Source organism: Pagrus major, chromosome 12 (assembly GCF_040436345.1).
Source record: "Pagrus major chromosome 12, Pma_NU_1.0".
Classification (NCBI taxonomy): domain Eukaryota; kingdom Metazoa; phylum Chordata; class Actinopteri; order Spariformes; family Sparidae; genus Pagrus; species Pagrus major.
The window spans coordinates 25624423-25766316 of record NC_133226.1 but is presented as its reverse complement, the minus strand read 5'-3'; the positions used below and the strand labels follow the sequence as shown (position 1 = coordinate 25766316).

Sequence of the window (141894 nt, the reverse complement as noted above, 5' to 3'; positions counted from 1 at the left end):
TTCCTCTTAGCTGAAAATCTGACATTACTCCTTTTTGACAACCTCATGTTGTTGTCACTCGCTGTCGAAATCTGGCAATCTGCACACGTCAATCAGTGACAGGGATGTATTAATTATGTTTTGACAGACAGACTAGATGCACAATTGTGGGGAAAAAATTATTTATTTTTTGAATATCTGACAGTCCTCCAGTAACATTTAAGTCAACATACTGTTTTTGGCTCGTCACCGTCTCGTCTTCTTGAAAAAAATGAATTTAACAGTGGTACGAAGCCATTTTGTTTTATTTTAGTTTTGCGGTCAAGCTCGTGCATCCACTTCAGACGGGGTGCATGCTAACGCTTTTAGCTTAGCAGCTTCAGTGAAAATTTCTGATTAGAAAGGGTGTTAATAGCGTCTTCTCAAATCAATTTCGGGGCAACTGGCGACTTGGATTACGCCGGATGAGCTGTATGTGGTTTTTTTTTGTGGTTTTTCATGGAGGCGAGGTGATGATGACTGAATTTTCATATTTAGGTGAACTGTTCCTTTAAGTCTGAACTTACCCGAACACTTCTTCCAGTGTTGGTTCATCGTAATCTTGTTATATTTTTTGGCACTTATCCGATAAGCTCACCAAATAAAGGTGATGATATGTCAATGTCATGTTAACAGCTTGTTTCTGCTGCCCCCAAGTGGCCAAAAAGATCAATTTCAGTTTAGCTTTAGTTCACTAATAACATGAAAACATCACTAATAATAATCCAGTATATATAATCTATATGGAAGCGGGTCATTTTACAGTACTTTTACCTTTAATACGTTTCGTAAATTTTGCTGGAAATACTTTTTACTTAGTGGGACCTTTACTTGAAACAGAGTATTTTTCTTACATTGTTCACTTTTACTACTAAATGATCTGCATACTTCACACACACACACACACACACACACACACACACACACACACACACACACACACACACACACACACACACACACACTCATATTTATAGAAGTCAGTGGGGTTGGCCCGCCTGATCCTAGCAGGATAGTAATGGACTGCTGTGAGCATGTGGTATAATCCTGGCTTGATTTGGCACACTGCCTACTGAGGTATTACATTGCTCACAGGCTGCATTAGTCCCACTGTTCACATGTGCATGCTTGCACACATTACTGCTGCGCTGCCCGGGAGGTGAGAGTACGATGAAAGTGGTGATGGGGGGGGGGATCATCGGGGACGGGGAGCTCTCCAGCGTGGAGACGAACACATTTACAGTGTAAAGTGATAAAGGATCTGTGGAGGATCTCTGCTGGCTTCAATAGAGAACATTTAAACGCTAATTATCAGGATATTATATGTTTGGAGCTGCTGTTAAAGCCTCCATCAGTGGACAGAGACTCTCTTTATTGACGGACTCATTATGAGAGTACCTCAAACAACTTGAGTACTAACCCTAACCCCTCAAGGTAACGGTGCGTTAGGTTGCCGTTGGGTTTAGAAAAACGTATATTACTACGTTACTTATGCAACTTTATTAATGTACGTGACGAAATTCCACTATGTTAGTAATTTAAAATAACTCACCACTGACTTTCACCTTCACACTGGACACGGACAGCTGTCTTCTGGGTGAAACACGTGTCCTTCACCTGACCTCCTCCTTTGCTGCTGTAATAATAACTATGACCACTAGAGGCCACCGCCTTCCAAGAAGCTCTTGCATAATTTGAGTCAGGAAGACGACTCTTTTGCACGCTTTAGTTTATTTCTCACACCGTCCTGTCATAAACTCCTCCTCCCTCATACTTCCTGTCATTATCCGGGGCTGTCCACTTATTTCAAAGTCTCCCTGCAGACTCAAAGCGCTCAAAGACTTTCTGACGTGTCTCATTATCCAATATCTCCTGCAGTCAAACACACGGTCTTCACTTCACACTACTCTCTCCTGATTGAAGTAGCTTCTGCTAACCAAACTGGATTTCTCCTGAGGGTAGCCTTGTTGTAGTTCTCCCAGTAAGAAGCAATTAGAAGCTTGAAAAGCTGGTTTCAACTAAGCTTCATCAGGAGTGCCTGAACTTGACCTGTTTCCTTTTTGTGCTTCTTCATACTTCTAGTACATAATGATTGAGAGGGAATTATCGTGCTGTAGCCTACATTGTATTGTGTTATTACCGTGCGAGTAACTTTTCTATACAGCTAAATAAACACCTCTCTGATAGTGTCAATAGAAACTGAGCTGCTGTATTGGATTGGATTACATGTGCACCTCACAGTGGCCACTGAATGATAACAGCTATATTTTATGGCTCTTATGGAACAATATAATCATTAACTGCATCATTTTTGCATTCACCCAGAGTGAATCTGCACAGTGTATCCCAGTACTGACAGACACACACAAGTGAATGCTAATGTGTGAATGTGCAAAAATAGATTTGAATAATTTAAATTGGGCTGTGTACACAAACTCTGGTTGCATAACACATTTTGCAAATGAGAAAAGAAGAATACCAACAGTACAACCCACCAACTGCACTGTTCTGCACGTGACAGATGCAACACTTGGATGCTGTAAACAAAACCTTATAAAGTTGATATGACACACAGTTATCTGGCAGACACAATACTCCTGTTTCCCCTCAAACATGTGTGATACCTCACCGCAAAATAATTCCTGTTCTGTCAACTGTTCTTTGATATATTTTAATTTAACTTTCTGTGTTTTCTATATATTTGCATCAGAAATACTTTTTTAAAATCGTTATACTATCTTCAGCTGTATGTTTAATAGTAGTTTGTCTGAAATCTGCCGCATCATTCTCGATACATAATCCAGACCAATAAAAAACAGTCTGTACGTAGGCACAGCTGTGCTTTGAGCTAAATGCTAACGTCAGTATGCTAACATGACTCTTGGTGCGTCTCATTTCATTTTGTCTCCTCGGTGGGAAGGACTAAGACGGAGAAAAGACGCAAGTGAGGGAGACGTGGATGCAATTGAGGTGAAATTGAATGTACCCAATGTTAAGCAGGTTAAATGTTTGCAATGTTCCCAAGACTAGTTTAACAAGTTTGCATGCTAACATTTGCTTATAACACTGAACACAAAGTACAGCTGAGGCTGATGGGAATGAGAATTTGTTTTGGAGAAAATTGGCCATTAGACACATTTGAATTTGGACCTGAAGACTGCCAGAGGATCACCGAGGATGCTACGGTTCATCCTGAGGAGAACATGCATGTCTGAACCAAATTTCATGTCAATCCATCCGATAGTTGTTGAGATATTTCTGGACCGAATTATATTTTAGGCAAAAAATAGAAATTTCTTGAGCATCAATAAGACGTTTGTGCCGTGAAGCCTACTGAACACTGGTTTCAATTCCTCGTTGCAAACCACAGGAACACCATAATAAAAGACCTTTAAACAGGATATATATTTATAAGTTTTTAGACGTGCTGTGCAAATATTTTGGACGTCTAACAAAAGACTGAAACAACTCTGTTGTCCGTCCAAACGCTTTTGGAATCCACTGTGAGTCACTGCACTGGTACATACTTCACCTCATACTCACAGAGACCACATCCGTCAATACTGAGCTGCAAAGTCTTTTTATATTTAGGATCTGTTTTCATGCTGTTTCGGTTCTCGCAGCAGTCGGTGGATGGAGGATTTGTTCTGTTCAGCTGCAGCAGTGTGCCGTCAGCTCTCATTAGGAACCAGCGAGGAGCCGGCCTCTCACCTCCGAGCCGGGGGAATGAAGTTGTCTTGTAACACGCGACTTTACAGGCAGTGCATCTGCTTAGATATGCACAGAGGGCCTCATTAATGGAAGTGCTAGTTGAGTGCCTCTTAGAGCACACTCAGCAGAGCTATAATTTCCAGGAACATGACATGATTGTTCTTTTAAAACCTGCTCTCATCTCTTTTATTTTCTCCTTTTGTCTTGTCTCGGTCAAACAAACAGGACATGATTTGTTTTTTTTTCCCCAAACACTTTCATTAATAAGATACATGATTATTCTTTCAGAGTCTGTCTGTCAGACGGAGGCTGTTGAATCCAGTTGTCTGTCAGCGGAGGAAAAAACATCAGGTTGCCAACTTTCCATGGCACCTCAACAACGAAGCTGTCAGATTCAGACAGCCACCAAAACTGACTGCAGATAAACAACTGCTCATGGTTGCGACATTTCAGAAGGGAAATCATCTATGTCGAGGAACGATGGATTAAATGTGTGCCCTGATTAATGGAGTTTTGTTTCATACTATAATAAAGAGGTTTTCAAACTGTGAGGTAGAGTTGAAGCGTGAATCGTGAGTCATGACTCCGGACACGCTGACATGATACACATATTTTTAGATTCATACTTACACTGCCTGAGGATATCATCTCTGGTGTCTTTCACAAGTAACATCCACTCCTTATAACTGCAGAACTTGCCTGAGAATAATCAGGTTTTTAGGTTTTCTTCAGTATCAAAGTAATTCAGTGATAGTTGTCAGTACAACAGGAGCTGATAATAGCGATGTCAGCGCACTTATAATGGTGCCAAATTGGCGAACATCTTTCTGCAGAGCATTAGAGCCTCTATCGCCACCCTTGATTATCTTATACAATACACGGCCTGTGTGACTAATTAATGAGTCTAATAAGAATAATACAGAGGGAAGATCTTTGCTCCCAACCAGCCCTCATAAAGATTTCATTAAAATGTACTTTCGGTCGGTCGACCGATGTGAAAATTGGTGGCTATGTAGTTCAAAGACGGCTTATTACTAGGTGCTATTTCTAACTTATCATGTGAACGGAGATGTTGGTCCAGACTGAAATATCTTATTTCAGGCGTCAACAGTACTGCAGGTGCTGCTTTGTGCTGTCGAGGTGAGGAGGGAGCTGAGTCAGAAGGCAAAGCTCTCAGTTTATCAGTCCATCTACGTTCCAACCCTCATCGGCGGTCATGAGCTGTGGGTAGTCACCGAAATAACGAGATCTCAGCCTTACAGATGAGGAGCTCAGACATCAGGGAGCTCGGAGTAAAGCCGCTGCTCCTTGTCGTAGAAAATGAGCCAGCAGCTGGTTCGGGCATCTGATTATGATGGCCCCTGGGCAGCCTCCCTTTCGAGGCTTCTGAACTCATCCAACCGGGAGATGACCCCGGGGCAGACCCAGAATTCGCTGGAGAGATAACATATCTCATCTGGCATGGGAACACCTCGGGATCTCCCAGGAGGAGCTGGGAGAAGGATGTCTGGAATAACCTGCTGTCACCGCGACTCGACCCCGGATAAGATGAAGATGATGGGTGGGTTGATAGTGTATTGGTTGCGTGATCAGCTGTTGCAGCCCACTATACAACAGTGTTTACCAACACTGATGAAACTGAAGTGTAACTGAGTTGAACCGGTTGAGATTACCGAGCTAGATGGGCGGTGACGGTGTACAGGTGACAACTAGTAACGTCCAAAAATGGCTGATTTGCTGTTGATGACGTCAGATTCCCATTTCCCATCAGCCTCAGCTGCTCTTTGCATTTAGTTTTAATAAACATTATCATGCTAACACGCTAAACTAAGATGGTGAACATGTTAAACATTACTGAGCAAAATGTTAGCTTTGTTGACGTTAGCATTAAAGTACCACTGTGCAGCCTCACAGAGCTGTTAGCCTTTCAACAACTATCAGTTAACTTACTTTCACAACAGCTCGATAAAACTGTCTGCAGGTTATATTTCACATTGGTTATCGATGGAGCAGTGAAGAAACAGTCCAGAAGGCAGAATGTGAACATCTAATGGTGACAGAAAACTAAAGAAAAAAAGAGAAAACTGGCAAACGCACCATTATTAGAGCCAACACACTGTGAGAGCCAGAGCAGTTTTTCTCTGCTTGAAAAGATCAGACAGGAAGATGCTTGGCTGTGGTGAAGTATGAGGTGTGAACATCACCACAGCACCTCTGCCAGGAGTGGAGTGATGACTTCCTCCGCGTTTTGAAAGGTAAACTTCCCTGATTAGATTATTTTCTTACATTTTCTTCGGCTATTAAGAAACATAACCTAATTCATCACGACATGAAAGAGAAGAAGTCAGGACAAAAATCACTAATGAGGAGCCGACGGGAGGCTCGGATAAACGTATGCAGATAAATGTAGGTCAAAAACCGAAACAGAGATAGTCAGCGGCAGACAACAAGCCGACCTATTATTGACAATACTCTGTATTGGATTGTATGCTTCATGGGAGATGTGTTTGTTGAGACATGATCTGTGGATTAATGGCCTCCATTACTACGAGAGGACGACATGAACAAATGAACCAATCACTTAGTTTTCTTGAAATGTATTTGATTATCTGCAGAAATCGCACACTGAAGCGAAAACTGTTTCTTCTGCCTGCAAAAAGTAATCAATCTGAAAAAATAACAAAAAATACATGTACTTAAAGGAACAGTTCACCCAAGAAAGAAAATTCAGTCTTTACCTCCTCAACCACATGCTGATGGAAAGTCAGGTGAAGTCTCGTCGAACACAAAACATTTCTGGAGCTTCACAGCAAAACAGCGTCGCAGCATTCTCCTAAACAACTGAAGTAGATGGGGACTTCGTAAAAAACACAAAAGAAAACATAAAATGGCTCCATACGGCTCATCCAGCATGATCCAAGTCTCTGTAAGCCCAGAGTCCTAAATTGATTTTAAAAGACGTTATTAACACACTTTTTAAGGTGAAATCTTCACTCTAGCTGCTCATGGTGGTGCTGTATGAGCTCGACCACGCCTCAAGGTGTAAATAACGTCTTTTCAAATCGGTCTGGGATCTCGTCGCTTCAGGAAGCTTGGATGACGGCAGACGAGCTGCACGGAGCAGTGTTAACTTTGGCAGCCATTTTAATATTTTGTATGGAAAATGTGCATCTGCACAGTAATGAGTAATCAGATGTGATCTCTCTTTGAATTGTGGTGGAGTTAAGTGTCATAAAACGGAAATACTTGAGTAAAAGTAAGTAAAGTAGGTAAATCTAAGGACTAACGAGCCACTTTGACCAACTGACCTCTCCCCGCTGACGACACAATGAACAGACATGAGGACCACGAACAAAACGTCTCTGTAGTACCTGCCTCGTGTGGGCCGCATGTGAGCCGATCTCAGCACAATCGCACTGTTGTACGAGAGTGTCCCCCGGCAATCAGGTCCTAATGGCACAGCTGACTCCTTGACCAGGAATGTCAAGTCTGTGGAGGCCTCGCACATTAAAATAGCCAGCGTGCCCTGTCAGCACACCCTCACAAGCGTACACAGGGAGGCCTAACAGCTGCCAGATTCACACAACTACTGAGTGCCGAGGAGGAGAAGAAGAAGCAACAACAGGAGAAGAGATCAGCACGAGGGGAGGAGATCAGATTACCCTGAAGTCTCTTCTTCTTCTTCTTCCTCTTCCTCCCCCCCTCTCTGCTCCTCACACCACAGTCAGGAAACACGCTCAGCTTTGCACAAAATACACTCGTGTCATTCTGTAAGCGCGCCGAGGGACGTGGCGGTTAGAGACACCAGAGCGACCTCGACTAAACGGCACATCGTCTTGATTTGTTTTGGATTAATGAACAAGCTCTTGTTGTGTGGAGCTGCTTCCTGTCGACGGTCTTTATTAACCTCAGAGACAGCTGCTGCGTGTGTGTGTGGAGACAGCAACTGTAAAGCATATGCTCCTCGTACCCTGCTAGAAACGACTATTGGATGTTGAATTATTAAAGGAACAGTTCACCCAAAAACTAAAATTCAGCCATCATCTGCTCACCTTTCATGCTGATGAAAAGTCAGGTGGAGTTTCGTCATCCACAAAACATTTTTGGAGCGTCACAGCAAAACGGCGTCGCAGCATTCTCCTAAACAACTGAAGCAGATCAGATGGAGACCAAAAACACATAAAATGGCTGAGGTGGTGGTGTATGAGCCCGACCACATGTCAAAGTGTAAAATCAGTCAATTTCAAATCAGGAAATCATAGGAAATCGGGCTTCAGGAAACTTGGAACGTTTTGTGGCATGACGATGAGGAGATAATGACTGAATGTTCACTTTTGGGTGATCTGTTCCTTTAATGTGTTGATTATTTTCTGGATTTATGGGTCATAACTCTTGAAAAACAGTAAAAATGCCTGTTATAGTTTCCCAGAGCCAAAAACAGATTGATGAATCCCTTTTAAACAATCAGTAGACATGTTCTGATTCCACTTATTCCTTCCTGATACCAACACCACGACCTTAACTTTGCGTATCAACCAATATCGAGTACCAATCCAATGCTGAATACTGCCATCACTGTATGGATGTTACGTTATGGATGTGCTTGAAGTCGCACAATTGGCTTGTGGCTCATGAACATTAGCTACTATCTGTTAGGTTGCGTACAGGTGTAGACTAGGGGATGCTGCCTGACTGGAGCACGATGAGCACTTTTACTTCATCATGTTGGAGGTAGTAAACTAAAGTTACAGATTCATTCTGCATCGATTCAACTTTGTTTGAGCCTTTTTTGCTTTTAGTATTTTTCCTTTGTTTCCTTCAAGCACAACAGTCCTCTGTTAGCTGACAGTAAACTGGTTAAACAAGATTACAAAACAGTTTAAGGAGCAAATAGAAACGTGTGCACATCCAGGCAGCTCAAGCTGAAGCTACAACACACAGCTCAACCAACAAGAAACTAAATTAGCAACAATTCTGAGGTTTGATTTATAGTTTGAGTCGTTTGGTACCAGAGAATGAGAAAAAAGTTCTAGTTCGATCTTCTCAATGCGAGTATTTCTGCTTTTATGACTGCAAACTGATCATCTTTTGGGTTTTGAACTGTTGGTTGCACAAAACGAGACATTTGAAGACGTCCAGTGGACCTTTTCGCTGCTTTCTGGCATTTTTTAAAAAACCAAACGATTCATCAATGAGAGCTGCAACGAGAAGTCGATTCATTGAAAGAAAATGAATCACCGACACCATTTCCGCTGCTTTTCTGTGAACGGGTCTTTGGGTTTTGGACAGCTGGTTGGACAAAAGAAGCAATTTGAAGATGTTACACCGGCTCCTGAGCTTTTATAGATTTAACGATTGATTCATTGTGAAAATACTCTGCAGATTTATCAATAATGAAAACAAAAGGTTAGGTTCAGCCTTGGTTATGTGGTCAAAGCTTCGTGTGACATCTTCTTAAATCCTCACACTGACCTCTTCAGCGAAAGCACAATAATCCTGGTCTGGATTTGATATTACTGGATTTCCCAGGAAGGATTTCTCTGCTGATCACGCAACTTCAGGCAAAAAAAAAAATGCTGAGAGAGAGAGAGAGAGGCAAAATCATGACATCAGAAACATTATAAAAGTGGCCGTCACATGCTGATCAGAAGGAAACTTCTGTTAATCGATTAATAATTTAATTTTATTAAGTAAAAATGTAAAAAACTCTTGTTTCAAGCTTCACAAAAAAAAAAAGTGCTTCTTTTCTCTGGTTTATCTTCCTGTAAACTGATTTTCTTTGGGTTTTGGACTCCTTGAGGAAAAGAAAACAAGCAATTTCCATATTTTCAAACATTTTAAAAGGATTAATGAATCGAATAATAATGAAAATAATCATAATTCAGAGTGAATAGATTATCTTTATGAAAACAGGGAGTTAAAAATATACAGTCACAACATGGTTATTGCATTTAAAGCTGTTTTAATTAAGGAAGTGTTATACTTTCACTCAAAATGAAAAATAATCTGGAGGTTTGAGTCACAACTTTGTTTTAAGAAATTAACCTTTTTTTTGTTTTTAAGTCTTGAAATTCTTTTACATTATACATTTTTTTTTTTCCATTATAAGTATTTCAAAATATCATTTGCTGGTTTGTTCAGTAATATTTTTCCTATAAGTAGAATCTCATGTCAATATAGTTCTCTTTTTGAAAACAAAACAAAAGAAAACAGAAGAAACATCCATCAGTGTGTTTCTGTCCAGGGTCTTCACGTGTTGGACGATGTTGGGTCAGAAAAGAGGCCCGTGGTTCTGGACCACGACAGAGAGGCTGATGGTTGAAAACTCATCGCTGACGCCGCTCTGCAGTCCTGCAGAAGAAGCTCTGCTGCATCTGATGCTGCGCTCCCGGATATTTGGACCCTTGTAGCGGCACGTGGGAGCGAATGAGCATCGATTAAAAAAAGTCCTGTTTATGTCTGTGTGTTGTCCCTGGTGTCTTCTCAAAGCCGTTGATCTCAAACACCAGGGATGCTCTGGTGCGAGGAGACACGCTGCTCTTCCTCTTTTCCTGAATCTGACTGAAAAACTATGAATTTTTGCCAAGATCGTATGTATAACATAAAACCCAGCTGATCCTCACTGTAAAATGACTACTGGAGTCAAAAGCTTTAGTTTAGGCCCTTGTTGTCTGGGCTTAAAAATAATCCCCTCAGTAACTTCCCCTAACATTTTGGGTAATCTTATAGATTAACTGCCAGCTGCTGCTGCTGCCGTCGCTGCTGCTGTTTGTTTGACAGCTCTCCACCTGCTCACATACATCTAATGCAAAAAAAACATCCAGCGGCTTTCTATACATTCCTCTCAGGGTTCATCTGACCGACTTGCAAAAACAAAAAACTGCCCTCTGGAGGAGAGACCTGGACTGGAACAGGAATACAATGGATGCGATAAAAACTCTCTCCTTAAACCGAGTAAGGAAAACATCTTAAACAGGTTGACTCCTCACTCTTTTTTTTAAATATAAACTATGTTGCAGATAGGAAAGCATTCATTGGCTTCATAAAAACCAATCTGCTGGTTTTAGTATTCTTTCTCTCTCCTCTTTTTTCCTCCTTTTTTTTTTTTTTTACAATAAAGCATAACTCTTTTTTTTTCTTCTTCTTCTTCAGCCAATGAGATTCATCTCATTTACACATTTAGTCCACTTTCAGAGGTTCACACAAACCACTCCAACCCTCAACCCTACAAACTTTTTTTTTTAGGATAATACACCAATAAATCCCTGCACATGTATTTTTTTTTTTTAATTTTTTTAACGCCACGATACTTTAGTAGGCTATTACAGCACGATTTGTCATGCACTTTATCTTGTCTTTTTTTTTTCTCACAATACCCCTACACTGCAGATCTGTCACGTAGCTGGACTAAACAACTTTGTTTTCGTGTCGTTTGTTTCCTCCTCAGTCGTCCTCCGCTTCATCTCCCTCGGACTCGTCTCTCCTCTCGTACATTTTATCCCTCTGCCTCTCCTGGATCTCCTTCATCTCCTCGGCGTAGCGGCTGAACGCTCCCCCGAACTTGCCCCAGGCTTTGAACGGGATGGTGATAGAGTTCCTGTAGCTGGGCTTCACCTCGCTCACCCGCAGGAACACTCCGTATTTGTTGGACCCGACGTCGAAGAAGAACCGCTTGGAGTCCACCATGATGGAGGTGCCCTCGGGGAGCTCGCTGTACCCCCCGGCGGCCGTGCCCCCGGCCAGCTCCTCGTCGTCTCCCCCGTAATCATCTATGAGCTTAGCGAGGGCGTCTCTGAACTCTATCAGCCCCTGCGCCGGAAGGGCTATGGTCTGGCCGGCCAGCATGCCGCCCACAGGGCCCCCGACCCCGAAGCCAGGTCCGCGGTTAACGGTCTGCCGGATCCGGAGGAACCTCCCCCGCTGGTTCTCCTTCAAGTCCAGGTAGTACTTGCGGTTCTCCCGGACGAGAAACTCGCTCTTGAGCGCTCGCCTGGGCCCGCCGTCCTCACCCACGCTGGCCTGGGCTATCTGCTCCGGGCTGCTAGGCCCCAGCTGGGCGTAGTGCTCGATGAAATCCCCGAGGTAGTCGCGGAACTCCGCCGCCACCGACAGCGAGAGGGTCAAGCGACTCTTGGAGCCGCCGGCCCCGACCTCGGCGATTTTGATGAACCTGCCCTTGCTGTTCTGCTTGACGTCCAGGTAGAAGCGCTTGTTCTGGATGTCGAGCCTCTTGGACGCCAGCTCCTGGGTCTCCTGGTCCCGCTGGAAGTGCTGGAAGCCGCCTCCACCTCCTCCTCCTCCCCCGCTGCTGCCGCCGCGCTCACTCCCGCTGTCTCCATCCGCCATCTTCAGCTCCACCATTCGGCTTCTGCCCCTCTCTCCTGCGTAGCTGCTTTCTGCGCGCGCCCGACAAACGCGCGCACCCTTCACGGTTGCCACTTTAAGGGGAAGGGTTCCGATTGGCCCGCGCGTCTGCCACTCCTGCGAGTTCACACGGTTACGGCTTTCCCATTGGTCGGTTGATTTTGTCCGTCACGCCCACACGTAAAATCTCTCGTTAGCCATTGGTTGAGAGCGGAGTTCCGCTTGCGTACTTCTTGTTCGTCCCCCTCCGCCGCCGGTTGTGAAATCTCCTGTTTTTATGACATAATATGTTGGAAAGTTATGTTTTTAAATTGTTTTGGCTTCGGCTCGTAAAAGTGTGTCGACATACTTTGTTTTCCTGCTTACAATTATAGTGGAGAGGAATCTGGGAGGATTTCAGGGTTGTGTTTTTATATGAGCAAAATTACTTCAGTGACTTCTTCTAGATTAATTTACACTGACGACATTTTAAATATCTTTCTGTTATTACCAGTGGTGGAAAAACCTCTTTTACCTAAGCTCATGTAGCGTCAATCATCAAGATATGGTGTTAAAATGTTACTATGATAAAAGTGAAAGTCGCTTACACAAGCAGTACTTGAGTAAAAGTCTTACAATATCTGATAATAAATGTATTTAAGTATGAAAAGTACAAGTAAAAGTAATTTAAAAATATATTTACATGTATATAAATACTGTATACTATGGGTCGAGCAGTTATATTCAACATTTTTCTGATGATTGGAATCAGTTTTTTGTTATGAGATTGCCAAATAATAAATAAATGCAGTAATCTGCAAAGTAGCTAGTAACTTTAGTTATCAAATAAATGTAGTTGAGTAAAAAGTACAATATTTGCCTCCAAAATGTGAGTGGACTCATAGTAGCAGTAAAATGCTAGTAAAGTAAAATGGAATTACTCAAGTAAATAACAAGTACCTCAAAGTAACTAGTTACTTTAGTTATCAAATAAATGTAGTGGAGTAAAAAAAAAGTACAATATTTGCCTCCAAAATGTAGTAGAGTGGAAGTATAAAGTATCAGAAAATGGAAATACTCGAGTAATGTACCTCAAAAGTGTGCTTAAGTACAGTACTCGAGATAAATGTACATACATCACTACATGCATTAATGTGTTAGTACACCTCACTGGTGGAGATTGTCAAGATGGAGCTGATTTTATCTACTTAATATGCAGCTGTGTAGTTTAAATCTGTAACATTGCATCATATTTTAAAAGCTAATTACATGTTTTGTCTTATTTTGAAAAGCTTTCAAGTAAATGTAGTGGAGTAGCAGTATAAAGTAGCATAAAGGGGAAATACTCAAGTAAAGTACCTGGAAATCGTATTAAAGTCCAGTAACTGAGTAAATATATTTAGTTAATTAACACAATAAGCTACTGGTTGATCCAGAACCAAATCAGGATCAGTCTACTGAACTTCACTGCTAATTAATTAATTAAAGAAGAAGAAGAATGTTTTGTTTCTTCTTTCAAATGTTACATATTCTCATTTTATGTTATATGAACAGTCAGACCTGTCATTTTGAAATACTAGTTTGCAGTCCTGCATTTGTTTTGGAAATTTAGTATTAAACGCACTTTAGTTTCAGAGTAGGGCATCAAAATGTTTGACCTCAAATCTACTGTTCTCCGTGATGTCACAGCTGTCACAAAACACACATGTTGCTGTGATAAGATGCCAACTATCAACAGGAAACCAAACAGGAAACCTTCTCAAGTTTCACTTTCTCTATACGTACCATTTTTAGGTACTTGTGCTGGTTGTTTTAATTTCCTCCTTCTTTATAATCACAACATTTCACAGGGGAATATTGTACTTTTACTCCACTACATTAACAGCTTAAGTTACTTTTTAGATGAAAGTTTTACATACAGAACATCAGTGTTGAGGGGGTTACGTTAAAAATGTAATGCGATACAGTTACTAATGAACTGTTAAAAAAAATTAGTCAGCAACGTAATCCAAGTATCACAGTATTAAAGTATTGTAACTTGATTACTCACTGTTACTTTCTGAGAAAACACATTTTAACAAGTGTATTTGTTTCATGTGGGACCAGAGTTTACGTTAGTAATCTCCTTTTTTTACTGAATGTACCTTTAATCTAATTACATCTTTGTTTTTGTAACTTTACCTGAATTTAGTTACTTTTTTTGTATCCTGTTACATGTATTCTGTTACTCTCCAAGCCTGAAAAACATACAGTATATAAAATATGCTGCATTATTATATGTAAGGTAATTACAGCTTTCATACTATTTTATTAAACAATCCAACATTGAAAAACATATAGTAGTTATGATACAAGTCTCTACATAAAGACAACTTTAAGTACATTCTGGTGCCAATACTTGTGTACTTTTACTTATAATGAATGCATGATATTATCTTGTAACAGAATACTTTCACACCTGAGTACTTCCATGTGTAAGCAGTAGCAGCAGTAGGTGCTGGCTACATGTAAACAGTAGTTACATTATTATTGCAGTACCTTTCTGTGTCCACAGGTGGCAGCAGAGCTTCATTTTCTCTCAGGTGATGTGTGTTCACAGGTTTCCTCTCACTTCCTTCCTCCCAGCTGGACGTGTCAGCGGCACCTGTGAGCTCAGAGCTTAAACCACAGCAGAAATAAACCCCACTGACACTGTGGAGGGTTTCTGCAGCTGTTTGTTTCACTCTATCTGCCCTGCGTTGTGTTTATGCAGCGAGACAGTTGAAAATGACATTTCTGTCGGGTGTAAAGGTGTCAGCTCACCTGAGAGCTGGATAACTTGGTGATGAAAAGCTGGATTCTCTCCTGAAGGACGTGTGATGGTTTGGAAAATTATATTAAGTATTTGTACACAAGGAAGTACAATTTTACAGTAGAAATACTGAAGTCATGAGTCCAGATTCACCCAGAATAAAAAGTATGCACTGCGGCCAGCAACCAGACTCTGTACACATTTCTGAGCATTTAAGAAAAAAAAATCACACATTTCATTCTTGATTTTGAGGTATTTGTACTTTACTTGAGTATTTCCATCGTCTGCTATTTTATACTCCTTCTCCACTTCATTTTGGAGGGAATATTGTACTTTTTACTCTACTACATTTATTTGATAACTTTAGTTACTAGTTGGATTACAGATTACATGCTATCATGATGATATACGAGCTAAAGTAGTGGATTTTTAATGTATTTGTTTTATTGACATTCAGATGAAGAAAACACTGAATATCATGTACTCAAGTAATATCTGAGATGCTTGTACATTACTTATGTATTATTATTTCCACTGTAACTGAGTACATTCAATCGAGTAGTATATCGTACTAAAGAACAGTTTTGAGGTATTTTATTTGAGTATTTGCATTATCTGCTATTTTATACTTCCTCTCCACTACATTTATTTGATTTATTTGATGATGACAACATATTTAGTCTGAAGAATATCAGGATCAGTCATGTAAACACCTCTTCATGTCATTAAACTCACTGAATTCCCAGAAATATAACCAAGAACATGATGTCAGTTTTCTCATTGGCAGCTCAGGAAAAACAAACTGTTCTTCTGAATATGATTTCTCAATAATTGTGCAACATTAAAAACCCAAAAGCTGAAATCTGACTCCATCGTGGTGCCAGAAAAACAGCCTGTGTTCAGCTTTGTGACGATACATTTCCAGCTAATCCAAAAAGGGGTTTTTAAAGAGTTATTTATCTTACGAAGGAGGAGACTTTCCTTTTGAAAAGTAACTAAAGCTAGTAAAAGGTGCAATATTTGCCTCTGAGATTTAGAGGAGGAGTGTTGCATAAAATGGAAATACTCAAGTAAAGTACAAGCACCTTGCATGTACTAAGTTACACTGGAAATAATCTCAGATATATAGATGTTGCATGTAATCTGAAAAGTAACTATTAACTAAAGTTATTAAATTAATGCAGTGGAGGAAAAGTACAAGAAGTATAAAGGAGCAGAAAATACTCAAATAAAGTACCTCAAAACTGTACGATATACAGTACTTGATTGAATGTACTTAGTTACACTGGAAATAATAAAACTTAAGTAATGTACAAGCATCTCAGATATGTACTTAAGTACATGAGAATCTGTGTTTTCTTCATCTGAATATCAATAAAACAAATACATTAAAAACTCACTACTCTTATATCATCATGATGGCATGTAATCTGTCATTTATCTAGTAACTCAAGTAAAAAGGTACAATATTTGCCTCCAAACTGTAGAGGAGTGGAAGTATAAAGTAGCAGAAAATGGAAATACTCAAGTAAAGTACAAGTACCTTGAATTTGTACTTGAGTAAATACACTTAGTTACATTCCACCACTGGAGAAACCATTCAGTAAAAGAAAGCACAGAAACATGAGGAGATTTTTTGTCATCATTAAAGAAAATAATGTTGTGTGCTAATCATTCATTCCCTTTTCTTTACTGTCTCACAGGCTGCACAGTAATCTATTACTTTGAGAAGTATTCAGATTCTAATGTACATAAAAGTACATACGAAGGGAAAAAGAAGCCCATCATCACAACGTAATGGAGCCTGTGTGAGTGTTAACATGTATCACTGAATAATTAATGCAGTAATGAGCGGTGAGCACTATTGATGAGTGACTTCCTCGGTATCTGTGTCTATAACCGTTCTCAGAATAGGTGAGAGTGGGTGTGGCTTCTACTGGAAATGGGCGTGGCCACAAGAGAGTTATATGTTATGAATCATTAAGCGGCGCTGGGTGCGATTAACCAGAAGTGCTGATATTGATCAGAAGTCGCACAGCCTCAGAACTGAGCTTCAGATCAAGGTTTATCACAAGAGTAAGAGAAGACACAACTATCTGTGATTAAACTTTAAACAGCCAGCAACCCGACACAGGAATCAACCCTGGTGAGCACGATTTTATCAACGCATCCTCATATTTAAACCACTGATTAATGGATTGATTGTCGGTGATTCCCAAAACGACACACGACTGTTGCAGCGTACCAGTGAGAGGCATACTGGACCTTCGTCACAGGTCGGTGAGTCAAACACGACTTGGTCGTACAGGATGCAAACAGCAGTCTACTGGGTGAGAGTCCATCCCGACCCGACCATCCATCTCCTGATTTCCATCACCTGACTTCCTCCTTTGCTGCTGTAATTACTACCACAGCCATCAGAGGTCGCCGCCGAACAAGAAACTTAAATACGGGATGAATTTGCTGCTTTCAATGTCAAGAGTCAAAGCATCTTATCTCATAAACGGATCATGTGATTTGTATGTTAAAGCTTGATTTGGTTTTCACCTTCAGAATATATGGATTAAAACACATCAGAGAACTTGTTAAGTTTTAAAAATGATTTTATTTTAACAATCTGATTTACAGCAACATAACAACAATCTATTAAAATCAAATTTAAATAAATCCAAACTTTACATCAGATACACACACAGATCACATCGATATTGCACACCACCCTGTTTGTTCACGAGTCGAGATTCACAGCAGTAACTCTGCCCACATCTGTCTCTATCAGCATCGATCCTATTAGGATAAGATGAGGTGATCGATAATCAATCGATTCAGTCTCATTTTGTCTCACAGTGAAGATGAAAGTAGCAGCACAGGCTCATCGGGCCGGACAGTATCAGTAGTACTGAGGGTAACCCGGGTACGAGCCCATGAGTTGAGGTGTGGTGGAGGGCAGCATGACTCCTGGGAGGCTGTTGTACTGGTAGAAGGAGTCCAGAGGCAGAGATGAGACGCTGGACAGAGGGGAGCTGTACTGCAGGCTGTGTGGATGGACGTAGGAGGCAGCAGACGGGCCTTCTGCCGCTGCTACCGCTGCTGCTGCGTGGTACCTCGGGTACGGACCGGGCCTGTACGCCTGCAGCTCCGGGTAATGCATCAACTGAGAGGCGACGTTTGCCTGACAGGCGTGAGCCAGGGCGTCCTGCACCGTCCGCTTCAGCTTCATCCGCCGGTTCTGGAACCAGTTTCTGATCTGAGGAGGAGAAAAAAAAAGTCTCATGAGGAAAAGTTCTGTCAAATATTAACATTTAAATTAGCCTCTGTTAGTGAGCATCAGGGGCACGAGTCAGGATTTATTAAAAGATACTGCGGTCATCATCACTGATACGTACTACATTACATACTGAACACAGACGTCTCTCACTGAGCGATTATCGATAACAGATCGAGGATCGTTACCTGTTTGTCGGACAGGTTGAGCTTCTTGCACAGCTCGGCCTTGTCTTGTGTTCCCAGGTAAGCGTTCCTCTTGAACGCCCTCTCCATGCTGCTGATCTGCTCTGCTGTGAAGGCCGTACGAGGCCTCCTCCCTGACGGAGGCGACGCCGGCGAGGAGGTGGAGGTGCAGTCTGTGGAGAGGGAGTGACCTCCTTCACTCTCGTAGCCGGAGGTCTCCTCCTCTGTGCCGCTGCTGAATCCTGCCTCGGACACTGCAGGAGGAGAAACCAGCGTTAGAGACGTTCGACTCTTCAGAGTTAGGATGTCACATTAAAACACTGATGGAAGATTCAGAGCCTTTAGTGAAGTAAAAATACTGATACCACTCTGTAAAAATACTAATAAATCGACTAATTGATTAATCGACCAGGCATCTTAGTTTAACTTTAACTTCACATCTGACAAAAGATCATATTTTATAAACTCTTCATGTGTTTTGAGTTCAAGAATCTTAATTAAAGAAATAATAGTAACTCAATTTATCAGATTAATATAGTCAAGTAAAAATATACAATGTTTCCCTCTGAGGTGTGGTGGGAGTAGAAAATACTCAAATTATTCAAATACTCAGAATATATTTTAGATTATTTTATTAATTTCTTTCTTTTTATTCTGACCAGTGGTGGATTTGAGCAAAAAGTTAAAGTATCTGATATTAAATGTACGTAAGTATCACAAGTACAAGTAAAAGTAAAATACTGAATTAATTGAATCTGTTTTTTTTTTATCTGATTGCCAATAAAAATGATTTTAAAATGTTCTGCTTTCACTCTGATGCAGCATGTAATCTGCAAAGTAACGAGTAACTAAAGGTATCAAATAAAAAGTACAATATTTGCCTTCAAAATGTAGTGAGGTGGAAGAATAAAGTAGCAGAAAATTGAAATACTCATGTTAAGTACCACATAATTGTATAGTATAAATACTTAGTTACATTGTATCACTGCCAATTTCTTATCAATAGTACAGATAGTTCTATTTCTTTAATGCACATTTTTACATTTATATCACGTTATTCTTCATTATCTACTCTATAATCTATATTTTCTGGGACGTTTCTCTTCTAGGAGCAGCAGAAACGGATCAGTACAGATGTTCTGATTGTTCTGAAAGTACCTTGGTTGTTGTTGTGTGAAGTTTGGTGCTGCAGACTGACTCCATCCAGGTTCTGGCTCCTGTTTTCTTCCTGCTCTGTTAAACTCTCAGACTTTGCTTTACAGTAAAAACCCGGCAGACTCTCTGCATGAGTCCCACAGGTGGTGGGTCCAGAGGCAGAGACGGCGTCCGTCCCTGCTGGCTGGCTGCTCTGGGCCATCCACTCGATAGAAAAGTGTCCTCTCATGGCTGCAGAGTGCTGAAGTTTGGTCCTGTAGAGTAAATCCAGAGTGGAGGTAAAGGTCTGCCGGTGATGTCCTGGTCCTGGAGGAGTCTTGACTGCCTCCCATCACAGCTCGTCTGTATTTATAGGAGGCGTCCCTCCTCGGGTCAGACTCCCTGAGCCTGGAGATCAAAGCACACATCCTCCCTGCCTCCACCCTCCTCCTTCAGTTTTCACAACTGGAGTAATTAAGACGTCTCATTCAGTCTCAATGAGGCTGTTACAACAAGGCTCCAGTGAGTCTGGAGGAACCCCCCTCCACCTCCTCCACCTCTCCTCCTTCCTGCCTCCAAAAACAGATAATAGACACACCTCACCTCAAAGTGTCTGCATCTCCTCTGCAGTCACATCCATACTGTAAATACAGATGATGGGAGCAGTTTCAGGCAATAAAAGATCAGATCAGAGTCCCTGTCTGAGCTGAGCTCCACAAACTCGTCTGCTCATTTAGCTGTTTTAATTTACAGATAATTCTCCTGTAGGACGACAAACTGACCGGAGAGTGAAGACGCTGCGGTCAAGAGAAATAAAACATCATTAACTGAGTTTATATGACTTGATAACGGTGTTTATCATGACTTGTTAACAGTCTCTCTGAAGGGAAGCAGTGATGTAACTAAATACATTGACTTGAGTACTTTTTCTGCTACTTTATACCTCCACCACATTTATCTGATAACTTTAGTTAGAAAAATGTAGAATATTAGATTCAATAATCAGTCGATCCATCGTGTAATATGTACTTTACACAACACTGGTTCATATGTTGAACGTATTTCTATTTTTATTCTGAAGATGTTTGGTTTTAAGACTTCAGTACTTGTACTTTACATGAGTATTTTCATTTTCGGCTACTTTATACTCCACTACATTTCATGATAACTTTAGTTTTTCTAGTCTAGAGCCCGACTGATACATCAGTTAACCAGTTTTATCAGCTGATATCCAAAATATATCAGTATCGGCTTATATATGTTGCCCGAAACGCACTGATGTTTATTTTTTATAGAGGTCATAACGCTTGTGGTGATTTAAAATGATTAAATCCTCTGTGAAGTTTCCTGTTTTGGTGCTGTGATGTCATTTAGACAATAAAGTTTGCAAAATCAGGCCCCAAAATCCAGTATCGGCCTCTACTCCAGCTCTACTTACTTTGCAGATAGCACTTTTTACAACACTGTTAAAGGGTGAAGAAGTGATTCAAATGGCGTTTTTTGTCCTACAATAACCACTTTAATCAGAATTTATTATCTGCTTCATGAGATTAATTCATATAAAAGAAGAAAAAACATTTACATAACTTGTATAAACTTGTTTTTGTTGACACCAAACGTCAAGACTCAAAACTACAAATATTCTGTTTAACTCTTGTTTTATATCTATTAACATAACTTTATTTATTTGTGTTTATTGTATTATTCTGGGGACACAAAAGATGTAGATGTGGAGCGTTCAGTATCTCATTTCTGATTTTTAAAAATGTTAATTATTCACATTCAAAGACATAAAACACAAATTGTAATAACATCACCGCTGGCTTCTGGAAATCAGGATGAGAAATCATGAGATTTTTCTGCAGATGAGAAAAAAAAGTCATTAATCAGACTGCGATCATCATGTTCAGTCACTCACAGGCTAAAAGTCACATTAAAATCTTGGGTGAGCTTCACTTGAAGAGGAGCCTTCAGGTTAATTAGCAACACAATCAGCTGTGAGTGGTTTAAAACGACGGCAACAGATAATCCCGAGATGATCCCAGATTAAAGGCAAACTGTCTGAAAGTAACCTGATATTTAACATGATGGGCTTTCAGCTCGTGTTATCTGTCTTTTAATTGATCAGGATTTAGGTAAAAATGATCCAACAATCATGTCAGATCAATAAATACATCATGTTCTAGTGTCGTATTAACAAGAAACAGACATTTGTTGAGAAATATAAAGTAATTAAGACACTACGGACACAAAACTGAGCCATATTTTCCTCTGAAATTTAGTGGAGAAGACGTAAAATTTGTTTAAATTTATTATACAATTATTATTATTTATTATATTTATTTTTCTTCATCTTTCCACAATTGTATTTACTTAAACGTGGATTTATTTGTCTGTAGATTTCCACATTTTCATTTTCTTATTTATTATTATATTTGTTTTTCTTTATATTTTTACCCATTTCTTCTTTTAATTTATCCTCTTTTTATATCCACAGTGATTTCATTATTGTTTTACAGATTTATTCGTTATTTTATGACTCCATATTTTTAAAGCAGACGTGTGAGGATTTGCTGCTTTTATAAACTAATCCCAGATGATCCCAGATTAAAGACAAACTGTCTGAAAGTAACCTGAGATGTAACCTGATATTTAACATGATGGGCTTTCAGCTCGTGTTATCTGTCTTTTAATTGATCAGGATTTAAGTAAAAATGATCCAACAATCATGTCAGATCAATAAGTACATCATCTTCCAGTGTCGTATTAACAAGAAACAGACCTTAATGGCATTTAAATGTTTTTGTTTGTTTGTATTCAAAAGTACAAATTCACTCTGCAGTTCCTCCAGTTATCTGTGAATACATCCTGAACATGGAGCTGAGATTTGTCTCTTTATATTTTTAATCACCTGACATTTTTATATAAAGTCACAGGCGTGCCATGAGAATTAAAACATCAGTAAAAAAAATAATAAAAGAATGAATAAGTAAATAAATACGATGTACGAAAAAATAAAGGCAAAGGGGAAAAAATAAGAAACAAATAAAATCAGAGACAAGAAACAAAGCAACCGGCATAAAGTAACCAACATGAACCTGATACCAGCCGGACTAAAGGACTTAAAAGTGTACTTAAGTGCGGGCCTTGAGTAGATGTACTTAGTTACATTCATGTGGAATACTCTCATTACATATGATGGAAACTGATCGTTGTGTTGCGCCTGAAATCATCCAGAACTGTTGAGTCTCTTTCTGCGACAACGAGGATTTAGGGATCAAGTTAAAGAGGCTGATAACGACCCGGAGAGGATGATCCCACCTCCTCCTCCTCCTCCTCCTCCTCCTCCTCCACCTCCACCTCCTCCTCCTTTTCTATTTCTTCTTTAGTTATTCCTCTTTCTATTCCTACAGTTGTTTTCTTCTTCTTCTTTCTTCTTCACTCCTATGACTCCACATGTTTAGAGCAGAAATGTGAGGATTTGCTGATTTTCTCTGTTTTATATTTAACATTTTACGATACTTTAATTTCTGGCACAATAATTTCCTGATAAACTTCTTTTGCTGTTGGATTACTGTTCACAATAAAAGACACGTGTGACAGTAGATAACCTTGGATTAAACCAGACGAGCTGTGTGAAGCCATTTTATGTTTTCTTCAGTGTTTTTTTAAACATTTTAAAACAAGTCTCCAGCCACTTCAGCTGTTTGAAGCTCCAGAAATGTTTTGTGGACGACGACACTTCACCTGACTTTCCATCAACATGAGGATGAGGAGATGATGACTGAATTTAATTTAATCTTTTTTGGGGTGAACTGTTCCTTTCACGACAAACTGTTCATTCTTTATATTAATTCTTGCTATTTTTTTTTTATCCAAGCAGAGGATATACATTGACATTGACTCTCTACATTTCAGGCAGATGTTTGATTCATTCACCAGATGTGCTTGATAAACAAACATGATGATGAGCTGCAGACAGGTTGTTGACGTGTCTTGTTGTCTGGATGCTGCAGCCTCTCGTCTGTCTGTCTGTCTGTCTGTCTGCCTGCCACATCAAAGAGCCGGAGTCCTGCTCGTCACAGACCGGGACGGGACGGGACGAGGTGGAGCAGGCCGCCGCTGATACTCATCCACCCCGTTAACCAGCACACAGAGGCACAGACGGCAGCGACGGAGGTGACGGAGAGACAACAGATGATCAGGAGCCCTTTGAACTTCTAACTGGACCAATCAGCAGCCTGTTGTTTCTCTGTTTGTCTGCTTCTACCTAAACCGTTTGAAGAGCGTGTACTTCATCTTCTGACTGACAGAGTTTTTATTTACCTTTCAGGTTATGATTTTATAATAAATTAGAGATCGATCTTGTCGCTCTCGACCTTTTTCAACTTTTAGTTACTTTACAAAATGAAGGTTTTTGCTGCAAAACTTACAAAGAGTTCATAAAGTTGATTTTTTTTTAATATATTTGATATATATTTAATGTATTTTTGATCATGTTGAAGTTTGGAAGAAACAAACACTGTGAGGTGTCACTTTGTGGCACTTTTACTCTTAAATATTTGTATAATTTACTTTCTAGCACACTTTCTAACAAAATATCGAGGAAATCAGGGAAAGAAAACGCTTTGTAATGCACCTTTACATCCATACTTGTTCATAGAGATTGGTGGATCTTCTTCTCTGTTAGTGTCCAAACCACTGCAGCAGAAAAGAAGACAACAAGATGCTGAGCGTTAGTAAAAAGGTCAAACGATGGAAAACACTTCATCGATCCTCCGTTACAGGAGCCACTTCTAGAACAGAAATATCAGAATATGGAGAGATTTTAATAAGATATAAACAGAGAAGACAATAAGACATAAGAGGAAGTAAAAATTAAATTGTATGCATGAAGACTTATGACATTTCTATGAGTCTCATATGAGGAAGGTTACAGTCTCCTCATCGCTCCACACAGTCGCATAAACATCACCGTTATTTAATCACTGAGAATGAAACACAACCAGGAACGAGGACGATAAAAGCTGAACAAATAGCATAAATAATGATGAATGTCCAGGTATTTCCTCTCTAACTTCTCACATGGCTTCATGTAAATAACTGTCCGAGGCTACGAGAGTTACAACGATCCAATATTTAACAGAAAAAAAGCATGAAATTCAAAGAAGAAGACAGATTTGTGTATCAGAGCTTTGTTTTCTTTCCTTTCCCCTCATCATCTGACGAGCCCTCACATTTATCTGGTGATCAGGGCCGGGAGTGAGGGAAGTTTTTATCTTCGTTACGCACTTCAAGAAAAGAGTGAAGAAACAAAGTCGACTCTTCTGGTTCATCAAATCCAGCTGGGGGAGCGACTGACAGCTAAGCGAGCTGCCCGAGCCTCCGGCCTCAAACTGACAACTACACTGTGTTCATGAGCTAAAAGACAAATAATGTCTTTGTTACTGAAGCACAGTTTCAGCAGTTCATCTACACAAGGCATTATGTTGAGGCGGTCATACGAGCTGCTCCAAATGTCGACTTTAATCTCCACATTTTGACTTTTTCCTCTTCCTCCTCTTTAATACTCATCCGTACGTGACCCCCCGTGTTGTGAACCACTGGACTAAACTAGCTAACTGTATATAAAGTAGTTCAGACTGTCTCAGGAGACATTTTACTGCAGAGTGAGTACTTTTACTGCTGATACTTTGAGTACATGTAGCTGATAATACTTCAGTGCAGGACTTCACAGTTCCTCACAGATCTCCATGAAATCCTGACTAATAATCTAAATAATCATCCAGTTACAGTCACGTTCTTCAGGTTTTCAGAGATCCCTGCAGATACATTTCTTGTGTGTGTGTGTGTGTGTGTGTGTGTGTGTGTGTGTGTGTGTGTGTGTGTGTGTGTGTGTGTGTGTGTGAACTCACAGGCGTTTCCTTCACCTCTTCCTAACAGCCTCATTAACCTCTAAATACCAGTTTAACATCAAAGGCCGTGTCAGAGCTCACACCTCCGTCTCCTCTCACATCCACTCTGCTGCGACACGAGCACACACTTCTTCATCTACGGACGTTTTCTGCAGAAATAGGACTTATTCTTATTTATTTTAAGACACGTGAGCTGTGTGAAATAAGTACATAAAACTGAACGCGGCGTGGGGAATAAAACGAGGCAGGAATGGGAGTTTTGTTTTCATGTTTCTACATCACCATCGACACGTGAATGTTTTTGACACCGTATGTGTGAACCAAAAGTCTCTTTGGGAGAAGGAGACATGAGAGAGACTTCGTCCTCCGCCGAGGAGACTGTGAGTCTGGACTGCTGTGAGAACAGAGAGGACACAGAGGATGTAGTTTGTATAGATGTAAATTTATTTAACTGAGGGCGAAGGACGTGTAGTTTCCCCGTCGAGCTCGACCGCATGTCAATAACATCCTTTAAAATTAATTTGGATTCGCAGGGCTGCCAGAGACTTTTACATTTTAACACAAGTCCCCATTTGCTTCAGTTGTTTAGGAGTTAAAATGTTAAAAAACAACTGGAAACAAACATTTAATGGCTTCATAAAGCCGGTCCGGTCTAATCCAAGTCTTCAGAAGATCTCAAATTGATTTTAAAGGATGTCATTTATGCCCACACTTTTTACGTTTTAAAACAAGTCTCCATCTTCTTCAGTTGTTTAGGAGAATGCTGCAACTATTTCTTTTGCTGTGAAGCTCCAGAAATGTTTTGTGGACGACGAAACTTCACCTGACTTTACATCAGCATGAAGGTGACTCTGTTTTTCACTTTTCAGTGAACTGTTCCTTTAAAGTATGCTCAATATTTGTTTTGTTTTGTTTAGTATTTGAGTGAGCTGTCCCTTTAAACTGCAGGCTTGTGTTTACTTTACTTTTGCTCGGAGGGTTTCTGCAGAGTCTCTTTGTTTGCGTCTGTTGTTGTGCTCACACACCAGACTCCATGTGAAAATGAGCCACTTTAATCTCAGAGCAACATTCATGTGAACACAGAAGAGCAATAAAACAGACAGTAATCCTGACTGTGTGTGTGTCTGTGTGTGTGTGTGTGTGTGTTTGAGTGTGTAAATGCTCCTTATCCATGACGAGGGCTCGTTCCTCCTCCTCGGCCCCAGCAGGCTGCTGCTGTCTGTGGGGTAACGGTGTCCTGCTGGGCCCGTCTTTGATTGGCTCCATTCAGACTCTTTCATCTCTAATGGGCCTGTTTGCTGCTCTGTTATGGACACAAACACACCTCGACCCCCCCCCCCCCCCCCCCCCCCCCCCCCCGGGGCGCTGACAGCAGACCGGAGGAGACACATGTCCCGACCTGGTGCTGCTTTGGTCTCACTGTCTGTCTCCATTATCAGCTCCTGTAGATAAAACACAACACTTGAAAACAAATTAAACTCTTTCTGCAAACAAAAGCCTTAAAGGAGATCAGCGTGTTCGTCCACAGAGCGTCTGTGGCTCTCAGCTCAGAGACCAAATGTAAAAATATGTAGTTTTATTTTGAAGGAAAGACTCATTCCTGAAACCAGCTGCACACTTTTAGTTTTTATTTAGCAAAAAGGAGGAAATGGTGCTTTTATTTGGGACTATTTTCAGCAGCGGATTAATCAAGCGACGATTGTCTTTTGCTTTATTCACATTTACAGATCAAACGGCTGCACGATTCAACATAAATCCTCATATTCCAGTCATTTTGGTCCAATTACAGTTAATTAAACTTTAGTTGATAGTTATTTCACTGTTAACAAACAATGAAATGATTTTATAAACCATTTTATTAAAGAGTAGTAAAAGTTTATAATAATCAGCTGCAATTTTACAAACAACTGCTTAATAAATGTTTACTAAAGCATTTCATAGTTTATTAACAGTGAAACAACTGTTAACCAAAGCTTAATTAACTATTTATTTAAATAACACTTTGTTTCTGTATGTCTACACATCAACAGGCTTCACAAATCCTCATAATTTAATCATTTTTAAGAGATTTTCTTTACTTTTTCATTTGTGATTATAAAAAACTATTCTTGACAACAAAACTGACAATTTATCACAACAAATTGTAAAATCTCCAGAGGAAAAGCAAGAAAAGTACAAGTAAAAAAGGCTTTAAAATAATATTGTGATATTTTTATGCTATATGATGATACACAATATATATCTCAGTGTTTTTAAAGTCCTCACATGCACTTCATAAATGCAAACACTGTGACAAATATCACTTAAAATACCTCGATATCAATACTGCAAAAATATTGTCGGGGTGACTATTTATTGGCATTTTGACTAAATACTAACACAATGAGATTTCAGATCAATAATCATCAGTAAAGTGGATAAATAAGTATTAAAAAAAGTAGAACATTTTACTGTAATGAGCCTTTAAAACAAGGAAAAGACGACACATGTCAGATCAGGATTTAACGATATAAGACTGGAGGAGAAAATACGCATTTAAACTCCTTAAAAAACACGTGTCCGCCTATTTAATTCTTCCCCTTTATTAATTTTACCTACAAACAGAAACAGAAACAATGGCGCAGACTTGCATCAGCCTCCTGAACGTGTTAACAACAGACAATAATAAAGCACTTTTCTCCTGTAACAGAGGTCCAGTTTGGCACTTTGGATCTAAAATCAGCCTGAACTGAGTGAGTCTCCGCTGCTGAATGGATTCCTCTTCATGCAGATGAAGGTGCTGATGACGCCCAATAATCATTGATCTCCATTGCCGGCAGTCTGCAGCAGTTGCCCGCCCCGTCTGTAACACAGTCAGTTAAGGCCTCTTCCCCTGTCCCATTGATCCCTATCAGCCTCATCAAAGGCTCCCGGGGCTTTGATGGGGGCCGGCGGGACGGGTCCTGGTGGACGAGCAGGCGCTGCGACTCCCCTCGTCAAACGGTGGACAGAAGGACGGAGGGGAGGGAGGGAGGCAGGGAGGGAGGGAGGCGTGTCTTTAGATCGTGAAATTTAAATTTCTCCCTGAATCTGAGAGCTGCAGGCTGTGACGCAGCACACCTGAGGGTTCACAGGCTTTTATGGCAGGTAACAGTGAATCTCCCGGGACTTTAAAATGTAAAGTAACGTCTCGCCATTTCAAACTGTTTTAAATGTTGAATTAAAAGTACATTTTACATATATTTAAATGCACGGACACGCTGTTTAATACCAGTCGACCGATTATCTGCTCTTATATTCAGCATTTTTCTGATATAATAAACAAAATGTCACCGTAAAAATAAAGATACTGTCTTAAAATACTAGTTTGGTAAAAGTAAAAGTCACACTAGTTCTTGAGTAAAGATCTGAAAGTATCTGATTAAATATGCAAAAGTATCAAAAGTCCAAGTAAAAGTAAATCACACATATATTTACATGTTTGTATTTACTGTGTATCAGATCCCATATTCAGCTTTTGTAAATAAGTTAATTTAAACGCACTCATTTGGCTCTGATCCAGCGTGTAATCTGCAAAGTAACAAGTAACTAAAGTTATTAAAATAAAGTTAAAAAATGTAGCGGAGTGCAAGTACAGAGTAGCATAAAAAAGTATCTGAAACTTGTACTTGAGTTGAGTACTTGAGTAAATGTACTCTGTTAGTTTGACTGTGTGGTTTCTCTGCTGTTGGTTTTTCTTCTGAACGTTCAGATAAGAAACGATGAAGACGTTACAGAAAACAGGTCACAGCTCCACAGGTGTGTCTGAGGGAGGCGACGCACAGTCAAACATCCTCGAGCTCCACAAACATGAAGTGGAGACATGTTTAAAAACCATCTGACTGAATGTTCACGTGTGATTAGATCAAACTGTTCTTATCTCGTCTGCTTTCTAACACGATCTCCTCCAGGACAGCAGGTTTAATCCCATCACACAGGAACCGTCTGTTTGAAACAGGAGCTCATATCTCTTCAGGATGGAAGTTATACAAGAACATCTTCCCGTGTCGTTGTACCCAGATCCTAAATTAAAGGGCAACTCTGCCTGTTTTCCACATTACAGTGTGTTTACAGGTCTTGTGTAGCTCTACTGCATATGATAAAAAATAAGTAGTATCAAGTCTTTTGTGGCTCCAGAGGAAGCTGCATGTAATCTGATAAACTGCCTCCAGTGGACTTACTCAGTGGCTAAGATGCATTGTAGGTAATGTGGTCACCTTTTTTATTCCACATATTCATCTTTCTTTTCAAAACCTGGGACTATCGTGAGGTAACATCTCTATTTTATTTATTTTCTGGATCGCCATGAAACGTATTCATGAATCCTCTGACCGTTCCTCTAGCGCCACCATGAGGTTCACATGTGAAGTGTTTTTATTAGATGTGTTGACAGTAAGAAAAATATAGAATATAACCAGACGTTATCCGTTTAAGATTTAAGATTTTATCTTTGAACACATCTTTTATTGTAAAGACCAGATCAGCAGGTAAGACAAACATCCTGTAACAGGCAGTCGAGTTGTAGCAGCAGTGATTATCTGTTTTTATTTTTAATTGAGGACTCCAACACTCTAATTAATGACCATTTCTTTAAATTAAACTGTTTAGAAAAAGTCAAAGAATCATAAAATAGAATAAAATACAATTTACAATTAAAAATATGTAAAAGCTGCAGCTGCACAGTGTTTAAACGAAGACAAAGGAATGTGCAAAATATTGACTTATGGACTCAAATACAAGTTGTGGTGCATTGAACTGGACTTAGTTGTGTTTCTTTTAATTTTCCGAACCACTTTGGTGTAAGTGGGTGGATAAAATAATAGAAACACCTTCCAGTGTGATGCAACACAAACTGCGTCCTCCAACAATGATCCTTCAGTTGAATCAACTTCTTTCATAAACGGCTTCATGATGGAGGATTTATCACAGTTTAGTATCAGACTTTTCCAGCTCACACATGCACGAGCACATTCCTGGTAGATTACTTTGTCACATTTTACTGTTTACGTCACGATTGTGGCGGCAAAATGTAAAATCATCTCTGATGAGATTTTGTAAAGTTGTAAAATCTTGTCTCATAGTGATATAAACCTTCAAACTAATGGCTCCTCAGTTTTCTTGGGTCTTATTTCATTGGCTACATCTCGTTGATGCTCCTGTCTCTGGGTTATTATCCTCAGATACCTGCTTCACCCTCCTGTCGGAGCTCGTCACGTCCTCTCAGGCGTTTCTCTCTGACGGAGGAATGAACTCCAGACCGAGATGAGCAAATATCTCCTCCTCTGACGTCGCTCGCAGATAACTTCTCTGAAAGAATACAGAAAAAACAAAATGACATCCGGCTGATTTTAAGAAGACAGATAAAAGTCACGGGTTTTGTTTATGACGACAGTGTGTGCACCTGTTTGTTATCATACAGAGCGTGGCTGCTCAGAGACATGTTCTTCTCGTGTCCCGCCCAGCGACGCAGCTCTCTCTCAAACAGCTGTGGACAAAATGGAGTCGGAGGAAATATTATTCAACATTTGTCAATTTTCTTTATCTTTTCTTTACATTTTTCTTCTTACTATGTTTATTATTATGCACCAAAACACCAAATTAAATTCTGATTCTTATATTTTAGTTCATTTCTGAAGGGTCACCTTGGATCCGGTCCAGCCCAGCAGAGCAAAAGCAAACTGGCTGATGGGAGACACGACCAGGTCGACTCTCACAGCTCTCCACAGTTTGTGTCCGGCTTGTTTCGTCTGATCCGCCTCCAGCCCTTCATCCTCACAGCAGCCGTGTTCACTAATCTGGATGTGACCATGTGGATGTGACTGTGGATTTGGATCAGGTGTGTTGAGAGTTTGCAGGCCGTTTTCTGTCGCTGTCTCTGGCTGTTTCGCTCCTCGTTTCTCCTCCTCGGTCAGTTTGAAGATGGAGAAACACCTCTCGAAGCGGTCCATGTTGGAGGCGGGTCGACCAGGACCGTCCTTAGACTCCAGGTACGAGTTTCTGGTGGTTTTCTGGTACAACAGGAAACCCTGGAGAGAGAATGTGGATGGCATGAATCCAGGCTTTTAGACATTCCCTCCAGGGACAGTATGCGACTGAATAGCTCAGAGTTTACCTGCGATTCCAACCAGGAAACCACTTTCGGCATCAGTCCCACCTCTCTGCCCTCCTCTGGGTGTGTTATCAGGAAGTCAACATCGTGGCCCGACAGCTTTCCCCTGGAGACACAAAAGGTGATGAAGATAAATCGAAGAAGCTGCTGGTTCCAAATAATATCCTCACTGTTAGAAACACTTTACTGGATGAATCAGCAATGCTACAGTTTTTTGTTGTGACCCTCAGCTCTAAACACTACAGTACCCATGTCTCCAGTCGAAGAAGCCGAGGCAGGGTCGGCAACATCGAGGTGTATTTTACAAGCTGAAATGTCTTTTTGACCTTTAATTCATGGTCACGATGTGTCAGAGGTTCTGGTTGTTTTGCTCTTTTACCTCCTGAATCCTCCAATCAGAGTCATGTGTGCGCCCGGTAACACAGAGACAACAGCTCGCTGCACAATCTCACTGATGACATCAGCTTCTGCCTTGGTGACCGGCTGGTTGAGGTCATCGTAATGCTCGAGGCCTGAGAGACGACAAACTGTTCACTCAGACAGAAACAAGATGAAACAGAGTCTGAACACAGACGAGCAGAGACACAAACCTGCCTGCTGCGCTCGGTTGAGTGTTTGTCCTGAATCCTGCAGCTGCTGAAGGCCGAGGATCCCGTCTCTGATCCAACGATCGGCTGTTTTTGCTCCGACTCCAAAAATACCTGTTAAAACCTGAAATACACATAGGGTTAGGGTCAGGGACTATTTTTAGCAGTGTATTAATCCATGCTTGGTGCTGTAGTGAGTATTTGTGGCAGCAGGACAGTGTGTGTGTGTGTGTGTGTGTGTGTGGACAAAACATCTGACTGACCTTCAGAGCTTTATATCTCTCAGACTGCTTCATGGACTCAGCTTCACTTGATGCTCCGGTCTCCAAAATATCCTACAAGAAGAAATAATAAAAATATTTTATTAGATCTTCTCTGAGTGTGATTAAGTAGCTAAACGTGAAATCACACTTTTCTACTGACCTTGATGACTCTGAGTGAATGATCTCCGAGACAGGGAAGCCCTCTGAGCTCCGTCATGCTCGTCACCGGTCTGGGCAGAGCCTTCAACACGGCGGCGGCCCGGCGAAAAGCGACACCTCGTCCTTCCTCCTCACTCAGCTCAGCGTTTTCAGCCAGGAGCGACAGAGCATCCTGAGACAGGAAATACATCACACGGAGCGTCAGAACACACAGATGTTGTTTTATTTAACATCAGCGCTGTAGGTGATACTGGAGATCTGTGTTAGCTGGAGGACGTACAGTGAGGACGGCGTTATGGTTTTCCAGGGTGGTTCTTCTCTGACAGGCGTAGCTGGGGACAGAGAACGCCACCACCTCGGCTTCACTCGTCTGCTGCTCCTGAAAGACACAGAGTCATTCACAACGATTATTTCATTGTCTATTTATCAGTTGATTATTTCTCGATTAATCAATTCGTTGTTTGATCTATAAAATGTCAGAAAACGGTAAAAAATGTCGGTCAGATTTTCGTACATACGGATATATCAGGAGAAGTGAGTCTTCACACTCAGAACATACTGTTTTTACTCTTTCCGGGGATTCCTGAGTTTTACTTTCACTCTGAAACGTTTAATTACTGTGTCTGAGGCTGAGCAGAGCAGCAGTGATGATTCCTGTAAAATAAACGTACCTGCAGTTTATGTCTGTCCAGTATCTCAACAGGATGTCCTGCCTTCATGCTCTCCGTGTACCAGCTGATGTCCAGGAGGTGAGCGGGCGTTTGACCTCTGACCTGCGAGTCGAGCCACGTCCTGACCTCGTCACCGCAGTTGTTCTCACAGATGACGTGTGTGACACTTTCACTGTGAAGAAGAAGAAGAATATTGACTGCCAACGATCTTGATTTAATGTCTTAAGAGAGAAATATCAAACATTTGCTGAATCCAGCTTCTCTATTGTGAGGATTTGCTGATTTTATATCATTGTTACTTGAATATCTTTGTGTTTTAGATGTTGATCTGCAGAAATCTTTATTTAAAAACTTTTAAAAAGTACAACATTTCCCTCAGAAGTGGAGCAGAGGTAGAAAATGGCAAGAAAAGACTCAAACTTGGATTCGAGTAAAAGTACTTAGTTACATCCCACCACTTGTTTTCTCTCTTTAAAGTAACTTATTTCTACTTTAAGTTACATTTCCTGAACTGGATCATTACAGTTGATTTTACCTGAGCAGCTCGTCCACCTGAAATCCCTTCTTTCGGCCGAGCTGAGAGAGGAAAGCTCTCCGACTGGCTCCCATTTTTCTCTCCAGCAGGAACAAAACAACCTGAGGGAACTTGCTCGGTCCAGTCCCAGTGTTCCCAGTATGAGACGAGACCACTTTCCTTCTCTTTAATGGCACCATGGTTCGGCTCTGTGGCTCAGTGAGGTGTTAAAACACACCTGTGTCGAGGTATATGAACTTTTTTTTAAGCTAATGTTGACATTAGCTCTGCTCACTGCTGTCATACATCCATCACTTCTCTGCTGCTAGCTTACTTTAATATCGCTATTTGTCACAACATGGCGATGACTGCTCATAAAACACCGCGACGGAGTTGAGTTAAGACGTCCAACGTAACTGAATCCGCTTTCTGAGGCAGGTTAGTGGGAAATAAAACCACTTTCACCACAAAAACTTCTCTTAAACAGACTGCCGCCGGATGCAGCTGCGTAGCTGCGCCGGCTCCGCGTGTGCGTCACCAAAATACTTCCGACTGGAAACAGAGCACGATACGCTCTGCTGCTGCATTCACGTGCTCCTCGGATAGTTGGGAAGAGGGTCTTCCGACTTCGGTGTGTTCATGTGCGTCATGTCGGAATGTGGGAGCAACGTGGACACCGAAAATAATTTGTTCTGCATTTTATTGAGTGTTTAAAGAAGTGAGTGACACGAAGAGTAAAGGGAAAGACACAACGACTGACAATGCAGGACTGTGGTAAAAGTTTCTTATCGTCAACCCAGTGTCAAGATTACGTTTTTCCGCTAATTCCGACAGCACGTGAACGCACAGTGCCTTCTCGGTATGGAAGACCATTTCTGCCATTATGAAAAAACAAACTGTTACTTAAGATAATAAATAAATAAATAAATAAATAAATAGTCATGGTTAGTCAAACTTACCAGATAGTAAGTCCTGATCGTTTTAACTTATTATCTCATATTTTCAATTTAGTATATCATAATTTTGATGAAGTATCAGCATCTCCTCTACTTTGGTTTTGCTTTTTCTAGATTTTGTCTTATTTAAAAAAAAAAGTATTTACTGTCTCATAATTTTGATATAGTACATCATAATGTTGATTAACCATTTGATAATATTGACTTTTAATCTCATAGTTTCTAATTAATATCCCATAATTCTGATTTAACATCACATAACTTGAACTAAGTATCAGTATTTCACCAATTTTGGTTCGGCTTTTCTACATTTTGACTTAATATATGATATATTTTACTAACTAACTTACTTAATACTTTTGATTTACTCCCTCGTAATTTTATTTTGTCTTTAATTTAATATTTCAAATGTATGACACAATAACTTATTATCTATTTCTTTTTTAGCAAATCAAAATTTTCACTCACTGTCTCCTAATATTGCTCTTTTGACTTACCATCAGCACCTTTATTAGATTTTTTTAATCATGCATACCTCTTCATATGTTGTTTTCTGAATATATATATTATGTTATTATTTTTATATACTGTATTATATAGATTTATATATTTTAAAGGGTTAATCAGATACAGCTTGGGGCTTACAGGCTGATTAATGGGAGAGGAAAGAAGAGAAAAGTTGTAATACACAAATGTGTATTAATTGTTTTAACTTTTCTCAATTTTTTTAAAGATAAAATGTTGAAGAGTTTTACCTTTTGGGCCTCAAGCAATTTCTTAAATGACATGATCGGAGAGGTTTAGATATTAGGTTTCAAAAAAGTTGGGAACCACAAGCTTTTGTTGTGTTTTTGATGTAAAATGAAAGTATCTACAGTCATGGAAAAAATTATTAGACCACCCTTGTTTTCTTCAATTTCTTGTTCATTTTAATGCCTGGTTCAACTAAAGGTACATTTGTTTGGACAAATATAATGATAACAACAAAAATAGCTCGTAAGAGTTTAATTTAAGAGCTGATATCTAGCCATTTTCCATGGTTTTCTTGATAGTAACCAAAATCACTTAAGTTCTTACATCAATAGCTATGGCACTGTACTGCCAAAAACACTGCTTTTAAGCATTCCATGTTTTCTTTTCTGTTTGCTTTAAACACATGATACACACAGGAGTTAGTACTTGATTGCGTAACCATTGTTTTTGATGACTGAAGCCATGCGTCTTGGCATGCTCTCCACCAGCTTCTGACATTGTTCTGCTGTCACAGCAGCCCATTCCTGTTGCACAAATTCAAACAAATTTGCTTTGTTTTTGGGCTTGTGGTTCTCCATTTTGAGTTTGATGATTTTCCATAGGTTTTCAACTGGATTCAGATCTGGTGATTGAGCAGGCCAAGGCATGGTGCGAATGTTGTGGTTCTCCATCCAGGCTTTAACTGACCTTGCTGTGTGGCAAGGGGCATTGTCTTGTTGGAAAATCCAGTCATTCGAGGCAGGAAAGAGTTTTCCAGCTGATGGAAGAAGACTGTTTTCAAGAGTAGCCCCGTACATGACCTGGTTCATTCGCCCTTCACACAATTGCATTTGCCCTGTTCCACTCATACTGAAACAACCCCAGATCATCACTGATCCACCCCCATGTTTTACTGTAGGGGCAAGACAGTCTGGTTTGTAGGCTTCTCCAGGCCTCCTCCTAACCAGTAAGTTAGCTGGAGTGGGCATCAACTCAAAATTGGATTCATCACTGAAGAGAACCTTAGCCCAATCATCAACAGTCCAATCCTTGTGATCCCTAGCAAAGAGTAACCGGGCCTTCCTGTGCCTTTCGTTGATGAAGGGCTTCTTCCGTGCTCTGTGTGACTTCAGACCAGCTTCAACAAGTCGGTTTCGAACTGTCCTTGCCGAACAAGTCACATTTCTCGACAGTGCCCACTCATTTTTAAGGTCCCTGGAGGTCTGACGACGATTCCTGACACAGGAACGGACGAGTGCACGGTCATCTCGTGGGGTAGAGAGACGTTTCCTGCCGCGGCCAGGTAGCAATTTGGTAGTGCCGTGTTCGGCTTGTTTTTTCTTGTTGTAATGAACAGCTGTCTTGGAGATCTTTAGTTTTTTTGCTACCTGTCTCTCACTCATGCCAATTTCCAGCAGTGCCAAGATGGCTGCCTTTGTGGCTTCACATAATTCTTTTGTTTTAGGCATTATGTGAGAGCTGACAACTTCTGAGTTGTGCTATGGCTTGAATGTAAGCAGGAAACCACTCTAAGCCTTTGCATGTGCAGTGCTGCTTGTGACATGAAATGGCCTCTTATATACCCTGGGAATACAATTAAGCTTAAGAATGTCAAATAGGACATAAAGTATTATGTGATCAGCTGCATTTTTTGTCGTGTTCATTGTATTATACCTTTAGTGGTACCAGGTATTAAAATGAACAAGAAATTGAAGAAAACAAGGGTGGTCTAATAATTTTTTCCATGACTGTATAGTTGTAAGATAGTGAGGTCAAAAGTACAATACGAAATATAAAGTAGCATAAAATGGAAATACTCAGGCACAAGTACTCGTACCTCAGAATTGCATTTAAGTACAGTAACTGAGTAAATGTACGTTCCACCTCTCACTGTGGCTGAACACGTTGGTCACAGAGCTGTTTCTTCCACTATAATCCCCTCACAGCACAGATGATGAGGATGATAAGCTGTCTGTGGTTATAACCTCCTCCACCTCTCTCTGGAGCTACTATCAGCTCAGTCGAGCACCTTCAGCTGTTGGCTCATTTCATGGTCTGACAAGCAGCAGATCAGGTGTGACTGTGCTGACTGATTGCTACCTGCCTGTTCATCACCTCACCGCCAACAGCTGCGGAAAAAATAAACCCGAACTGCAGCTAAATGTGGAGATTGTTAAGACATGATGCACGGATCATTTAATTCTCACTTCTTCCTGCTATAGTGGCAGTCAGTGCAGAGTGTCTAAAACTCTCATTATAAATGAATCCAATTTATTTTCACTGCACAATATGTCAGAGTGGGACGATTCCAGATGCAGATATCATATTCATTTCTTGCTTCTTAATGTTTTTGTAGCTGTGTATTCAGCTGTGAGGAGGTGAAACTCTTGAATGTGATGATGTCAAACACTGAAATAAACTCTGAAGCTGTTTAAAGGGAAATTTAGGGGGAATTACACTGAAGTGATCGTGTTGAACTGGTTTCAGATCCTCAGGTGTACATTCAAGTTTTATTTTTCCTGAAAAGAAAATGAAACCTTTAGACTGTAAATCGATTAGAGTCAGGTGAATAAACTGGCCGAGAAGTAACAAGAAAATGTAAAGAAACGCCAAAATATATGTGTATATACTGTCAAATCCAGTACATGTTTACATCTGACGACTTGATTAAATGTTAACTAGTAAAAACTGTTACAATAAAGTAAAATAAAGTTAATGAGAGGATGTCTAAATTGAATTAAATATATATTACAAATAAAGGAATTTAGTACACCATAACATTATGTAAGGCTAACTATAACAAGTCTCATAAAAGATATTATGTAATAGAACTGAATATAATGTATGAAAATATAATATAGAATAGAAATGGTTTTGTAATATAAAGGGCTCTGCATATTGAATTGGATATTAAATAAAAAATAAAATGTTATAAAATGAATGAATGGCTTTCTATATAACATAAGATAACATAACAACATAACATAACATACGTAACAATGTGACGTAACATGCACAGCATAACATAACATAACACAATATAACATAACACAACATAACATAACATAACACAGCATAACACAACATAACATAACACAGCATAACATAACATAACACAATATAACATAACACAACATAACATAACACAGCATAACACAACATAACATAACACAGCATAACATAACATAACACAACATAACATAACATAACATAACATAACATAACACAACATAACATAACACAGCATAACACAACATAACACAACATAACATAACACAGCATAACATAACATAACATAACACAACATAACATAACATAACACATCATAACACAACATAACACAACATAACATAACACAACATAACATAACATAACATAACATAACACAGCATAACACAACATAACACAACATAACATAACACAACATAACATAACATAACATAACACAGCATAACACAACATAACATAACATAACACAACATAACATAACACAGCATAACACAACATAACACAACATAACATAACACAGCATAACATAACATAAAATAACACAGCATAACACAACATAACATAACACAACATAACATAACACAGCATAACATAACATAACATAACATAACACAACCTAACATAACATAACACAACCTAACATAATGTTTACTATAATAAATTCTAATTAAAGATGATGTAATAGAATATTATATAGTTGAATTCAATGAATTAGCAAAATCTCCATTTTGGACTAAATATAATATAATATAATATAATATAATATAATATAATATAATATAATATAATATAATATAATTAACATGGTAAGTTATTAAATGTGAGTATTGTCTCCATGGTGACTCAGTATCCCTCCTGTAGGACACAACCTGTTGAGTTGTGTGAAGTTGTGTAAAGTTGTGTGAGGTTGTGTGCAGTTGTGTGCAGTTGTGTTAAGTTGTGTGCAGTTGTGTGCAGTTGTGTAAAGTTGTGTTAAGTTGTGTTAAGTTGTGTGCAGTTGTTTTAAGTTGTGTGCAGTTGTGTAAAGTTGTGTGAGGTTGTGTGCAGTTGTGTAAAGTTGTGTTAAGTTGTGTGCAGTTGTGTGCAGTCCGTGTGGTACAGTTTGTTCTCAGCCTTCACTCCTCCCCCTCTGCTCGGCTCAGTCTGATCATATGACCACCAGCACCTAGACTCCACTTCCTCAAACTGCAGCTCACCGTGTGTGTCCAGGCTGCACACACTCACCCACACACACACACTCTCCCACACACACTCTCCCCTCAGAGCAGGAAACGAAACCGAGCCTCAGCTGAGCAGCACCGTGTGTGTGTGAGTGTGAGTGTGTGTTACAGGAGGCTCCGGTGCTGTGGAGGCCTGACATGGCAGGTCTGAGGAGCGGATCCGGAGCGACAGTCACCCCGCAGAGAGGACACGCTGCGGCCGCCACGCTCGTCACGCTGCTGCTCACCTGCTGCGTCAGGTGTGCGGCGGAACCGAGCGGCGGCAAACCGAGCAACATCCTCCTGATCGTGGCCGACGACCAGGATGTCCAGCTGGGCGGGATGGTGAGTGGACCCACCTGAACAAACACCTTTTTAATAATCACCTGTATCGATCCTGAAGAATCTGTGATGACTTCAAACAGACTTGTAACGCGCCTGTCTTCAGGTATTTACCTGTAGGAGTGTTTATAATCACCTGGATGAAGTTCAAAGTCACTTTATCAAACTTTATAGTGTTTCTATCAGCTGATTATCGATTATATATCAGTACGGAAGGGAGGTGTGACAGTCTACTGGCCTCTCATGTGGAAAGTCGATCGATCAATTGAGTTGATCGACAGGAAATTCATCTGCAGGGAGGCCTGTTTCAGGACAGCGTCACACTTTATTGATCAGAGCCAGTGTTGCCAGGTTGGGTCGATGTTTTCCAGCCAAATAACGGCTTAAAATCTGCCTAAATTGATGAAAAGGACGTCCAAAAGTTATCTGTAATGGAAAATATAAGTACATTGATAGATAGTATCAGTTTAGTGGTTAAAACAGTATAAATTAATAATAAAACAATATTTAGATGGATCATATAGGAGGCTATTTTCCATTTCTCGCCCTCGCCCTTTAAAAATAAACACAAATAAAAGGTTTTATAACACTGAGCCGTCACAGTCTTTCACAATATGCCCACCTAACGTGCAGACTGCTCCACCACACACCAGAGACAACATGAAGATGTCGCAACGCTGCCAGCGAACATGTTTCTGTTACAAGGAAAGTGTGAGTGTTTTTACAGGGTAAGCCGCAGATGGTTGGTAATGATGGTAACATTAATGATGTCATGTCAAAGTTGTTATTAATGAGTCTAATTTTATTTTTAATTTACTTAGAAACTCGAACAATGCAACCCAAAACCACCCGGAAAAAAACCTCCCAGTCTGGCAACGCTGGAGCAACTGATAAATTATTGTCATTAGAGATCAATCTGCTGCTTGTTTTCTTGATTAATCAGTAATAAGCGTGGAGAAATTCAACCACAATTCCCCTAACGTCAAGCGGAGGTCTTCAAGTTGCTTGTTTTCTCCAACAAACAGTCAAAAACTTAAAAAATGTGTGTTTTGTTTGTTCTCTCTGGACTCACTCTGCATGTTTCATGTTTTCAGACCCCGATGAAGAAAACTAAAACCTTAATAGGAGACGCAGGAGCAACATTTGTGAATGCTGTGAGTACATTTACACAACGGTTTAAAGTAGATACATGATAATATCAGATGTATACTGATAATACTGATTCAGCTTCTTTACTCCTGTAAAAGTAATAGAGTACAGGCTCTGAAATGTACTCAGAGTATCACAGTAAAAAGTCTCCCTCTGAAGGACGTTTGTGGTCAAAGCTAACTGAAGCTCACGTCATATTAATATAATTCAAAGACTATTAAAGTTAAAGGTAGAATCAGTAGGATTTGTCCCAGCTGTTCCTGAACGCACCACAAAGATAGTTGATGGTTGAGTCTCATTCCCAGGACGTCAAATAGCCACATGTTGGGTTGGTAAAGCGTCCCGAGCAGCAACAAAGTGAGAAAATAAGAAGATCTCTGCAGATACGAGACACTAACACGCCTTTTCTCCCCATTCCAGCCTCCCTCTCTGTCCGTTTACGTCTTGTGATGTTGGGAAGGCGGCGTGCGATGACGCCAAATAAAAATAATCAGTAAATCCCCTCAAATGCATCAAACTAAAGTAACGAGCCTGTTTTGAAAATGTGAGGAGGAGAAAGTTCAGATATTTGTGGTCAGACGTAGAGAGGAGAAGTCAAATAAATACTCAAGTAAAGTGCAGAAACCTGAAACATGTACTGAAGTACAGTAACAAGTGTTGCTTCCCAACTCTGTTTATTTGACAGCTGTAGTAACTTTTCAGATTTAAGATTCTGACATTAAAGATAATTTTATGAACACATTGTTAAAGATTAATACGGCCTTTTCCGTCTCGTCAGGCTCCTTGTGATGTGTCAGATGTCTTATGAGTCGTCAGCACAGTCATTTCCCCTGTAAACCTCTCACATGGTTTCATTTACCATGTGAGGCCTAAAGAGCTCAGGCGATCTGATATTCCTCCCCAAAAAGCAAAGATTAGGGAAGTTTAGTCTTCTTTTTTCTCTCGTCAATCATCTGACGACCCTTTGGAGGATGAAACTGGACTTAACTGGGAAACTAAAGCAGCTCCAACAGTAACAGCTGCTCTAACATTGATGCTTCAGTATTAATAATCTAATAACGTCACATAGAGTCAGATATCAGTCACATGAGACACTTTACTGCACAACCAGTACTTTTACCTTTTAATATTGTTGGTACATGTTGTTCCTAACACTGCTCAGCGCTGCCTTCACCTCTGGTTACACATGTTGAAACTGAAAGAGTTACACATCCTCCTCTCGGCTGTCGTGCATCTCTTTCATCATCTTCTTTCCCCTTCTGCTTTCGCTTCCTTCTCCTGTGCAGTTCACAGTCACGCCGCTCTGCTGCCCCAGCAGGAGCAGCATACTGACGGGTCAGTACCCCCACAACCACGGGGTGAGGAACAACTCCGTGTCCGGGAACTGCTCCAGCCTTCAGTGGCAGAAAGGCCCCGAGGCCGACATCTTCCCCATCTACCTCAGCAAACTGAAGTACCAGACGTTCTTCGCTGGGAAATATCTCAACCAGGTTTGAATGCATTCGACTTCATACGCAGAGTTTCAATCAAATGTGCTGCAGCTTTGTACTTAATCACATTTTCATCAGTTTGTGGCACTTCCCGACAAACTTCCCTCCCTCGCTCGGGCAGCGCTGAAGATTTTTAATATACACCCAGTCAGTACACGGCTTCACCTCGGTCTCACCTTGTTAGGGTTGGCTGATGTCTACCGAACTGGCAAATGCAGCGAGAGCCCGTCATACATCCCCATCTCCGTCTCCACACCGCATGTCCAAAACCTCGCTGCGTTCAGGCTCAGAAGCCTGAAACAAAGTTAGCCAGCTAGCTAAGCTAAGAGACCTGTAGCGCTAAAAAACGAAGGCACAATTTTAGGAGCTTTTAAAGCCCTGATGTTAGCAGGGTAGAAAGCTAAGTGGTTAGCGATTGACTACTTATATCTTGTGTATAAGTTTAGCAATAATCAGTGAGGCTCACAGCTTAGAGTGCTGCTCCTATACTCATTGAACCTCGAGTTACAGTGTGTAACTAATGTTGTGTTTCGCCTCAAGAAGTTCAGAAGCACTGCTGTGCCTTATGCCCCTTTTCCACTGGTCAAAAATCCCACTTAAACCCGCTAACATCAGGCTTTTTTGTGCAATGTGGATGTGTAAACTCTGCATTTACACCCGGGTCAGCTGACTCTGCAGTAGACCCAAGTAGACTTTAATCTAAACGTGAGACCCGGCTGAACACGCTGACTTTTTACCCGACTCAAAGTTGTGACTTCTATAACCGTTTTGTTTTTTCTTCCATCAGTATGGAAAGAAAGATGGAGGAGACGTTTCACATGTTCCAGCTGGCTGGGACCAGTGGCACGCACTGGTGAGCCTCACACACACACACACACACACACGTAAACACACACAAGAAAATTATTACAACAAGCCTTTGTTTTATGGTTACAGGTGGGAAACTCGCAGTACTACAACTACACACTCTCAGTCAACGGCAAAGAAGAAAAGCACGGAGACAGTTATGAGAAGGACTACCTCACAGACCTCATCGTGAGTATGAATCACACGCTCAGCTCCTACTTGTACCGATCCTGTAATCAGCAGTATTTCATCTGTGAGGACACCTGTAACAGGATTTATGAGAAGACGTGCGACTGTTCACCTCCCAAACTGGCTGAATCAGCCGCTGTCGTAGAAAGTCTTCTTTGTCAGACAGTCAGCAGTGTGGACGGTTAATCATCCACTAGATCGTATATCAGAGGACAGCAGGCGGATACTGTGCAGGTCTTTACTTCCTGTTTTGAGTGTTTACATTGAAGATCGACATTTTTATTTAAATGTGTGAGAGTCTCCTGTTTCATGGTTTCATGTTGCTGCTGCTGCAGGTGATCCTCTCCAGCTGACAGACGAGTCTTTCTGCTTTAAATATAGTTCACGAGAGCTGAACTTTCTCTTGTCACCTGCGCTGCCGGCTGCTAGTGAGCTGCAGGTGTGTCTGTACTTTTATCAGCAGCGGACTGTAATGAAATACACTTCTTTAAGGGCTCCTCCTGCACACATGATGTTTAAAAGATAAGTTACCAAGTCAATAAAGTGGCAGTTTGTGATAAAACTGAGACTACACAGCAAGCAGTCTCGTTAGTGACGTCATCTCGATTCATTGTTAGAAGGAAGTTCAGCTCAATTTATGTGAATTATTAACATTTAAACAGCCTCTGCTCCTGGCTGTCTGTCAAGTGGACAGACCGGTAAACCAAACTCCATTCTAAAAACAGGTGTTTTATGGTCGGGACTTATTTTTTCAAAGTTAAAACTGTAGTTACAACTTTACAAAGGCTCTTTTTTCATTCGCTTCGATCTACAGACACAATCGGCACACGTGTGATTTACTCAGTAACATCATTAACTAGCCTGTGACGAGGTGTTTGACACAGACGGACACGTATTAACTGGCCGGGTCGCTTCTTTTACTGTCTTCACTCTTTGAGGAAGTAAATAAAATTATAACCTTTGTGAAAAATGCAACACAACTGCTTTCAGGTATGTCGCTACTAGCTGTCTTCAATCTGGTGAAGGGAGCTGTGGTCGTTCTGGTGGCAGGAAAGTGACATGAGGCTTCTCTCATCTATGATATATAGATATATTTATGAAAACAGTGTATTATATGATCATTTGAAAGGCGTCTCTTGTAGCGATGGACCTCTCACTGCTCTCTTAGTGTCAATTTCAGGGGAAAAAGCTGTAGAAAGCCAGTGTACTCAGCACCAAACAGCAGACAGACACAGTTGGAGACCAGCTGGTGAACAAAAAGATCAACTTCAAAATCAAAATGAAACCAACCAGCTAGTTTATCAGACTCGGCGGCGAAGGTTTCATAATTTCACAAGGCCGTTGAGATCGTTAGCAGCCAAAGTAAAGCGAGCACTGAAAAGACAGATTTAACACAGTGTGAGATCTGGAACATTGGTCTCATCTAATAACATGCATTCAGCAGTGTGTGACCAGTTTTTGTTACATAACCTGGTGTGATAATGACTCACAGATGCACCAAACACACAACCCTCCCTGTTCCTGCAGCTCAGTTAGTTTATTTACATGCAGTTTGTTTCCTGATATCTGATCCTGGTACTACCAAGGAAACATATTGTTGTTTCTCTCTCTTCGCTTCCCCGTCTTGTGGTTTTAATCAAATGTAAAAAAATTACATTGTATTCAGTGTTTGTTTATTCTTCGATCCAGACGAACCGGTCTCTTAACTTCCTGGACAACCGGAGTCCTCAGCATCCGTTCCTCCTGATGCTGTCTCCTCCGGCTCCTCACTCCCCGTGGACGGCAGCTCCGCAGTACCAGAAAGAGTTCGGAGACGTTAAAGCTCCTCGAGACGGGAGCTTCGACAAACCGGGGAAGGTTTGTCCAAGTCAACTTCAAACATTATCACATTTGATAACGTTTTCTTTCATAGTCTTTTCCTAGTGAATCTTTATTTATCTGTGTGTTTTCAGGACAAACACTGGCTGCTGCGTCAGCCTGTCAACCCCATGCCCAGCAGCTCCCTCGACTTCCTGGATAACGCGTACAGGAAGAGGTACGACCGCTAAACTCTTGTCTTTTTATTCTCAAGGGATGGCAGTGAATGAACTTTGGAGGGATGTTCGCTTGCTGAAAAGCCTCGAGATTGTTTTTGCATTGATTACATTTGAAATCAGTGAGAATCTTCTGTTTTGTCAAAACAAAAAGGAGCAAAAAGTGTCACGATTTTACAGTATTACACAATTATAATGATAAATATCAGTTACGATGACGCTTAACGGAGTGAAAACAGGTTTTTGATTGAATAAAAGCAAAATCTGTCCTGACAGACGGACTTGGGATAAACCTGAAATATATGTTTTTTTTGATAACACGCCATAGATTAGCAAATGTACACGGTATGATAATCAGCAGTTTTCATATCACGGTATATCTCGAAAATGATATGATACAACTGAAAACACGAGTATGTGCTTCAGAAACAGGAAGAGATGTTAAGATTAGAGCTCGACTGATATTATTGGCCAATCAGAGATAAATCGTTATCTGTGTTTATGTTTTTCTGACATGAAAATGTGTTTTTTGTGGATTATAATGCAGTTAAAAAGATGCTTGTGGTGATTTATGATCCTTAAATTCACAGTGAAGTTTTACTGTTTTAGTGCTCTGATGTCATTTTAGACAACAAAGTTATTGTTAAACTTTTAAATATCCTGTCACATTCAGAAGATCATTGCAAATATGTGTGTTTATCTGCTGATAGATCAATATCGGTCCCAAATATTAAGTATTAGATATTCAAATTTTAATTTAAGTAGATAATATTTGCCAGCAGAATCAAATTATTTACAAGATATTTAATCTTTGTTTCATTAGAAGACATTTGTTGTTCCAGATCATTTCTCCTTTACAGGAATCGTACGACAGCGATAAAGTTACAATTATTTAAAATTCGTTGAGGACTTCATAATTTTTAAACCAAAGATTAAAGAGACGTTAGTGAGAACTTAAAAAAAAAAAATTCGATGTAGTTACGTAATTTGATACTTTATGTTACTTTTTTACTTGAAATTGCAAACTGTCATGCTTATATTATTATCTTACATATATTTGTAGTTTTGGATATTTTGAAATGTTTCTATTTCTCTTTCTAATTATTATATTTACACTTCTTTTGAATTATTTTTTGCACACTAGCCTCAGGACTATCCCACCCTGCACATTGTTTTTGAGCAGGTGACCAAAAGAAAAATAATAATCTTTAAAACATGTAGATATTGATTGATCTGTGTGGTGCAGGTGGCAGACGCTGTTGTCTGTGGACGACATGGTGGAGAAGCTGGTGAAGAAGCTTGAGAGTATAAAGGAGCTGGACAACACCTACATCTTCTACACCTCGGACAACGGCTACCACACAGGTGTGAAGTCCTTCCTTCTGGTCCTCAGCTGATTTACCTCTGTGTACTTCCTGTCTGTAACCGCCTGTCTTCACTGCTCCAGGTCAGTTCTCGCTGCCCATTGATAAGAGGCAGCTGTATGAGTTTGACATCAGAGTGCCGCTCATGGTCCGCGGTCCCGGGATCAAACCGAACCAGATGCTGCAGGTCGCTGAAGCAGAAACGCATGATTTTGCTTGCATATGTTATAAAATGCAGAAAGAAATTGACCTGAATTTTTGTTTTTTTTTGCTCGACTCGTTCAGGCTCCGGTGTTGAACATCGACCTGGCTCCCACCATAATGGACATATCTGGTGTCAACCTGTCCACCGTGAACGTGGATGGACAGTCTTTCCTCTCTCAGATGGCTCCTTCTCTGCGTAACGGCACTGCACGTCCATTTTTCCTCGTCGAGTACACCGGAGAGGGACATCCAACAACAGATCCCGCCTGTCCCAAACTCGGCCCGGGACTGTCTGTGAGTATCTGCTACAAGAAAAGACTGATTTAAAAAACAAGTCGGCAACAATCATTTTGATACTTTTTCATTTCATTTATCAGCAAAAATACCAAAATAATCTCACCACAAGGTATGTTCAGCAGCTGTTCTGCAGCTTTTGAACATATCAGGTGATCTTAAAGTGCTCGGAGTAATGGACATTTGAATATCTACAGTTACTATCATCAGAATATACTTTAACTAATGACCTATTTCAAAATAGGCTACAACACATGAAGGACAATCTAACAGTTGTAACAGAAATACACAAACTAACACACAGTCCAGCTCGACTGCGATCTCTCTGACTCAACGCTTTATGAACTTATTAAACAGGGTGGGGCCTCTTGTTGATCTGGTTTCTGTCTTCGGGAGCGATGACGTCATCCAGATTAACAACATCGTGAAGCAATGCACCGTCAAGTCGAGTCGAGGCAACGAGATTAATATGAAGTTTTCTCACGACACTCTTCAGTTACAGCAGCTGTAGACCATCATCTTTGATTTAATGCAATGTGTGTGGTGTCTCTTGAATCCTTGTGCACAACAAGGCACAAATGTGGTGTAACTGTTGGTCCAAAACTCCAAACGGTGGCTTTAATCCTTAAAATAATGATAATAACTCTTTTTTTTTTTCCTTCTCAGCAATGTTTCCCAGACTGCGTGTGTGAAGACGCCTACAACAACACCTACGCCTGCGTCAGGACCCTCGACAGCAAAAACAACCTGCAGTACTGCGAGTTTGCAGACACAGAGGTACTTTGCATGACTGTGGTTAACACGCTGGTGACGGACTTTTGTGTGAGAGCAGATGTGAAACTCGAACTCTGTTCTTCTTTGTGTCCTCAGTCATTTGTAGAAGTGTACAACCTGACGTCGGACCCCCACCAGCTGGAGAACATCGTGAAGAAGGTGGACCCGACCATCCTGCAGGCGATGAACCAGCGGCTCATCAAGCTCCAGTCCTGCGAGGGCGACAGCTGCCGCGACGTCAAGTGAAGACGAAGCCGCCGAAACAGCCCCCTTAACCCTCACAGTGGAGGTCGGGGCTGGTTTAATCTGACTGTTTATTTTACCACAAGTATAGTTGGAGAGGCCTTTTTCATACCGATGTTTCCTACTGTGAAATTTTGACACGTCTCGGCAGGAAAAGTACAGGTGTCAATAATGAAATGAACGAAGGCCACGAGTCTGTTGAGCTGCTCCAGTTTCAGGGTCCTGGTATTGTGCATGCTGGCTCACTGTCACTCTGTCACGGTTTACTGGGGCGCTTCAACAGAACTGAGCCATTGATAAAGGAGGAGCTGATACCGCCCTCGTATCTGTCTGTTAAATATGTAGCTGGAGACGGTTAGCTTAGATTAGCATAACAACGGTCTCTGGTATTAATTCTATGCAACAATTCCCCCAAAAAGGACTTTTTTAGGCTTAAAGGAACAGTTTAACATTTTTTGGAAATGCAAGTTTCAATGTCAGGAGTCTATTTTAGAAGCATAAAGACTGTTTGTGTAATTTACGACTAGAATAACATCATCATGGTTGTTTGCCTCCGCGCACCAGGCAAGCTGCTGTTTTTTAGCGCTGTGGCGTTGAGTCATGACCAGAATATTTTGACGTCACGGTGCATTTAAGCTCTGACCTTTTTGGATATAAAATATCACAACTTTTCTTTTTATCCTGTTAGATTTGTGTACAATCTTACTGAACTTATTGTATGAAATCTTGAGCTGTAGCCAAAAATGTGTTTTTGTGAGGTCACAGTGACCTTCACCTCCAACACCACCAGTTCATCCTTGAGTCCAAGTGGGCATCGTTTTTCAAAAACTGATGTGTAAAATCACCGTTGGAACCAGTAACTCCCTGAAGTCTCGGCTGGTTGCCGACCAAGAAATACTCTGGTGTCACCAGCCGATCTGAGTAGAGCATGCACCAGCACTTTGGCAGTCTCGGGCAGCTAGGTACGGTAACACCACTTGGACAAACCAAACAAAGAACTGCAGTTAAATAGGCAATTTGTTAAGTTAGTTTATGATTCTGATTATTACATTTGCTAATGATCACTTGTAGTTTCTACACTTTTGTACTTTTACACGTCTTTCCACCAGAAAGACAATAAGAATATTTTCCAGAATGACAAACTTTTCCTTTAATGTTATTAACAGCTGTGCTTTTCCTACGACAAGTCAAAAATGTCGCAAATGTGAAAAAGATCTATTATTTTCTGAGCTGTGCTCATTTATCTCACACTTTTAGTTTATTATATATTTTCTTTTAACATAAACTCCTTTTCCCGGTTCATGTTTTGCAGATTGGACTCGTTTCTGCATATAAACTGCACTATTAACTTACTGTTGTTCTTTACATGTTCAGGATTTGAAGTGCCATCGAAGATCAGTCAGACGTGGAGATTAATCGTTTTGTTCTGAAAAGATTCACAGCCAAAGGTTTTCTGATACACTGTAGCTCATTAACCCGATCATCTCTAAAGGAATAGTTCCACATTTTAGAAACTACCCTTCTTTGGAAGTAGGTCAGAACATTGATTAAGACAAAAGTAAAGAGACATAATTTGATGTGTCCCATTTTGTGCCTCAGATTTTTAAAAAACAGCTTTTAAAATGTTTAATTCCTATGTTTATTACAATCCTTTACAGAGTATTAATAATATTTTAGAGCCTTTTTAAAGCAGAAGATGACAAAAGTGATGCGATAGTTTTGAGATGTGACGTTTTCTTTGTAATTGTGAGTCATAAAGGGAAATTTCACGTGGAAATATTAAAAATGAACGCTTTAATCCTGTGCGCCTTGTATTTGCACTGACGAGCCTCGTGCCTTTTTTAAATGTGAATCTATTTGCACTGTGATGAAATTGACTCAAAATAAATCAAAGCATTTAAAAAGTGCTCGTCATGTCGGATCTTTCTCAGAGGCTCCTATGAAGACGTTTCATATATTACATCTGTTTTTTATTGTTATTCATTTTCTGTTTATACAACCGCCTCCATTGATGGCTGCCCAGAGGAAGAGTTATAGTCGTTGCCAAATGCATCAATAAACCCTTAAATCTATTTACAACTACATTGTGTTATTAACATTTATTAAATGTTTATATGCTGTTTATAAATGCTAAACAGGGACTTCTTGATTTAAACTATAGTAATGAGTGAAGCGCATGTCAAAACATTCAGAGTATAATACGTATACAAGTTTATTTATAAATGGAGTTGACCAAAGTGCTGCACACAAACATACTGCAGACTGAGTCATGTTCACAGGTCTGCATAAAGAGGAACCATCAGGGAGAAAACACCGTTTCACTCTCGTAGATTTGTTGCAACACGGGTCAAGCCTCAGTCGAAGAAGCCTGAACAGTTTTGTGCTGTGTCCTGAGTGTTGTCTCGTTAAGTTTGGTGTATTTTAAGAGCCTGTTAAACTAGCTTAGACTATAAATGCTGTTATGTGACATTGGCTCATGCTACATACAGTATATACTATATATAGACACTGTATGCTGTGGGTCAGACCTATTTAAATCACATTAAGCAGAAGAAGAATGCACTAAGCAGAATTTCCTGATTTAACTCATGACACATCCCTCTGATCATTCTTAAGTTTGTTCCCCCTGACGACAAAAAGATCTGGACATCTTGAAATGTAAATAACAGGTGAACTAAACTGTGATATATCAACACACACAGTATATAAACCTTGTGTTTGCTATATTTATTTAACAATTCCAGGCATAATGTTTTAGTTACACCCACGATTGCATTTCCTTTTAAATCTGAAAGTTCGTTTCACAAAATCAAAGAGGCTGAAAACCTTTGAAAGTTGATAATGTCCATTTTGTGGTTATTGAAAACAGAAGATGGCGTCACTGTGAGCAGGAATGGAGACGAGAACAAAGTCACCAACAAAAACACAAATCCAGCTGGTGTTATACTGCAGGAGACATGTAGTGTTACAGTTCCATCAGAGGTACTTGTACACAACTTTATCCGGCATGGTCTGAATTTCTAACTTGACGGGACATTTGTATAAGTGCGACAGCAGTGACTCTGAATAGCCTATCAAGAAGTAAAACTTCATTGGGGGTAATTTCTGTAACATTAAAGCGCACACGAGGAGCAGATTGCCCCGCCGTTTGATCACGATCTCATTGGCCAGGCAGTTGTGGAAGGTCCCGAACATGAAGCGCCTGATGAACACGTCCTCTATGGTTCGTTCAGCTGCTCCCTCTTCTCCTTTCAGGTTACCTGACAGAAACAGGAGGGAGATCTTTACTGAGACATACAGTGCTAAATCCACGTTTATGAGTTAGTGAGTTGGATGTTTAGAAAGTTTACAGTTTCATCAGGGGTGAGAAGATTAATACAGTGTAACTAAACTGTAGAAGTATCCTTGAGTGCTTGTACACACAAATCTTAGAGCGTATTTGAGCTGTTGAGTTGCTTTCTAACGAGCAGGTTTCTACTCACTGGTGTGCTGTGCCAGCCACCCTTTGCGGTGGCCGATGTGATGAGGTGCATGTGCGTGCTCGTAGGTCACAGGTTGGTCTCCTTTCCCCACTCGGACACGAGCTGCTCGACTCTGGAAAACAAGGGAAAAACAAAGAGATCCAAATGTCAATTAAAGACAGTCTTTGCTTCGGAGCAAACTGATAAGTAGGCCAGAGAATCCGGATATGTCGGGAATTTTGTACTAAAACGACTGAAACTACCTAACTCAGTCTGATAAAGCTTCATCTATTAGCTTCAGCTGGACAGGAGGAATAATTACAGCTGGCTAAACTTGTTCCAATGTGAGTGTTGTTCTAAGACAACTGAAACAATGGCTCAGGTTCATTTACCTATAAAATAAGAATAAATGAGGTAATATTCTTGGGGTTTCCATATTCTTTAAGTGCCTTCGTTACAGCAGTCTTCAGAGGATGAAGACACATGTAACAACAGAGCGATGGGTAACTATGATGATGTCTGGAGTACAGTGTTTACCTTGCAGCACACTGCAGTGACGTGGAGAGATCTGCTTCCAGAGGAGCTGCACAGCGAGCCGGACCTGGCCAAGGCGCTCTGCAGAGGAAACACCATGAGAACACAAAACCATCAGATGACCGTAGTAGTACTGAGAACAGGAGGGTTTTACAGGCTCAAATAAAGCTCAGTAAGAGTTGAACTTCTGACAGAAATCATTTAAAATGTGTGGTTGTAAACCTCTTAAGAAAGAAATCCCAAATTATACTGCTGTCGACAAAAACTTGGATTATTGGATACTTTTCTGACAGTGACACTAACCCATTTTAATCTTAATTTAACTTGTCTTGTAATTTAACTTAATTTCTATGGCAGTAAACTGAGGATGTGTGTGTTGACGATTAATCGACAATGAAGCCCCAGTGAACACAATATGTACTAAAAAACTATATTTTAACTTGGGATCCCTCTAAAAAAAAAGAGTATTGTAGTATTAATAACAAATGTTCTATATATTAACAAACTAATGACCACACACTGAACCTGTAGCCCTCTGGCTCCATGAGAGTCTGGGACTCTGGGGCAGTTGTCAGTTTAACCCAACATGTAAAGCACCCTTGGTTGTATCAATGTCAATTACTTGTAAGCACCATTTGTGTCGTTGTTGTCCAAAACATGACACACAGCGAGGTGCTACAGTATTTTCTCTTAAAGGAGCAGCTAACTAGATATATCTAATCAAACTGGGTATGTTTGATGCAGTAAACAAGAGATGTTGATCTGTTGGTGGGTGTTTAAAAACAAGCGACTCAGGCAGGACACTGAAGCTATGCTAGCTAGCTTACAAGCAGGTTTAAACCGTTAGCTTCTTAATAAACACGCTCTCAGACTGTACAGCTGAATTAGCCAGAGCATACCAATATATTCAATGTCAACACGAGTTCATAGAAATGTATTAAGCGTTTAAATATTGTTTTTCTTACCAGGAGCCTCACGCTCCCTGCGCTGCTCAAGGACGCCGCCATGTTTTTTCTAAGTATTAAACCGATTGGCGCGCACAAAGCTAACAGAGCTCACACTTTGTTCTCTAATTTGTTTTTATCTCACTGACGTTATATTTCTTAACATTAATTACAACTGTAACCATGCATTGATTATATAACTCGTGTCAAAACGTTAAAAAAATGTTATTTCTCAAGGAAACTGCGCTTTTACACTGGAACTGTTTATCGGACAGTCAGGCATCTGTTTCCGCCGGGCGACTGTTGGCGTGTACCAACCGGATACAGAAAAATTAAGTAGTTTAGAAAAAAGCGAGCTCCAAATTACTCTATTATAATGATTATTAGCGATGTAAATATCCACAATACGATATTAGAAACATATTGTTACGTTTTTATTATTTAAATTTCAATTAATTCTGTCAAAAGTTACGTGTTTACTGCGATTGTGCACTTATTTTGAAAAACACGTGACCGGAAGTGTTATTAATAGGGACACGGGCGTTCAGAAACGCAACCCAGCGAGTCCGACTCACGTTTAAACTTATATTTCTTGACAGCGGCTGTTGAATTTGGTTCGTAAATCGCCGGTCGGGATAGTTTAAAGCTTACTGAACACGGAGAAGCGTTAAAAGCCGCCATGGCGTCGCCGCTGGAGATGACGGAGATGTACGACAACGCTCTGCTGGGGATCCTGCAGCACGTTGGAAACATCCAGGACTTTCTGCAGGTCTATTTCGGGTTTTTGTACCGCAAGACGGACTTTTATCGCCTGCTGTCGGGTCCCAACGAGAAGATGGGCTTCCCTCCGGGCGTGGCGGAGAAGATGGTGTTCAAGGTGAAGTTTGACAACACGTTCAGAGCCATGTCAACATGCTGAATATACAGTCTTTATTTATTTAAGATTTCTGGGCCATTTCTGGCCAATTACACCTTTTAGTTGCAGCCTGACGAGCAGAGTTTTACTGCCTCCTCTGACTGAACATGTCCCAGTGTCCTGAAGTACAGATGTGATGTGAAAAACATGATTTTAAAGGGGTGTTAAAGGAGCAGTCTGTAGTTTTGGGGGAATGGGTGACTGTATAAACTGAGTGAAAGTGCTTCACATGTCCTTCATCCTCACGATATATGGAATTAATTGATCTAGTGTGACTTAAAAAAAGTATTTGAAGGCATTAAAGCTCATCTTTCTTATTTAAAATGAGAATCTCTTGCCTGACGCCACTTAAAACAAAGCCTTTTAAAATCAGTTTTAAAGGAGCACTGTGAAGTTTTGTGGAAAAGATTTTAATCAGAAGAGAAAGATCTTCGTTGACTGATTTTTTTTCATGACTGAATAAACAAACTGGCCTTAAAGAACAACACAATTTATACTGTTTTACTTTGTGTATATGTGGCGGACCCTGCCACCTTTCTAGCTTCAAACAGTGTTCTGGGGACCTCATTTTCCTCTGAGAACAGCTTGTTTATTCACTGATGGAATAGATAGATATTTGTGAGTTTGAATTTCACACAATGCCCCTTTCAGTACTCTTTGAGTGCTTCAGGTGTCCGTACTATCCAGGTGGCGTCAGATCCTGATGAGCCAAGAGTCCACAAATCGACACTACCGCATCCAAATGTCTGGCAGGTGTATAGCAAAAGGTCTGCAAGTCTTGAGGGCAGTCCAAACTCACATTTCATCCGGTCCAGAAGCACCGTCAAGCCGACTTTTTGCAGACATCCAGGGAGTCGGACGGACGTGTTGTTGTAGAACTTTATATGAATGTGTAAAACGCTTCCTTTATTATAATCTTACCTGAATCGTGCAGGCGAGAATTTATATTCAACCACATCATAATACAGAAACATGACATTGACATAATGACCATGAACACGTGGTTCAGGATTCAGTCCGCAAGTCCAGAAGGTGGAAATTTGTATTAAGCCAGCAAGTCAGCAAAACACCTAATTCCCTCCTCTCTGGTAAAATAAATAATAATATATGATATAATGTCTCATTCTCTCTTCAGACATATAAACTGTTTGAGAAGCTGGCAGATCACGACAGAGAGAGGCAGCAGAGCGAGCTGCAGAAGAGAGAGGAGAGTCGAAGTGTTCCTCCGGCAGTTCAAGAGCTGGAGATCAACGCCGAGCCTCCAGAGGGGACAGAGGAGCAGAGCACAGAGGCAGCACAGACGGAGAGCTGCTCGCTGGAGGCTGGAGATGTTTCCACCGAGGCGACCGTCAGCTCTCAGCCCAGCAGCAGCAGCAGCAGCAGCAGCAGCGGTCCAGGACAGTTACCTCAGGGAGACCAGGCAGCTGCAGCCAGCACGAACGCAGCAGAAGGGTGAGTGAAGCCCGGCGTCTTTATCCAACGAAGCTTCTTGTTTGTTTTGGTGAATCAAATCTAGTAGTTGTGTTGTTGTGTTCTTCTTGTAAAAAACGTTCACGCCAGTGACGACATGTTTTGTTCTTGTATTGGCATCAAGGATATGGTGAAGTGTGATGTTGGGCAATATCTCCTGAAATCAATATCAAGATTAATAGTAAGAGTCATGATTCTCTCAGCTTTCTGAATAATTGTAGCCAGTTTGTTTTAAAAAAAAAAAAAAAAGTTTTTTGTTACCTCTGTGTTTTTCGCCTGTGGCTGTTTGTTGGTTTGTCAGCAGGATTACACAAAAACTACTTTATGGATTTCCACTAAATGTGGATGGAGGACTGGCTTCAGCCCAGAAAAGACCCCATTAACTTCTGGTGCAGAGCCAGGAGTTGTTTCACTGTCTTTAACATTGTGAGACGGGGTGTTTTTAGACCATTTCATTAATTTCTCAGGGAATAATGAATAAATCTTGATGAAAAAAAGTATTTAGATGGCAGGAATCTATGGAAGTAAAGGGGACTGTTGGGCCTCGGCGGAGGTATGCACTCTCCTGGATGTCATTCAAGTTTGATTATTATTTACAATCCGTAACTTAAAAGGAGTCAAGTGTTTCTGAGAGTCCACAGACGTTCGTCCAGTCACCTGCCCATCTCCAAACAATTTCTAGCGGCGCCTTTTCCAGATGCAACAAACCATCTGGAGTGTCGGGCTGCAGAAGTATGAATGTGTAATACGTGACGGGGCCTAATGATTTGACATTTCGTTGCTTATTCAATGATTTCGTGTGCGCGTGTTGTGTTTCAGAGCTCAGCAGAACTTTCAGGCCGAGCCCGACAGCTACAACGGAGCAGTGAGAGAAAACTACAGCTGGTCTCAGGACTACACCGACGTGGAGATCAAAGTGTTCGTGCCCAAGACGGTTGTTAAAGGCCGACAGGTAAACGCAGTCCGTCCCACCTCCTCGCATACCAGGAATGTACCGTTCTCCTTCCAGTGACTGCAGCCGTGTCTCGTACATCATTCTGTCCTCAGGTCAGCGTCAGTCTGCAGACCAGCAGCATTAAAGTGTGTGTGAGGGAGGGAGCCGAGGAGAAAACACTGATGGAGGGAGAATTCACTCACAAGATCAACACTGAGAACTCTCTGTGGAGTCTGGAGCCTGGAAGCTGCGTGGTTGTGAGTGCCCACACACTTTAATTCTGTCTGTGTGAAGAACTTTTGAAATCAATAACTTTTTAATTCATCTCGCCGTGTTTGACTTCCAGCTGTCGCTCAGTAAGACCTCGGAGGTTTGGTGGAACGCGGTGCTGAAAGGAGAACAGGAGATTGATATCAACAAAATTAACCGCGAGCGCTCCATGGCAACGGTGGACGACGAGGAGCACGCCGTCCTCGACAGACTCACCTTCGACTACCACCAGAAGCTGCAGGGCAAACCGCAGAGTCATGAAATGGTGAGGACACGACTTTCACACGTGGAGCACATAAGATAAGATTGCTGTAAATCCATGTATGTATGCAGCAGGTCACTAATCAGATTTATCTTCTACCCTCGACAGTTACAGCGGGGGTAGAGGATAAATCCAACCTTATTTTTGGAAGCATGACTCACTGATTTTTAACTGCAGACAGGCAGTTCCCTCATGGGGCGAAAGCGTGTTAATATAACAAAAGATCACGTGTTAGGCTGTGAAAACAGACTCATTTATATTCCTTGTGTTTTTCTTAGAGTTTCAGTTCGAGGACATATTTGTTATGCGGCTACGTCTGTGTGGAAAAAGTGATTAGAAACCAGGTGACACAAATACACGGCTGATAAACTGACTTTCTTCAGGACTAATCTACCTGAGGGGATTCAAGTTTCTCTAATCCTCCACCTCGTTTAGGGAGAGCAGGTTCACACTTAGGAAGTCAGCTCACTGGGGAAAAAGCCGACTGTGACCTGCTTCTTCCTTTTTTACTTTGAAACTCCTTTCTTCAATCTGTGTGACCCACCTCAGCACATCCGTCTGCAGTCCATCACACGTGTGTTGTAAATAACAAAATAATTATTTTCCACATAGCGGCTCTGAGAGACGGCACTTCAAACATGACTCTGCTGCACACACCTCTCTCAGAGTTGGACGACAATGTCTAAATCAGCCCCAGATTGTTTGTTTTATTTGCTCTGGTGGTCTTTAACAGCAGGTTGTCTCGCCCCTAGATGGCACTGTGGTCTTTATTAGCCTGAGTGAAAGATATTTAACACGTCTCTCTCTCTCTGCGTCTCCACAGAAGGTGCACGAGATGCTGAAGAAGGGCTGGGACGCTGAAGGCTCTCCGTTCAGAGGGCAGCAGTTCGACCCCACCATGTTCGACATCCCACCCAGCGCCGTGCAGTTCTGAGGCCCAGCCCGACGACACTCAGCCAAATATGAACTGAATCCCAGTTTATTTACAGAACTGGACACGGACAAAAAGTCAACATTTACCTGCTGCTCTGTTGTGTCGAGAGGTTCGACATTAACTCAAAGAGCAGAACTGAAGCAGCAGATTTAGTGTGTTGGAGATTGTGACGAGGACGTGTCATTATATCAAACATTTATTTGATGTTTTGGCAGCGTGACATCTGATAAATACGTGTACTTTGTTAACTGTTTTGCTCTTTATTTAATAACTATAGTGCCTATAAGTTTGTCAGCCCTACTGAGTGATTCTTTTTGTTTTGTTTTTCATTTTTATTCTCCAAACTGTTGAGCATTGAGTTGTCTCTCGGTGGTCAAGTTTCCATCCAAATGTAGCTCAAATTTTTACACAATTTTTAGGAAATTTGCAAAAAGAAAATGCAAATTAATGTGTGTTTCCATCCACTCCTGTCATGAGATCATCAGGAGTTATTCTCATAAAACATTCATGTCTCAAACGGTGGAAATCAGACATTTATGTAAGTTTCATGTGTTGATGTGAGGAAGGTTACAGTCTCCTCGTCGCTCCTCGCAGATCTGATGTTTGCAGCTCTTCACAGGAAGTTAAAGTAGTTGAGTAATTATTCACTGACATCATGATTTGTTCGTTTAGCCTGTGTCCATTTCGTTTTAATCGATACGCCAACTTTCCAACCTCAGCTAAACTTTGAAACCTTTTGGCCGTATATCAAGTTTTTAAAGACGTCAGGATGGAAACACACTTCTTGTTTCAGCGTGAGTCGATCGCTTTCAGCCTGAAGACAAACCTTCTTCACGAGTGTTTGCTGGTTACTGGTTCAGATTTGTAGAACTTGCGCTCTGGTCTTTTTATTTATTTGTCTTGTGTCATGATAAAAACATGTGCACAACATGGAAACAGACTGTCAGAGCAGCATGGGGTTGATGTCCGAATGGATCCGCTGCCTCACAACCAAACAACCAAAATAAAAAAAAATCAACTGTTGAATAAATAAAAGACTTGTTAAATATCACGTGGAAAAGTTCATTCTTTACTTTGGAGTCTTTGAATGCATCTCACTGTCTTCATCAGCAGGTGAAGTTTGCCGACTTCTCATCAAGTGACCTCAGTGTACTTACGTATGAAGTAATAGATTATGTGCTGTAACCGAACTCCATCTACGATAAGAGAGAGCGAGATGCAGCTGAAAGCCCGGCGAGTAAGTGGACCTGAGTGAAAAGGCTACCAGGAACTGCTGATTTGATTTTCTGAACAAATGAACAAGACCTGCCTGATGAAGTGTCTGTGCTGCAAACAAGGACTACAAGTATTCAGCTCTTGTAAGGGAGGAAATACTCTGTTACATGTAGAAGCTTACCATCAAAAGATACTTAAAGTACGAAGAGTAAAAGTACTCATCAGGCAGAATGTCCTACTGCAGAATGATGTATAATTATATTGTATATTGATGCATTAATGTGTTCATTAACGCACTAATGCATGTAAATATTGCAGCTGGTAAAAGTGGAGATAGTTGTAAATGATATTTATCTACTGGTGGGTAATCTACAAAAATATACTATGATTTATTAATTGATTTGTATTTTGTATTAACAATATAACTACAGCGGTGCCCCAGAAACAGCGGTAAACCTAAGTAGTACCTAAAGTACAATAACTTGAGTAAAAGTAGAGATATTGTGTTAAAATATTACTTTGGTAAAAGTGGAAGACACCCAGAGGAATAGTACTCGAGTAAAAGTCTTTACTCTCTGATATTTAATGTACTTAAGTATGAAAAGTACAAGTTAGAGTTAATTATATATACTGTATATTTACATGTACACTGTAATCATGAGTCATTTCTTTTTTCTGATTGTCAGAATCTGTCTTTTTTATCAGCTTGCAAAGTAAAAATTTTGCCTCCAAAAGTAAAAGATAGCAGAAAATGGAAATACTCAAGTAAAGTACAAGTACCTCGATATTGTACTGAAGTACAATACTTAAGTAAATGTACGTGGTTATTATCCATCACTTCTTATTGATAAGTAACATTTTATCAATGAAACTAATAATGAATTTGTAACTAAAGGCATCAGTAATCTTAATAAATCAACAATAACGGCTAATTGATCAGAAATGACATATTATTAGGACATTAAAAATGATTTTGCAACCAATTAAATAACATTAAATTGTTTATTGTAATTTAATGTATCCATTTATCGTTTCTAATGACTTATTGATTGGTCAAAAACATATTTATAAGATTTGTTGTTGCTTACAGACGGCTCATTGCTGACACACCACTAAAAAAGTGATTTATTAATATTACAGCTCATGAACTGTAAAGTGTGCTCGTTAAAACAACAGCTGGCCTCGGTCCCCAGATGTTCGGCCCATGTTGAATAACGGACCTCCTCGTCGGGCTGCAGGACTCCTTCTCTCCTCCTCGTCTTCCCGTCCTAACTAAACATTTCTGCTGCGCTGTCTCCACTCCAGTTATCCTCTCATGCATCCATTTGCAGGTAGTGCTATAATAACATCATCATTAACTTCATCCATTCAGTCGTCAGTCTTTCCACTCTGCAAATGGAAAGAGGGAGCTGATGATGATGATGATGCTGCTGCTGATGATGAGAGGCAGATAGGAAGATGGAAAGACAGAGCGGAGGACGACCCCGACGCTCTGCTGAAGGCGAGAGGTGACATTTAAAACGTCTGGGTGTTGGATAAAGAAAAAGATCAGAGGTCTGACACACACATGCAATTTTCTCTTTAAACGAGTTCCTGAGGTTTATTCAGCCGCTGATTTCAACAACGTTATGTAACATCTCTGCGTTAAAGTGTCTAAAAACAACTTGACCTTCTGTTATATTTAGTCCAGTTGTCTTCTTTTATTATCCACACATGTTTCCAACGAGGTTTAAACCAGAGGAACCCACCAGTTTATTCAAGGGGACATGGTGAGTTTCATTAGGTCACCAGTTGCTTTAACTTGAAGATGGCGAACGTGACCAAACATAACGTGACTAAAACTCCCCATCAGCCAGTGATGGACTCAGGATGCTTGAGAAGAATAAAAAGTGGCACCAGCACTCAGAAAGTCGTGATATATTTATAGTGAAGTGAAGGCTCGTCGCCACGTTTTGTCCATCTTAGAGGGCGCTTTCTTTTTCTAACACGGGGGACGTTTAAACGTGGACACGGCCTCGGAGACGGAGCCCCGTTCATTCCTATGAAAGCTGCTCAGCGGCGCAAGAAGCTAAAACGACTCGACTTCCCGGCGATAATAAGAAAATACCCAGATCTTCCGTGTTGTGCGGCCCATTGAGCGACCGAGCCGGCTAACTTCCTGTTTAGCACCCGGCTAACTTGAATGGGGATAAAATAATTTAATCGTGCGGCTCTTCTAGACTTTCCAACTGTTACTGGACTGAAATCATGACAGTGACACGAGTCATTTCACGGGGGAAAAAAGTATCCGCCACTTTCACAACGTAAGCTTATGGGGGAAAAGTCTTTTTGGGCCCCAGCGCATCACGCTGCGATGTAATTACAAGATTTGTCCACCAGGAAAACTGGCTTCAAAGCGCAGACAAACCAAACCAAGATCAGAGAAGTAGCGTCGGCGAAGGCTGACTGTTGCGTTGCTCCTAAATTGGTGGAGTTGCCCTTTAATTGTCTTCGTTTATGTCTCACAGGCTCAAAATAAAGTTGCGTTTGTAATGAAACTGCTGCGTATTGTTGCAGCCGGGTGGGTCAGTGGGGGCCAAACTGCGGATTTCCTGCCCCGGGGGCTCCTGATGAGATGAATCCGGCCCTGCCTAAATGAAACTATGATGTTTTATTTAAGGGACATTCAGCCAAAAAAATAAAAAATAAAAAGCCTCGTGCAATTACTGAAGTGCACCAAGAAGAAGAAGAAGAAGCACATTAAATTTTCCTCTCCAGTGTTTGACTGACTTCCTCTATAAATAGATTCACACCAAGTGAAGTAATTTCATTACGGAGCCGCTCTCCATCATATGATTTATAATAATGTGCAATCAAACGCTCCCCCGCCCCGCCGTCCAATCAGCGCGCACTCAGCCTTTCATTTCACTTTTTCTTTATTTCTTTCCCTTTTTTTTTTTTTCTTCCTTCCAACGCGTCATGCGGTGAGCTCACATCAGCCAAGGCTGTGCGGTATTTAAACCGCGCGTCCTCCCCGCCCGCCCGGCAGAGCGGAGAAAACCCCCCCACTGCTTCGGGACCACGCGTGTTTATCTCTCTCTGTGTGTGTGTGTGCGTGTGTATGCGTGCGTGGCTGCAGCTGAACCGTCCGGAGGTCTGAGAGGTGGGCGGAGACTGAGCCCCAGAGGTCCTCCCGTCCGCAGCAGCCGACGCACCGCGCATTTCGGACTCCCGCACCCGTCCGAGGAGGAAACGCACAAAAAAACAAAAAAAAGCATCATGGCAACGACTACTTGTACACGTTTTACAGATGAATACCAGCTGTACGAGGAGCTTGGCAAGTAAGCTGCTGTTACATTTCTTTTTTTCTTGTCTCTGTGAGTCCTCCTGCCTGCAGCCCTGACCCTGTGTCCGACACCGTTTGCGGGATGGAGCCGCATCCATCCCCGCAGATGTTTGCACAGAAAGACCTTCCACAACTGCTCCCGCATCTAAAATTAGCCTCAGATCATGATTATTCCTCTGTGCATGGCTTGTTTTGTTCCCTTTTAATCAGAGTTTTTTGCAATGATGGGAGCTCAGGAGGACTTCTGGACACCCTCCTCCACCTCCTCCACCTCCTCCACCTCCTCCTGCTCCTCCTCATGTCTGCCCAAAGGCTAATTAGGGACAAACAGGCCCTAATATCAGGGGGGGGGGAAAGCTGATGTGTTGGAATTAAGCTCCCTGATCATCAGCTGGCTTTAATCACAGTGTCACACAGCTTATAGAGGAAGTCAGGGAACAATACTGCTGCTGCTGCTGCTGCTGCCTCCTGATCTACAGCTAATCTAATGAGGTGTGTCCTGTGTTGTTTTTTTTTTTTTGGAGGATGTGTGGCCCCTCTAATAGGATGCAGACAAAATTGAGAGAGAGCAGAGAGCAGAGAGAGACTGAAGAGGCTCCGGGTGCCTCGGTGGGTAGATGCAAAGTGGACTCAGTGTCTCTGTCAGGTTGTGCGTGGGCAGCAGAGGATCTCTTTGCCTCACAGGAACATTTATTCCACAGCGCCGGAGGGAAAAAATAGCAAGTTGAGTTCAGTTGTTGAGTGGATGGTTTTTCAGCTCTGGTGTGTTTTTCAGACTTGTTGTGATGAGTTTTCTGGGATCTCCAGTGTGTGTGTGTGTGTGTGTGTGTGTGTGTGTGTGTGTGTGGGGGATGTGATAAGTTAAAAAGACAATAGAGATGCTGGAGTAGCTGCTGCAGCTGCCCTTTGCTGATAACACAGCTTTTTATTGCTTGTTCTGCTGCTGTTGTCACTTCTGGTTGTGTGTGATGGGTTTTTCTATGTGTGTGTGTGTGTGTGTGTGTGTGTGTGTGTGTGTGTGATTGTTGAGCTTCAATTAAAAAAAATCTTTATCAACAGTTTTCCATCATTTTCGTGTAATTTAATTAGATTTTTGCTGGTTTATTAAAGTGGCGTCGGACGACCGGTCCCCTCTGGCGTCGGTGGCGTCGTTGCAAAAACAACTGGAACGTTTTTTTGTTTGTCTCAGAGTCGTAAATAACAACAACAACAACAACACAGGACACAACATGAGTTTATTTAAAGGGTCGCTATGTAATTTTGGAGAAGAAATTTAAACTCAAACTCAAAGAAATATCCATTTTTTTTCCTCCACAACTGAATAAACAAGCTGTCCTCAGAGGAAAATAAGGCCCCAGAACACTGTTTGAGGCTGGAAAGGTGGCAGGGTCCGCCACATATAAACCTACTCTGTCTATTAACAGTCTGAGTGGGTCGCAATAAGCTGCGTTCACAGTCACAAGCAAGTTTTTTTGGCCACTTGGGGGCAGCAGAAACAAGTTGCGAACACAATATCGACATTTTATTACTTTTTAAATTGATATGGCGAACGGTAACGAAGCAAACACCAGAGTTTTTACGCATCCAGCAGTTACGGATCAGCACCGACGCTCATGTGCGTCCATCGGATGCGTCCAAGTCCAACATTCGCTCCCTTTTATCTCCGTTCTTTGGTCTCCACCGGCTCCTGAGAGGCTCTTCAGCTGCTAAGATCTCCGCTGTGTTTAACAGCTCGTCTCTAATTATGTCTCTCTGGTGCTCAGCAGGAAGTGAACAGTCGATTTTTAGAGTGTTTTAAACACATTTTAAAAAATCAATCTGTTTGGCGGTCAATCGATTGACTATTGATCGTTTCAGCACCGGCCTGTCCATCAATTTTGAATCATTTTAAGCAACAAAAGCCATAAATATTGCGTCACTATACATATTTAAAACAGAAAATTGGCGATTAAAACATCTAATGCACCCTGATATTCAAGTTTGACTTAATAATCTTAACTCACAGTTGACTTATCAGCTTCTTCTTGAGCTTTTAACGACATATCGTAGCCTCCAGCAGCACAGGGTTTGCTAAATTAAGATTATGAGACACAGGGTAACTACCTGGTGGCTTGCTACTAAAAAAAGCAGGGGAGGAAGGTTTCGTTACACGCTGAGCCGAACAAATCCAGGTTCTGGATCCAGATCCAGACCTCCTCCTGACTCCCAACCTGCCCTGCAGATAACCTGTCATGTCGAAGCGCCGCAGCCTTTTCCCACCACGCGGCCGAGTGTCAGCGGGTGTCGTGCTTACTCACCGCGTCTCCTCATAATGTATGCAGCATGTTGGAGTGCTTGTGAGAGGAGCAGGGGCTCAGAGGGGAGCGTGAGTGGTTCATTGCGTAACAATGCTGAGGTGAGATAAAATTAGCTTTGAGAAAATGACAGAGGTGGTTTATTTCTGTTTGTCTCTGCTGGGTTTGATGAGCAAATGTGGCCCTAAAAACTCCAGCGCTTTGCTTTGCCTCTAATACTCGACATCTGAAGCCGACGAATTTCAATGTTTCAAACTGAATACAGACGGGATCAGGGTGTCACATCGTATCCTGTGACCACAGGTGTGACCACAGGTGTGACCACAGGGGGCCTTGTTGCATGGATGGACTGGATAAAGAATTAAAAGTAATAATATCTGACACATGTAGTCTAATGATCTGTGACCCTTGAGTTTGATTTCCCTTTGATTTGATTTCCTCGTTTTGTTTTGAATTAGTTGCCAATTACAGTAGCTAATAAACTGTATTAGCCAACAGTAGCTAATTAACTATACTTCACAGTTGTTAACTCACTTTAGTAGCAAACTAAGCTACTGTTCATAACTAATTGTTGTAACTATCTACATATCTGTATTTCACTTTAGTAGCCAACTACCAAAATTAATTAACTTTAAGCTACCACAGCTAACTAACTGTAGCTTACTATATTTGCTAACTAACCTTAATTGCTAACTATGGTAGCTGACTGTATTAGCTATCCACAGTAGATAATTAACTGTACCACTGTAGCTGACTAAGGTAGCTAACCTACTACAATAGCTAACCACAGCAGCTAGCTAACTTTAGTAGCTAACTACAGTAGTTAAATCACTGTAGTGGCTAACTAACTAACTAGTTGACCACAGTAGCTAGCTACAGTAGCTAGCTAACTACAGTAGCTAATATTAGTAGCCATTTAAGTGTACTACAGTATTTAACAAAGGGCTTTACTGCAGTATTTAATTAATATTAGTAGCAATCTACCATAGCTAACTACCTAAAGTAGCTAATTAACTGTATCATTTTAGCTAATCACAATACAAAACTAAAAAAAGAAATAGCTTGTTGTGGTAGCTATCTACAGTAGCTTACTCAGTACAGTATAGCTAACTTTAGTAGCTGATTAACTTTACTACGGTAGCTACAGTAACTACCATTAGCTACCATTGCTAACTAACTAATTGAGGCTTTTAACTTCTATTTTCTGTTTTATTCCCCCCAAAATGTCAGTTTGTTGTTTTAAGCAGCTGATATCCAAACGGGAATAAATATTATGATATATTATGTGTTTTAATTTCATGAAATGTTCTACACGGTTGGCAAAAAGTGCTTAAAAAGTGACATTAATGTGTGTTAATGTGGGTTTAAACGTGAGGAGCCGCCGCAGTGATGCTGGCTTGTGTAAAACCCAGTTTCGTGTTATGTCAGGCATTCAGATCAGGCTGGTTTGAAAGCAGAGCGGCGTCCAGAACAACTGCGAGGACAATCTGATAGCTGAGACGCCCCTTTGATGCTGACAAAGCTTAAATGGCAGCTGACCCGTCTCCTCCTCTTCCTGTCTCCTGTCTTTTGTTTCCCAGGGGGGCCTTTTCAGTGGTGCGCCGCTGTGTCAAACTCTGCACAGGCCAAGAGTACGCCGCCAAAATCATCAACACCAAAAAGCTGTCGGCCAGAGGTGAGAGGAAGACGTGAAAGAAAGACATTAACAGTTATCCCGTAACATGATGATGTGTGTGTGTGTTTACAGGCGAAGAGAAGCAGAGCATCATGGGGGTTTTCATCATTATGTGTGTGTGTGTGTGTGTGTGTGTGTGTGTGTGTCCCAGATCTGAAAGCTCACATTAGCATATTTTAGCGCGTGTTTGATTCCAGCGTGTGAAGCCTCCACGTCTGTTCCTCCGAGAGGCAGATGACGGTTTCAGTCGAATCCACGGCTTCAAAAAACACAACGTAAATCCACGTTTATCCCAAAGAAAACGTTACGGCGACGTTAAATGAAGAGTTTTTTTACATCCTGCAGCAGATTGCGGTGGTGGATCGTAATCAGAAGGATGTTTGGGTTCAGAAATCCTCTGTAAATAGCAACAATAGTTTAATTACAGCAAAAGAAATGTGACCGTGGCAGCGTCGCTCTCACACCGTTAATAAATCTGTCTTGTTGGATTCAGGCGTCTCGGTTTGTCCCGAAGTCGAAGATCACACCAACATTTCAGTTCTGACGTGACTGATGTGATGTCTGAGCTGCAGGACTGTCGGTGCTGTCCGGTCCAATAAAAACCAGATACAAGACGACACTTGGATCAAATTCACTTCTCGTCAGGACAAATGGATCTCCTCTTCTCTTCCTCCTCCATGTCTCCTCTCCTCTCCTCTCCTCTCCTCTCCTCTCCTCTCCTCTCCTCTCCTCTCCTCTCCTCTCCTCATCTCCTCTCCTCTCGTGTTTCCTCCTATCGTCTCCTCTTCCTCCTCTCCTCACTTCCTCTTCTCTCATGTTTCCTCCTCTCTTTGCTTCTCCTCTTCCTCTTCTGGTTTCCTCTCCTCTTGTTTCCTCCTTTTCTTCTTCCTCCTTTTCTCCTCCCTTTCCCCTTCCTCTTGTTTCCTCCTCTCCTCTCTTCTCCTCTTCCTGTTCAACTTATTTCCTCACAAGCTTCCTCCTCTCCTCATCTCCTCTCCTCTCATGTTTCCTCCTCTCTTTGCTTCTCCTCTTCCTCTTCTGGTTTCCTCTCCTCGATTCCTCTTATCTCTTCTCCTTCTCCTCCCACCTTTTTCCTCATTTCCTCTCCTCTTCTCCTCATTTCCTCTTCTCTCATGTTTTCTCCTCTCTTCTGTCCTCCTCTTCCTCTTCTTCTCATGTCCTCTTCTCCTCCTTCTCTTCCCCCATTTCATGTCCTCTTGTTTCCTACACTATCCTCCTCCTGTTTCCCCTCTCCTCTCTTCTCCTCTTCCTCTTCTCCTGTCCTCTCCTCGTGTTTCTCTTGTGTTTCCTCTGCTCCTCTCGTCTCCTCTCCCTCCTCTCCTCATGTTTCCTCCTCTCTTCTCTTCTCCTCTTCCTCTTCTGGTTTCCTCTTCCTCTCGTCTCTTCTTCATCTTCTCCTCCTACCTTTCTCCTCATTTCCTATCCTGTCATTTTTCCTCCCGTCTTCATCTCCTCTTCCTCTTCTCCTCTTTCCCTTCCCCCATTTCCTCTCCTCTTGTTTCCTCTACTCTCTTGTATCCTCCTCTTGTTTCTCCCCCACCTCTTTTCCCCTCTCTGTTCAACTTGTTTCCTCCATACTTCCTCCTCTCCTCACTTCCTCTCCTCTCATGTTTCCTCCTCTCCTCTCTTCTCCTCCTTCGCTTCTCCTGCTGTCCACTCCTCTTGATTCTTCTGGTCTCTTCTTCCTCCTTTCCTCCTCTTGTTTCCTCCTCTCCTCTCGTCTCCTCTTCCTGTTCAACTTATATCTTCACGAGCTTCCTCCTCTCCTCATCTCCTCTCCTCTCCTCTCATGTTTCCTCCTCTCTTCTCCTCTTCCTCTTCTGGTTTCCTCTTCCTCTCGTCTCTTCTTCATCTTCTCCTCCTACCTTTCTCCTCATTTCCTATCCTGTCATTTTTCCTCCCGTCTTCATCTCCTCTTCCTCTTCTCCTCTTTCCCTTCCCCCATTTCCTCTCCTCTTGTTTCCTCTACTCTCTTGTATCCTCCTCTTGTTTCTCCCCCATCTCTTTTCCCCTCTCTGTTCAACTTGTTTCCTCCATACTTCCTCCTCTCCTCACTTCCTCTCCTCTCATGTTTCCTCCTCTCCTCTCTTCTCCTCCTTCGCTTCTCCTGCTGTCCACTCCTCTTGATTCTTCTGGTCTCTTCTTCCTCCTTTCCTCCTCTTGTTTCCTCCTCTCCTCTCTTCTCCTCTTCCTGTTCAACTTATATCCTCACGAGCTTCCTCCTCTCCTCATCTCCTCTCCTCTCATGTTTCCTCCTGTCGTCTCCTCTTCCACTTCTCCTCCTCTCTTCTTCTCTTCCTCTTCACCCCACTTCCTCTACTCTCTTGTCTCCTCTTCCTCCTCCTCCTCCTCCTCCTCTTCCTCCTCCTCTCGTCTCCTCTATCTGAAATCTGGGGTTAAATGGGCATCTGGGACAAAAGTGGCCCTCAGGCCGTTTGCACAGATGTGTGTTGGAAAGTTGTGTGTTTGTGTGTGTGTGTGTGTCTCACAACTCCTCGTCAATCACCTTGAGAAAAGTTTCCACTTTAAACTTTGTAAACTAAAATGAGGTTTTATTTCACGGTATGATCCAGTTTTCACTGAAAAATGATCCACTTTGACGACTGTGTCCTCGTCTAATGCACACCTGACCGTTTACACCTGACCGTTTACACCTGACCGTTTACACCTGACCGTTTACACCTGACTGTTTACACCTGACCGTTTACACCTGACTGTTTACACCTGACCATTTACACCTGTCCGTTTACACCTGACTGTTTACACCTGACCGTTTACACCTGACTGTTTACACCTGTCCATTTACACCTGTCCGTTTACACCTGACCGTTTACACCTGTCCGTTTACACCTGTCCGTTTACACCTCACTGTTTACACCTGACCGTTTACACCTGACCGTTTACACCTGACTGTTTACACCTGACTGTTTACACCTGTCCGTTTACACCTGACTCTTTACACCTGACCGTTTACACCTGACCGTTTACACCTGACCGTTTACACCTGACTGTTTACACCTGACTGTTTACACCTGACTCTTTACACCTGACCGTTTACACCTGACTGTTTACACCTGACCGTTTACACCTGACCGTTTACACCTGACTGTTTACACCTGACTGTTTACACCTGTCCGTTTACACCGGACTCTTTACACCTGACTCTTTACACCTGACTCTTTACACCTGACTCTTTACACCTGACCGTTTACACCTGACTGTTTACACCTGACCGTTTACACCTGTCCGTTTACACCTGACTGTTTACACCTGACTGTTTACACCTGACCGTTTACACCTGACTGTTTACACCTGACCGTTTACACCTGTCCGTTTACACCTGACTGTTTACACCTGACTGTTTACACCTGACTGTTTACACCTGACCGTTTACACCTGACTCTTTACACTTGACTGTTTACACCTGACCGTTTACACCTGACTGTTTACACCTGTCCGTTTACACCTGACTGTTTACACCTGTCCGTTTACACCTGACTGTTTACACCTGACTGTTTACACCTGACTGTTTACACCTGACCGTTTACACCTGACTCTTTACACCTGACCGTTTACACCTGACTGTTTACACCTGACCATTTACACCTGTCCGTTTACACCTGACTGTTTACACCTGACCGTTTACACCTGACTGTTTACACCTGTCCATTTACACCTGTCCGTTTACACCTGACCGTTTACACCTGTCCGTTTACACCTGACCGTTTACACCTGACTCTTTACACTTGACTGTTTACACCTGACCGTTTACACCTGACTGTTTACACCTGTCCGTTTACACCTGACTGTTTACACCTGACCGTTTACACCTGACCGTTTACACCTGACTGTTTACACCTGACCGTTTACACCTGACCGTTTACACCTGACTGTTTACACCTGTCCGTTTACACCTGACCGTTTACACCTGACCGTTTACACCTGACTGTTTACACCTGACCGTTTACACCTGACTGTTTACACCTGACTGTTTACACCTGACCGTTTACACCTGACCGTTTACACCTGACACCCTCACTTGTTTGTTTAAATCTGAGACGTTGTTGTGAAGCTGTAGTCCGACTGTCTTGCAGACCATCAGAAGCTGGAGAGAGAAGCCAGGATCTGCAGATTGCTCAAGCACCCGAACATCGGTGAGACGCTCTCTCCCTTTTTTTTTTTTAAGCGTTTCCTTCCAAGTTCAGATTAGATTTAGTCTTTTTTGGCAACTTGTGACCACTTGTCACTCGTAAGTTTGAGGTATATCAGACATAATGATTGTGATCTAACTACAGCTGCAACAATTTGTCTATTGATTAGTCGATTAGTCAGTCGACAGAAAATAAAATCATATTTTTTTTGTGAGGCGAAACCTTCAAAAACAAGGAACTTCAAACATTATGTAACTTTTTTAGCATAAAATATCAGTTTCCAAATCATTTTGATGTCTGACAAGAAACTGTGGGGGGGGGGGGGGCGCCAAGCTGCGCAAAATGACAATTTCTACATAATGTTGCTTTAAGACATCAAAGGCGTAAGAGAGGATGAACTGGAAAAGCCAAAAAGACATTTAAGTAAGATTTAAAATAGTGAAACAATAGATTAAGCTAAAATAGACTAAAGGATGAAATAGGAGACTAAAAATCACATTAGCAGTTGTCAGTCGGTGTCGACCGATATGGTTTGAGGCCGATACCGATTATTAGTAATCAAGGAGATCGATAACCGATATTGGGACTGATACAATTGCAGGAAAACTTTAAATCTGAGGGGCCGTTTCCAGACAGAGAGAGACAAACTGTTGCGTTTTTAAATTGATCGATTTGATCGACAAACACTGATACCGATGATCGACCGGGCAGATAATCTATCGCTCCCTGGTCTCCGGTCGTTTCTTAATAAAAGACGGTGTCGGTTCTGATCTTATCAAACACAGAACAACATCATCAGACTTGTCCTGTAAGTCTACATGAATAAATTATAAGCATTTTGGCGAGATGAAGATGAGATGAGATATGTAAATATGTGCCTGAGATGTTCCTAAAAGCATCGGATCGGATCGTTTTGACGCCTCTGTCTGTTGATGTTTGTGCCTCTTTTTCTCCTGCTGCAGTTCGTCTCCATGACAGTATCTCAGAGGAGGGCTTCCACTACCTCCTCTTTGACCTGTGAGTCTTCCCTCCTCCTCCTCCTTCTTCTTCTTCTTCTCTTTCTCTTACTGTACTGCTCTCCCTCCTTCCTCCTCCTCCTCCTCCTCTTCATCCCTCTCCCCCGGGGGCTTCATCTTCCACCACTCCCTTCCTTCAATGCCCTGCTGCATCTGTCTCCTCCAGGCTCCCTTACTTTTTTTTTTTCCTCACATCCGCATTCACTTCATTCCTTCTTCTTCTTCTTCTTCCTCTTCTTCTTCTTCTTCTTCTTCTTCTTCTTCTTCTTCTTCTTCTTCTTCTTCTTCTCCTCGTTTCCAAGGCAGTTCCCCCCCATTACATAACAGCCCTCCCCTCCTCCCCACCTCCATCCTTTGCGACTTCCACTTTAGCGCGCACACACACACACACACACACACACACACACACACACACATACAGCCACACTCCCCCGCACTGGAGCCAGTCTCCATGGCAACCCAGTCGGAGTGAATCCTGCAGCCGGGGTTTCCCCCTAATGAGGACATCCCCCTCCTGTGTGTGTGTGTGTGTGTGTTTGTGTGTGTGTGTGTGTGCGTGCGCGTGTGTGTGTGTGTGTGGATGTATATAATGCGTCTTAACCTCCATCTTTACGTTGCTCAGGGTGACAGGAGGGGAGCTGTTCGAGGACATTGTGGCCAGAGAGTACTACAGTGAAGCAGACGCCAGGTAAACACACCCCATGATTGTTCTTCTTCTTCTTCTTCTTCTTCTTCTTCCTCTTCCTCTTCTTCTTCTTCTTCCCCCTCCATGTGTCAGCCTCTGCAGTCCTCCAAGCAGCCCTGAGAGTTTCAGCTCCTCTCATTAGCGCACACACACACACACACACACACACACACAGACAATTTTGACATTTTTTTTCATTATTTATTTTATTTTTTTGCAGGCTCTATAGCTCTGATGGATAATACCTCCGCACAGTTTTTTTCCTGTGAGCTGAATCGCAATCGAGGTCGAGGACTTTTCTCCCCACAGCGTCGAGAATTCACAGACAGATGGAAACGTACACATGCACGGAAAAAAAAAAAAAACGCACACATGCCCACGCTGTAACCCCCTCAGGAGGTAGACTTAAATCAATTTGACTGTGGAGGCGGTTTGCGGAGGCGAGAGAGAGAGAAGAAAAAGAAGGGGACTGAAACGTTAAAAGGGAAAGAGGTAGAATGGGAGATTGCAGTAAACGCTGCTTCAATATCTTTATATCATCTCACTCCCGATCTCACCCCCACGCCTGGCATCATATTCAAATTACCTTATTGACATTAAGAAAGCAGAGCAGGTTGTTAACCGTTAGTCAAACACGATGACGACCTCACCTATCCAGGAACGCAACGCAGCCATGACAACATGAAACGTCCAGTTACACTTTCAAAATAAAAGGCACCAAAACTACTACGATTTAGGAAATCCCCCCGTGATCCAAGGTCCGGACACGCTCAAGGACCGCTGGCTCCACGGCTACCTGAGCCATGAGCTAATAACGTCACGTGGAGTAATGGCGTCGTCACGAAACGTACAACGTGATTAGGTGGAAGATATTTATTGTACACGGTGAGAAGCTGGCAGTGGAGGAGGGCTGAGGAGGTGACTGGAGATGAGGCTGACACAGGTTAGAGGCTCAGGTGAGCGGGGGCACAGAAGATCCAGGTGATGCAGGCTAGTGGCAGAGAGGTGCGGGACGCTGGGTCGTGGTAGAACAACAGGTTCAATGGAGACAAAAAAGCAATTAGTCTTAGCACTAGGAGACCATGTACCAGGTCTGGTTGATGAAATGATCTGGCAGCGTGAGTAGTGGAGGCCTCAGTCCGATACAGGTGTGTGCGATCAGCCTTCGCTCAGGCCACCAGAAAGCCACGTCCAGCACCTCCACAGCACCTCTGAAACACCTATGTAATAGTCCAAATGTAACCAGTGAGGCCCAGTATCCTCACCTGTATCCCAGCTTCTTGGATCTCAAGCCGCATATTTGTCCTCGACTTGGTTGTCGACGTAGTCGGTGTGGTGTTGATAAGGTTTTCTCCCATTTTGACCCGGACATCAGCTGAACCAAAGGATTTCATTGACATCGTGGTCCGTCTTGATTATTCTTCCCCCGTACGAATGTTCTGCTGCATAATAACGACGAAGAAAATCCACTTTCTGGGCAGGTTTTTCAGACTTATATCCATGCTTGGTGTAAAAAGACTTGAAAATCTGAAGTTTACAACAAGTCACTGAAGAGAGTAACCGAGACCTGCTGTGATCAATTCAGCCTGCTGAATTCGTCTTATACAACATATCTAAATACTCTAAACCTGATTACATTTAGTATTTAGCACTGGGACACTGGTTATGTTTTATTTTTAAATAATGCAATGTGAAAACACCAGTGACCACGTGTTTGCCTTAATGCTGCAAAAAAAAAAAAATGCCATTTTTAAAATTAGCCTGGTTATTTAAGTGCATGAAATGACACAAAAATGTATATTTGCTGCCTCTCAGTGAGGCAGTCTGTGCTACACCAACGCTACAGGCTGCTGTTTGCATTCACACCAGTGCCTCCATGCTGGATTTTGAATGTAAGGCACATATGTAACGTAAATGGAGCCACATAAGAGCTAATAATCATCTCAGTGTGTTCAGTACTCGTGTTTCTCTCCTCTGTATTCTTAAGCTTTACTTTCCCTGTTATTTTCTTCTTCTACCCTCTCATCTGTCTTCATTCCCTCTTCTTCTCTTCGCATAAATTATGTGTGCGTGTGTGCGTGTGTGTGTGCGTGTGTGTGTGTGTGTCACTCGATGTGTTTGTGTGTGGGTGTGTGATTAGCATGGCTTGATTACTGTCCAAGAGTATCTCACTGACAGTTTTCTCTCTGTACTCCATCTGCACACTGAACCGCTCCATCCCTCCTTTTCTTCTCTCCGCCCCGTTTTAAAGGGCAGGTTCACCCAAATACCAAAAGGAACATATTTTTCTCACTGAATCACTTGTGGTGTCGAGCCATGTGGAGAGATTGGGTTTTTATCTGAGATATCTGTCCACCACTTTGGTCCAGATTGAAATATCTCAACAACTAAAGGATTGATTTCCCTGAAATCCAGGTTCAGACCGTCCTGGTCCCCAGAAGATGAATTTCTGGACTGACCCCATGTTTGATACGGACATTCATGGTACTTATGATGATGATGTATCCTAATGACTTGGCACCACCAGCAGTTTTACGTTGTCAGTTAGGAGAGAAACGTCTCAACATCTATCGGATGGATTTGCCATTAAATTTGGTTCAGACCTTCGTGTTCCTCTCAGGATGAATTATAATAACGTTTGATTTGATTTGTCATGTCGCGCCATCATCACGTCTTCAATTCTTTGGTTTATCCTTAAAAAAAACAAAAAAAACCCTGATGACAGCCACACCAGCCTCAGCTTTGAGCACGTCTAGACGATACTCCTTGATTAATTTATCTACAGAGACCCAACATGTCCCTCGCTGTCGCCAAGTGTTTGCTCATACGCTTGGCGACAGTGGCGAGAAAAAAAAAAAAAAAAGCCTTTTAACAGGCAGAACCCTCGAACAGAACCGGACCCAATGGTGGGCGGCCATCTGCCTGGACCGGTTGGGTTTAGAGAGAGAGAGACGGTGTCGCAGTCGGCATGTGAAGGTCCAGAGGATGAAGTAAGGGACGGTGCTGAAGGACGACATGGAGGCCAGAACCACCGAGTGTCGCACGGCTGCCTCTGCAGGGTCACCTGGTCACCTTCGGTCATGTACCAAAGAAAAAATATGAATACCATTAAATTATATTTTCTTGTGTTTTGTGATCAAAATCTTTAAGTTTTTCTGTTTCCATAGCAACACCTGAGAGTGTGACTAATAGCTGAAACGATCCCAAATGTTGTTCGCGGCTCCAGCAAATAGGATGGACCTTAGATACGACCACGTCTATTCTTTAGTTATTAGCCGCGAAGCTAACTTTATGCTCGCAAGATTCAAAGTCAGTAACACTGCGAACATTTGACAGGAAATAAAATTGCAGCTTGTTTGTTACAGTCACCGTCCTGTGGCGTTCGGAGGAGGATGCACTGAAGGACTACAAAGACATTCAAACGTTGACACCGCTCGTTTTGGATACAGGCTGCATTAATTTAGAAACAGTGCACAGACAGTATTAACTGGAATTACTTGATGAGCTCTGGAGGCGTCCGTGTTATCAGGAATTAATTGACACCCTCCGGCAAATCAGATAATCAGATATTCAATACAATACAGTGTCAGTTTAATACTGATGGCCTACATAAGCAAACAAGATCATCAGTGAAAAGATTGTCTATTATTATTATTTTTATTCTTATTGTCTGTCAGCGTATCAGATCCAACTTCTCCAGGTCATAAAATTAAAACTATATTTTTTTGTTGGAGCTCTGAGGATGAAGCGAGGAGTCGGGAAATATGTTATTTTGTCATTTCGGTGGACCGACTCTGCGATCTCTGTCCGTAAAAAGCCAACCCTCCTCCCGTCACACGTTCCCTCCTCCCTGTTCTTCTCTGTTTGACTTCGTCTCTATGCTCTTTGTGTTTCCTCTCCCGTGTTGCCTCCTTTTATCTGCTCCTCACCCTGTCGTTTTGTCTCCACAGTCACTGTATCCATCAGATTCTAGACAGTGTGTCTTACACCCACCAACATGACATAGTGCACAGGGACCTCAAGGTGTGTGTGTGTGTCTCTCATTGTGCTGCACTGCCCTGCAACCTCTGTACCAGGGCTGCTCTCTACACGCTTGTGTTTTCACTGTTTTTGATTTCCTGCCTGTGATTTAAAAGAGAAAAAAAAACAATGCCTGTGCCTGCCGTCTGTCCGTCCGTCTTGTCTGTCTCTTTTTGCGTGTCTGCCTGTCTTCGGGTTTTTTGTTTTTTTTTGCTTTTGGGACTCTTGTTGCACTATTTTAGACGGTCTGAACCAGAATTGTGATTTCCTGTGGGTCCTTGCAGAGTGTGAGAGAGAGAGTGAGTGAGTAAGCATGAAAGAGAGTAGAGTTCAGTGGAGTAACAGCAGAGCAGTGTCTACTTCAGACGCTTGGAAACCTGCTAAAGTGTTTTCGTCAAAGGCGGTGTTGCTGAATAAATTACACAGGAGAATGTGCAGGTTAGACACAGTGCCTCCCACAGCTTCACTCCCACACTGCCTGACTAATGTTTGGCTCCTTCTCTAATACAGAAAATAGCAAAAACTGCACACCTTCTCCCTCCGTAGTTCACAGACAGGTTCACTCTTCACACTTTTTTGTGTGTGTGTGTGCAGCGAGACATCATTCCTATACTGTGTGTGTGTGTGAGTGTGTGTGTGTGTGTGTGTGGTGTGTATTGAGACGTTGCTGCCTCTGCATGGATGTGACAGTTGGAGGGGGCTGAATGTGCTCAGACTAACCTGCTCCCCCTGCTGTTTGCGTGCAGTCATTGCATCCAGCAGATCCTGGAGGCCGTGCTCCACTGCCATCAGATGGGGGTGGTACACAGAGACCTCAAGGTGAGTCACCTGCAGGGGGGTGTGTGTGTGTGTGCGTCTGTAAGTGTGTGTGTGTGTGTGTTGGGAGGGATTTAAAGTTGCGTGTTTGTCTGCGTCTGAGTGTTGTACCTGATTCTGACGGCTGGTAAGTGACAGTAAGACATATTTTGACCGCAGCATGTCCGCGCACGTCTGTGGGCCTTGATCCGTCAACACGTGCATGAGCGTCTTGCCTTCTTGTTTCTTCTGTCTGTGCACGTATTTTGAATGCGGCTACTGTGTTTTATTTATCAGAGCGATTTTTGATTGAACTTTCAAGTGAAAGAGCAACTTGACAGCAGCTGGAAATCCTGTTTTTGCTGCAGTGATGTTGAAGTGTACATGTAGGCGTGTCCGTACACGGTGACGTCACCATGAAACGCTGCTTTCCAGCCTGACGTTAAGTTACTCTTGAAGTTCATTAATTTGTTTCAAGACTGATACGGTAATTAAATAAAATCTTAACGACAGAAACATAAATCAGGACTTTCATGGGTTAGATTAGGTTTTTTTTAAACCTTTCCTATAGCAAGATAAGCACATGTATCAGCTATTTGTCTCGACACTCTGCACACGCTTTGATTCGACAAAATGACAAGAGGAAATTAAATCATCAAAAAACGTCAACAAATAAATACAAGTGATTCTGCACATGTATATAAATAAATTATTAATAGTTTATAGCTGACATAAACTTATTATAACGTAGCTGTAAGAAGATATAAGAATAAGAAGATATAGTTTTTGTTTACAACTATAACTCCTGATTTGAAGTTTATGTTATTGTAGAATAAACAGTAAATGAATGATTGATAACACTTATAAATACTTTATAACAAAATAAAAGACATTTACAAGTCAATGCATCTTTTATTACACCTGCTTTATTATAATTACACCTATTATAATGAGTTTTTCTAAAAAAATAATGATAAATGGTTAAGTAATTAATAAATTATACAGATGTAACGATCCTTAGATGAAAGAATTTATGTTAGATGATGTTTATAACAACATCGTTTGTGCTTGTGACTGATTCTTACAAATGTATAAACAGTTATAAATACTTCAAGTGATTAGAATTGATTAAGGTTTATAATAAATGTATTAATTACAATTAATAAGAAGGTGCGGGTTCATTGAAAACACTTTGACAACGTTTAAAAAGGGTTTTATTAACTTTTACACACAAAAACCTACTGATACATACAACTCAAATGTTTTATAACACTCCTGTTAAAAAAACATCAATTAACTATTTACACACATGTACAAATAGTTTAAAAGCAGGTTTAAAACTTATGAAGACATTTATGATTACAACTATGTTACACAGTATTCATTAACTGTTTACGCATCAGTTAGAGGAGTTATAGTTTATAAGCACTATAAAAATGTCTGCTTACAACTGTCTTACAATGTGTCATAACGTTAAAAGCCATTTATTAATTGTTTTTAAACTGTTTCTAAATTCTTAACACGGGGTTAAAACAAAAAAAATGTCACCAAAAACTATTTGATTTGATTGAAAACAACATTTTGTTTCCTGTATTTCTGTGTATGTTATTATTATGTATATATACATTTTAATGAAACATGGTATTATTACAGTTGGACTCTTCGGGATTAAAGGTTGTCCCACGCAGAGGAGGCCGGGCGGGGGGAAGGTTGCGAGGTTGTGGTGTGATGATTTCCCCGGTGGAGGTTTATTAAGTTACTACAGAGGAAAAAGCTGCTGAGACGTCGTCGTCGTTGTTTTCATTAGTTGCTCATGAAACGAGGCTAAAACCTACGGAGCAGATATCTGGGAGAATTAAACTTATAACAGGAGGGTCGATATTTCATCCTTCTTCATGATGTAGGAAGGAAAAGAAAGGAGAAAGATCGGCGTGTACTCTCTTGTACTCTCTTGTACTCTGTCCCTTTTCTTCTTGTCACTCACCCTCTGACTCGTTCTTCAGCGGTGAGACAACCTGACCTTGACAACAAGAAAGCAAAGTGTTTACTCGAACCACCGCAGGAACCGTTTATTCACTTATTCTTTTTACAAAATGCTCACGTGTTATTTGTATTTATGTTAGTTAAATGATTTTCAATGATTTAGTTATCAGATTAGTGGATAATTAACTCAGCAGCTATTTTGATAAGAGATTAATTGTTAAGTTATTTATTTGAGCATAAATACCAAACAGGTTCTGGCTCTGGCTTCTTTAAGATGAAGTCCGAAATGTTAAAAATTTTCTGGGAAATGTGAATTTTCCTCTGAGAATAAATAAATTAATTACTATCTAGAAAATAGTCAGCTGATTAATCAATTACGAACATGATCGTTAGTTGTAGCCCCAGACAAAATATCAAATGATTATTACCAATAACCTGTGACACAGAAAAAACCCTTATTTATATAATAATTATAATAATTTAACCAATTTTTACATAACAAAAACAAAAAAAGATATATACACACCAAAACAGGAGTCAACAGCTACGTTAGCAGCTCTGTGCAGCTGTACTTGAGCTAAATGCTAATGCCAGCATGCTAACATGCTCACAATGACGATGCTAACAGGCTGATGCTTAACAGGTAAAATGTTTATAATCAACAGATTACTTGTAATTGGGGTAACGTAATTAGATTACAAAAATAAGTAACTATAACCAACCAAGATTAGGATTGTCAAGGATTAGCTGAGTATATTTATTTATGTCTTTAAAGGTGTAATATGTAAGAATTGGCCACTTATACTGGCATCTTATCACCAGAGTAACCTTTACCTCCTGCCGCTAGCTGATTTATCTGAGTTTGCCGTGCAGCTAGCGGTCCGGACTGCGAGCTCTGAGTGGTGTTATGTGAAAGGACAGGCCTTGGCTAGCTGGTTAGCATGCTAACATCAGTAGATATCTCTTCAACACAACACATATACGTGTAGTATATGGTGCGATATTTTCAGTGTTTGATATTTCAGTAAAGGATTATGGTATGTTATTTAGGATTAATTTCAAAACAGGCTTGTCATTTGTAAATCTGACCCAACCCTGACAATGGTTACCATGTAAGTTGAGCATGTTAGCATGCTGACACTTGTAAATTAGCGCTTAAAAGTACTGCTCAGGCTGATTGAACTGTCAGTAGTTTTGCAGATATCAAATCATAAATCAATGAAAGGTCAGGAGGTCACTAAGGTTAATAAAATTTTGTCATTTTTACGTTTCTTCAGGGGTGTAGTTTGGCTCATTTATTCCATTTTGGACAGAGCCAGGCTAGCCGTTTCAGCCTGTTTCTAATCTTCATGCTAAGCTAAGCTAATCACTTGCCATTTGTAGCTTAATTTTTACTCCACATATAAGAAAATGGCTTCAATTTTCCAGAGTCTGTTTGTTCTGGCGTTACATATACAATTGTCCCCAGGTGGCGTGAAATTGGACACAAAAAGGAACAAGAGAGCTTTAATCTTCAACTCTTATTAAACAATCGGATTTAGGGCCTACATCAGTATTTCCACCTTTCGTTCATAAGTCATGCCTCCTCTAATTGAGTTTCTAGATCAGCCAGCAGAGGGTGACATGATGACTCTCCTGCAGCTGGAGCTCGACATACAGCTGGTCGTGTGCCACTGCGGTGCAGTGATTATCAGTCGATGGCACAAATCAATCACTATCGTCGTGAAGCGGTTACACAACGAGGAGCTGTCGTCCCTGTGTGTGCTGTGGGCTGTAGATGTTTGTCAGATTGCTGTTACATCAGCGTCTGAGCAGGAAAGACACGACTGTTGCAAGAAGACAAGCTGTGTTTGGTCTTCCTCAAGTAAACACATGGCAAAAAAAAGGCTTGTACACATTTTTTAAGTCCCATCTGTCTGTCTCGGCTGCTGAGTGTGTGTTTGTGTGTGTTTGTGTGTGTGTGCATCAGTGATTGTATGTAAAAGAATATGTACGAGTGTTGTTTCGAATGTGTGTGCGCTGTTGTAGCTATTCTTAGTGCTCTGATCTGGGTTTGACTGGTTGCATCTCAGCGGTCTGTCACACTTTCATTTCTGTTTTCCTTTAAAACTCGTGAAAAACATGTAGGGAAGGTAACTTTTGCCCCCGAACACAGGAGCGGTGCCAGAGATGTGGCTAAAGGTGTCGCATAGCACCTGAAATCTGACTCAAGAGACTACACAGAGAAACAAAATGATGACAAAGACATGGAAAGCAACTATAAAGAGACAAAAAAAAGATCTCAGAGACTCAAAACGACCACAAAGAGACACAAAATAACCACAAAAAATGAGATTAAAAACAAGCACAAGCACAAAAACGACCATGAAGAGGCAAGAAACATTTATACGTTTTATACATCAAGAGAAATTATCTCAAACAAACACAAAACAACAACAACAAAGAAATGAAAGACAACTGTAAAGACACAGAAAATGACAACAAAGAGACACAAGTGATCACAAAGAGATGAAAAACAGCTATAGACACAAAAGGTGACCATGAAGAGGCGAAAGACAGCTATAAAAAGACTAAAAAACGATTTCAGAGAGACACAAAATAACAACGAAGAGACAAAAAAAATGATCTCAGAGATGAAAACGACCATAAAGAGACACAAAGCAACTACAACGAGAAGCAACATTATGACAGAATAGAAAATAACCACAAAGAAGTCAAAAAATTGATCTCAAAGAAATGAAAACTGACCACAAAGGGATACAAAGTGAACTGGAAGAGACTCAAAACAACCACAAAAAGACACAAAACAACCACAACAAGACAAACAACGACCACAAAGAGATGAGAAATGACTATAAAGACACAAAAAACAACCACAATGAGACACAAAGTGACTACGAAGACACAAAACGACCATAACAAAACAGAAAACGACAACTATAAAGAGTAAAATAAACCATCTCAAGAAGGTGAAAAATGGCCACAAAGAAAACTTTGTATGTGTTTCAGTCTTTGTGACTTAAAAACATAAAAGAGCGAAATCTTCTTCGCTTGTTGCTTCGCTTGGGCACGCTGAGGGAGGTTTTTACATCACAACACAGAGTTTGAAGGTGTTGTGTGTTGTTGTGTGTGTGAGTTGTGCTGACACGACGTGTGTTTGGTGTTTGTGTTGAACACGCAGCCAGAGAACCTGCTGCTGGCCAGCAAGTGTAAGAACGCGGCGGTGAAGCTGGCTGACTTTGGACTGGCCATCGAGGTCCAAGGAGAGCAGCAGGCTTGGTTCGGTATGTCACACACACACACACAAACACACACACGCACGCACGCACGCACACACACACACACACACACACACACACACAGACACACACATGCTCCTCTGATGATCCCATTTCTGTCATGTTTTGAGTTTTTTTTGGTTTCGTTATTTCCTGTTTTATTTTGTAGTTCTCTCGTCTGGTGTCACGTTTCACTTCTCCACTTCCTCCCTTTGTTTGTTTTCCCGTCCTTCGGTCTGTTTGTTTCTCGTGTTGCACAGGTGAACTTTAAATCCGTCGTAGGTTAACGAGTACCCGTTCCACACGTGTGTTAGAATCAGATAATGTCAAGAAGCCTGATGTTTTCTTTGTACGGTAACATCTGCCAGTCTGTAGCCATCCTCCTCCTCCTCTTCATCATGAAGGCTTCTGTACCCTGACAGCTCCGAGCTGTCACGCTGAACACTGCAAAACATCCTGATGGAGAAAAGTGAGAATGCTTCCACAGGACTGTTCATCCATCGCGTCATTTTTTATCCTTTCTGTCAGCGTTCCCTTGAGTCTGGCTAACAAGAAGGGGGGTTTTTTTTGCCTCCTCTTCCTCTAATATTAGATTTATCTCATCTGACGGAAAAGGGCTCTTTTCCTGATCTTTTTCAGGTTCTACATCTCGTCTCTACCGAGGATACTGACTACAGGATTTTTTGGGATAGTTTAACTGCCTGATTTGAGCCAAATGCACTCAACGACTCTGTGAAACTTACTTTGACTCAGAGCCAATATGATCTATTACAAAGAGGCTGCAGCAAGCTGAAAGCTCTGACTTTACATTAAGACACATTTTCATAATGCAGTCGGTGCAGTGGCTCTAAGACTGCGTATAAAATCACCCTATAAACCCGCCTCAGAAATCCCCTTCAGTCACTGTTTCATAGATAATAAACACTAAATTAAGATTTTTTTTTAACTGGACAGTTTTAGACGGGAAATGAAAAGCACTCTTTGGTGTTAAAAGGAAAAGTTCAACCTAATAATGTAAATTCAGTCATCATCTCCTCCCCACGCAACGCTGATGGGAAAGTCAGGTGAAGTTACGTCGCCCACAAAAACATTTCTGGACACCCTCAATGTGCCGTAGAGCTCACGTGTGCTAACGACGATTTCAGCTAATCAAAAGGTTTAATTCATGTGATGCACTGGGGCCCCAAAAGACTTTTACCCATTATTGTAGCTTATGTCATCGAAGAAGAAGCAATGAAATGCTGGATAAATGTTTTTGAGCGTCACAAGCCCCGCAAAACGTTTACGATTACGTTTGGTAAGTCTAGAAGAGCTGCACATTTTAAACCCAAATCAAGTTTTCCAATCAATGTTTCCTGTCAGATCCGTGGGTCTCCTGTGTTAAAGTCAGATTTATTGTCCTTGTTGCTCTGTTATCACCTCACCTGACTTCCTCCTTTGCTCCCGTCATTTTACCAAGAATAACCACTCGAAGGTAAACGTGGTTTTGAGACGACTGATGCTGTTGTTCTTCTCAGGAGGACGCTCTCCTCAGGCTGTGTGGTTTCTTATGTAAAACCTGCTTACAAAACACACTTATTTACCAGAAACTGGACTCTAATGTGTGTGTGTGTGTGTGTGTGTGCGTGTGTGTGTGTGTGTGTGTGTGTGTGTGTGTGTGTGTGTGTGTGTGTGTGTGTGTGTGTGTGTGTGTGTGTGTGTGCAGGCTTTGCAGGGACTCCCGGCTACTTGTCCCCAGAGGTTCTGAGGAAGGAGGCGTATGGTAAACCGGTAGACATCTGGGCATGCGGTAAGCTCATTGTCTGTGTGTTTTTTCACCGCCGCCTCCTCTCTCGCCTTCTTGTCGCTCAGACATAGGTTGTGTGTTTGTGCGTAGGTGTGATCCTCTATATTCTCCTGGTTGGATACCCTCCGTTCTGGGACGAGGACCAGCACAAACTCTACCAGCAGATCAAAGCCGGGGCGTACGATGTGAGCCAGCGATCGTCCTTTCTCTCACTTCACATCATTGTGACGTCATGTTGCTCATGTTTAGTAAATGTGTGGGAATGTATGGGTGTCTGTGCGCTTTTAGTTCCCCTCCCCGGAGTGGGACACCGTGACTCCGGAGGCCAAAAATCTGATCAACCAGATGCTGACGATCAACCCAGCCAAGAGGATCACCGCCCAGGAGGCTCTGAAGCACCCATGGGTCTGCGTAAGTACTCGTACTGTACATACACATCCATCAATACTTCATGACCTCTGTCTGATACGCCGACAATTTTGTAAATTTGTAAATCCTCCGACAACAAGTTGGTGAACATCTGTCCCAAGCTGCCAAATATGAGCACCATCTGTTTCCAAACATGCAATCTGTGATACGTGCAGATACGCGGTCAGATTATCGTCAGTGTTACACAGGAGGGCAAAAGAGCAAAGTGTGTGTGAGGGGATGAGCACGTCTATTTCCTCTTCATCGCCGGCTTACCGCTGCGCCCGGGCTGCTCTGATACGTGCAGTTAAAAGTGTTTATCTCAGATGGTTTTGAGGCAGAAGCACTTTTTCTGACATTTATCTAATAACCAGCGGTGTTTGAAATGTCACACAAATATTATATAAATCATAACAGAGACTCTATAAACTGTCAACAATCTAAATGTGTTTACAGCAGGTCTTCTTATTGATGCCAGCTGCAGGCAAGAACTGAAAATACATCCCGCCCAGCCAAAAAACACGTTTAAAAGTACTGGATCTAATGGTAACACATACTAACTATTAACTAGTTGTGTATTAACATGCACATTAAAGGCATTTTGGCTCTTAATGAGTCATTATAACAGACTTATTAATGCCAGTTTATCCTCAATAACCTCCTAATTACTGCTTATATATAGTAAGGAAGTTGTTTTGCACACCCTCTGCTAGTTAATTAGTTATAAGCAAGATTTCACTTTACAATGTCAAATATATGAGTTTTAAAGACTTAATTAAAGGTTATTTGGTCACTATTAAAGGAGACATAATAATAATTTTATATTAAGTTACTACTAGAACAGGTTTACATGCTTTAATGCTCAAAAAACGCATCTGTTTCCTCATACTGTTCCTCCATACCTGTCTGAGACGCTCTGTTTTGGCTGCTGTCTCTTTAAGGCCCACCCTCCTGAATACCGAGTCTCCTCTGATTGGTCGGATCACACACGCCTAACCCAACACAACAGAGCAGCTGTGCTAAATCAATTGTTACGAGCCAAAACTAGCTGCCAGGCATAAATTACGCAAATATGTGACATGGTGACGTATAGTGTGATGTCACAAAGTCACAGAATTAAACTGACGAGGCGTTTGAGGAGCAGTGTTTCCTGTGGGAAAGAGGAGCTTCTTTGACCTTTTGAACTTTTTTAAGATCTTTTACATGCACAAGAACCTGAATAACACACTGAAGGAAAGGGGGAAAGTTTTCTTCAACATTTAACTCTTAGTTTTGTGTTTTGCTACATAATTATGACCTTTTTATGAAGTGTAATTAATATAATCAATAATTCCCTTCAAATGCACTCAAACTAAAGTTACAAGCCTGTTTTTAAAATGTAAGGAGGAGAAAGTTCAGATATTTGTGTTTAGATGTAGGAAGGAAAATACTTAAAAACTTAAGTTCAGTGATCAAGAGTTCGTACTTTGTTGCTTCCCACCTCAGCCACAACAACTTTCTGCACACGTGGACTGTTTCGTTTTTTTTTCTAACTTTAAATGAACATTAATTATGATGAGCAACACCGACACGAGTTGATTGGTCGTTTGTGAATAAGTTCGTGGAAATTAGGATTAATTAGGACGTTCTGGGCGCAACCAACGCCAACACGGTGATACCAGATGGACCTACAAACATTTCACACAGTCGAGATAAAAACAACAAAACTTGATTAAAGACAAAGAACAAAAGACCAGGTGATTGCAGACAAATGAAAACTTGATTATGAATGTTATATTCCTACACGCTGGACCTTTGAATAAAGGATCTTCCTCCACCACATTTCAAGGCTGTATTATGCCTCTGCCAGCAGCCTTCCCTCTGTCATATGTCCTATCACATACTGTATTATAAAACAGAATGACTATACATAAGGCTGATGATTGTCAGGACGACATAAAGCCGAGCTGAATGTATTCAGCTCCCGGGGGTTTTTTGCCAAAGATGTCGTCACCTAAAGATCCTCAGAATCAACACATTTGAGGGAAGCGAGTATCTCCGACAGCTCCTGCCCACATAAACCTGTCACTGTCAGAGCTTCTCCTCTCTGATGTTTTATTTTCAGCCTCTCGTTCTCTCTCCGTCTCTCCACAGCAACGCTCCACGGTGGCCTCTATGATGCACAGACAGGAGACGGTCGAGTGCCTGAAGAAGTTTAACGCCAGGAGGAAACTCAAGGTGTGAAGATATCTCTGATTTGAAATAAAAAACAAATGTATCTCCTCTACAGTATGTGCATGTTGACTTCAACCGGATAACATCAGATAAACTGGTGAACATGAGTCCGTTTACACCACAGATTCCCTCCTTTCTTGTCCGTTTAAAGCCACTTTCAGACGTTAAATATGCAACTGTGACAGCTTTTTGTCATCCAGGCTCATTTTCAGAAAGCTCTCCAGTCTTTGTGCGATATTTGGCACCTGATGCGTGAGGAGGAGAGTGATCTTGTCGTGTTGTAATTATTTTCTCTCTAGTATAAAACGTAATTTATCTTTGGTAATCATAAAACTTTAGTAGTCACGCCAATTAAGCTTATTTGAAGTGAGACAGAGAAAGAGAGAGAGAACGGCAGTGAGTGTTTTCCCTTCGCTCAGGCTTCATCGCTGATGGATTTTAAAACTATTGAAGCTTTAATGATCATCTCGAGCGCGATCGATGCCATGACACCAGTTTCTCATTACTGAATCCACTTTCGCATCAGTTTCATCATCTAATGTTGTCACAGAGAGATTTCTGCAGCCTGTTTTATAGAAACTGCACAAGCTTTGACTAACAGGACGCTGGTGTTGTAGATCGGCCTCGGTTTTCAAGACCACTTTCTGAAGGTCTCGTCTGGATTTTAACCCTTTCCGAGACTTGAGTTTCCACCTTCCACCTCTCCAATGATTTTTAATCATTTTATCAAGATATTCCTCGTTACACCCAAACACACAGATGGCAACGAAAGAGGTCTTGGCCTTGAATCACTCTCAACCCTTTAAAGTCTTTGTCTTGTCTCGGTCTCGATGCATTTGCTGACAAACCGACCGCCTAGCAAACAAATGGACACGGATGAAAACGTAAAAGGAAACAACCTTTTGTTTTCTCATGGTAACGGGTAATTATCTTGTTATGTTGAGATGACAAAGCTAGTTTTCTCGCTATTGTTTGATAACGGCATTGAAATAAAAGTCCATTCTCGGTTCTGTAGTAATCTACAACGAGCTTCATGGTTTATTTAACTGATTTAATGTTCTTCTTTCTCTCTGTTTTTCAACCTCTTACAGCATTTAATTCAGACTTGTGTCGTGTTGAAAGTGTAGTAAGTTCGCGGTTATGACTCTCAGAGAGCTTCAAACCTCACCAAGCTTCAGAGCACCTTAGGAAGGGACCGAAACCTTCGAGCCTGTTGCGAGGTGTGACACATTTTTTTTAAAAGCTCTTGTGAGATCGGCCACATTATCTCTCCAAGATCCAAAGTGTAGCGCCTCATTTAATCTCCCTCTTTGTCTTTCCACCATTTTCTCCTCCGCTTACGAAACTCTTAAGGCTCTTAAAAGTCCTCCTCATTACTCCTCACAGCTTTTGACCTTAAAAGCTCTCTTTAGGGCTAAGATGCTTTGTGAACATCTTTCATCTTTACCAGAATCTAGTTCCTCAACTTAAAGGGAAGATTATTAATACTAGCGAGATTTAGGAACACAAGCCCAGGATCCTTATTATTATTATTATTCACCCTCGTCTTCTCCTCTTCCTCCGCAGGGTGCCATTCTGACCACCATGCTCGTCTCCAGGAACTTCTCTGGTGAGTGCCGCTCGTTGAAAAGACGACACTCGAGGGAACATGTCAGCGCCCTGAGCGGGAGAGGAGGACAGGATGACATGCCATCTGTCTTCTGCCATCTCTTCACACATACACACACACACAAACACGCAGCAGGTTGATGGGCGGCAGTGTTAGAGTAAGCAGGAAATGCTGCAGAGATATCTGCTTGGTTTTTTGCGCCTTCTCGGCCGTAATCTCGTACATTTGACTTGTTTTCCCTGGTCCTTGAATCGGTTTGAGACTCTGAGCCCTCTTCCTTTGATGACAGGCAGAAACATCTGATCAATCAAAACGTACAGAAGTAATAAACATTTCTCTGTAAACAGCTTATTCATATTCAGTGTCGCACGTAACTAAATTTGGTCTGAGAGAAGCTTCTCTGCAAGAATATTTACAAAATGCATCAGAGGAGAAAAGGAGCAGCGGCTGTAGGAGGCTACGGTCGGATGCTGACTGACGAGCGCTCGGTGTAGCGTGGACGCAGACACGGAGCTGATAGTCGGAGCAAACCAGCCGTGAGAAGCTGCTGTCAGACTCTCTGCTGGAAAGACGGGAAGTCTGGAGGAGAGTCCCAAGAAACACCAGCGTTCGAAGAAGTACTCAGACTTTTACTGAAGTAAAAGTAGAAAATCAAAATCAAATCAAAGTTTAACTTATATGTACAAAAGCATACGATAAAAGGAGCTCTACGTAATAATTTGTAGTCATTTACATGTATTATTCACTTTTTTATTGGCTGTATGTGAGCAGAGTGTAACGTGAAGTCTCACTCGGTTGCCTTTACAAACATGTGGACACTTGTTGATGTCGACATCAGTAACTTACTGAGGCACAAAACCTGACAACAACCTGTGTGTCTCAGTCATGTTCATCACTTTGTTCTCAAAGAAATATAGCAAAGTAAAAGGTACAATATTTGCCTCCAACATGTGGTTGAGTAAACCATCTGAGCTCGATTATGATAATAAAATAATAAAAAGAAGTTTCAGATTAAACTGGCAATAGAGTGGTGTAGTCTGCAGTCCTAAAACCCAGAAATCAGTTACCACAGGCTGAAGATATTTACACATTTTGTTCTACATTCTTGAGTAATTCTTCCACCACTGGGTCTCAGTAACATTTTTTTAGTAAACGACCATGTCCATCTGTTTCGGGGAATTACCTCACCTAAAAATAAAGCTATATATTTGTGAGATGTTTTTAAAGAGTCACACGCAGGACGTCAGAAAAGAGACTTACTGCTTGTAAGAAAGAATAAATATGTAGATTATCTCCAGCAGTATATCCTAAAGTATCTTCCTCCTCCTCCTCCTCATCATCTCTTCTTCCTTCCTCTCGTCTGTGTTTCAGTCGGTCGGCAGACTACAGCCCCGGCCTCCGTCAGCGCCGTGGCAGGAACCACCGCTGGCATCGTGGAGCAAGGTAAACCGACGCTCACACATTTTCTATTTGACCTCTCCTCTCTTAGCTTCACATCCGCTCCTCTCGCTGAACTTGCGGCGGACATGATTAAACGGAAAATCCCCCCCGGAGTCACAACATCACACACTCCCTCTAACTCCCTCAGCTTGTTTTAATCTCTCCTCCTAAATCTTTTTTTTCCCCCCTCTTCCTCTAATGCTTTCTCGAATGTTTGCCAAGGTAAGCAGCCTCATCTCTCATCTGGGAGGGGATGGTATTACTGCACAGATATCTTCTCTCTGTTGTGCAATATGGTCACATGCCCTCGGGGACAAATTGCATGCAGGATGGTGCGCCTGAGGTCAGATGTGAAAGGACGAAGGGATGCGTTGGGGTCTAGCTTTTCAAAGTTGAGACTCTTTGATTGGTCGGACAGAACAACACTTTAAAGCTTCTGGGTGTTTTGTTTTTTTTACCCTACATTAAAGCTACAACTCCCTGCCCCATCAATGAACGCTGTAGTGATTCCAGCTAATCCAGCCCACTCGTGAGATTAACAAAACCCATTATCACGTACCTGCATCTCCATCCCACTTCCGCGCTCATGCTCTCCCTCCTAATCCCTTCCCCTCTATCTGTGCCTGTGCGTGCATCTGTGTGTGAGTGTATCTGGATTATATGGAGAATTAGTTTGACTTTTTTTCATGCCTGCTGCCCTCTGCTTATCTAATGTTTTGGGCAGTGGATCAGGGTTAGGAGGTGCCAGTTGGATGTGTGTGTGTGTCAGTGTGTGTTTAGGCGTTGGGGGGGGGGGGTTTTAATGTCTTTTTACAGGACGGAGGGAGGGTTTTTTTTTTTTTCAGAGGGAGGGATGAGTTCTGTCCGGTGGTTTTCTCCCCTTTAAGGGTGGAGAAAGGGAGGACACATGGGAGAGATAAGCATTGTCACTCACTTTGTGGTCTGCATGTTCGTTTCTTCTCGAGGTGAAGTTTTTTTTTAGCCAATGCATGCAGATTCAGAGCGCTGTGGTCATCTGAAGGTGTATGATGTGTACTCTTCCGTCTGAGGGTGTGTCGTTCTGCCTCTCCGCAGCAGCCAAGAGTCTCCTCAACAAGAAGGCTGATGTCAAGGTAAGCTAGCTGCTTTCGTTCGCTTTGTTTCCTCTTTATATGCCTGGCTGCCCTTCCCTCTGCTCAGACGTCCTTTTGTGTTCACAACGACTTTTATTATTCCATGAATATTTCAATGTAAAAGGCAGAGAGAGAGAGGCGTTCAAGGTGATTTGATTTTTGTCAAGAGCTGTATAGCGCTCACTTTAATTTTTTAAAAGATATTGTTTTTGGCCTACAAGGCGTCATTTCCTGTCATCTTACAGCATCAACTCATTTTGTCTCAGTGAAGACAGAAACAGGAATGCTCTTTTGCATTCACTGATTCACACCACATTGAGTAATGATCCTAAATATATAATTTATCAGATCAGAATCAGAATCAGAAATACTTTATTGATCCCAGTGGCGGAAATTGCTCCACCTAGAATAGAAAATATCAACTTTACTGTAGATTTAAACAAGTTTAAATAAAGAAAGATAATACAACAAGAGTACGTAAGAATACAATATATAAAGTACCAAGAAAAGTACTGAAATATAAAAATAAACCTTAAATAATCAGATAATCAGTTCATTAATAACTGATGTGGCAGTAACATGACGTCACTGAAGAGGTGTGTTTGTTTTGTGCACCTTAATATCTTTAACTGGCCTGGATTTGATTAATTAGCGTCAAAAATACGGCTGGACATAGAAAAGTCAGACAATACTTAATATCCAGTATTTACTCAAGTAGTTTAACCCTAAAATATATTTACTTTTTAAAACAGAAATCCTGTTTGCCAGCACTTATGTAACAATCATAAAATAAACATAATTGAGACCAGAACACAAACAATTCGAGCAACATCCCAAAAGTCACTGTGACTGTATACGTATATAAAAACAAACAAAAAGTAAGGATGACGAACACTTTTGTGGTATTTTGTCGGGTGGAGTATTGTCTTGTCGTTCAGCTGAACCAAGTACCACATTTAACATTCATCATTGTAGAAAGGTCGCAGCTGCTCTTCCTGAGGTCCACACGCAACAAAACACTAGAGCCCAACCGAACAGTACCGACATGAGTGAGTAGAAGATTCTGATATCGATGTAAATACACAGTTTTTTTGCAGTATTCCTTTTGAACAAACGCAATTTAGACCAAAACACCCAAAAAAAAGTCTTTCAAAAGCGACTGAGCAACATCTGTGCAACACTGTGACTATAAATGTATGTAAAAACGAACAAAAAGTAAAGACGACCGACTCGTTTTTTCTTAATTAGCCTTCTGAAATGATTCAATACTGCGCGGGTCCCAGTAAGAGTGGCTGGATTGAGGGCACCACAGCAGATAAATAAATACATTTGCTTATCTTGTAGTTCAGCTGAATCAGTTAACATCCATCATTGTAGAAATGTCTTGATCTCTATTAGCTTCCTTTAATGTCGCAGCTGCTCCTCCTGAGGTCCAACACAACACAACATATAAAACAAGACATATTTACAATACGATATGATGTGATACAACTTTCTCAGGCATTTACATTCAAGAAGTTTCCACACAGGTTAAACATACAGATGCACATATAACACATATTCGTAGACATCACACAGTCATGACTATAACACATGTTCGCTTCATGGTCATGACTGTTCAATGTATTTTTATGAATATGTGCCGTATGTTAACTGTTTGTCTAATTTGTGTGTAAACTTCCTGAGCGGAGCTGCCGGAGGCTGCAAAGTGAATTTCAGTGTAACCTGACAAACTGACAGTAAAGTTGTTTCGTACCATAAATAGTCTATTACAAAAATGTAAAAAAAAAAAAAGACTTGAATTGGCAACTTTTCAAAGTTTTAAAACAATGATAATAAATAATAACTAAAATGCTCCTTTTATTCAGTCAAACTTCATTCAATATCACAAGATCGATGATCTCAAATCAAATTTTAGGCCTGATTTGTTCTGAAAGACGCTTAAAATTGAAAAATTAACGAACATGTCGAAAAAAGAAAGTGAGAAAAATGCCTGGATCCGTCCCTTTATCGGGATCCGCACCAAAATAAATAATAAAAATAATGGGGTCTGTTCTGGGCCGAGACCCATCCTCCATTTAAAGGAATTGTGCTCAGTAGCTTGTGTGTAATCCTGCTGACAAACCAATAAACAGACAAAACAGACCAAAGGGTAACCTAATATGACGAGGGTTTTTCAGGCTTTTATTTTGAAGGTTGCACCCTCTAACCCCTGTTGGTATCTGCTCTCTGATTGGCTGGCGTTACCTCAGTTTGGCACAGCTGGCTCTTTTGCATCATCCCACTGCAGACACTCATCACCCAGAATATTTGCCGGTGCCAAAAGTGAAGCTCATTAAATTATTGGTTTCATTTCCTGATGAGGAAACTCAGACGCTGAATCTGCAGTGACTCAACACGACTGACGTTATCGCTGCTCTGTTGTCTGTGTACAGTCATGCACCCTGCACTGTTGTAAATGTATGTTCATGTGTGTGTGTGTGTGTGTGTGTGTGTGTGTGTATTCGCTGTGTTGTCATGCATGTGTGTTTGCATGAGTCAGTGTGAAGCATCTGTGTGACTCGATGATTGTTTAAATTCGTCTTCGATGCAGAATGTTATGTACGAACCTTTTTTACAGCGCTCCTCAAGTCCCAGAGGATGATGTTTGTTTTATTTTGTAGGAACAAGATATTACTGTATTACGTAACACATGCTCATTAAAGAAACTAAATGCACATATGGGTCTAGAGCTACTTTTAGAGGCATAATAAGTGAAAGGAAGCTGTCCCAAACTTCAATAACTTGTTCCCAGTTAAGATATGGATCTGGTTCTCACAAGAAAACTTGTGTGTAACGATGGTCGAGATCATATTCGCACAATATTATAACTTAATGCGCTCAAGATATGGATCTTGTGTTCATACGATGTGGATATTTTTAAAACAAAATAACGACTTGTAAGCAAAAGACACGGGGCCGACTGGCATGAAAAAATAGCTTGTAGATATTTGTGCACAAGATATGAATCTTGTTTGTACAAGATGATATCTCAATCCCCAAAAGAACTCTGTGTAGAAAATATGGATCTTGTTTAAATAAGACAGTAAAGTCTGTGCAAAACATTCAGACCTTATTTGTACTGCACAAGATGTGTACTTCTTTGTGTACTACTAAGATCTCTATGTTGTTTACGCAAGATGATACTAGATATGAGCTTGGGCGCAAAAGATACACTCGCCCAAAGATAATTACTTTATGTGCAGATGATATGGATCTTGTTGCAAAAGACAAAAGATACTTGCACAAGATAATTACTTTAAGTGCACAATGATTTTGTTTTTGCAGGAGGTAATAACTTACTTTATGAAAGAAAGAAGTACCTTCTTTGAAATTATATTTAATAGCGAAACATTCAGTCGCTGCTTCTCTTTCAGTCTCTCTTGACCTGCTTCTCTGTGACACACTCTCTGTCATTAACCTGCATCTCCTTTCACCACTTCACCCTCTCCTCTTCCTCTGCTCCCTGTCCTTCCCCTCTCTCCTCGTGTGGCCTGATGCTAATCTCAGATTATTTCCCACCAGATGATTAATCTATCATTGCATAATCACAGCTTCTCCTTTGCTGCACCCTGACGTCACACAAGTGCTCACAACCCTGGAGCTATTTCGGTATCTCTGCATCAGTGGAGGCTCCCTCGCTCTTTTCACTCTCTCTATTTGTTTCATAAAGTCAGATCAGTTTCCAGCAATTTCCTAGAAATATGCTCACTTAATGCCAAGTTGGTTCAATAACCAACTTTTCTTGATCTTTTACACCCAAATTAAAGAGGAATTTATGGTTGTCTGCGTTGCTAGCGGCAGTGAGTCAATTGCTGTACTTTCCCCTTTAAACACACCAACCCCTTCGACTAGCAGCTCTGTCTCTGGGCTAGGCAGAGTGGACCAGTCGTGCTCGAACGTACTCGGTTTTGGCAAGGCGGTGCTTGGCACCAGGCTGCCAGCTCTGGAGGAGGAACCCAAGAAGAGCTACAGCAACAGCCGAAGAGGGCGGTGTGTTTACTGGGGAAACTACAGCTCACAATCCCCAGTATTAGCAACTTCACTAAGCACCAGAGGAGACACTGGAAAATAGCCTGTTAGCTATACAACTTTGTCGAGAAAGTAATATGTCAGTGTTGTTTTTCACCTTGTTGTGTCGCCCTCGAGTGGCCAAAAAATCAATTAACGCTGCTTTAATTACATTTCATGAAGTCGCTTTTTTTGTTGGAGAGAGTTACCTTTTACATTAGAACAACTGGCTGATATGTTCAGTCTTTTAGCTTCACATTGATTTTCACTTTTTTTAGAGCCAAATTGAACAAAGGCTTTTTTTTTTTAGAGCGCTGGTGTTAAGAGCAGGTGAACAAGACCTCAGTATGTAAATGTGAAATGATGTTTGTTGAATCAGACAGTGACTCAGATAAAAGTAACGGTGGACTCGCAGGGCTGCGCTCCCCAGATGGAGGATGTAATTGTGATGTGAGCCGAACAAACCACTTTCCTCCATTTCCTGCAAAATTAAACATCATTATTCATTTCTACAGCGGTCGTTTTCTTCCTCTTAAAACTGCAGAGAGTATATTTGAGTCTTTTGTGCTCCTGTAGCATAAAGATTATTCATGTATTAGTTATATGAATCACCTCCCCGCTCCTTACAGAAGCTCTCGTTTGAGATAAAAGCAGCACTTTGCTCATTCTTGTGGTTTCCTCAGCCTGGATGTTTTTGTGTTTTCATGCTGTCAAGTGTTGTTCAGCCTCTCTGATCTTGTTCTAACAGGGCAGTTCTTTTTGGAGAAACCTTTCGACCTCCCGCTCTTCAGATAAACATCTCCCTTCATGATTTGCTCCTCCTTCAGTGTTTTTAAGTACCTTCAGAGCAAAAACTAATGATTTAGACTCACCAAACTGATTTCTAAGAACTAGCAGCAACACAGTTTCCCCTCCTGAAGCCCAGCTCAAGTTTTCATAATCATCCAGCCAAACGAAAGCAGGATAAATGGAGGACGTTTTGAGAAAACTGCTTTCAAATGCTTTTATTATGAAGCACATGCAGGAGGTGAGGAGTAACAGCAGTAGTATTATGCTTAAAGATGAACACCTAATACCTCGTATGCAAAATAAGGTCAGTATCACAGCTGATACTGATCCAAAGCATCTCTTATCACCGCCGTCTGTCTCACGATCCTCTTCATCTCCCCTCTCGGCTCTACTACAGCTCCTCTGAAGTGTTTCTTCCTCCTGTCGTCTCTTTGAGGTCTTTCCACATCTTCTCCGTGTCCTCCGAGCTGCCTGCTGTTTCCCTCTTTCTTTCTTTTTTTTGGGGGGGATGTTGTAATGGAGAACAGAAGTCTCACTTTCTCCTCCGTCCTGTCTTTTCTGTTTCATCCGTCCCTCCTCAACGTCTGTCATAGATTTTCTCAGCAGTGTGTCATCTCTCTGCATCATCCATGTAATTCCCACCTGACTGTATCCTCCTCTCTTCTGCTCGGTGCCGTTCGTCACGGTGAAACTCTTTCAGCACAGTTTCCATTCTCCCACTGCCGATCATGCTTGATGTATGTTTGTTTACACTTTCGTCATCCATCCGTTTTTGGAAGCAGTTTTTCCGTCTCGAGGAGTTAGGGGGCTGCGGTGTATCCCACCAGTGTCCTCAACGAACACGCAAACAAATCACACTTTTGTTGCCGATTCAGCTCACCTGCACGTCTCTGGAGGAAGCTGATTAAAGGGTAACGCCACCAAATTTTCCTCATTTAAGTGTGTTTACAGGTCTTGGCTGCATATGTGATACATTACCCACAATGCAACTTAGCCTCTGAGTGGCATCACTGGAGGCATTTTATCAGATTACATGCAGCTTCCTCTGCAGCCACAAAAGGCTTTATATTACTTTTTTCAGACATGTGGTAGAAACTCCCTGAGGCCTCATCGTTTGAGGCTTTGGGAAACAATGATATCTGTTTTTCACTATTGTCCGATTTTTTTAGACAAAACAACCAGTCAGTTATTCGAAAAAGTGATCACCAGATTGATTAATGATAATCACAAGTTAGCTCAGAGTAGAGCCTCCTTCAGGTTCACTAGATATCAGATATATTTTATATAATTAATCCAAATGTTTGTGGAAGATGAATTTCTGCATTTAAAGTGAGAGGAGCTCTTTAAATTTTAGTTTAGTTCGCAGCATATTTTGTCGTACAGACTCACTTCAGAGGTGTTTTTATGATCAGACGTCTCAAGTTTTTTTGTCATAGTTCGTGGTTTAGTTATTTCCTGTTTTATTTTGAAGTTATATCCTCCTGTGTCAGGTCTCCCTTTGTGTGTGTTTCCCACCTTTGGGATTGTCTGCCCCTCCCTGATGTGTTTCACCTGTGTCCAATTATCCCAACCTCACCTTGTGTATATAGTCCGTGTGCTCCCTGCTCTCTTTGTCAACTCGTCTGTTTAGTTTCCTTCCTGTTCTGTTCCTGCGTTTCTCCGTTTCATCTCCCCGTCGTGTCTCTCTGGCTTTTATTCCCGCCGTCATTTCTGGATTGTATAGTTGACTTTTGTTTCGTCTTCTTTTTTATTTTTTTTTATCTGGACTTTAGCTTTATTTCATTAAAGCTCGCTTTTTGTTCCTTACCCTCCTAACCCTCTGTCTCTCTAATATTCAATTACAATGTACTAAATACTAAATACAGTATAAATAAGTGCTTAAATTAGAATTTACATAGTTGCAAGCTAGTTTACATAATCTCTAAAGCAATTTCTCTCCTATTCTCTTTCATCTTCACCCTGTAACAGTCACAAAAGAGGAAAATCACGAGCAGAAAATACAGTTAACTGGTTTCAAGCATGAAGCTGCTGCGTCGTGTCTGCATTTATGCGTCTGTGTTTCTGTGAGTCGTTATAAAACATGATGTTTGTATATTTAGCATGTCCTTGGCTGTTGCTCTGCGTGCGTGTGGTTGTATGAATGGTCCTTTTCATAAGCTCTTTCTGACCTCGGCAGTTGAGTGTTGTTTACTCGGGAGGGGGTACATTAAGAGACGCTAATGTCTGAGCACATGTAGTTTGGCGAAATGGATGTGATGCTTGTTTCTTTATATCCGACAGATGTTGCAGAGGTGCACAGCTGTCATTGGTTTAATTTGCCATCTGCCAAATAGCGTCCGGTGAACGGCGATGAAAATGAGAAAAGGCCCAGACTGGAATACCCGAGCTCTGACTGGGACTGCATTTTTTTTTTTTACCGCAGATAGAAATGAACCGACATGATGAATTGCGTAAAACCTTTCTATCTAATTAATTCTGTAGTCGTAAATGTGGGGAGACCTCTCTGGATCCATATCCTGTCTGCTGTTTGACTGCTTGCTCTGAAAGTTGGACGACTGCACTATTATAGTCTCTGGAGCCCTCTGCGTCTATTTGCTATTTTTACCTGTATTACACTGTTTTTTTTTCCTCTCACACAGTAACCACCCACTTTACAACCAGCAGATGGCACCTCTCACCGTCGTTTCTGAGCACTAATGTAACGCTTTGTGTTTTCCCGCACAGCCCCAGACAAACAGCACGAGAAACAGCATAGTCACCAGTCCCAAAGGCAACGTCTCCTCTGCTGCACTGGTATACAGCTCTGTGTCCGTCCGTCCATGTGTCTGTCCGTTACACTTCAGAAAAAAAAATTCAGAGTGTGTAGGTGTGTGTGTGTGAAAGACAGGCGGGGAATGGTGTGTGTAGATCTGGACAATGGGGCTGTTGTTGCTATGATTTTGTGCATTGAGGATGTATAATACTTTGACAATAAAGGGGAAAATATGCAAGATATGGCCAAAATTGTAGGTTAAAACTTTAAAAAATGACGAGTATTTCCAAAAGACTGTTAAGAAACAACATTGTTGTCGTCCATGTAGCAGAGATGTCTCCTGAAGTTAGCATGCTAACCAGCTAACGGGACTCCAGACTAACTTTTTTTTTCACAGCCGTCCCGAAAATGTATTTAAACCTTCCCAACCTTAAACAGTCCCGAAATAAAAATGTTTCTTACCTTACACGCACAATAGTTCGATACATTCACTGTTGGTTTTGGTCTTTTCATGATATTTGTTTACAAGAAAACACCAGACTTGTCTTTTAAAAACTATTTACAGTACTTATTCTATCTGTAAAAGTCATATTACATGTGTTGTTATATATGCGATTTATTTTTTTTATGAAATGGGAGAAACTGCATTGATTTGGGAGAGAAAGAGAGGGTTGAGTTTGAGATCGATCATGAGCATTGATGATGTCATTCTTACAAACATCCTCCATCATTAACTCTAAACTTTATCCTGCCATTTAGAACTTCATGTCTCTCAAACTCTCATGTTGTCATCATGAAACACTTCCTCCCTTTCTTTCATCCTTTCTCTCCATTCTTCCTCCAGGAGCCTCAGACTACTGTCATCCATAATCCAATAGATGGGACCAAGGTACATCCTCCTCCTCCTCCTCTTCCTCTTCCTCCATGTCTTTATTCCTTCATTTCTCATCCTCGTCTTCACTCTCTATCTGTGTGGGTAGTTGGTAAAAAAAAACCTGTCTCTTGCAGGATTTGTGTTTTGAGTTTCTTTCTCTGTGTGCATCTATTTGTATATTTATGCATGGTAGCGATGGAGCGAGTGTGAGCTGCTGGAGCTGTGATGGAGGTGTTTTTTTTCGTTGTCTTACACTGCCCCTCTGTGTTCAGACTCATGGAGCTCACCGAGCGATCCATGCCTACCAGATTAACCCTCACCCTACTGTTGTGTAGCAGTGGCTCAACTGTCGTGTGCTGTACAGTCGTGTGTGTCCGCCGACACAGCAGGCGAATCAATCTGTAGCTGGGATTGTGCCAGTGTGTCGCTGAGTCACACGTTACAGCTGTGTCTGCTCTTTATTTTTGGCAAAGTCGTGGCGTTAAGACAGAGCCGTGTTGTAGATTCGATGGCAGAAACTTCAGTGTGAAGTGTGTGTGCGTGTGCATGCATTTGTGCGTGTGTTTTAACAGCGCTTGTGGGTGTATGGGTGTCTCAATTTCTGTTTTTTAATAGTAATCACCGTTCTTGTTTGTGCACTTTGCAGGAATCATCTGACAGCAGCAACACCACTATTGAGGATGAAGATGTTAAAGGTAAGTTACACACGTTTCGTGCCTCTCAAAGTCCTTTTCTAGCTTCTCTTCCAGTCGCCAGGAAAAAAAACATTTTACAGCCGCGTTTGTGCCGACAAAACCAGGGGGTTTAAGCCAAATCATGATCTTTTCCTAAACCTAACCAAGTGTTTGTTGTGCCTAAACCTCACCTCGTCTTGCTACTGCAGCAGATGTTTGTACTTTCAAACATGTTTAGCTACTGCCGGTGAAAACGCAACATTTCCTGTAATGCTGCTTCATAATAAAAGCTTTTAAATTACAAAATAATGGGGGCTTTTATTATGAAGAAGTTATAAGATATGAAACGTGTTTGTAACTGAATTAGCGGAGCCACTTTTTTCGCGGTGATCGCGACAAGTGCGCCATTGGTTTAAGACACACCGTCAAGCAGGAAGCCCATCTGTGGTGGAAATTCAAATCCCTGCCGCGAATCAAACCTAGGCCGGCAGATGTGATGGAAAAACGACATGACTCAAATCAAATCAGATATTGTATCTATAGTATTTCTATTTTGTCTTATTTATTTTTTATCTACTTTTATTTTAATACATTTCTGCCCTTGCACTGCTACTTTTTTCCCTTGTGCCCCTGTGTCAAATTGTATTTCCTCTCCTGGAGATCAATAAAGTTACATCTTATCTCAAATAGAAATGTAAAGTTGCAACATAAAGAGAGTTAAAGTATCAACACATCCTTGGTTTGCAGAAACATTGACAACATCTCTGAAGACTGGGTTGTTCGTTGAAATGAATAAGTGAACAATGAATTTAGGTTCACCTGGAAAAACAACATCATAATCGATTAATAAAATGAGGAAAAATTGATAAACAACAACAGCGAAGATTTACTCAGAGTAACTTTTACTTGAAAGGAATGATGTCATGTAGCAGTTTTTGTTCAGACAAAACAAAGAAGATTTAACATGCTGATTTCAGAGCATTGCAGGTGTAGGAAGGTGGATTTTGTTACCTTTCTACAGAGCCAGGCCATCTGTGTCCCCCTCTCTCCAAGCTTTATGCTAAGCTAGGCTAATCAGCCCCTGACTTTAGCTTTGTTTCAATATATAAACATGAGAGTGGTGTCGACCTTCTCATCTAACTTTACTCTTTACTTTACTTTAAAATAAATATTCCAGCGCACATCAGGACACAATTAACACTATTTTATTAACAATTTATGACAAATACGGTAAATTGTTAATAAAATATTGTCAGTTGTGTCCTGGTGTGCGCTGGAATATTGATTGTTTTAGTCTGCTGTGGTTTACTCTGTACCGGTTAACACTCAGGAGAATAGACGTAGTTAATAGTTAATTTACAAATTAATATTTTTACTTTTAAGACACATGAAGGGTTTTTAAATTATGATTTCCAACTGAAACGACTAGCTGATTAACAGAAAATTAATCGGAAACTGTTTTTCTTCACTGTTTTTAATGGAAAAAAGTGAACATTTGTGTGAAGGTGTCGCTTTGGGCTCATTGTGACGACACTTCTCGCTATTTTTAGACTTTTTTTACAAACCAATCAATTGATTAATGGAGAAAATAATCAGCAGATTGATCCATAATGAAAATTAGATTTAAAATTAGATGCATAAGTCCGAAATGAGCTCCGAATCGACCGACTACGACAGTAAAATCCAGTCATAATGATCTAACGAGGCCACAGGACACATTTTACTTTTACTTAAATACTTAAAGGATATTTTCCTCATTATACTTACATACTTTTCCTTGTAGCAGAGTGTTAACGCAGTACAGTAAGTAAAGGATCTGATTACTTCCTCCAGCACTGTGTTGTAACAGAGGGGGAGAGAGAGAGAGAGAATCAGAGCGAGCTAAGCCTTCCTCTCGGTGTCGGGAGGAAGTGAGGGTAGAAGGACACAGTAAATCTCATCTAAAGGGCTGGGACAAGAATAGCGTGATGAGCCGGAGCTGCCTCACATGCAAACAAGAGATATGATGGATGATGGATGGACGTAGAGGGAGATACAGCTGGTGAACACGGCAGGAAGGGATGTTTTTTTTTTAGTTTTGAGCAAAGGTGGATGTCTACGTGAGGATTCATTGAGGGGAAACCGCACAACTTTTTGAATGGCAGTAGTTTGAGCGTGTGCAGTAAGTAGCATGGAGGAGATTTCACTCGAGAAGACTGATGAGATTTACAATGAGTAACAAGCTCTCAGGTGAGTCTGAACCGGGACTGTTTGAGACTGTAGTTGCTGAGTTTTGTTGGCTTCGTGATGAGGCTCATTCAATCACAGTGTTCTCATGTTTGTTTTCTCGTCTGCAGCTCGCAAACAGGAGATCATAAAGATCACAGAGCAGCTCATCGAAGCTGTCAACAATGGAGACTTTGAGGCCTACGCGTGAGTCCACCTCTTATATTCTCTCGTTCCATAAAAGTCTCTAAACATGGAGCAATATTGTGATTTTTATCCTGTGAATGCAACACTACATCTCTCCATCAGCTAAAGGGCAACCATTAATGTGATTGACATAGAAACGTGTTTGTATTAAAAGATTAAAAGAGTAATTATAGTCATTGTTCTATCCTCTGGTTCAATCGTTACGTACCGTACAATTAAGAATAATGCCTGTCAGACTGAGGGAGGAGGGGGAGGCTGAAATATGTCCGCTCTGATCGAAGCACGTTTTCACCTGGAAAGAGAAAATATGATGAAAAATCCTCACAGTGAGCCAAAACGATGAGACGATCAGGGTGCGACGTAACTAATTACACTTTATCAAGTGATGTACTATAAGGTGCAATATGTAAGACGCAAAATCAACACAGTTATTTCTTCACTTTCTGTTGATAATTCTAGTTATTTTTTTTCTAATATTCTTACATATTGAACCTTTTAAGTACAAATCTGAAGTACTGTACTTGAACTTTATACTTCTACCTTCCCACGGACGACCAGAACTTCCAAAATTTTAAATAAATTAAGAATAATTGACTCAATATATCTGTTAAAGGGGCTGTGTGTAGGGATTTTAGTTGAAAACATTCAAAAATAACATCATTGTAATATAAATAAATTACAATTTTGAAGTTAGCCCCAGCACGTCCCGGTCCTAGCTCCTGCGCTAGCGGTGTTAACACTGACACTCCCCTGGTCACCAAGTTCCCAGTCCAAACCACTAGCTGCACTGCTAACTGAGCTAACTAGTGAGGGGGGCTACAGCAGCAGCAGTTAGTGGTCACCCAGGTTATAATGTTATGTTGCCCCCTATTTGTTTTGAGTATGAATTCAACAGGTGCCCAATTCTTACATAATAAACCTTTAATATGCCAGCGGATGCACTATAAATAATAAGAGAAATAAATGTTCGTAGAAATTAAAAAATAAATACGTTTGTGGAAATAAATAAAGGGGAAAATACATAATTACATAAGTAAATAAATTATAAATTAATAAATAAAATGAAAAAATAAATGTGAAATACAATAAAAAATGGAATTAATACAAAGATAAACAAATACAAAATAAAAGCAATGAAACTTCAGTCATTCAAATTATGTCACAGTCATTTATAATATTACTTTTGTTTTATTTAATGGCATATAATGTATTTGGTAAGTCAATTATTTATTCTTGATTTTGGCAGTTTTGATCCTCTGTACTTCCCTTCACCACAGAGGCAAAACTGTACTTTTTACTCCATTACATTTGTCCGACAGCTTTAGTGACTTTTCAGATGACGTGTTTCTTTATGTGTAGAGAAAATTCTCCTCCGTCTAAAGCTAAATAAATTCTTTATAAACACTCTTGAATTATCTGGAAAATTCATCGTCACAAAGAAAACACATGAAAAAGTTGAGTTTTTAGAGACGCGATGTTCAAACATATAACAAAATAGTCAAAAGTTTTGAGGTTTTTAAGAAAAAAGTTGCATTTTTGAGTGAATAAATCAAATTTATAAGACACAAAGTGAGACTTTGAGTCAAAACTTTGAGGATCTTTGTCAATATAATCAGATATTAAGGGTGTTTTCACATCTGTAGTTCGGTTAGTTTGAAACAAGAGAAGTAAACTGACTTTTTGGGGGCTGTCATCCTGCACGAAATCAATTTCTGGTGACTGACAGACGTTTATGCAGCACTTTAAACACTTCTGACGGGGATATTTATGTTCACTTGTCGCACAAAGAGCTCAAGAAGAAATAACTGATTATAAGCATTAGCATTATATGTTCTGAACAATGACTAACAGAGAGGACGAACCGGAGGCGTGGGCAGAAGAGTACATTTTCTGCTCTGTATTTTAGCTGTGTGATATTGTTACAGAGTTGAATTATCATTCATTTAAGTCCATTTACTGCTTCAAAAACATGATTATGAGTTTAAAACATGATATTTAGTGGGTGGTGGTGTTCTGACCTTCTCCCGCATGTCGTCACAGGAAGATCTGCGACCCTGGTCTGACCTCGTTCGAGCCGGAGGGGCTGGGTAATCTGGTGGAGGGAATGGACTTCCATAGATTTTACTTTGACAATCGTAAGACTATAATTAAAGTGATTATTTTCCATTTGTGTTAACTGACTGAGTAAATGTAGCTGCTTTGTTCTAAACTCAGATCCCTCTCTGCCATCAGTCCTCTCCAAGAACAGCAAACCCATCCACACCACCATCCTCAACCCTCACGTGCACATGATCGGAGAGGACGCCGCCTGCATCGCCTACATCCGCCTGACGCAGTTCGTCGACGGGCAGGGCCGCCCCCGCTCCAGCCAATCAGAAGAGACCAGAGTATGGCACCGCAGGGAGAGCCGGTGGCAAAACGTCCACTTCCACTGCTCAGGAGCTCCCGCTGCCCCGCTGCAGTGATGAGGTACGGAAAACAACGTCCACACGCAGAGCAATAATAATTTAATTAAATTAGATAAGATGAAATAATTTTTCCAGACGTTTAGCAGCTTAAGAGCCAGATATTTTTCTCAGGAGTCGGTGGAGACCAAAAATAGAGCTAACAGAAAGTATTTTTCCTTGATAGTGCTACATTGTCAAAAACAAACCTGTGTTGCAAACAGAAAGAGGAGAGCTAGTGTCTCACAGTGTGATGGCTAACAGAGCTAACAGCTAACAGAGCTAAACACACAGCAGGACTGAGAGTTTCTAGTCTGAGGAACGTGAAGCGTTAAACAGTAGACCTGCAATTTCAGTTTTGAGACTGTTTACTTCCACGATTCTGGGACGGTGGTTAGGCTGCTGGATGTGTAATGGTATGGTGTGTTCCAGGCGTAGAATAAACAGTTTTGTTGGCGCTTACTTTGTCTTATTTGTGTCTCACTACCCACAGTGCTGTCCAACGTCTATCTGTGGACATGTAGCGGTTACTCTAGCGATATGCTGCCCCTGTTTGTTTGTTGAATTTGACCGGTGCTCAGCTCTTACATATTACACCTTTCTCTCCAGGTGCATGAGACTGATGAGGAGTCAGGGAGGAGCGGAGAAGGAATAAGTGGATAATCAAAGCGAGCGTATCGGCCCTGAGAGAGAGGTGGAGGTGGATGGAGGGTGGATTTAAAGGAGTCTGAGGAGTCTTTGGGATCACGATCGTCCTGCACTCTGCACACCCACCTCGCTCTTCTCTCTCTGTCTCTCTACAACCTCAAACCACAGACATCGCCAAAACCTACGCTACAGCAGAGGGCACATCAGCCAAAAAAAAAAAGGAAACTCTTTCGCCTGCGTCTTCAGTCGGCCTGTGTGTGGCTGCAGCTCTCCTGTCGAACATTTTACCCTTTTACTTCTCCTCAAACGTCAAATTATCGTTACTTACTTCTCGTGTTATTATGGCTGCGGTCTGTTGTTGTGCTCTTTCGACTGTACAGTATATTTCTTAGTCATTTCAAATCTTTCCTTCTTCTTTTTTTATGACGAGCATGACTCCTACCTGTGTTTTCTTATTACCAGTGGCTGTTTTTCTGCACGACTTAAAGGCTGCCTGTGTGAAACGAACAAGTACCGCCACGTGTCTCGCGCTGAGAGACGCCGGTGGGCGTATTTAATTATCCCTTTTTGTGTTTTGTCATTCAGTGGAGCTTTTTTTTTTTTCAGTTTTTTCTCCCTCTTTCTCTGGAGTGTATTTGACCCTGAACCGACGCCTCCGTGTGTTCGCTGGACCCCTCTGAGCCGCTCTGTGAGGCAGTGAAAACCATGCAGCATGCTAACATATTACTGTCGTTCTTACTTGATTCTCTATGTACTGAACTTTGCAAGTTAACTACTGAAATTATGACGATGGTCGAAATTATAGTATCACGCTCTTTATGTAAATTTCCAGTTTTCATCGTGGTGACTTGACTACAATTACGCTGTAGATGGTTATTTATTAATTGCATGATATTCCGAGTTAATAACATTGGTAAGTTGGGTGTTATCGTGCATTTTGTTGATTTTTTCTCTTTTTGGACTGAACTGTTGGTGAGCTATAATCTATTGCCTCTATTTTCTGGGCTTTGTAAGTGCATAAACTATTTTTGTGTTAATATAATAGTGTAGTATAAGAGGATACTGAAGAGGATTATGACAGAATATGCCTTTTTAAAGAAGTTGCTGGGATCCAGATCAGTTTTAAAAAAAAATGGCTCTTTATTGTATCAAAGACAAAAAACCCAAAAAGCTATTTAATGTTTTATTTTTATAAAGAGGACCAGACTGAAAAAAAAAGGTCACAACTCAGATTTCACATCAGGGTCTGAATTGAGATTATTCTCTCGCTTTTTACTTCACACCTCTCAAGAATATGAACAAATATAGCGATATTTTACAAAACTAACGAGGACGTACAGGCGGGATTTTAGACCCGACATCAAAAATTCAAAGTCTCAGAATATTTTTTGACTGTTTGGATTTTATTCAGTTAATAGTTCGGTTACATTGTCTGTAATTTTAATGCCCCAACACGCAGAGGTCTCTGAACTGTTTTCAGCTTTGTGATAGTGCACCGATCGCTCCTCAAGAGGGCGCCAACATCCAACAACAGAGAATTACTGTACGTCAACTACAGGGTCCAAAGTCTAAATATTATCAAGATTTATTTCTGAATTAAAGTGGTGAAACTGAGACCCTTTAATCTGATGACCAATGTGTGAACAGAGAGAGGAATTTACAGTATTTTACGATTGCTTTGGTTCAATTTGTACAACACAGACTGAAGAAGATACTTAAAAAAATACAGAAAAAACACTTTAATTTTGTCCTAAAAAATCACACAAAGTTTGAAAATTGAAACTGAATTAATAAGTTGATTGGTCCTGAATGGATGGGCAGAAAATAAACCTTAAAAATCATTTAAGTCACTTTTCAAACAAAGGTTCCAGTTTCTCGAATGTGAGGATTAGACATGTTTATCTATTTCCCGTCGATGTAAACTTAATATCTCTGGGTTTTTCATTGTTGCTCAGACAACACAAGCAATTTTAAAAAGTCACCTCAGGCTCTGGGAACTTCTAATGTTTATCTTTTTCTATTTTCTATAAAGAATTAATCGATTAATCAATCAGAAGATTGATAATGAACATAAAAATCAAGTTTATCAGAGAGTGTTATGACAGCAGCAGGATTTTACACATAATATGCAACTTACTCTACTCAATCAAACATGCTGTTTTACTGTAAATATAGATAATATAGTCTGGAGTCCAACTCTACACATTTATACAAGATGAAATGGTGATTGGGACTTCACTTCGCTGCGTTTGTTTCTGTTCTGCATCGATCTCAAAGTGTGTTTTTATTCACATCACCCGTTAGTGATAAAATAATCATAATTAAACATATTCCAAGGTATTAGGGTTAACATGAATGAAAGGCTTGTTTAAAAAAATGTTATAATCATTGAAACGTGTACTTTATTCTAAGGGCTGAACATGAGTTAGTGTCTTTTTAAGTACGAACAGCATTTTTATGTTTAAAGGTAAGAAGTTAACGAGTCAGTTCGGCTGTTTTACACATTGAAAACTGACCCAAAGCAATTGTAAAATACTGGATTTAACTGACTGTGTTAGAGTCACACTGACAAACATGAAACAGCAAATCAATAATCCATAAATGCACAAAAAGTCATTAAATTCTGCGAAATAAATGGGGGGAAATGTGATGGGAAAATAATACAAGATATAAATATGTAAATAAATAAATATAAAAATGAAAACATTCACACAAAAAATTCAAAAATAAATGGGAAATTAAGTGTATTAATAATTAACAAAGGTAAACCGACCCAGAAGCAATTAAAATACATTTATGTTTAATTTTTGTAAATTAATTAATCCCTACATTATATTTTTAAGGTTATTTCTGGAGAATTAAATGGTAAATTTATTTATTTATTGATCGATTTTTTAAATTTGTTTTTGACTTTGGCAGTTTCTGTCCTCCGTATTCACTGATCCAATCATATCACTGAACCTGTGCGTGGTGTGAAGCCAGCAGTCCTGCCTCCCGTCCAGTGCTAACACTAATACTATCAGCGCTTTAATAGATTTACTGGTCACTTAGAGTAATTGTCCTGTTCGGCAAACAACCCTTATTCCATTTACTTAGTATTAATCCGGGAGTTTTACGTTAAGGCCACAACTCAAAGTGTTTGGATTTCTTCAGACGAGCCTCACGATCAGAAACAGAAGGCTGATGTATGTGAAACAAAGCTTTTATCATTTCTTTTTTAAATTTATTATACTGATGATGATGATGATGATGATGATGATGATGATGACGATGATGATGATTCCTCTGGTGTGCAATCCAAGTCTTATCAATATTAAAATGTGATCAGATGTAATCAGTGTGTGAACCAATAAAATGACATTGCAGAGAGCAGCTCGCCGCCCCTCTCTTATCTCCACTCGCGGCCTCAGAACAGAACGAGCGAGTGCGGTTTGTTTGTGTTGCGTGTGCCTCCACCTGTGCAGTGATTTCATTGGTTATTTACCGTAATCCGGTCAGTTATTACTTATTAACCCAGAGATCAGAGTTCAACCCGAGAGAGTAGAAACAGTCCAAACAGCTCAGGGATCGATACAGTAAAATCAGTGGGTGTTGGTCAGAGAGCTGCAAAAGACATTGATTCATAAAAAAAAGACATGATGGAAAGTGATATAGATTTACAAAAGTCAAATTTTAGGTGCTTGTACTTAACTACGTTGGGTATTTCCACTCAAAGGAAAAGTTCACCCATTAATGAAAACGCTGTGGACTTTGATCCATTATTCACAGCTTCGATGGATGATCGAGCTTGTGCACCCGCTATCGCTTTTAACATCGCAGCTACAGTGAAGATTTAAGTTTAAAAAGGGTGTAAATAACGTCTTTTCAAATCAGTTTGGGATCTCGGGGCCTCCAGAGACTTGGATTATTACACCGGATGAGCTGCACGGAGCCATTTATGTGTTTTTGGTTGTTTTATTTACATTTTAAAACAGATTTCCACCTACTTCAGTTGTTTAGGGAGAACGCTGCGACGCTATTTTGCTGTGAAGCTCCAGAAATGTTTTGGTCAAGAGCTGCAGCAAAACTGTAAATTACAGAGAAACTGTTGTTTAGAAAATCAAATAATCACTCAGTGGACTTCCCCATAGCTTTAAAATTATTCAGTGGTGTATTGTATTTGTGTATTGTTCCATGTTGTGGGTGCCAACAACACGAAAAAGCTTTCTTTCCTAATTCCTTTTGGACTTTAAGAAAAAAAAAGAAGAAGGCAGAATGCCAGGAGAACAAAGATGCTGATTTCCATATTTCAAGTTTAAAAGAGAAGAGAAGTAAATAGGAAGTTTGCCAAGAACGGCTTTGTGTAACACACAATGATGCTGAGTAAGAGAGCCACAGTCTGTAATTAATCCCAGGGCCCGGTGACACACGGTATCCAGCATGTGAAGACAACCAGCAGAGGCAATAATACACATTTACATAATCAATAATAATTATGGCAATTATGGCAAAAATATGGAAATACTTACATTTAAGTACTGAAAACACGTACATTAGTAAAGTTAATAAAGTAAAAGTAATTAAATTAATAAAAGTACCTACTTTCCACTGCTGCATTTTAGAGGGTAATATTTTACTTATACGTGACATTTATAGACAGTTAGATAATGATTTTATAAGATTTTACTTGGACCACTGTGAAGGATTAACAGGGATCAAAGAGTTATTGAACATAATATTCATAGCTATGTTTTCATTAGTGTATAATCACCTGAAACTAAGTATATTTGTGTGTTTGTTACCTTAGATTGAGACGTTTATATCTGCAGAGGGAGCAGGTCCTCTTCCAGTGGGTCGGCCATGTTTCTACAGGAGCCCAGAACGGACAAACCAAACGCTGGCTCTAAATCTTTAGTGGCCACTGTGGGGGAGGGTGAGGAGAGGCTAGAAGCCATTAAATCCCACACACTGGGCCTTTAAAAAAAACTTGAAACCTTTTTCGGCTTGAAAAAAACAACAACCTGGCTTCACACTGTTAAAAGCCTGAAAAGGTCAAATGATCCATTATGTGACAATGTTTATATCAGAACACTGTTTTGTCTTCTTTCCTCTCTCAGTAATCATCTGTCGACCACTCACATTTATCTGGTGACCCTTCGGAGGGGCCACTGGACCAGACTGACTGTATGTAAAGTAGCTGAATTGTCTCCACGCTGCTGTAACACTGATGCATCAGTATTTATCTGATAATGTCACACAGAGTCAGATATCAGACACAGAGACGTTTTACTGCAGAGTGAGTACTTTTACCGCTCATACTTTGAGTACATTTGACTTTTTCTGACTCGTACGAATCGCCTAAAGAAGTTCTGATGTGAACATTGTGAGGGCGGGAAGTTCATTAACTTTACTTTACGTAACCAGCGTCGGGACAAAGGTTGACGTTTATGGCTCTCTTCTATAGCACCACTAGTGAAGTACATCTGGCTCTGAACCAGAAGAATAGAAATGTGCCAGCTATAAAAGTACACAGGCAACAAACCATCAAGTCCAGGAGATCAGACGCAGTGAATCATTTGTACGTTTACAGTACAAAGGTATTTGAGTTTGAGCCGGATGGCAACATTTCTGTTAGCTTAACACCGTCGTAAAATATTATTTACCTCTGAGCTGTGGAAACAATAAAAAATGAAGTGGTGCACAATAAAAAACACCCAGTACAAGTCGTCCCAGCGTGGCTTCAATATGTGGGTTAAGTTTACGCAGTATTAATGGGCAGAAAATGACACAAAAGAAAGGTTGTTTTGAGCCAATAACCCAACGGTGATATAAAGAATAACACCAACTAACTACTAGAATAACTGCTTCCACTCCACTTCATTTTTGAGGCGAATATTGTACTTTTTACTCACTACATTTATTTAATATCTTTAGTTACAAGTTACTTTGTAGATGACAGGCTGCATCGGAGCCAAAGTAGTGGATTTTTAAATTAATTTATTTCATTAGCAAACAGAAAATGATTAATATCAGACTCAATTATCACTTGAGTCATAAATAAACAGTATTTAGTATAAACGTATAAATATATTACTTTTACTTAAGGAGCACTTTGTAGTTTTGGATGAGTTCCAACTCAGAATTGAAATATTTACAATATTAATGAGGTAATAATACAAACTCAGATATATTTATTTTTCCATAAGTGAATAAACAAGCTGTTCTCAGAGGAAAATAAGGTCCCAGAACACTGTTTGAAGCTGGAAAGGTGGCAGGGTCCGCCACATATAAACAAAGTAAAACAAAACAAAAAGAGTTTGATTATTTAGTTTGTTTAGGCAGAAAAAAAAATCAGCCAATGAGGATCTTTCTCTTCTGATTAACATTTCTGACCCAAAACTACAGAGTTCCCCCTTTAAAGCACATTTAATATCAGATACTGTCCCCACCTTGATCCAGGATTAGAGGGATTATGGGACACAATAAGGTCACGTTTGAACTCTACACCGGATTAAATATAACAGTGTTGTTACATTTAATCCGGTAACGTACTTTGGAGCAAATTCATGAGATACACTGTGTCTCCAAGATACGTTTCAAGTACTTTTTGATTTAAAGAAGGAAAAATAAGATAAAGAAACAGCTTTTATTGATGCCTAACCCAAACCCCCTCACCACAGTGTTGTCTTGTTTGTTTGTTTGTTTTTTATATATCTTTTTTATAGCATGTTTGTATGTGATTGATGCAAAATTTTAAAAAAAATTAAAAAATCTGATACTTTTAAGACTTTTACCCAAGTATTGAGTACCAATAAGTAATATTTTAACACAATACCTTTACTTTAACTCATGTTTATGACTTTTAGGGACTTTTTATTCAACACTGTTGTTGACACAAACTTTGACAAACGCATAAAAGTGACCTTGTATCTGTTAAAACCACCTCAATGCGTCATAAACAGATAATTAACTGCTTATTAATTTAGAGTTAAATGTAATTAAACGCACACTTTCACTTCTTACTTACTTTCATTTGGGGTTTTTTTCTGATGCAACCCCGCACTGACTGCATTCGCGCTGACGTCACCACCCGGCGTCACGCAGATCAGCACCGGAGCGATTAGACAGTACCCGAGCGCGCGACACCGCATCCAGCTCGCGCTCAAGCTCGGGACGGGTGCTGCTGAGTCTGCTGCTCGTCCGTCCGTCGTTTCACCGCACATTACCGCACGGGAGAGGAGAGAGCAGCGCGGAGCGGAGCGTGACGAGAAGACTGCGGGAGGGGAGAAAAAAAACAGGTAACGAAGCGGGAAGAACACGAGACGTGAGCTAAAGTTTACCTGAAGTTTAAGCTAACTGACGTCTGACGTAGAGTGGTCGAACGTTTCTGCGCGCGACGCTGCGGTTTTTAAAAAGCGGTTTTGTGTGCGCTCGAGCGCGGACGGTTGACGTTTGTTTGACGTTGTGTCAACGTTGTCGGGACGTTCAGACGTCAGAAGCGTCACGTACGTAAAACATCGTATTTTATCGGTTAATACTCGGTGTAAAGTGCAGGTAGCGGTGACGTTGAGGCTGAGATGGACGCGGAGTGTTTGTTGTTGTGTTTGTTGTTGTTTTACTTTATTTAAAATGATTTAAAGTCAACAGAAAGCACGTGGAGCTGTGTGTATAGGTATGTTTACCCACACTGTGTGTTTATGAGCTCTCTAATGGTGGGCTGGTTATATTTAGGATGTACAGTACTGAGTTTATAGTTTGTTCTGGGCGATGGTACTGCACTTCAGTACAATTTCGAGGTACTTGTACTTTACCTGAGTATGTCCATTTGCTTCCACTCTACATTTTGGAAGTACTTTTTTACTTGATAACTTTAGTTACTTTGCAGATAACAGGCAAGTTCGACAAGTCACCATTAAATATACGGTTTATACATACATGTTCATATATGTTTGATTTACTTTTACTTGTACTTTTGTTACTTGAGTACATTTCATATCAGATACTTCAGACTTGTACTCAAGTACTATTTCTATGGGTGACTTTCACTTTTACCAAAGTAATATTTTAACATGATATCTTAACTTTTACTCAAGTATGACCTATGAAACTTGATATAAACTTGGAAAAATAATTTAATAACACTAATAATACAGTCAAACGGTATAAACAGTGTGTCGCTGCAGCCCCAAAGTATTGTGACATGGGTTACATGGGTTATAATTTACTTTTACTTTTACTTTTGATACTTAAGTACATGTATTGCCTGAAAATTACTTTTAATACTTGAATAGATGTCATATCAGATACTTAAGACTTGTACTCAAGTACTTTATTTTTACTTAAGTCTGACCTTTGGGTGCTTTTTACCACACTGGTTATTTCCACATACATCGTCCTGCTGCTAGAAGTACTCGAGTAACAAATGTGTATTAAAGCACTGCTGAAAATGACCAAAAACAAAAGCACTATTTTTTAATGTTAGCTAAAAATAGGCCCATAAATGCCCAGCTGTTTCAGGGAATTACTGAGCCTTTTTTTTGTTGTTGCTGTAAAAATGAAAGTAAATATTCATGACCTGTTTTTAAATATTTACATCTTAGGAACTCATAGGAACCAATATATTGAAAGCAACACATTAACATTTATAACACTGATGAAGTAGATTGTTTCTGATGAACAACATTTGCCTTTTCACTCAACAGGATTCAGTGTACAGTCAGCAGAGGAGCAGGAACTGTCGAGAGGAAGCCAGCCTCACCAGTTCAACCAGACAGGAGGAGCGAGAAGGGCAGCTGCTGAGAAGCCTGGAGGGTTTTTGTCCAGGACCGTGTTACTGCATTCTTCTTCTTCCAGGAAGGGAAGGTGGGAGAGGAGCTGTGGCTTATTTGCAGCCATGCACCGCTTAAGGACTACAGTTGCGAGGCTTCGGCCTTTAACGGCTGCACAGAAGGCCCAGAGCCTATCACAGCCCAGACTGTTGGCGATCGAAGGGGGCTTAAGGACGTTTCAGCCTGTGAGGCGCCAGAACACATCTGTGGCTGCCGAACCCTTTCTTAATGGCACCAGCTCTAACTATGTGGAGGAGATGTACTATGCATGGCTGGAAAATCCCAGGAATGTGCACAAGGTACTCTATGTGTTTGTCACCTCAACTTGAATTGTCCTTCAGGGGTATGCTCATACACACATGCAAAACAGGTCCGGTGCTGCGAGGTGAGGTCCGGCTCCTTCTGGTGTCCTTCACGAGGCCCGTTCTCTTTAGAAAATTGTACCGTAGTCAATGGGGAGAGACAGATACCTTTTTGATCCTGTTTGAATTGTGCCATGAATCACTCATGTGATGTGTGTCAATTAGGAAGTCACAGTTTGTTGTAAAGTTAAAATAAATAACATTTAGTTTAGTGTAAAACCACTACAACATGGCCATCACTTGGGCACAGAAAAATATTTAAAAAAAGTGAAAATGACAACAAGTCTGGACGTATTGACAGCTGTAGTTATGTGAGCAGAGAGACCGGCTCGTCAGTGTTTCAGTTGTGGGTTTTGGTGAGCACAAATTCACTTACACGACTGTTGAATGTGTAGTCTTTATAAAAACTTATTTTCACTAATATTTAAATAGTTTTATGACAAACTGCAACTTTCTCAAGTTGAAAAATCTTCTAAATTGACAAACATTGTTGAGTAATTCATGGCACAATTCAAACGTCCCTAGCCATTCACCATTCACCGCCATCCATGTTTTTTCTGAAATAAGCTCCCATGATGATCCACCTGTGACTTTACCTCTCTATTCAAATTTCAAATTTAACGTCATGTCCACTTCCAAACCTTTTGCGCTGAATGTGTTTGTCCCTTTACTCCGAGTGCCCCCTCACCTTCTTCCTGAGGGGCCTGAAAAAATAAAAATGAGTGCACAACACTCAAACAGAAATCCGTCCAAAATTTAGTAGGTAAAAGGTACGAAAAGACGATAGCAGTACCTTGTGTGTAGAGTAGAGCACCACGGCAGCAAGCAGTAGAAGAAGAAGTGAACGACTTAAAAGTGTTGAAGCAGTTGGAATAATTAAAATAAACATGAATTTACTTCCATTATTTTTCTTATGCTCAGCCATCCTCATTAGCGTCTAAGTGGCCAAACTGCCAAGCACATTTTAGGCTATTAATAGGTTGAAGATGTAAAGTGAAAACAGTTCCTCGATCTGACTAAACAAGACAATATCTTATTCAAACATAATGTTAAAAGGGTCAGTTCACACAAAATGACAAAAAAAACTAAACTTAATACTTATTTCCTCACTAATCTGTAGTGGTATCTGACTATGCAGACAGTTTTGGTTTACTTTGTCCAGCTTTTGAGATCTGTCACCACCACAATACAGTGTCGAAAGTTCATTTGTGGAGCTCATAGAAGTCAAAAATGAAAACATTCAATACCAACATCGCTTTCAGAAATCAGTGTTCCTGCTACTCTGCATAATCCACACACCTTCATGTACAACATTAACTCTTTGTGTGACTATCCATCTAAAATGGCTCATTTAAGACGCAATGTGCATGTAAATAAAGAGGGAACTTTGTACTTAAAAGACTGTAGCTTTGAAGATAGTCTCTCGATTAGTCTAACCCAGACAGCTCAAGTCTCATATTAGCTTTTGCTGAACTTTGGAATATGGATTTTTATCACACATCTCTACAACTAGAAACCAGTTAGAAATGGATCACTTGGAACAAGAACTGCTGCTGAAACCATAATAGTTACTAGAAATGCTACTTGTGCTAGAACCGCTTATTCTACATCTGCTACTTGTACTATAATAATAATGATAATAACTGTTTATCTTGCAGTTTTCGCAGAAAGTGTTATAAGGTGCGTCACAGTAAAACAAGGTTAAAGCATTAACAGATAAACAGATAAAATGAGGTAATCAAAAACAAATACAAAACATTACAGTCAGTTTTAGAGTAAGCCATGAGATAAACAGATCAGAGGTCCAGACAGCAAATGCCAGATTATCCTTAATTATTGTTTGTACTATTTGTAATGTTGTCAGGTTTCCAAGAAGTGTCATTGTGAGATTTGTACATGTGGGGTTTACTAAACAAACCACGATAAGTGAGTGAGTGAGTTTTGTGTTTTATGCTGCTTTGCGATCAGAATTAATAATTAATTAACTGAAAGCATGTATTGACCTGGTCAGGATCTGGATTTTGATAAGGCGGTGGATAGTTTTTCCACAGAAGCGGCTAATGAATAATCCTGTGGTGTTTCATCGTGTTCTTTGTGACAACTGATGGAGGTGAAAAACAGACGGCTGGGACGGAAAATGTTTTATATTGTTATGATTATGATGTTTCAGGAAAAAAGGTCAAATATGTTTGCAGAGTCCCTTGTCATGGTCTCCTGCAGCTGACTGATAATATGAGTGCAGCGAGCATTTTTCTGTTGAATCAACGTTTTAAAAACGGTGACTGTCAACCGTGAAAAAACGTTCACAACTGGTTCAAAAGTCAAAAACACTGTTTGAAGACGCTGATTAAATGTTTACATTTAGACTATGTATCACCAAGAATTGCAATACTGGCTTTCAGCTGAGAAGTTTTGGCGATGATAGGCTATTATTTACACATTTCAAAGGATAAAAATGTCTGAACATCATTTAAATGAAGGGATTAGATATCGAACCACTAACCGTCTGAATGTTGGAGGACTAGTCTGTCTTCTAAGCCTCTATCGCCCCATATACTTATATGGTGTGTAGCATCATATTTATGTCTTCAGCTCGTTCATCTGCACCACAAGTCCCAGTTTGATGGGATAGTTTGAGACACACACGGGTCATTAGCGCTGTCATTTCTCACTGGAATTACTAGGGATGCATGATATTGGATTTTTTGCCGATATGCCGATATTTTACAACTCATTTGGCTGATAACGATAACGATATCGATACCGATATATATAAATATATACTGTTTTTTTCCCCGCACCTGATTGCAGGTATCATCAAGTCTCATCTGTAGTGGAATTAACATATTATTATGCATACTCTTATCGTGTTGGCCCACCGGTAAATGCAGACATAAAATACAAAGCTTAAAATTATGAAATATTCATTCCATATTCAAAATAAGAAAAATACTTAAACTTACGTTATGTAAAACATGCCATATCCTCGCGCCGTCGGGCATTTAAGCTGATTTAATCAAGGAAGCAGCAGTCTATTTATTTATCGGCTTATTATATCGCCGTGTTATCCGATATCTGAATATATAATATAATTTTAAAGTCAGTATCTGCCGATACCGATAGCTTGCCGATATTATCGTGCATCCCTAGGAATTACATGTGTATTGGTAGCGAGGGCCAACAGATGTCTATTGAAGTTTGGCGTATGGTCACATAGTTTTGGAAGTGTGAGGATGAGTGGCACGTGAAGTCCAAACGGTAGTTGGTTTCCAGCACGTTGTTTTATTTCTAAATACTGGAAATGCCTCTTAACTCTCATGACTTTGTGGCAATGAGCTTTGTGGTTATTAGGATTAGCAGTATTACCAAAGTTATTCTGCTGTTACTGCACAGCTTGTGATAACTCTGACCCAGTGATACCGTAACTCTTTTAACAACAAGACTTCATGGGTCAAAGTCACTACTGTAAAGGTACAAATAAGGTTTCTACACAGCCAGAGGATGACTGAAATTACTGACTCCATGCCAGCAATTACTCTCCCCAAGTCAGACATGACCTAATTCTTACAATTCCTTTAAGCTGACAAAACAACACTGAATAGCTCTTTTGATTTCAGCCTCATAATTAAGACCTGCATTTACAAACAAATCTTCCAAATTACTAAAAAGGCTGCGTAAAAGCCAGGCTGCCAAGATTATCTCAAACTTTAACTACACCTTTTGGCGGGCCAAGTAGAACAACCTGAGATTTACAATCAATAGGCTGATAAACATCATTAAATGGATTAACTTGGAACCCTTGGACACAAACTTTCACATTGTAGATCATAAAATTTTTTTAAACAAGCAGTGTGTGTGAAAAAGGGAACGTTGGGATGGTTTTATAAATGACTGAACACACACATTTGAATCCACTGGTGTGATCGAGTGTGTATGGACTTTATGTGACAGAAGACAACCTACAGTTGTTATCCGGTGGTGTGTTATTGTTACTGTCCTTAAGTGTAATGGTGTTGTGGTAAAAACATTATGTGACACTCATCCTGAAAGCTGATATCTCACTGCAGAGGCGGATGTGAAGGAGCTTCCTTCACTAGTCATCTTTAAAGCTTCTCACAGCAGTAAGCCAATAACTCTCCTATGGTTAGAAACCTAGATCCAAGGTCAAAAACTGTTCACACATTCAGGGCCCATAGAGGAGACATCCTAGTGACACTTCTGATCCTGTGACTTTTCCTTTAGCCCTACCAGCTGCTCAAAGTTTTTACTTACACGCATGCATGATTTGCAGGCAGTGTGTCCTAATGTGTCATGGTTTGGGTTTTTGGTTTAGTTGTTTCCTGTTTTATTTCGGTAAATGTATCCTCATGTGTCGTGTTTTACTTCTTGTTTTGTCAAAGTACTGTACCAATAATCATCCCTACAATATCGATATCGAGGTATTTCTTCATAAATACTGTGATATTTTATTTTGTCTCTGAGATACTGTATATCTTGTATTGTGATATAGCTAAAATAAATCGCCCAGCCCTATATAGTAAATTAATAATTATAATACTTGTTTAAACGGGTTGATTAATTTGTCTCCTGTCATTCTCTCCCTGCAGTCCTGGGATATATTTTTCCGCAACGCTAACGCCGGGGCGCCGCCTGGTACGGCCTATCAGAGCCCTCCACCTCTCAGTGGGACTTCTCAGGGACTGGCCAGTGTCCAGACACTGGTGGGGGCTCAGCCCAATGTGGAGAAGCTGGTGGAGGATCATCTAGCTGTGCAATCACTCATACGAGCCTACCAGGTAAACTACAAACACACCTGAGCTGTCACACAGAAAATGTTTGCTGCCACACTATTAAAGGGTTTTATATTTATATTTTCAGCACACTCTGACCCTGACAGTGACATTGAGTGTGTCTCACTCCTGAACAATGCATATCAGAGGGACTGTTGTGTGATGATGTTTATCTTCACGCTTCTGCTATAAAGACAAGATATCGTACACTGAAATGATAAGAGAGAACAAACAGACAATAATCTTTGCAGTTTAATGGTAGGAGAAGATAGATTGTCAAGTTAAAGATGTGCCGGCTGCTGTTTTCATGTTGAAAGAATGTCATTGTGGTTTGGTTTATTGTACAAATAATCCATTAAAGGTGCAAAATGTTACAATTATCAACCAAATGTGAAGAAATAGCAGTTTTCATGTTATGTCAAAAATCTCTATGCATAGCATTGCAGAGATGCTAGAGTGAGCATGCTAACTCGCTAGCCCCGAGCCGGAAAACCTCTTTCACCAAGTGGTCCGAAGCTAGGTCGTGTGGTAGCGGTGTAAACACCAACACTCCCAAGGTAGCCCGGCTAGCTGCACGGCTAACTGAGCTAACAAGCTAACAATAGCTATAGAGTCATGGATGGATGAACAGAATACAGATAGAGGCAGTTAGTTGCTACTCTGCTGATATGCTGCCGCTATTTGTTGGGAGTATGAATTCTGCTGGCGAATTCTTACATAACGCAGCTTTAAATCTAAGTTTGGTGACATTATAGCGAATCAAAAATAAAATGTTAAGGCCCCAATTTAATGAATAGACTAATAATGTATGTCATGTAAATACATTAAAGGGTAACTCTGCCAATTTGACACATTAAAGTGTGTTTACAGATCTTGGGGAGTTCTACTGCATATGTGAAGAGGAAGCTGCATGTAATCTGATAAACTGCCTCCAGTGATGTCACTCAGTGGCTAAGTTGCATTGTGGGTAATGAAGGCAGCAGATTTTGTAAAGGGAGGAATAAAAAGGTGATATCTCTGGTTCTGCTGTATCGATTTTGATCAATTGTTTTTAAACTTTCCATAATGAGTCCAACAGTGTTTCAAAAACCTGGTGACTACATTACCCACAATGCAACTTAAAACAACCTGTAAACACACTTGAATGTGTACAGTTGGTGAAGTTACCCTTTAATCTGTATTGCTGTACATGCATCTACATTGCAGCCTCACAGCTGGGTGTTCCTTCTCGGAGTTTAGTTTTACTCTTCCAACTCTTGTTTACAGCCTTATTTAATTGTTTACTGATCACTTCCAGTTGTATCAGAGCTGTAAGTACAACCCAACGATGTCTCCTTTTTAGCACTTATTTAACAACATTTGACCTTCATCACTATCTAGGATTCTTGCTAACATGTGGACATATGTTAGGAAATCTTTTAGGAAGTGGTCAGCAGTTTGCAAGGGACACATAGACGCTAATCAGCTGTTTACAAAGTCTGACCTGTTGCACACACATTGAGCTGTGTCACCCTGTGTGTAGGTGCGAGGGCATCATATAGCAAAGTTGGACCCCCTGAACATCAGCTGTGTAGACTTTGACGACGCCCCGTGTACCGTTGGTTTCCAGAACGTTGGTAAGAGAAATATAAACCTGCTTTTCCAATAATCTCCACTCTGTCCCTGCCTGTCCATCTTTCTGTCATTTTGTTTTTGGATCCCTTTTGTCCTTAGACACTTGATCTCTTAGATTTGTCCCATCCCCCACCTTTAAGTGGGTGTCTTTTTCTTCTTTTCTGTCAGTTTTTCCTCCTTCTGTTATTTTCTTTGTCCATGTGATACACCCACACAGACAGTTGTGAGCTACGAACACGCACAGTGACAATTTGAAGAATCGTTGAAGTATTCTCTGAAACGCCAGGGGGCATACAACAAACAAAGAAGTGGCACAATGATGTCACTTTTGGTGCTCACACCCTCAAGGTGTTTTTATCAAAGTACAGCCGCACAGGCCCTGTTCAGATCTGGTATCAACAAAGATACTGATGCAGATGTTCGTAAACACGGTTTCTGTTTCCCCTGATCCAACCATCCAACTAGCAACTGCAATATCACCAGACTCCCTTAACAAATCGCATAATTTTGAGAGTTGCTGATTGAGGAGAAATGCATAAAAAACTAAATTTAGCTTTATTACGAAGCATTAAGTTGTTTCTTTCCTTGTATAAAGTGTCAGTTTGTTGCAGTTTATTTCTGTCTAAAGTCTGTTTTACCTGCCAAAATTTAGCAGCTGTTTGAACAGACTGTTTCAACTGATTTCACCATTTACACTGGATTTAAGAAAGAAGAGCAGTTTACCACCAAAATAGGCATTAAGTTCTTACTTTCTCTATGTAAAAAAAATATAATTTGTCCCAGCAATGTACTTATTTATTTGCATATCGGCCGAGGTTAATACCAGGACTTAGAGCTGTCCACTCGTGATAAGATAACTCAGGGCGGATGTTAATACCAGGTCTGAACAGGCTGCAGAACAGCAAGCAGGGCTGTAGACTCTTGTTTACTTTCATTTATATCTGAATATATTTGACCTGGTTATTATTTATTAATGTCCTTATTCATTCATTAATAAATCATGTTTTTACCTGCACGTTTATCCCTTTGATCTTATCAGCTCATCCTGTATAGCAAGTTATAGTTTCTGAGGAAACAAGGTAAGATGACGTGCTTTATGGCTGTTAACACACCAGTTTCAAGTGTTTTTCCTGAGGTAGGAGGTCTTTTCCCAAGAAAATTTCAGGTTATTCAATAATAAAAATATGCAGTTTCACATAAGTTTAGACCAGTATTATTATTAGGGATGTTAAAGGATGCCAGTTAATCACTGTTAGGAATTTAACTGATAAAAATGTATGTACCGACACTCAGGGATGGGTACAAATATATCAAAATAAAATACAAAATACCTGTATGAGTACATGTATATACTTAAAATACAAGCTGCAATATGGGTTGGATTTTGGAACCAGTCGTTAATTTGTGTTACTTAGTTTATCTTTCAAGTAACTTGGTGTTTACTTCCTTATACTTCTTAATGTAGCCAGCTCTGATATTGCATAGCACATCCATCATGTTGGTGGTTAAAACAGTTTTCTAAAGGAAAAACGTACAAAATATTTCATACATCATTAATGATTAACTGATAATCGAACACCCTAAAAGCTTTAAGACAAAACTTCCGACAGAAGTCCATTGGGGATGAACTGCAACCATTAAATCTGGTAAAAGTAATTAAGTTTTAATGCTCTTCACATTGATTTTACATTCATTCAGTTTAACTGGTCCTGCTGCACCCACACCTTTAGTTTGGCTTCAGTTGTCTCATTTAAAAACATGTTTAATCATCGTCATTACTGTGGCAACTAAACATGAACGTGTCAGTCTTGCCACAGTAGTGCAAATAGTTAGAACAAATTGGAATGTGTGTGTGTTTGCTGCGGTGCGTTGTGCACGCTTGCAGCAAACTGTCATTGTACCTAATGAAAAGGTTGGGCCTCTGAGTTATATAACAGGTGATTGTTATGAGCTGTAATAGGATGTTTCCACAGTTAATAGTGGTATTGTTCGGTTTCACCGTGTTCTGCTTTGTCCCGGTGGCGCTGAGGCTTCACAGAGGTCGAACAATAGGTTCGATGTCGGGGTCCAGATCAGCCGTAAAAGAATAAATGAGAAGCTGTGTGTGATACTTAGCCTACAGTGTGTGTTTTTGTCTCTCCATGCCTCCAGAGTTATCTCATTATAAAGAACGTCTGTGCAAACTGACTGCCGGAGGTAGGACCACAACTTCAGATTTGCTCTTTTTGTGGGGAATAACCTCTGACCTACATCCAGTGGTGTACAGCGCATTAATATCAAAAGCTCTAAAAGGCTGCTTTCAGTCTGTGGTGCTGGTGGTGAGGTTCAATTTAAAACCAGTTTCCTGTGGTTTATCATGAGCTTTTTAACCAAGAGGGATAGTGTTAAGGCTGTCTTGATCTCCTCTGTGTGGCTTTCATCTCCTCTCAGGGCTAACTGAGTATGTTGGGTGGTGCTGCTTGGAAAGGTGTGTGTGTTCGGTGTGTGTGTGTGTGTCAGCTCCTGCTAACCTTTGCCCAGAAGCCAGTGGGGTCAAACAGGACTAATCCCAGGCTTATCTGTGCCTGCTTCATTAAAGTGTTACTGTGATTAGATTGCAGGCAGACACTACTTGATTACTGTGTTGGAGGATCATTCTGACTCTACTTTGAAGCATCAAAGTAAACAAGCTCTGTGCTGTTTTTTGTATGTGCGGGTCGGTTCACAGAGGGGGAGGAAAGTCTAAAGATCCCTTATGTAACGCGGAGAGCTGACTCTGGCATATTGGATTGAAAACGCCCTGTCCTCAGCAGAGTACCCTGTACTAATTTGCTGACAGACGTAAAAACACAGTCGTAGATGCAGCCCTCCGCCCTCCCCTGTTCCATACTGTCTTATCTCTGTTTGGTGCAACCAGAACATCACATGCTTTAGATAAACACAAGCTGCCCTGTGATGTCTCAGACGGCTCCTCCTCAGAATATAGATTCAGTTTGACTAATCAGTCTCACCAATCAGTCCTGTCCTGTTTGTTTATTGTCGTTTGCTTTCAGCTTAAGCACATCAGCTGCTTCACACTGTGTCTAACATACGGTGCAGTTTATTATAAAGAGAAATCTGCTCTATTCAAGAATTCCTGGTGTGAGCAAAGTCCAGTCAAAGTTTGTTAACATAAACTCACAAAGCTAAAGAAAGTCAGAAAAATCGCTAAATTAGAGCTGATCTATTGGTTTACAGGTGCTATTTGTAAGAAAAGTTGATTGGCGGCCGACCCGTCCTACATCCCAAAGCGTCGATTGGAGAATGAAACTCAAAAATCACCTTTTCTTACAGATAGGTCCTTTAAAAAGATAAAAATTAGTTTGTAGCATCATTTATTTTTATTCAAAAATGTGCAAATTATTCTGAACCAAAAACAGAAACTTGGTATTTCAGTCGCTGCCCAGGTCACTTAACTTTTACCATCATTTATAGCAGCCGATGAGTTAGTCAACAGGAAATTAATAGGACTAATGTATTATAGATTAATCATTAAAGTGTTTTTTTATGGTAAAACTGCAAAACATTCATTAGGGCTGGCTTCTCAGTTGTGAGAATGTCCTCTGTGATAGTAAACTGAATATTTGGGGGATTTGAACTGTCTCCTGGATAAAAAGAACATTTTAAAGACTCGTAAGGAGAAAAGGACTGTTATATCCTGAGAAATTCATGTTTAATTTTCTTGAAAAGGACAATATAATTTGGTACTAATTAAAAGGAAAATAGAGATGTATAATTCAAATTATTTAGTCCAATTAATAACTGACATAATCTGCAGTCTTTTTATCAGTGGGGGTAATAAACATCTGTGAATATGACATATTTCTACCACCAAGCATACAATTAACTATTAACTAATTAAACTTTGGCTAAAATAATTGAAATAACAGATCTTTGTATTTTCTGTATAAAGGAACCCAAATTACATGGTTCTCTCCAGGAAACGTTTCAGGAAAGGATGAGGACATTTCAGACCCGTAAAATAAAGCAGCCCCAGCTCCTTCAAAGCTTACGAATGAAAGGATGGCAGATTGAAGCTCAAAGGGGATGTAAAATACTGTTTCTATTCCTGTCAGAAGTCTGACTGTAGCTTTTTAGACTAAATGTAATCTTCCAGATTAGACAGCTGCTCAGAGTGAAAACAGTGAAGATAAAAATAAAGCAGCCGGGATCACAGCTCTCTCAAATATCTCTCCTTTTACTGTTTGTCTCTTTCCCCCGTATCTCCCACCCTAACGTTGACCTGACTTTTCTGCTTGTCTGTGCTTGTTTGGCGGGCTTTCCCCCCATGTCACTGTCTTCACAACAGGTTTTTACGGGCTCGCTGAATCCGACCTGGATAAAGTGTTCAGGCTTCCCACCACCACTTTCATCGGAGGCAATGAGAGCGCTTTGCCGCTCAGAGAGATTATACACCGCCTGGAGGTAAAATTCTTCGACAATGGGTCAACGGCTCATGACCTGAAGGAAGAAATAAGATACTAAAGTTAACAATTACATTAGGGACTACCTCAAATCAAAGCCAGAATAAAAAGATGTCTAACTTTGAGGTTTGCCATTAGAAGATTAAGATGCAGGATGTTCCACAGTTTATGGGCATAAAGGAACATCAGGAACATCTAAACTGTGAGTCAATGTTAAGAGGCTGATGATGGTAAATAAAATTCAGGGTCTTAAATACGTCCCAGATCTGTAACTTTTGTTTTAATTTCTTGTGGACAGACAGCTCAACACCGAGTGCAGTTTCTCAGTTTAACAGGAAAATCAATACATAAGATTGGACACTTTATTTAAACCTTCACGTATCCTGACCTGTCCCTCTCTCTCCTAGATGGCCTACTGTCAGCACATCGGCGTGGAGTTTATGTTCATTAATGACGTGGAGCAGTGCCAGTGGATCAGACAAAAGTTTGAGACGCCCGGAGTCATGCAGTTCAGTCTGGAGGAGAAGAGGACTCTTCTGGCCAGGATGATCCGATCCACAAGGTCTGTCTGTGTTTCTTCACATTCCTCAACACACCTCAGTAATTAACTGCACAAGCATGCAAAACCGCTGGAGGGGGAGTCTTGGGGGGGGTGGGAGTTATTCTGAGCCACAAGGTGAAGCAGCAGCACCACCACCTGTTCACAGGTTTGAGGAGTTTCTCCAGAGGAAGTGGTCTTCAGAGAAACGATTCGGTCTGGAAGGCTGCGAATCGCTCATCCCGGCCCTCAAGACCATCATCGACATGTCCAGTCAGAGCGGAGTGGAGAGTGTGATCATGGGGATGTCTCACAGGTAAACAGTGTCATTACCTCTTCCATTACATTCATATCAAAGTTGGGCAGGCACTTTTGTTAAAGCGTCATCCTGACATGTATTCAGACATACAAACGAATAGTCTGCTTGGAACAATGATGAGTGTCTGACATGTTTTCCACGCTAAAAAGCATCATTTTAATGATAAAATCCTTTTCTTCTCCCTCATTAAAAAACTTAGAATTTCACTGTAAATGTTCACAGTGATTCTCAGTGTCCACTACTCAAAATTAGTTAGGGATATTGGGATATGGGCGCATATATGTGTTTGAAGAAAAGACAATATGGTGTGTCTGTTCTGCAGAAAAGTTCAGCTTTATATCACAGCTCAGTCTCAGTCACGACTACAGTTTTATCCACAACCTGTAAAACACTAATGCAGGAATATTAAAACAAGCTGACTACAGTTTATGACGCATCTTCAAATTGTGCCAGAAATTCAGTCGATCGTCTGGCACTAATATCGCTGATTGTTCAGAGAATTAATCTAGAAAGCTGCCCATAGCTTGCCCATACGACGACCAATCAGCAGAAATTCAGCACCAGTTTTTAAATTTTAAAATGCATCGTCCAGTTCAGAGCTTAATCCATACTGTGTCTGCCGAGATTAATACACACCTGGAGGAAAATTAAATCAGGGTTATGAAGATGTTCCCATTGTGGATATGACACTTTGATTGATTAACATATTTTCAAGTATACCACTTCAAAACTGTTTTCTCATCAGGGATATTTTTATCAAGCATTCATGTGCCAATGTTGTCAAATGTTTCAGATTTGGTTTCTTTTTTGCTTGGTTGTTGCAGCCTGTGTCAAGACAGGGTGTATTACATAACATAAGATGAAGTAGCTACTGTATGCCTGAATGTTCCTCCATGCGTCTGTCTTCATCGTCAGAGGCAGGCTGAATGTGCTGGCTAATGTGATCCGGAAGGAGCTGGAGCAAATCTTCTGCCAGTTCGACTCTAAACTCGAGGCTGCAGATGAGGTTTGGAGATTAACTGCTGAGAAAGAGAGCACATTTTGATTAAAGATGTTTCAGTAGCAATCTGTGGTTTTAAGGCTGAAAGCACTGATTGTGTTCACTGTCACTAAATCTGTTGATAAGTTTTTGGTTTAATTGAGGATTTGTTCAGTCAGAAATATCAGAAAATAGAGACAAATATCCAGCACAGAGCCCTCAGAGCCCAAGGTGACGTTTGTAAAAAAAAAGAAACATTTTTCCAGTGTTTATGCTAAGCTAACCTAATTGTGTCCTGACTCCATATTTACCGTACAGAAATGAGAGTGGTATCAGTCTTTTTTTATCTAAATCTCAGCTTATTTCATGATCATAATTTCCAAAACATCAAGTTATTCTTTAAAACTGCCAAAAACTAAAAAAGTTCCATTTAAAATGATAAAAGAAAGATTTGAGTTATGTCACATTTGAGGAGCTGGAATAAACAAAGATAAGAAGTCATTTGTTCCTTGTTGTAGTTTTGCCAAGGAAAATTAAATATCTGCCTAATCGGCCTGAATATGCTGCTTTAACTCCTTCCTGATGTCCTGCTCTCAGGGCTCTGGTGATGTGAAATATCACTTGGGGATGTATCACAAGAGGATGAACCGAGTCAGCGACAAGTTGATCACGCTGTCACTTGTGGCGAACCCGTCCCACCTGGAAGCAGTGGACCCGGTGGTGCAGGGAAAGACCAAAGCTGAGCAGTTCTACCGTGGAGACACGGAGGGCAAGAGTGTACGCTGAGTCAGGTTTTTATAGAAACATAAACATTTACTCGTGTTTGTACGACGTCTGTAACCAGATGATTTGATGATTTCACAGGTGATGTCAATTCTGCTCCACGGTGACGCTGCATTCGCAGGACAGGGTATCGTGTACGAGACGTTCCACCTGTCTGACCTGCCGTCCTACACCACACATGGCACCATACATGTGGTGGTCAACAACCAGGTACACACTTTAAGGAGCGTTAGCACACATTGTGTCTGAATTGTTTTTTATTACCTGGTACTAGGTTGGGAATATGTCCTCTGTGTTATCAGGTTTATACCAGCCTGAGCAGGAGGTAACACTCTCTTTAAAAGAGTTCACGTCTGATTTAGTGTTGCACTTACGCACTTCTTTCTACATTACCCAAGTAGAAGTTCTGAGGGCATCATGAAGACAGCAATCCAAGATCCTCATTTCACCCTTTCATCACTTTATTTAGCTAATTAATTACACATTGAATGCACAGCCTAGTTCAGTAATTAATAACATAATGTTCTCCGCCACACAGATTGGCTTCACCACAGATCCCAGGATGGCTCGATCATCTCCTTATCCTACTGATGTCGCACGGGTCGTCAACGCTCCCATCTTTCACGTGAATGCAGATGACCCGGAGGCTGTGATGTACGTGTGTAAGGTCGCTGCCGAGTGGAGGAACACTTTCCATAAAGATGTGGTCATAGACCTGGTAAGTATACAGGAGGTGTTGTTTATAACTCTTTCTAACTACATACATAATATTCAGAGTGCTGCCTCTGCTGAAATGATAGTTTGGGAATGTTTAAGTGGATCCGAGGCAGGACGAATAAAGTAGTTCTTTAAAGAGTAAAGTTGTAGATTATCAGGACATTTTAATCATCTACTGACATTTATTGCAACAGCTCCAGCGTTCCTAGAAACTGAAGAGAGCTACCCGACAGGTCGAGGAAGTTGAGCAACTAATTTCTCTCAGTTGCCCAAAATTCATGTTAAGTTCAGAAAGACAGTGCCGGTGGGGACAGGGAAGGTTTATGGGAAACATACAAGAGAAGAAAACCCTGTTCGGCAGCTTAAAAATATCAGGCTGGTCACTTGATCGTGTCAACAAGTGAACTCTCTCACGTCTAAACTATTTCCTCTTCACATTCAGGTGTGTTACAGGCGTAACGGCCATAACGAGATGGATGAGCCCATGTTCACGCAGCCACTGATGTACAAGCAGATCAAGAAGCAGAAAGGGGTCCTGAAGAAGTTTGCTGAGAAAGTCATCGCTGAGGGAGTCATCACACCACATGAGTATGAGGTGAAGTGACACTGTAGATGCTGTAATAAATGTAAAAAAAAAAAAACATTTGCAAAAATAAGAACTGTTAATTCTGTACACTGGCACCACAAAAAGCTTTGAAAGATGATAGAAAGTGACACAAAGAAAAACAACCACAGAAAAGTGCTTTTGAAAGAGTTACGTGCAAAATGGAAAAGCTACTCTCTTTTCAGTCGGTGGAAAACACTCTTGTTCTCTTCAGCAGTAACAAGACAGAATAATTTATGACTCAGCCTCCGAGATGTACTTTACACATTCCTGCAATCTTTTTGTCTAATTACTGCGTGGAGCTACATGCTTCAAGTGGAAGTGAATTCACTACCGTACGCTGAAGAGAAAGCATTTCAAAGCACTCAAATCCTGTAATGATTAGACTGATGAATGAGTTCCCATGTGGGGACACATGGCTTACTGACTGTTAGCATTCAGCACAAAGCAGCACAGTGTGTAATTCCAGCCTCACAGAGCTGTTAGCATGTAGACTTTTCTTGTTAATTATTAACTTAAAAATTCAACTCACATCCATCTCTTTCAGGAGGAAGTCGCTCAGTACGACAAAATCTGTGAAGAAGCTTACACTCGCTCCAAAGATGAGAAGATCCTTCACATCAAACACTGGCTGGACTCACCATGGCCTGGTAGGAGGATCATATTTGTTCATTACTGAACAAAGTTGGGAGATTTCGTGCATCCATGGAGCTGTTATTTATGTGTGTGTCTGTAGATTTTTTCACACTGGACGGACAGCCCAAATCTCTGAGCTGCCCTTCCACTGGAATCAGCGAGGAAGAGCTCGGACATATTGGAAACATCGCAGCCTCCGTCCCACTGGAGGACTTCACTATACACGGAGGTACAGCAGTCCACTCTCCTCCTGTGCGAACTACTGTCCTCTCAACATGCTGTTGGCATCTTTCTTATCTGTGTTTCTGCTGTCCATGTCCATGTTTTAGGTTTGAGTCGCATCCTGAAGGGCCGAGGAAACATGGTGAGTCAACGAGTGTGTGACTGGGCTCTGGGGGAGTATATGGCCTTTGGTTCTCTGCTGAAAGACGGGATCCATGTACGACTCAGTGGACAGGATGTGGAGAGAGGCACATTCAGGTACACGAAAAGGGAAATTCAGTTTTACTAACTGTCTTTTCTTCCATAGTTTTTTTGTGTTTTTATTTTAATGCCTCCCTGCCGGCAATAGCCATGGCTGGAGGCAGTATGTTAGGGGATCTCTAACATGTTGTAACTCAACAGGAACTTGACTGGAGTGTGCAGGCGTACAGCTACAAGGCAGTAATTCAGTTTTTTTGTCTATTTTGCTTCACAGCCATCGACACCATGTTCTTCACGACCAGAACGTCGATAAGAGGATCTGCATCCCGATGAACCACATCTCCCCCAATCAGGCTCCTTACACCGTCTGCAACAGCTGTTTATCTGAATATGGAGTCCTAGGTGACGTCTGAAACACTCTGAAACTCTTCGAAAAATATTCTCTGACGTCACTTTGCTTATCACTGAACATGCTCTGCTCTTCTCCTCTCCTGTGTGCAGGTTTTGAATTAGGCTTTGCCATGGCCAGTCCCAACGCGCTGGTTCTGTGGGAGGCCCAGTTCGGAGACTTTCATAACACAGCTCAGTGCATCATCGACCAGTTCATCAGCTCGGGTCAGGCCAAGTGGGTCCGACAGAACGGCATCGTACTGCTGCTTCCTCACGGCATGGAGGGGATGGTAGGAACTGAGAAACCTGATCTGCCACATTCTGGATTCATCTCTGATTATCTGGATTATAGTGTCATGATGCTCCAACGATGTCTGTTAAAGGCTGTTTTTCTTATTTCCTCCTCCTCTAAGGGTCCAGAGCACTCGTCTGCCCGACCTGAGAGGTTTCTACAGATGTGCAACGATGACCCGGATGTTTTCCCTGTGAGTTTGTGTCAGAAACACTCAAAAAGGAACATAGATGCATTATTTTGTTGTTGTGCTCATTTTCATCTCGTCATTTCTCGTCAGAAACTGTCAGAGGACTTCGCAGTGCGTCAGCTGTACGACTGTAACTGGATCGTTGTGAACTGCTCCACTCCCGCAAACTTCTTCCACGTCCTCCGCAGACAGATCCTGCAGCCCTTCAGGAAGCCTGTAAGTGCCACAACGTGACGGAGGGCAGAGAAGGTGACTCAACACACAAGATAAGGTGGTTCAGGTCACTGAACCTCTTCTATGCTCTCTCTTTATCTCTTTACCTCCAGCTGATAGTGTTTACTCCAAAGTCACTGTTGCGCCATCCTGAGGCCAAGTCCAGCTTTGATGACATGCTGCCAGGTGAGCACTGACACAGACCTCTTCTCATCTGAAACATAGGGTAGTCTCTCTTTAAGTTAATGAGAGTTTGTATTTGTCATCCCGCAGGGACCCACTTCAAGCGTATAGTCCCAGACAACGGACCTGCAGCTGCCAGCCCAGAAAAGGTGAAGAGAATCGTTTTCTGCACCGGCAAGATCTACTATGAACTGACCCGAGAACGCAAGAACAGAGGGATGGACGACTCCGTAGCTGTTGTCCGCATCGAACAGGTAAGTGTTGATGCAGTGTGGTCCAAGTGTATGTAGGAAAGTGTGCACAGGGCATTTTGGAGGTGGAGTCGGTGCCTCGGTACCCCTGATAAAATGTAAATAAAACAGAATGTGATCATTTGCAAACAAACTGTGTTTACTGACAACAGTTTTCTGCCATCAGATTCACAATAAGATCATATTTACAAAAATCACATAGTGTTTTTGGAATAGAGAGATTTGATACCAGCCAGCTAAAATACACCTGATTTCCCTCATCGTGATCCATGTATCACGTGCATTAAATTAAGAGTAAGCATATATCTACAAAAATCAATGAAGCTGATGAGGTCAAACATGACATATATGGTGAAGGAAGAAGTTTAATCAGGAATTGCATCAGGAAAATGTCAAGACAACAGTCGAACTACATTGAGCACACGGATTAAAGCAACAGTTTTTATTGAATGAATAATGTGCATCTTCATCATCCTCGTCCGACTCTGATGAAGCCAAAATGTAAAGAAAAACCCTGCCGTCAGTGCCGATTTAGTCCACTCCTGTGTGAGAATTGCGGGTACGACAGTGTTAGTGGCAGGGGATTGGTTAGAGTTAGAATAACCCATCGGTCAGATGTTAGTACCTGACCTACACACAGGAACAAATCCAGTTTCCAGTCAGAATTGGGTTCTGACAACCCCAAAATTATGGGAAATTGGGTTCAAAAACTTTCGAGCACTCTTAACATCAGATTTCTTTCTCTTTCAGCTCTCACCGTTCCCATTCGACCTGGTGAAAGCAGAATCCGATCGTTATCCGAACGCTGATCTGGTGTGGTGTCAGGAGGAGCACAAGAACCAGGGCTACTACGACTACGTCCGGCCTCGCATCCGCACCACCACGAACCGTACCCGCCCCGTCTGGTGAGTTCGATGGCACCAGAAAAATGATTTCACTGAGTATCTGTGCATAAGTGTGTGCGCTCATGGCTGTGCGTGTGTTCGTAGGTACGCTGGTCGTGGGCCTGCAGCAGCTCCGGCCACCGGGAACAAGCAGACTCACCTGACGGAGCTGCAGCGTTTACTGGACGCCGCCTTCGATCTGGAGGCCTTCTCAGGAAAACTGTGACGGCTGGCGTGCTCCTCGCTCCACCCACAGATCCGACCTGCTACAGCTCTTCAGTGCAGGTTTCCTCCTTAAAGACTGGCTTTAACCTTTGCTTACAACATTTTGCACTGATGTGTTTTTCCTCAATATATTTACATATCACACCTGTTATCAGGCGTAAATCAACGCACAACGACTTACTGACTACGACCACTGTTACCATGACGATCTCGTGTTCACACCAATGGACACTATTCCACGAATAAAAAAGTGCATTGAATGTATGACTTTATACAAAATTAACTTGTAAGACAAAGAGTTTTATTCACTTTGGTTTAGTTAATTTCAAAATAATATCAACCTGCTCCGCACACCCAGAATCCTACTGAAATCCTGCAAACGATCAGCTGCTGAACACATATTTAATTTATTGATCCGTGGCAGATTAATGGCTCAAGAAAAGGTAACCGAATAACTGCAAAAATGCACATTTTTAAAGGAATAGTTCGACATTTTGGGAATTAAGCTTTTAGCCTAGAATTAGATGTGATCGATATCACTCTCAGTCAGCTAGCTTAGCTTAGCATTTAGACTGGAAACATCCAGCTCGGCTCTGTCCAAAGCTCACTCATTCACATTATATCTTGTTTGTTTAATCTGTTCAAGAATACATTGTAAAAATTACAATTTATGGTCTTAAGTGGGGTTATGTACCAGATAGGAGTGTCATAATTTTTTATTTTATTTTACCAGTCAGGTTTTCAGAGGCTAATTCAGAGGTAACTGGTACATCTCGTCTTCTGTCCATCATTTTGAATTTATGATACCATATCTCAAAAATGACAGAGAGATAAAAAGGTACTAATGAAATCGAATTGTGGAAAAGGTTTTGGGGATCTGCCACCTGGTGATTGGGAACTTAAATGGTCAAAAATCTCTTCCAGATATCTGTACCATGCATGAAGGGCTGGATGTGTGTCTAACAATAGAAGAGCCGTCAGCGCTGAAATGATTTAAAATGACTTTTGTACGCTTTAAAGGTGCGTTAAAGTGGATTTTGTTTCCTTCAGGCAGAGCCAGGCTAGCTGTTCCCCTTGTTTCCAGTCTGTATGCTAAGCTAAGCTAAGCTAACCAGCTGCTGGCTGTAGCTTTGTATTTTCTGTACAGACCTGAAAATGGTAACGATCTTTTTCTTTAAACTGGATTTGAATCCAGCAACTACAGTGTGATAGTGACCACATGGGACCTGGCAACCCTGCTACCTGAGATTGGTAAATGGTGAAATGTTTACATTATGATAGCTGAATGGTTGGAGTAAAGAATAGTAGGATTATCTTCAAGCGCCTTCATGATGTATTTGAGTTAGTGACAGAAACATTCATGTCTGCCTTCTGTGAACGACATGTTTCAGTTGAAGATGAACATATTTCTGCACTTTTATCAGACCTGAGCAGCGACGCAGGGTTGTTTTTATCTGTGTATCCAGAGGGAGAGGCTCGCTGCTCGTACAGACATTCAACACAAACACACCTCTTTTTTTTTTTCTCCATATATTCTGCTTCAGTTCTTCCTGAAATCTGTATTTATTTTCTCCTCCATGGTCCACTCACCGTCCTGCCACATCACTTTAATCGTCTCCGTTTGTGCCAAATGTAACTTGAAATTACATTGTTTTACTTCAATAAACAAATCATGCCAGCAACAGTAGAAACTCATGCAAAGACACAAGATTCCTCAGATTTAAAGGATGTATTTATTTTGATATAGTGTTGTATGTTTTATCGTTTTCAATAAATGATGATTATGTTGAAAAGAGCCGTTTTTCTGTCCTCTATTTGAGGAATTACAACAATCTGTCATTTGCAAACAACATTACAGCACGTATACAGCCACAGCATTCATTTATTCGAGCTCAGTTCATTTTAATTCTTACAGCAGGAAGCTTTATGAGCAGGAGCCAGTTCTGCCCCGAGGTTTGTCTCTCAGGTTCATCAGACACAGCGCAGGCAGCAAAACAAAGTGCTGCAAAGGTTTTTACTGTAAGTACCAGGGCCCTTCAGGAGAAAGTAGCTCCAGTTACAGTCAGTACCAACTTAAAGACTAAAGTTTCTGGTCTAAAAGAAACTCCTTTACTTAAGTAGAAGTACTAATACCACACTTTCCTGTAATCAAATGTTATTATGGGTCAGTCTGCTGATTATATTCTCCATTAATTGATTGAGTGGTTTGTAAAAATTCTGAAAAACAGTGAGAAATGTCGTCAAATGCTTCACGAATCACTTTGAGATCTACTTTCATTGCCGTCAGTTTTTATTTTCAAAGCCCACAATCACAAATTTGCCTCAAGGGAGATTTTAATATAACCCGAACTAGGGCTGAACGATATAGTGAAAAATACGATTTACAATTTATTTTCACGTAAGACAGAAAAAGAAGCGGCTCCTCACAACCGACAAACACCAGCCACAGATTTTTTTGAATTCTTGCTCAAAAACTCACTGACAATCAATTATCCAAATTATGGCTGCACAATATGGTTAAAAAATTTATATTTTCAGATTCTACGACTGCAATCTGCTTTATGATTAGTGGAAATGATCATTTTTGCATCACAATATTCATTTTCAACAAAAAACAAAAGGTTTGTGGGACAGGACGTCTCTGCAGCTCTACAGTGCTTCATTAAAACAATGTTTTGTCACATTTTACCTGCAGGTCGTACTGATATCTGTCAAATGTAAACCATCAAATGAGGCTAACAATGTGAGAATAATAATCATAATCTTCACAAAAAACCAAGAAAATTAAGTCTGTACTCCTTCATTTGTGTTACAAAAACATTCCTGTTAGATTTTAGTGCAACTTCAGACGCAGACGTGGACATGAACGTCCTCACAGGTGACTCCTGGAGGGTTTGTAGCGGTTCCTGATGAAGTCAAACAGATCCACATGTGCTGTCTTTCTGTCCTGTTCAGAGCAGTAGTCCTCCAGAAGTTCAAACAGTTTCCCTGTGAAGGAGAAATTAGAAAAATTAACAACAGGACTGGATTTAATAATCAAATCTCCGATTCAAATCGATCTTCATTCGAATGATCTGATATCGATTCATAAAATCCCGAGATCGATCTTTCAACATGTCTTTTCTTTCAGAAGGCAGATTTTCTGTCTGTCAGGGAGGGTTAGGGTTCATGGTGCATTCAAGTGCACTGGAAAATGCTTCGTAAACTCTACAATCTACACTCGAATGGCCACAAAGGTTATTTAAAATGGGAAAGTTTCAATTGTAAACTGAAAAATCTCTCGGTGAATCAAAAATGAATCGAATCAAATCCAGAAATCAGTGACGACGCTCGGCTCTAATCAACAGACTCACCGACTGTCGCCCCCTCTGAGAGCAACAGGTGGTGAATCTCCTGCAGGTCACGCTTCAGTGGTTCATCCTGGAAGGTGAAGAAGGCCAATCCTCTCCTCGCCTTCGCTGCCGCCATCAGCTGGATCACAGCTGAACGAGAACATGAGGAAAAAGATCAAAACAAGTCTGTCGTTTGATCTGCAGCGGTGAATCAATGTATTGATGGAGGGATGGACGGACGTGGGCACCTTTGAGTTGTGAGTCTCCGTGGAAAGCTCCACAGCCCCACTTGCCCGTGGCGATGTCCGGCTCGTCGTTCCTATCAGCCTTAAATCCACAGTATGCCTTCAAGGACACATTAAAGTCATGTAAAAACGACAACTACAGATGAAACATCAAATAAAAACATGAAGGTCCTGTAGAAACACTCAGCAAACAAACCGTAGGTAATAAAATAACGACATATTGTTATAACACCTCACCTTGTTGAGCTCCCGTGTCACCTTCGTCATGCTGTACTGCTCCCTGCTGTGTCTGAAATGCAGAGCGTCGATGGCTAAGATCTGCCTCTGTCTCCGACCCCACTCATCTCTATAAAGATCAGATCATAACTGTGAGAAAAACCAAACACATTCAAATGTAAGAAACATAAAGCGAGTGCTCGTACCTTTGGAGGCGGTCCACGTGAGGGCCGGCCCACTCGAAGGTGTCGCCAAACCCGCTGTACCGGCTGAACTGCTGAGAGCCTGAAGAACATCGAGGGTTAAAACACTCAGCTGTGATGAAAACCCCACAAGAAAAAACAACACAACAACATTTCATTCTCACCTGTGATGATCAGACACTCGTTGTCGTCGAGTTTCTCGGTGAAGAGGCGGGAAACGATGAGCTCTGGATTGATGAGGAACAGGATCTCCTCCTGCACCAGACCAGCGCCCAGAACACCTCCACCGATCATGTTGCAGGCAAAATCCACCTGCGCACACACACACACACACACACACAGCAAACGTCTTAAAGTCAACTCTGGACCGAAACAGCTGGAGATCATCAGCGCTTCAGGTCGGTTTTTACCTGCAGCATGCCTGTACCTTCAGTCTCGATGGTGCCGTGTGACGCCACGTGCAGTTTAGACATCTTCTCCTTACAGCTGCCACAACACAAAGAAATGACTTACATTCACATTTTATCGGCCATGCGAGCAGCACCACTTTGGTCCAGACTGAATCGCCCAACAACTATTGAATGGATTGCCTCGACTTCATTTGTTTCTGACAGGGGCTTTGTTCTTTTTATTACATGTCACAAGGCAAATAATTTTCTGCTGTCTTTATTTCTTTTATCTCATCTTTATCAGATTTATCAGAAGCACTTTGTAACCTGTGTTGTGACTTTTTAAAAATAAAGATCATTACTTACTTTCTCCAGGTGGATATGTCCGTGTCTCTGAGGCAGCGCCTCTCAAACGTCACCAGTCCAGTTGGTTTGGAGTCTGCAAAGACATCAACAACAGTCACAGATCTTCACTGATGTCTCACAAACAGGATGAAGACGAGGTTTAGCATCAACTCACTCTCACCTGTAACCTCTTTAAAGTAATGCATGATGGCCCTCAGCTTCTCCTTCTTCCGCTCTGACCACTTTCCAAACAGACTTCATGCAGAATGAGAATCGAGAGTTTAACATACAGACACAACACAGGATGGAGAGTGTGTGTATACAACGCTGTGTGTCCTGACCTGGTGAAGTTGATGGTGGGGTAGTTGTGGTACTCTGCGTTGGGGTTGGTGGCGTTGCGGTGAGGGAAAGTGCAGAAAAACGCGTTCGCAAGCAGGCAGGCTATCTGACCTTGTGACAGCGTGATGCTCGCATGCTTTCCTCTCTGAAGCAGCGGGATGGCCTGAAAACATGGACACACACTCCGTCACCATCATCACCAGCGCGACTGAGCTGTAGAGTCACTGGATCCGGTTGGTTTCTTACCTTGTTCACATAATCCGGCAGCTTCAGGGCCAACGCAGCGATCTTTGGAAACAGTGCGGGGAAGTAGTTTTCCGTTTTCGGGATGCACTGGAAAGAAATATGATCGTTTATTATTGTGAGAAAGTTTCAGTCACAAAACTGACGATTCAGTCAATTAAAGTCAACACATGGACACTGACCTTCACAAAGATGGACAGAGCATCAAAGGACCATTGATCTTTATACTTCGGGTTACATTTGATGATAGCTTCCTGACAAGGGACAGTTTGAAAGAGTAAGGTTGAACATTTTGTGTTCCTCTGAGACAGATTAAACAATATTTGTGTAAAAATGTCCAAATGCTGATTGTTGTTGGCTGCTAACAGACCTCCACATCATTAACGCTCACTGTCGTCTTCTTGGCCAGACCTTTGAGGTGCTTGGAGATCTCCTCCCACCTCCTCACCTTGGTGGGCGTCTGTGGACAGAAATAGTCAAACTAGGACGTAAACTTTTAGACGGTAGGTAACTGAAATCATGTTTTTCTGTGCAGATCTACATCGACATAAATCAGGTGAATTGACACACCTTTGTAAATCCAGTCTTGACAACAGCAAAACTTGACGGTGAAGACGGCATTTTCACAAAGTTATTGTGCCATATGTCTCTCCCGCTCTGGGCTCTGAGTCCTCCTCCATTGTTGAAGGCATCCACCTGAGGAAAAAAACAACACCAGTCATATTCCACAACAACTGTCCAACACCGGAGACAGAGAAAAGTGTGAAAGGACAAACTCTTACATCTACGAGGACAGTGTGCGTACGGCTGAAGTCCAGGCGTCCAAGCTTTCTGTTGCATTGTGGGAGACGTTTCAGATCGTCCAGCTGACAACACGATGAAGAGCCGTGGTCCCTCCAAGTTGCCCCTTGCTCGTCCCTCCGAGTCGCCCCTTGCTCGTCCCTCCGAGTCGTCCCTGGCTCGTCCCTCCGAGTCGCCCCTTGCTCGTCCCTCCGAGTCGCCCCTTGCTCGTCCCTCCGAGTCGCCCCTGGCTCGTCCCTCCGAGTCGCCCCTTGCTCGTCCCTCCGAGTCATCGCTGGCTCATCCTTCTTAGTCCGCACTGGCTCGTCCTTCTTAGTCCGCACTGGCTCGTCTTTCTCTTCCTGTCTACAGCCTCCAGCCCTGCTACTGGAGGGTGAGGTGGAGGAGGAAGAGGAGGAGTGGCCGGCCTGACTCGAGCTCTCTTTGCCGTTTTGCTCCCTTTTATGCTGGCCACATTTGTCACAGGGGTTAGGGTCCTCGAACTGCATCAGGTCTTTCACCTGAGAGCTGTCGTTGCGGTGATGAGGCCTGTCCGTCATCTCTGGAGGTTAAAGACAGGACATGACAGAAGCTGTTGTTACTTACATGGACAATATTTCTTCAATGTGACTGAAATCATTCTGATTGGAGTTTCTAACTGAGACACTGAATAAAGTGATTTTAATCAGAATGTCACTTTTTTGACATTTGTGATGTGGTTGGTTCAACCTGAAATAAAACAGGAGAAGAAGATGGAGTTTTTTTTTATTTTTCTTTGATGAATATAATCTAAAAATAATAAGTTACTTCGCCACAACACTTGTACTTAGGCACAAATATGTTTTTAATTTAATGCTAAAGCTACCACACAACAGCAATGCTAACATGCTGATGTTCAGCAGGTTTACTATCCTAGCTGAGCATGTTAGCATGCTAACATTTGTTATTTAGCGCTATTTATTAATGTAACTCACTACATTTTCTCAAGTACTGTACTTAACTTGCACTTTACTTGAGTATTTCCATTATCTGCTACTTTATACTTCCACTCCACTAAGTTTTGGAGCCAAATATTGTAATTTTTAGTAGTAATTTTTTCGCTGACGTCATGTTTCACGTCACGAATGCGCCGGAAACGGTTGTAACAGAAGCGAAAACAACAATAGACCCATTGTGAAAGAAGCGTCTGTAAAACGGTGGATACATTATTTTGAGCGTCACAACCCCCGCGAAATGACTCGCTACACTGTCATAATTTGACCCACTCGGTCCAATAACTTTTGGAAAGTCTAGAAGAGACGCACGATTGATTTATTGTATCCCCCTTCAAGCTAGCCGGGCGCCAAACCGGAAGTTAGCCGGCTCGATGCGACGCAGGTATGTTTTTGCGACCCGGATGTTGATACACGTCATCACTTCGCGCGGCGGACTGTAGTTCGTTCACCTGGGTCTTTGGTTGAGATTAAAGCCGAACCGAGGTGATAAAACTCGTCTCTACTGCAGAGTCAGCTGACCCGGGTGGAAATGGGGGAGTTTACACATTCCCATGGCACAAAAAAAGCCTGATGTTAGCGGGTTTAAGTGGGACGTCACACACATACTGGACCAGGATTGGCTCATAGCTGGTTATGACGTCACACACTCATATGTCACTGCAGGTGAGGTCTGAGACACTTTTCTTTTTTTCCGGAGATGAAAGTGAAAACAAACTGTGAATTAATCTTTCGGCAGAGTGAAGCTAAAAAAAAAAAAAAACATCAAAAGAAGCAAAACACATGGGGGATTTTAACACTTGTGTACTTTTACTCAAGTGGAGTATTTTCACAAAGTACTTTGAATACTTCTTCCACCGCTGTTAGGTTGTTATTTTAGAAACACAGCAGAGAAAAATGACTCTCCACTTGCACAATCCTCCCTTACGGACTCAACTAGTCTCACACCCACCACCAGTTACATGTCTTCACACATGAGGTTAAATGTTGTAGGAAATACTCACCTCTTATCAAAGAGTAAAACAAATGTAACGTAATTATCATCTATTACGGTTTTCATCGATGTAAAAACGCAGTCAGACGCACAAACACACGAAGGCTGAAGTTAACTTTCACTTTGAGGCGAAAACGAAAGTAAAGCGAGCTGCGCAGCTGCAGCTGCTGCACAGTGAGTCTGCGTTTCCACTGAATCAGTGACGACATTATCACAATTAAAGACACACAATGTCTCAGAGCAGAGCCTGTAGGGATTAAAGGGGCATTATG

At 41.1% G+C, this 141894-nt stretch overlaps 9 protein-coding genes across 33 annotated transcripts; 4 read left to right on the top strand and 5 right to left on the bottom strand.

Moving 5' to 3' along the window:
• Nucleotides 1-9609: 9609 nt before the first annotated feature.
• purbb (purine-rich element binding protein Bb) lies at nucleotides 9610-12099 on the bottom strand. Its single transcript, XM_073478229.1, has one exon. It carries the CDS (start codon nucleotides 12088-12090, stop codon nucleotides 11173-11175), a length of 918 nt encoding a protein of 305 aa, XP_073334330.1. The 5' UTR covers nucleotides 12091-12099; the 3' UTR covers nucleotides 9610-11172.
• Nucleotides 12100-17753: 5654 nt separating this feature from the next.
• ved (ventrally expressed dharma/bozozok antagonist) lies at nucleotides 17754-19790 on the bottom strand. Its single transcript, XM_073477462.1, has 3 exons — nucleotides 19472-19790; nucleotides 18317-18567; nucleotides 17754-18110 (listed from the first exon to the last, which is right to left on the bottom strand). The coding sequence occupies exons 1-3, from the start codon at nucleotides 19695-19697 to the stop codon at nucleotides 17754-17756; spliced, it is 834 nt and encodes a 277-aa protein (XP_073333563.1). The 5' UTR covers nucleotides 19698-19790.
• Nucleotides 19791-29899: 10109 nt separating this feature from the next.
• polm (polymerase (DNA directed), mu) lies at nucleotides 29900-34208 on the bottom strand. Its single transcript, XM_073477932.1, has 11 exons — nucleotides 33705-34208; nucleotides 33170-33341; nucleotides 32779-32877; nucleotides 32500-32670; nucleotides 32340-32411; nucleotides 32080-32200; nucleotides 31869-32001; nucleotides 31493-31595; nucleotides 31023-31406; nucleotides 30782-30865; nucleotides 29900-30687 (listed from the first exon to the last, which is right to left on the bottom strand). The coding sequence occupies exons 1-11, from the start codon at nucleotides 33881-33883 to the stop codon at nucleotides 30601-30603; spliced, it is 1605 nt and encodes a 534-aa protein (XP_073334033.1). The 5' UTR covers nucleotides 33884-34208; the 3' UTR covers nucleotides 29900-30600.
• Nucleotides 34209-39554: 5346 nt separating this feature from the next.
• gnsb (glucosamine (N-acetyl)-6-sulfatase (Sanfilippo disease IIID), b) lies at nucleotides 39555-50414 on the top strand. The gene is made up of 12 exons (XM_073477991.1): nucleotides 39555-39924; nucleotides 41016-41075; nucleotides 42357-42560; nucleotides 43348-43413; nucleotides 43497-43595; nucleotides 45285-45452; nucleotides 45548-45630; nucleotides 46875-46993; nucleotides 47076-47179; nucleotides 47278-47490; nucleotides 48157-48267; nucleotides 48361-50414. The coding sequence occupies exons 1-12, from the start codon at nucleotides 39739-39741 to the stop codon at nucleotides 48508-48510; spliced, it is 1563 nt and encodes a 520-aa protein (XP_073334092.1). The 5' UTR covers nucleotides 39555-39738; the 3' UTR covers nucleotides 48511-50414.
• Nucleotides 50415-51437: 1023 nt separating this feature from the next.
• On the bottom strand, nucleotides 51438-53571 carry mrps24 (mitochondrial ribosomal protein S24). The gene is made up of 4 exons (XM_073478050.1): nucleotides 53468-53571; nucleotides 52506-52583; nucleotides 51990-52101; nucleotides 51438-51767 (listed from the first exon to the last, which is right to left on the bottom strand). The coding sequence occupies exons 1-4, from the start codon at nucleotides 53507-53509 to the stop codon at nucleotides 51484-51486; spliced, it is 516 nt and encodes a 171-aa protein (XP_073334151.1). The 5' UTR covers nucleotides 53510-53571; the 3' UTR covers nucleotides 51438-51483.
• Nucleotides 53572-53967: 396 nt separating this feature from the next.
• On the top strand, nucleotides 53968-59283 carry nudcd3 (NudC domain containing 3). Its single transcript, XM_073478711.1, has 6 exons — nucleotides 53968-54323; nucleotides 55498-55814; nucleotides 56652-56784; nucleotides 56880-57023; nucleotides 57113-57301; nucleotides 58122-59283. Exons 1-6 carry the CDS (start codon nucleotides 54126-54128, stop codon nucleotides 58230-58232), a joined length of 1092 nt encoding a protein of 363 aa, XP_073334812.1. The 5' UTR covers nucleotides 53968-54125; the 3' UTR covers nucleotides 58233-59283.
• Nucleotides 59284-62705: 3422 nt separating this feature from the next.
• On the top strand, nucleotides 62706-105396 carry camk2b2 (calcium/calmodulin-dependent protein kinase (CaM kinase) II beta 2). 23 transcript variants are annotated; one of them, XM_073477479.1, is made up of 20 exons: nucleotides 62706-62767; nucleotides 66647-66741; nucleotides 70857-70916; nucleotides 71876-71930; nucleotides 72552-72617; nucleotides 77381-77453; nucleotides 82594-82696; nucleotides 84396-84479; nucleotides 84567-84661; nucleotides 84765-84887; nucleotides 87018-87101; nucleotides 88665-88707; nucleotides 90079-90150; nucleotides 91225-91259; nucleotides 98823-98891; nucleotides 99695-99739; nucleotides 100371-100419; nucleotides 102735-102810; nucleotides 104851-104945; nucleotides 105043-105396. In XM_073477479.1, the coding sequence occupies exons 1-20, from the start codon at nucleotides 62706-62708 to the stop codon at nucleotides 105273-105275; spliced, it is 1617 nt and encodes a 538-aa protein (XP_073333580.1). In that variant the 3' UTR covers nucleotides 105276-105396. The 23 variants fall into 23 exon arrangements, with proteins under 23 accessions (XP_073333580.1, XP_073333579.1, XP_073333581.1 ...); XM_073477478.1 differs by having other exon boundaries at nucleotides 91222-91259; XM_073477480.1 differs by having other exon boundaries at nucleotides 88665-88713; nucleotides 98829-98891.
• Nucleotides 105397-108996: 3600 nt separating this feature from the next.
• On the top strand, nucleotides 108997-135339 carry ogdhb (oxoglutarate dehydrogenase b). 3 transcript variants are annotated; one of them, XM_073477476.1, is made up of 23 exons: nucleotides 108997-109087; nucleotides 114584-115008; nucleotides 119679-119867; nucleotides 121384-121477; nucleotides 125803-125918; nucleotides 126325-126479; nucleotides 126625-126771; nucleotides 127690-127780; nucleotides 128351-128530; nucleotides 128618-128746; nucleotides 129075-129254; nucleotides 129696-129848; nucleotides 130405-130507; nucleotides 130594-130722; nucleotides 130823-130973; nucleotides 131191-131318; nucleotides 131418-131596; nucleotides 131720-131791; nucleotides 131879-132004; nucleotides 132115-132187; nucleotides 132275-132438; nucleotides 133186-133340; nucleotides 133425-135339. In XM_073477476.1, exons 2-23 carry the CDS (start codon nucleotides 114775-114777, stop codon nucleotides 133543-133545), a joined length of 3069 nt encoding a protein of 1022 aa, XP_073333577.1. In that variant the 5' UTR covers nucleotides 108997-109087; nucleotides 114584-114774; the 3' UTR covers nucleotides 133546-135339. The 3 variants fall into 3 exon arrangements, with proteins under 3 accessions (XP_073333577.1, XP_073333574.1, XP_073333575.1); XM_073477473.1 differs by lacking the exon at nucleotides 108997-109087 and adding an exon at nucleotides 113009-113179; XM_073477474.1 differs by lacking the exon at nucleotides 108997-109087 and adding an exon at nucleotides 113450-113553.
• On the bottom strand, nucleotides 135259-141101 carry pargl (poly (ADP-ribose) glycohydrolase, like). The gene is made up of 16 exons (XM_073477477.1): nucleotides 141081-141101; nucleotides 139639-140198; nucleotides 139427-139552; nucleotides 139227-139316; nucleotides 139039-139110; nucleotides 138860-138946; nucleotides 138616-138776; nucleotides 138450-138529; nucleotides 138296-138368; nucleotides 137951-138026; nucleotides 137705-137852; nucleotides 137544-137622; nucleotides 137359-137467; nucleotides 137125-137221; nucleotides 136898-137026; nucleotides 135259-136532 (listed from the first exon to the last, which is right to left on the bottom strand). The coding sequence occupies exons 2-16, from the start codon at nucleotides 140194-140196 to the stop codon at nucleotides 136417-136419; spliced, it is 2001 nt and encodes a 666-aa protein (XP_073333578.1). The 5' UTR covers nucleotides 140197-140198; nucleotides 141081-141101; the 3' UTR covers nucleotides 135259-136416.
• Between the last annotated feature and the right edge of the window lie 793 nt (nucleotides 141102-141894).

What these genes read in the sequence shown, in the direction of transcription:
- purbb (XM_073478229.1), bottom strand. Translation starts at nt 12,090, where the DNA reads ATGGTGGAGCTGAAGATGGCGGATGGAGACAGCGGGAGTGAGCGCGGC.
- ved (XM_073477462.1), bottom strand. Translation starts at nt 19,697, where the DNA reads ATGAGAGGACACTTTTCTATCGAGTGGATGGCCCAGAGCAGCCAGCCA. An exon ending in TTCACACAACAACAACCAAG is followed by an intron (nt 18,568 to 19,471) that starts GTACTTTCAGAA and finishes CTCCTCCTGCAG; the next exon opens with TGTCCGAGGCAGGATTCAGC. An exon ending in TCAACCTGTCCGACAAACAG is followed by an intron (nt 18,111 to 18,316) that starts GTAACGATCCTC and finishes TCTCCTCCTCAG; the next exon opens with ATCAGAAACTGGTTCCAGAA.
- polm (XM_073477932.1), bottom strand. Translation starts at nt 33,883, where the DNA reads ATGGTGCCATTAAAGAGAAGGAAAGTGGTCTCGTCTCATACTGGGAAC. An exon ending in CAGGTGGACGAGCTGCTCAG is followed by an intron (nt 33,342 to 33,704) that starts GTAAAATCAACT and finishes TCTTCTTCACAG; the next exon opens with TGAAAGTGTCACACACGTCA. An exon ending in TGGACAGACATAAACTGCAG is followed by an intron (nt 32,878 to 33,169) that starts GTACGTTTATTT and finishes TGTGTCTTTCAG; the next exon opens with GAGCAGCAGACGAGTGAAGC.
- gnsb (XM_073477991.1), top strand. Translation starts at nt 39,739, where the DNA reads ATGGCAGGTCTGAGGAGCGGATCCGGAGCGACAGTCACCCCGCAGAGA. An exon ending in ATGTCCAGCTGGGCGGGATG is followed by an intron (nt 39,925 to 41,015) that starts GTGAGTGGACCC and finishes TCATGTTTTCAG; the next exon opens with ACCCCGATGAAGAAAACTAA. An exon ending in GCGAGTTTGCAGACACAGAG is followed by an intron (nt 48,268 to 48,360) that starts GTACTTTGCATG and finishes TTGTGTCCTCAG; the next exon opens with TCATTTGTAGAAGTGTACAA.
- mrps24 (XM_073478050.1), bottom strand. Translation starts at nt 53,509, where the DNA reads ATGGCGGCGTCCTTGAGCAGCGCAGGGAGCGTGAGGCTCCTG. An exon ending in TCACTGCAGTGTGCTGCAAG is followed by an intron (nt 52,102 to 52,505) that starts GTAAACACTGTA and finishes CTTGTTTTCCAG; the next exon opens with AGTCGAGCAGCTCGTGTCCG. An exon ending in GTGGCTGGCACAGCACACCA is followed by an intron (nt 51,768 to 51,989) that starts GTGAGTAGAAAC and finishes TGTTTCTGTCAG; the next exon opens with GTAACCTGAAAGGAGAAGAG.
- nudcd3 (XM_073478711.1), top strand. Translation starts at nt 54,126, where the DNA reads ATGGCGTCGCCGCTGGAGATGACGGAGATGTACGACAACGCTCTGCTG. An exon ending in CGGAGAAGATGGTGTTCAAG is followed by an intron (nt 54,324 to 55,497) that starts GTGAAGTTTGAC and finishes TTCTCTCTTCAG; the next exon opens with ACATATAAACTGTTTGAGAA. An exon ending in AGCCTGGAAGCTGCGTGGTT is followed by an intron (nt 57,024 to 57,112) that starts GTGAGTGCCCAC and finishes TTTGACTTCCAG; the next exon opens with CTGTCGCTCAGTAAGACCTC.
- camk2b2 (XM_073477478.1), top strand. Translation starts at nt 62,706, where the DNA reads ATGGCAACGACTACTTGTACACGTTTTACAGATGAATACCAGCTGTAC. An exon ending in TGGTACACAGAGACCTCAAG is followed by an intron (nt 77,454 to 82,593) that starts GTGAGTCACCTG and finishes TTGAACACGCAG; the next exon opens with CCAGAGAACCTGCTGCTGGC. An exon ending in CGCTGGCATCGTGGAGCAAG is followed by an intron (nt 90,151 to 91,221) that starts GTAAACCGACGC and finishes GCCTCTCCGCAG; the next exon opens with CAGCCAAGAGTCTCCTCAAC.
- ogdhb (XM_073477476.1), top strand. Translation starts at nt 114,775, where the DNA reads ATGCACCGCTTAAGGACTACAGTTGCGAGGCTTCGGCCTTTAACGGCT. An exon ending in ATCCCAGGAATGTGCACAAG is followed by an intron (nt 115,009 to 119,678) that starts GTACTCTATGTG and finishes CTCTCCCTGCAG; the next exon opens with TCCTGGGATATATTTTTCCG. An exon ending in CACTCATACGAGCCTACCAG is followed by an intron (nt 119,868 to 121,383) that starts GTAAACTACAAA and finishes CCCTGTGTGTAG; the next exon opens with GTGCGAGGGCATCATATAGC.
- pargl (XM_073477477.1), bottom strand. Translation starts at nt 140,196, where the DNA reads ATGACGGACAGGCCTCATCACCGCAACGACAGCTCTCAGGTGAAAGAC. An exon ending in TGAGCGTTAATGATGTGGAG is followed by an intron (nt 139,111 to 139,226) that starts GTCTGTTAGCAG and finishes GTCCCTTGTCAG; the next exon opens with GAAGCTATCATCAAATGTAA. An exon ending in AAGGTACAGGCATGCTGCAG is followed by an intron (nt 137,853 to 137,950) that starts GTAAAAACCGAC and finishes GTGTGTGCGCAG; the next exon opens with GTGGATTTTGCCTGCAACAT.